Source organism: Coregonus lavaretus (genome assembly GCF_964263955.1).
Source record: "Coregonus lavaretus genome assembly, chromosome: 3".
Lineage (NCBI taxonomy): Eukaryota > Metazoa > Chordata > Actinopteri > Salmoniformes > Salmonidae > Coregonus > Coregonus lavaretus.
Window position 1 is genome coordinate 60,697,155 of NC_139990.1, and position 128,735 is coordinate 60,825,889.

A 128,735-nucleotide genomic window follows, 5' to 3' on the forward strand; every position below is an offset into this window, starting at 1 on the left:
GTTAAAGATCTATTTTCCACTCATATCCGATCAAATAAATCAAAAACCCTTGACCTGGACCTCGCCTATACTGAAGGTAAAGAAGATGGCAACTTTCTCTACTTCTGTTGTGTAGCAACCTGATTCATTTGTATGTTACAAATAACCTGTATTGTAAATAGCTTAAGAAACTGTTATTAGTCAAATAAAGCAGGAATCACAAATATGTTATTTATCCCTCAGATCAACTTCCAATAAAAGCAACACTACCTCTTGTAGCACGTACCACAGCAACCGTAACTTCCTCACCACCATCTGCAGCGACGACTACTACAGCTGCCTTAGTTAGTACGGCTAGCCGTTCAGGAAGGATCGGGGATACAACTACATCTACAGCAATGACTTCTTCTGGCAACATCACCAGTCTTGCAACAATTAGTATCACAAGTAGTCATATCCTTACAACCACCACCACTAGTCCTGACCATAACAATACAATTAGCAGCATAACCACTCCTATTCCTGGAGACCATAACAATACAATTAGCAACATAACCACCCCTATTCCTGGGGACCATAACATAACAATTAGCAACATAACCACTCCTATTCCTAGAGAACATAACAATACAATTAGCAACATAACCACTCCTATTCCTGGAGTCCATAACAATACAATTAGCAACATAACCACCCCTATTACCCCTAAAAATCCTCCCCAGGCCAGTAGCACGACTGTCTTTCATAAAACCTCTCTATCAACAACTACCTCGGGCCAATCTAACCCCCAAGTTGCCCCTACTGAGAGAGCAACAAGCACGCATCAGGCTGCCACGGGACAAACGACCAGTCATAAGACCACCGAGAATGCTGCAGCTGTAGTTGCTGGGGGCGGGGATGGGGTCCCAGGATGGGGGATCGCTCTATTGGTACTGGCTGCCCTGATCTTGTTAATCCTCCTTATTCTCCTAATACTGCTGGTGAGTACAAACACACACGGACACACGCATGCACACTGTTTCTCCCTAAATGCATTGTAGACCTCCATTTTCTCAGAAACAGTCACAACCCTGCTATAACAGTTACAGTATGTCATGCTAAGGAGGCCATTTTAAAAGTACTATGATTCTTGTATTTTCTTGACCTTCAGCTAGTGTGGTTGTGCTGTAGGCAGAGATATGGAAGCTTCAGCCCATATTACCAGATCAACCACGGGGCAGACATCCAAATGTACTACACACACAGCCGCTTCGACGTGCCCAACGGCAAGCCTAATGTAAGTCCTATGTCTTAGTAGAGAGGCCAGATAGACACACACACAGGCTCAGATTCTGTATCCAGCAGGTTGGCTATGGTTACTAAGACTGCCCGCTCTGCCTCAGTGTTAGATAGACATCTCTTTGTGCCCTTCCGGGTTTGACAAGGGAAACCTGAGGCGTGGGAAACACTAGCCTTCCCCTCTACCCTCTCAGCCTAACTACCCCTGTAGCTTTGAGAGAAGGGTCCCAAGCCATACCCCTCCCCCCAAGCCACCTATATTCATTGATGCACCAAGTTGCTTATCTCCGAAATCAAACCCCCACATAAGCAGATGTTCTTGGTAGACCAGACAACCAATTAAACGCAATCATCCGTGAGCTGTAAGTTTATAGCTTTAATCCTGCCTTGGGTACATATGAGGGATGACACCAGAGTTATCATCCAAGGACCTTCCTGTATGGGGCATGTTACTCATTAATGTCACTTTGAATGACGGGCCACACCTTTATTTGACTGAAAAAAGGCAGTGTTTATTGTGGACATAAAAAACATATATTCTCGATTGAGCTATGAAAGGGATGCTAAGTACAAATGCCATGGGATCTACCAACGACAGAGAGAGATCTCTCCCTTAACACCAAACAAAGAGACCATTGACTGTCCTAATGAGACTTGCATGTTCGTCACACTGCAGTGCACACCTCAAGCACACACACACCTGAGAGGTAGTGAAGTGAGGAGGGAATCTACTCAGGTTTTTTCTAGCGTTGATATGTAACGTCATAGATATTTGTTTAGTTTTGGAAATGTACAGTTTGAGTAAGCTTATATTGCTTATATTCAATCTACTGTTTATATTGTTGTGTATTTGTGTTTATGCACTTCATATAATTGTGTTACATTTACATATATCTCTTTTTAAATTCTGTGTTGCTGCTAGCAGTGCTTTGAACATGTTTGTTACGTTGTTTTGTAAAGGGAACAGTGGAAGACATTGGAGGACTATTTGTTCAGAGCCTCCAACTCTCCTTGATCAATTTATTGAGCAGGGTCGTTCCATACTAGTCTGCCAACATTTGCTCAGAGACTGACTATCACATAATGAAAAGAGTGCCCCTCTGTCACCTGTCTCTATGGCAACAGAGCAGCAAACAGACACATTGTAATCCGCAACCACTCTGTTCTCTTTACATAACCTTCTCCTCCCAAAGCCCTTTTAATTGATTAATCACCTGTTTGATTTATTGTTGCAATCAAGGAGAGTGGATGTATTTCAGGCTTAGTTAACTAAGGCTTTAGAACAGATGAACATCTGCAAGATATGCAAACATTGCATTTCTATACAACAGGTCAAAAACAGACTGCAAAATTAAGTGTTGCCTGATAAATTATATTGTGTGCTGTATAATCTTTACAGACAGTTTTACACCTTTGATGAGAAAATACTTTCTCTGATACAGGACGAAATGGATGAACCATTGAAAAACCGACCAGGGATGTATGTGGTGAACAAGTGAGCTAACAACTAAGAGGTTCTGACACACAGGTACAGTTGGTGACACACTCTTTTGTATATTTATGTACTTCAGTGGTACTGTCAAGTAGACAAAAGTGGAAGTGTAGTTTCATGTTTTTAATTCCAGGAGACAATCTCCCCTGAATGCTTTCTTTCATTCCATACATCAGGGGGAGATTTGAATAGGTAGACTACTGATTATTGTAGATATAGGTGTGTAGAGATGTGTCAACATACATATTGACCAAAAAGATTGAAGTAACTTTCTAAGAAAACACATCACTCATCTACCGGTAATGTTGAAGATACTGTATATCTTTCATTGTTGAAGTAATTAGCTATTTTTACGATTGGTTGTTTTTTTCCCTTCCCTACTTCTCTTTCCTCCAGAAGCTCCAGTCAATTGGGTAGGAAGACCATCTGAAATGGCTTTTAGAAGTAATACGCATGGGAGCAATGACAATTCTGTACAATGGTCCAATTATCTCTGAAGTATCTGAATGAAGATCATGGCGTTGGCTCACTGATTGTAATTTCAACCTGCATTTATTTTGTCCTAATGTTATTTTATTCCTAATGTTTTTTTTTACCAGTGGAGGCTGCTGAGGGGAGGACGGCTCATAATAATGGCTGGAATGGAGTCAATGGAATGGTATCAAACACATCAAACACGTGGTTTCCATGTGGTTGATACCATTCCATTGACTCCATTCCAGCAATTATTATGAGCCATTCTCCCCTCAGCAGCCACCACTGGTTTTTACAGTACACATCTTCATATTATATACTCTATAAAGTAGCTCTAACCCTTGGTGCAATATGGTGGAAACTCCAACTAGCCTGCTAGACAGCTTGATCTACAAGCAGCATCTAGGCATTGGGACTATTTGTTTTGGGTCAATGTTAGTCAGCCGCTGCAATGTGGTCTCAGGGCAATTCGTATTATTATGAATGTACATCTGTGACACCTTATTTAGTATGATATATTACATTATGTTAGGTTACATTAGGAATGGAATAGCGGTCGTACCATATCATATGAGTTATAGGTTGTATAGTATAATACACCTTAGCTGGTAGTAAACTGTTAACGAATTGAAAGACGTATAGTATTATACGACTTTCTTTGAGACCAGGTTGCATGTTGTGCTGTAACCGAGTTACGGGAGAATTTACATTGGTTTAGAGGAAGTAACGAAAAAGGTTAGGATCATTTACCTAAACGATTAGAACTAAAACGACAAAGGTTAGGTGAATTTACATAGCAAGTTAGGTGAATTTGATTAAATTTAGAATAAGGGTTAGGGGAAGGGTTCTCTAAAACTCTACAGCTGTTCCCGATGGAACTACAACACGCAATTTTTGGATTGCTAGACGGTTGCAGATTACGCCCACCCATCTTCCCCAACCTGGTCTCAGAGCATTTCGTATTATTCTGTACGTAAAATAGAGACACATCCATGAGTATGATATGTTACTCCTCCCCCACCAACCTCCCAACTTTCGTTTCTGTCTAAAGTAACTTAGCCATTGGTAAGTATCATATGTCTTGAGGTGCCAGAAGTACGTAAAGTATGTTTCGAATGGCTCTGAGGCCAGGCTGGCCATTTTGGCTTCATTGCGGTATTGGGTTTAGTTGTATTTTTCAGTCTTTGCTAAAGGCAAGCTTAACCTTTGTACAAAAGAAAGCTGATCTGAGATCAGTAAATGGGTTCAACATACAGTGGCTTGCGAAAGTATTCACCCCCCTTGGCATTTTTCCTATTTTGTTTCCTTACAACCTGGAATTAAAATTGATTTTTTGGGGGGTTGTATCATTTGATTTACACAACATGCCTACCACTTTGAAGATGCAAAATATTTATTTTTTGTGATTTTTTTATTTATTGTGAAACAAACAAGAAATAAGATTTAAAAAACAGACAACTTGAGCGTGCATAACTATTCTTCATGGTGCCGCTTGCTTGGTGGTGCCCCTTGCTTAGTGGTGTTGCAGACTCTGGGGCCTTTCAGAACAGGTGTATATATACTGAGATCATGTGACAGGTCATGTGACACTTAGATTGCACACAGGTGGACTTTATTTAACTAATTATGTGACTTTTGAAGGTAATTGGTTGCACCAGATCTTGTTTAGGGGCTTCATAGCAAAGAGGGTGAATACATATGCACACACCACTTTTCCATTATTTATTTTTTAGAATTTCTTTAAACAAGTTATTTTTTTCATTTCACTTCACCAATTTGGACTATTTTGTGTATGTCCATTACATGAAATCCAAATAAAAATCCATTTAAATTACAGGTTGTAATGCAACAAAATAGGAAAAACGCCAAGGGGGGTGAATACTTTTGCAAGGCACTGTATGTATCCTGCAATTAACATTTAAGAAGAATGAGTAGGGGTGCACCTAAGGATAATACCCAATCAGGTACAGTTAACAAGAAGTTAATTGTTTTCAAAGACAGTAAATCAAACCTTTTGACTTGGGCTGAGAGATCTGGATATAATTCCCTCATTCTACTGCTGGATAAAACATTTTAGAGATAGGATGCTAGCATGCCAAAAAGTAAACTATTCCACAAACCCAACCCAATGAGTAAAACACCAGTGTTATGTATATTTGACAATCTGATTAAATAAATCCACCATTATTAATTACATCTGTGAGATTCAACTATCTGTAAACATTTGAAGTGACCATGCATTGTATCAAAATAATTGTTTGAATAAATATTTGTAAATAATAAATAAAGTTTGTTAGATTTTTATGGGCAGAATTGGTTTGGTTTGTAAAAGAGTTGGATGATTCTGTTCATCAGGAGAACTGAAGCTAGGACAGAACAGACATGCCTCTGTTTGTATCTAAGCATGCCCTCATCCCCTGGCTTTTCGTTATTTTATTCTTTGTGTGAAAGGAGCAAGTAAATAGATATCTAGATAACGTGCTTTACAGTTAGGCTGGGCGTGACGGTCTGATAAAGAATAAGGTATTGTATTCAATTAAGAAATGAGTCAGACTCCATAAAATTAAGAATTACTCAAACTTTGTCCATGTTATATGCGAGTCAGTGTGTATTAAAAAGGCAACACCTTTTTCTGATATTTGGGCTAATGGGCTGGGTTTAACATAAAAAGTTGACATACAGTATATGTATGGATGTCCTGGTTACAGATACATAACATTCATGATAACCAGCTACCAAGTGACATTGAGAATTGAAGACTTACATTTTTCAAGGTGTGCAGTACAAACAGCATTCTTATCCAAAAATGAATGAGGTGTACAGTGCATTCGGAAAGAATTCAGACCCCTTGACTTTCTCCACATTGTTACGTTACAGCCTTATTCTAAAATGGATTAAATTGTATGTTTTCCTCATCAATCTACACACAATACCCCAAAATGACAAAGCAAAAACAGGTTTATAAATTTTTGTAAATGTATAAAAAAAAAAAATAAATGAAATATTACATTTACATAAGTATTCAGACCCTTTACTTTGTTGAAGCACCTTTGGCAGTGATTACAGCCTCGAGTCTTCTTGGGTATGATGCTACAACCTTGGCACACCTGCATTTGGGGAGTTTCACCCATTGTTCTCTGCAGATCGTCTCAATCTCTGTCAGGTTGGATGGGGAGCGTCGCTGCACAGCTATTTTCAGGTCTCTCTAGAGATCTTTGATCGGGTTCAAGTCCGTGCTCTGGCTTGGCCACTCAAGGACATTCAGAGACTTGTACCGAAGCCACTCCTACGTTGTCTTCTCTGTGGTTAAGGTCGTTGTCCTGTTGGAAGGGGAACCTTCGCCCCAGTCTGAGGTCCTGAGTGCTCTGGAGCAGGTTTTCATCAAGGAGCTCTGTAATTTCATATTTCCCTCGATCATGACTAGTCTCCCAGTCCCTGCCGCTGAAAAACATCCCCACAGCATGATTCTGCCACCACCATGCTTCACTGTAGGGATGGTGCCAGGTTTCCTCCAGACGTGACGTTTGGCATTTAGGCCAAAGAGTTCAATCTTGGTTTCATCAGACCAGAGAATCTTGTTTCTCATGGTCTGAGAGTCCTTTAGATGCCTTTTGGCAAACTCCAAGCGGGCTGTCATGTGCCTTTTACTGAGGTGTGGCTTCCGTCTGGCCACTCTACCATAAAGGCCTGATTGGTGGAGTGCTGCAGAGGTGGTTGTCCTTCTGGAAGGTTCTCCCATCCACACAGAGGAACTCTGGAGCTCTGTCAGAGTGACCATCGGGTTCTTGGTCACCTCCCTGACCAAGGCCCTTCTCCCCCGATTGCTTAGTTTGGCCGGGCGGCCAGCTCTAGGAAGAGTCTAGGTGGTTCCAAACTTCTTCCATTTAAGAATGATGGAGGCCACTGTGGGGACCTTCAATGCTGCAGAAATGTTTTGGTACCATTCCCCAGATCTGTGCCTCTACACAATCCTGTCTCGGAGCTCTACAGACAATTCCTTCCACCTCATGGCTTGGTTTTTGCTCTGACATGCACTGTCAACTGTGGGAACTTCTATAGACAGGTGTGTGCCTTTCCAAATCATGTTAAATCAAATGAATTTACCCCAGGTCGACTCCAATCAAGTTGTAGAAACATCTCAAGGATGATCAATGGAAACAAGATGCACCTGAGCTCAATTTCGAGTCTCACAGCAAAGGGTCTGAATACTTACGTAAATAATGTATTTCTGTTTTTTATTTTTAATAATTGTGCATACATTTCTATACTTTCCATATGCACTGTATGTCCCTTCCTCTCAATATCCCCTACCTATGTAGTCTGTATTAGGTATGTCTTTCTACAGATGCATTGTGTATTTTTCCAGGAAAACATCACAGTGGTTGCTGTTACTAATACTGTTAAGCAGGAAGATAATCAATCAGAGAGAAACTTTCAACCAAAACAAATAAGATCAGTTCTTATTGTTGACACATTGAGGTCATTGTTTGATTATGACCTCAGAGACTATATGATTTATCGGTTGGCTGGGCTTAAAAAGCAATCAACCAAAAAGACCAAAAGGGCGAAGACAGAATGCAATCTTAAGCTAACAGTGTAACCAAACATTATTCAAGCATGTACAGTGGGGAAAAAAAGTATTTAGTCAGCCACCAATTGTGCAAGTTCTCCCACTTAAAAAGATGAGAGAAGCCTGTAATTTTAATCATAGGTACACAACTATGACAGACAAAATGAGAAGAAGAAAAATCCAGAAAATCACATTGTAGGATTTTTAATGAATTTATTTGCAAATTATGGTGGAAAATAAGTATTTGGTCAATAACAAAAGTTTCTCAATACTTTGTTATATACCCTTTGTTGGCAATGACACAGGTCAAACGTTTTCTGTAAGTCTTCACAAGGTTTTCACACAATGTTGCTGGTATTTTGGCCCATTCCTCCATGCAGATCTCCTCTAGAGCAGTGATGTTTTGGGGCTGTCGCTGGGCAACACGGACTTTCAACTCCCTCCAAAGATTTTCTATGGGGTTGAGATCTGGAGACTGGCAAGGCCACTCCAGGACCTTGAAATGCTTCTTACGAAGCCACTCCTTCGTTGCCCGGGCGGTGTGTTTGGGATCATTGTCATGCTGAAAGACCCAGCCACGTTTCATTTTCAATGCCCTTGCTGATGGAAGGAGGTTTTCACTCAATGAATGGCCCCATTCATTCTTTCCTTTACACGGATCAGTCGTCCTGGTCCCTTTGCAGAAAAACAGCCCCAAAGCATGATGTTTCCACCCCCATGCTTCACAGTAGGGATGGTGTTCTTTGGATGCAACTCAGCATTCTTTGTCCTCCAAACACGACGAGTTGAGTTTTTACCAAAAAGTTCTATTTTGGTTTCATCTGACCATATGACATTCTCCCAATCCTCTTCTGGATCATCCAAATGCACTCTAGCAAACTTCAGACGGGCCTGGACAGGTACTGGCTTAAGCAGGGGAACAAGTCTGGCACTGCAGGATTTGAGTCCCTGGCGGCGTAGTGTGTTACTGATGGTAGGCTTTGTTACTTTGGTCCCAGCTCTCTGCAGGTCATTCACTAGGTCCCCCCATGTGGTTCTGGGATTTTTGCTCACCGTTCTTGTGATCATTTTGACCCCACGGGGTGAGATCTTGCGTGGAGCCCCAGATCGAGGGAGATTATCAGTGGTCTTGTATGTCTTCCATTTCCTAATAATTGCTCCCACAGTTGATTTCTTCAAACCAAGCTGCTTACCTATTGCAGATTCAGTCTTCCCAGCCTGGTGCAGGTCTACAATTTTGTTTCTGGTGTCCTTTGACAGCTCTTTGGTCTTGGCCATAGTGGAGTTTGGAGTGTGACTGTTTGAGGTTGTGGACAGGTGTCTTTTATACTGATAACAAGTTCAAACAGGTGCCATTAATACAGGTAATGAGTGGAGGACAGAGGAGCCTCTTAAAGAAGAAGTTACAGGTCTGTGAGAGCCAGAAATCTTGCTTGTTTGTAGGTGACCAAATACTTATTTTCCACCATAATTTGCAAATAAATTCATTAAAAATCCTACAATGTGATTATCTGGATTTCCTTTTCTCTATTTGTCTGTCATAGTTGACGTGTACCTATGATGAAAATTACAGGCCTCTCTCATCTTTTTAAGTGGGAGAACTTGCACAATTGGTGGCTGACTAAATACTTTTTTCCCCCACTGTATATGTACATACTGATAGAACCATACACCCTTGCATCCGTGCAAGGCTTCTTTAGCCAACAGAGTCAACCTATTCTAATAATACCATCAAGAGGATAAGTCAATGTCTTTGCATTTGGGCCAATATGACAAAAGTTGTCTGTCAATTGTCTATGGCAAAAGGTAAAATCCACATATGAAGGTATGCAGACACAAATACATTAGTGGTAATGAACAAGTCATTGAGTCACTCATGTAACTTATAAACAAATCCGACAAGTGACACATTATGACGATAAGACAAATCTAGAAAACATAACCTATACAGTAATATCATGACATCACCAATACAGACATAGTTCAGGATCTGATGAAGATTGTGCTCCAACTCTTGTTGTCATTCCTAGTGACATTAAAATGTAATGACTTATGATGAATTAGAGAAATCAAACCCTTCCAATCATTTTATGGCAGATTCTGACTGGTTGATGTTGTAGTCACTTAGTTAATTAGTTACTGTAGAAAACTGTTCTAAAACTGTTTTACATTTCATTATTACCCTCCCCCATTTAACATTCAAGATTTCTCATTGAAAATGGCAGATTAAAAAATGGCCATTATCTTATCCATGGGTGAGGTTGCCATAATGTACAGTATATTAATCTGGGTGTGGGTGAGAAAATAGGTTTCGTTATATGACACACACCCACACACACCTTCCACTTATGACATATAAAATAGTAGTCTTTAAATACTAATTACTGAATCACTGCAAACAAATATTGGATATCTTCAGTTGAAAGTACAACACAATATTTATGTGTTCAACTTTACAATGAAGACCTAACTAACTTGAGGCCTAACTTCTGTCTGAGTATAGTACAAAACAATTAAAATACATTTTGATTTTATTTAACCTTTATTTAACTTAGGAGAGTCAGTTAAGAACACATTCTTATTTACAAGTCAAGATAATTATGTAAACTTCAGAATTCTGATTGTTTTGCGCTCGTTTCAATATGTGAAATCACTGTGTAGGCTATGCATTGCCATCTTGTGGCTTGAAGGCGCAAATGGAATATAACGATCATAAAAGCATCTGCAGTGTAAATCCACTTTGTTTCATCATATTTCATCACTAACAACATTCTTGCAATAAAAACTGTTTTTACACACAACACAATTGATAGCTCATGCAAAGCCCTCAAACAGCCATATAAGACTTGTAGGTGTTGCTGTTCATATTAAAGGGATAGTTCACCCAAAGTTCATTATTGGTTAATCCGTACAATATTTTTTAAAAAGATGATAGTTCACTTTAGGTGACCTTCACCGGTTAAGGCAAACTCCAGGAAGCGATGTCATCCTCCAGGAAGTCACTTCATCACAGGGCTAGACGTCCGGGTTTAGTGAAGACAGTTAACACCGGGTCCCCTGTCCCTCCAAGTTCTTAAGCCAGAGCTCCAGGGCGTATTTGGTACCAGTGCTGACCCGCTCCACATCCTCTCCGCTAGCCGGGGCCCGGTTACACAAAACAGACAATGGCAGAACTGACTCACTGAGCCCACCTTCCGGAGAGACCTCCAATACACTGGAGAACCAACACCACAGAAACAAAATGCCAACATTGTTACGAGGAAACCGATTAAATAATTAATGTCAGAGGAAATACTTGTCAATGGTACAGTATATAATCTATTTTTAATGTCTGTTTAGGTTTTGAGTACATTACTTTGTGGATGTGATGTACCTTATGGTTGGAGCCAGGCCCTCCTGCGGTGTTCCAGAACCCTCCTCTCCGTCCACGGCAGACACGATGGCCTTGACCAGCGAGGCATCCACCCACAGACAACCACTGACCTCAGCGGGTTCGGGGTGCAGAGAGGCCTGGAACAAAGATAGTCTTTAGTGAGTCAGAGGCATTCTCTTTGATTTGTGTTCCTTTAATGATAACACCAGACAGGCAGGCAGACATACAGACAGACAGACAGGCAGACAGACAGACACCTGGAGCTGCTGGTGTGTGAGGGAGGTGTTTAGGAGCATGTAGGTGACCACATGGTGCCTCTGTGGCATCCCTCTGCTCAGCATGGGCGGGAAAACTGACTGTGAAGAGACAAAATGAACAAACATTTGAGCCAACATGAGCAAACAGGACTGTCAGACAAATCAGAATTTATATAATAATAATATGCCATTTAGCAGACGCTTTTATCCAAAGCGACTTACAGTCATGCGTGCATACATTTTTTTTGTGTATGGGTGGTCCCGTGGATCGAACCCACTACCTTGCCGTTACAATGGCCGTGCTCTACCAGCTGAGCTACAGAGGACCATCAAATGTGTATGGAATTGTGGCCAGTAGGTTTTTCTAATGCATTTACATATTATTATTTAACAAACTATTCTCTGGGGCTAGAAATGTGATGTGTAGTGACAGTGGTTTCCACACCTCCCAGAGCCCCAGCAGCTGAGCTGAGACGTCTCCAGGGTCCAGCTTCAGTCCTGTCTCCTCCCTCAGCTCCCTCAGCCCCGCATCCAGGAGCTGACAAACAAGAGAGATATGAGGCAAACACACAGAACAAGCTTGATTGAGCTAAAAGGGAATTGACCCCAGAGACCATGAGGGGATTGAAACCACAGACAAAGACACTTATGGGGAATAATCTAATTTATCTTCCACTGTTTAATAGCTATAGCATCTAGAAACGTTACCCTCTCATCCAGTTCCACATGGCCACCTGAAAAAAAAAAAAAAACACCTTCAATATCAGGAAACATCAGTAAGGTCAATTGGGTTACCCAATATGTCTTCCTATGAATGCCATTTCATTTTGAAAGGTTACTTCCGCAGAATGATGCCATACCTGGTGGAACCCACACATTGGGGAAAATGCGAAGACTGGATGACCGTCGAGTTAACAACACCTTCTGATTGGCTGACTGCAGAAGAATAGCAACCCCCACGTCCACTCCGCGGCTCTGAACGTCCAATGGGATTGCAGCTGCCTCTGCGACAGACAGATACTTGAAGGGGCAAAAGGATGCCCTCTGAGAAAAATATCAACCAAATAAACTCAAACATTTTCCATTACACTTTTTCAGTCAACCAACAATTATTTCTATGGGATACACAAAACAACAACTGTCTGAGGTATGGAAATGTGACCACAATTTATAAAACAATTAAACCTATCAGTTTATTAAATTGAATGTGTTTCATTGAGCCATTACCTTTAGGGGAATTCCTCTCCCCTTCTCGCAGTCACACAGTATAAAGCGATTGTTCTCCAAAGAACACTTCACCTCCACCTCATCATTAAGAGTCTCTGTAAAATGACCTGTTATGCTCTAACAGAAAATTAAGTGGTAAAAAAAAGAAGTTTTTTAACTGTTGCATAATTCACCTCATAACAACCTTTGAAGTGTCAGCAACTACAAGAATAAAGGCTAACCACTTAGCTAAATTCCTTAATTTCAATGTATTTTGGAGGGGTAAGTACTAGGCCTGCTATGGGTCCATTCAGTCATTGTTTTTTGGTTATCAATATACAAATCCAGATTATGGATGGCAATCTCTGGCCCATAGATTAAGGAAATATACACTATATATACAAAAGTATGTGGACACACCTTCAAATTAGTGGATTCTGGTATTTCAGCCGCACCCATTGCTGACAGGTGTATAAAATAGAGCACACAGCCATGCAATCTCTATAGACAAACATTGGCAGTAGAATGGCCTTACTGAAGAGCTCAGTGACTTTAAAATGTGACACCGTCATAGGATGTCACCTTTCCAACAAGTCAGTTTGTCACATTTCTGTCCTGCTAGAGCTGCCCTGGTCAACTATAAGCGCTGTATTGTGAAGTGGAAACGTCTAGGAGCAACAACGTCTCAGCCGCAAAGTGGTAGGCCACACAAGGTCACAGAACGGGACCGCCGAGTGCTGAAGTGCTTAAAAATCGCTTGTCCTCAGTTGCAACACTCACTATCGAGTTCCAAACGTCAGAAGAACTGTTAGTCGGGAGCTTCATGAAATGGGTTTCCATGGCCGAGCAGCCGCACATAAGCCTAAGATCACCATGCGCAATGCCAAGCGTCGGCTCGAGTGCTGTTAAGTTTGCCGCCATTTGACTCAGGAGCAGTGGAAATGCATTCTCTAGAGTGATGAATCACGCTTCACCATCTGGCAGTCCGAAGGACGAATCTGGGTTTGGCGGATGCCAGAACGCTACCTGCCCCAATGCATAGTGCCAACTGTAAAGTTTGGTGGAGGAGGAATAATGGTCTGGGGATGTTTTTCATGGTTCGGGCTAGGCCCCTTAGTCCCAGTAAAGGGAAATCTTAACACTACAGTATACAATGACATTCTAAACAATTCTGTGCTTCCAACTTTGTGGCAACAGTTTGTGGAAGGCCCTTTCCTGTTTCAGCATGACAATGCCCTGTGCACAAAGCGAGGTCCATACAGAAACGGTTTGTAGAGATCGGTGTGGAAGAACTTGACGGCCAGCACAGAGCCCTGACCTCAACCCCATCGAACACCTTTGGGATGAATTGGAACGCCGACTGCGAGCCAGGCCTAATCGCCCAATATCAATGCCCGACCTCAATAATGCTCTTGTGGCTGAATGGAAGAAAGTCCCCACAGCAATGTTCCAACAGCTAGTTGAAAGCCTTCCCAGAAGAGAGGAGGCTGTTATAGCAGCAAAGGGGGGTCCAACTCCATATTAATGCCCATGATTTTGGAATGAGATGTTCGACGAGCAGTTGTCCACATACTTATGGTCATGTAGTGTATATGTACAGTATTATTGTAATTTGGGTGAACTACCCCTTTAAAATGGTCCTACAGTAAAACCAAACACCGCCATAGCACCCACGCGCACCTCGTTTTCATAAATTCCACGTGACATTGGCATTTGGCTAGTGTTGAAGTGACAATTAACAAAAACATAGCACATGCACAACTGACCTGCACAAAACGTGCACATTGCGGTGCGACATTATTCTTCGACAGATGAACCAGTATTTTCGTGACTTTTTCCATGGTTGTCAATTATTCTCCTTATTGATAGATACAGTAGTTTAATGCACCTGAAAAATAGCTAGCAACGTTAGCTAGCCTGATTTACAAAATGTGTAAGAGAATCCAGCGAGCGATAACAAATCAGAATTCTGATAGCGATATAAGAATGGCAATGCACGTTAGCTAGCTGGCTAATATTACCACATTACACATTTGTTCAAATGAGTAGCGCAATTGACATCCCATTGCAGTTCACTTAAGTATTTTGATAACTAAGCTAGCTCTATAGCTTACTGTCATTATGATTAATTTCCAAGCTGCATTTGCTAACTAACTAGCTATCCATCTATCTATCCAGTGTGGGCTCCTGCCTTGTTCGCTAGGTCGATGGTTCATGCAACAAAATTGTTTCCTGCCCACCTATTTTCTTAGCTTGTATGGCTAGCTGTCAAATCCAAGGAATACAAACACAAATGTACATATAGCTAGCTACCTACATTCATTGGCTACATTGAAATCACATGTTGCTCTTCTTCTTCTTCGGTTTATATATGGCGGTTGGCAACCAACTTTAATGTGCTTTACCGCAACAAACTGGACTGGAGTGTGGACCAGAGAAAAGGAAGGTCTAAAAACGATATCCTACCCATTATTCTTCCTACCCATTATTCTCGTCTCCTGAAAATTCCATTGTTAATATAGACTCAAGATGTGTTGCATGTCAGCAATAAAGTTTTCAAGATATACAGTATAACTTCACAATACAGAAATACAGCTGGTATGATGGGGGTAGTGTGACTGCGAGAAGGGGAGAGGAATTCCCCTAAAGGTAATGGCTCAATGAAACAAATGGCAGCATCATCATATTATGCAAAATGCATCATACGGCCTGTATTTCTGTAAGAATGCTGTCAATGTAAACATTTTGGGACTATATCAACAATGGAATAATGAAACATATACCAAACGATAGTTTTTGGGTGGAGTTTTCCTTTAAGGAAACTAAATACATAATTAAATACTACATCCCCTGAAGCAATTAATTTAAGCTTGGCCCTTCAACACCATTGTAGCTCAGTTGGTAGAGCATTGCGCTTGTAACGCCAGAGTAGTTTGTTCAATTCCCTGGACCACTCATACGTAAAATGTATGCACGCACGACAAAGTCGCTTTGGATAAAAGCATCTGCTAAATAGCATATATTATATTTGTATCCTTAAATCTGATAACAATCCCTCCCATATTGCTGGCACTGAAATAACCAATTTTCCACTGTCTCCATCTCCTCCTGACAGTGATCACACCTCCCAGTCAGATGTTTTCCGACAAATGTTAATGTACTGTTGAGCTTTGTGTGTCCCAGTCTCAGCCTTGTGATTACACTTTCCTCCCTTCTCTCTCGACCTTAGGACCTCCCTGCCCCCACCTTTTCCTGGATCTTATACAGGAGTCTTCCCTTTCCCACAACTCCTGCCATTTGTTTTTGACCACTGTTCTTATTAACCCATTGGCTTGTGCTTTACTGATTGACAATTCCATTTCAATACTAGGATGTTTGAGACCCTGCTTGGCAAGAACATCCACTTCCTCATTCCCCTCTACTCTCACAGGAGTTGGTACCCAGAGGAACCTCACAACTACCCCCATCTGTCTCACCCTAAACAGGCACTGCAAAATCTCATACAATACATCTTGTCTGCTCCGTGACACAAATGAATTTAAGCTCATCAGTGCAGCACATGAGTCAGGGTAGTCATCTGCTCCATCTGGCCTCACCTCCTCCACCCACTCTGCAGCCATGAGCATGGCCAGCAACTCCATTGTGTATACAGATAAATTATCCATTGCTCTTTTTGTCACTGCCACCCTGAACTCAAGAACAATAAAAGCTGCACCTGTCCTCCCTGTTTTCGAGTCCTTAGATCCACCAGCCATTCTATCCACGGCTGCACTCAAAGTTTAAAACCCCCTAATGTCGATGTCCGTGCCCCCATGGAAATCAAATTAGCATAATAATAACAAATCCCCATAACAAAAGTTTAAACTATAGATATCTCTTTTTTTTTTGCATTGGGTGCTTCTCAATACACAACATCCGCATCTGCGGTGAAAGGTGACAGAGCTTGAGCAGTGTTTGTTAGACCATGATACATTCCGAAAATCGGTCTTCTCACAAAATCGTCTGTAGTCTCCGAACATTTATTATTATTATTAGTATTATTATTATTATTATTATTATTATTTACCCCTCTATGGAAAGATGAGACTCTCACTAACACGGTGGTGTTCTCCGTTTTGCTCTATGGCACCCATAAGCATCTTGGGACTCCTCTGAAGTCAGAAATGCCAACTTCTGCCTGTAGTGTCCAAACAGTTTGGGCTACACACCTCTATGGAAAGGTGAACACGAACACGTACTTCTCGTTATTTTGTTTTAGGACGCCCACAGGCCACACAAGACTCATCTGAAGGTCCCCAGGTACCAGTTGAAAAAATGAATGGAAGTATATATGGACAGTGGCAAAAATAAGGGGTTAAATACATGGAGAGAGAAAAAAAAACTTCCTTTTGATTTTTTAGGGGGGGGACTATCTGTTGTTCCATGTAGTGAATTTGTTATTCAAAGTGTTTGTAATGGGCTACTAGCTAGGTAAGACAACCGCATATCACAATAGTTGTACCACATATCACAATCATTGTAAGTAAAACGTTCCTCAACAAAGCAGCTTTCAGCAGAATCAGTGCTAGTAAGAAAACACAAGTGCAAGTGTTTTAGTGCAAGAAAGGCAAGCATAACAGTAAGGTGTTTTCCCCCTTTTTTTTCTTGCCACTAGGCCAGAGATTTGCCCTTTATCATCATGTCTGACTGTTTCATTACAGTGCCACCACTGTGGTGACATCACCATGAGGGCCAGGGGGGCACAGTGTGTGTTCCCAGTGCTGCTGGGAACACACAGAGGGGACTCAGTCTTTTCCTGAGGGACCTGAGCAGGGAGGAGAGGGACATATCTAGTCTGAGTGAATCTAGTCACCAAATCAGAAAGTGACATCAAGGCTGCCTTTAGACAGGCAGCCCAATTCTGATATTTTTTCCACTAATTGGTCTTTTGACCAATCACATCAGATCTTTTTCAGATCTGATTGGTCAAAAGACCAATTCATGAAAAAAAGATCAAAATTGGGCTGCCTGTGTAAACGCAGGCCAAAATTAGGTTGTGAGGAGATGGTTCTTACCTCTGGGCTGTCAGTACCAATGGTGCACAGAATAACCACCACACTGATCAGCATCTCCAGCACCAAGAAACCAATCAGAATGCCCAGCATACGGTTGATCAGGAGCTTCACAGGAAGCCATGCAGAGACACACAACATAGGATACATTTACACACCACACCAGTGTCATGGTCATGTTAACAGATGCAGCAACACAGAGCCAATCTACATCTGGTCTTTGCTTGAATTCAGGGGTATTGAAGAAAATACCTACCACAGTGTCTCCGTAGAAATTGGAGAAGTGGTGATCCTCTTTGCAGGGGTATTTGTCCTGTTTGTATGGTGTATGCTTGGACATACAGTGCATTCGGAAAGTTCCTGGGGCCCAGTGTTCCTCCGATGGCACCTGTTGTGACAACTGCAAGGTGGGCAAGCCTCTTCCTCTGTCTCCTTCACTGGACCCTTACTGACACACACACACTCACTCAGTCACTCATTCAACCCCATCACTGAACACTCTACTGAACACCTACATTTAAATCAGCTCAGTTCGTTAGTCTCATATTTATCATAACTATAATTATATATGTTATAACTCTGATTTTAATTTAGATTGAATGTAATATCTTATGTTGTTCTTGTCTATTACTGTTCTATATTTTGTCATGCATTTTTACGTTTTATGTGGACCCCAGGAAGAGTAGCTGCTGCATGTGCAATAGTTAATGGTGATCCTAATAAACTAAACTATTACATGATCTATCGCAAGAAGCTAAACAAAGGTCCAAAGCATAAACCCCTTTACTGATCTACAAAATGGTTCATGTCCCACAGCATTACATGTTTGAGCTACTGTAAGACTGTACTTTTTTAATGTACAGCTGCTGCACTCTCTGCCTGTTCCACATACTGTTAACCTGTTGATGTAAGCGATGACTGCGGTGTTCTCAATCTTACCATCCCCCGGCCACGGCCATAGCTCAGGCTGTAGTACCCACGGAGGTGAATGGCTTTCCCAGAGAAGACGCAGACAGTGAGAGCCACACAGAGCTCCATCACTGTCAGGACCAGCAATAGGCCCTTTACCCCATTCAATACTTTCTGATGCACACAGACGTAAAACAAGAGGAATATGTATCAACAGTTGGGCTAATGATTTGCATTGGAACTTTAGAAGGATTTACAAGTTTTATTCAGGTTTCTCATCCTGGTAAAACAATATCAACGGTATCTCGTAAATATATTAAAATGTAAATAAGCCTGCAAAGATGTATTTCTCTAGCTCCTTGCAACATTTAATAAACAAATGGTTTGGAAGCACAGGAGGCTGCTGAGGGGAGAACGGCTCATAATAATTGCCAGAACGGAGCAAATGGAATGGCATAAAACACATAGAAACCGTGTGTGATGTATTTGATACCATTCCACTTATTCTGCTCCAGCCATTACCGCGATCCCGTTCTCCCAAATTAAGGTGCCACCAACCTCGTGTTTGGAAGGTTACTAATTTCTCTGAAGTTAGTATAACAAATAAATACAGAAAAATTACATGAACCAGGTCACTTCCATAAATACTTACATCTATTGTCCTAACCATTCTTGTGCATTCTTGTATCCTGTTCTGGTCGGAATCTGAGGTATAGTTTCCATCAGTTGGGGTGCAGAAACCATCTTCTTGTTTTACAGTCAGCAGCATGCAAATATATACAACCCCAGCCAGGGCCACAAGAACACTGAAAACATTCACAGCCAGAGTCCCTTTAATCTGACAGGGTGGGAAATGGAGAGGAGGGGAAACTGAACAACCATTGCATGACAATGTTAGTTTGTTTTGTTTAAAATATATGGACATAGCAAATCTCTTAACTGTTCCAATTGGTTAGATTTTTGGTTTGTGAGTTTTGGTCTAGAAAATTATCTCCTGATTTACTTCCTAATAGCAATATCAATTTCTGATATAAATCGCAACTTATCAATCTAATGAAGCAAACTTGAAGTTCACACTGCTATTTACCACAGTCGCAGTGAATGACTTACCAGACTCAAACCTGTTCCTTTCCGGGCAGCCACAGTGAGAGATCCAGAGAGGACAAACTAGAGTGTGAGCAACAACACAGGAGAGAAAGACACTTTAGACTATTGACATATGAAGCTAAGGTGGTGCTGTCCAATAAACTGCCATATCCAATGTCACCTACTGTAGAGGCCTAAACTTTATAAATAAACAAGTTCTGCTGTCTCCTGTGGGTGTGGGATGCCCTTTGATCATGAGTGCTGATCTGAAGTCAGTTCTCCTGCTTGTTCACCTACTTTTCTAGGTTACAATAGGACTAGTGTAACATAGATGACGCCATATTCACTCTGAGGAAACATCTCTAAACGTGCAGGTGTCAGTGTAGCATTAAGTGTTTAGGATATTACTTGCCCCCTTGGGACCCAGAACTTACAGCAACTCCCATGAAGAGTGGGACCTGGTCATACAGGGTAGGGGACAGAAGAGCAGACAGGCTCACCACCATGCACACCAATCCAAGGATGATCTGCACAATCTGAGACACAACAGTAATTCAGGGAACATTGAGTAAAAATAGGGGAAATGGTAACATATCAAGGTTCACAGTTTAGCCTACATGTTTTCTTCTAAATCAAATTGCCCTCAAAGGACGTTAAATATAGATCTCTACAATATCACAGCCGATGATTGAATCAAATGGCAAATGGATGGAATGAGCACTAAAGTCAAAAGGACAGTAATATTCTGTTCTCACCCCGAGACAATGTGGCTGAACCTGCAGGAACACCCTTGTCATCTCTGACACTTTAGTGGTCGGCAGTGGCATAGCAGGGGGCGCACTCTGGATTTGGGGAGTGACATTCAGAAGTGGCACTGAAGCCTTGCCAGTCTCCCCCACGGGGAACACCTGTGTCACTATCACAACTCCATTTGCAGTGGTGATAGAGGAGGCCATGGTTTATGATCCTTATTTGGGTGGTTGACGACAACAAACACCTGAGAAGAAACAAACTACACACTGAAAGCTTGATACTTTAATACAGCTGCAGATATTTTGTCAGTGTTTATTATGGCATTACAGATAGCCTACGCCTTCTCTAGGTTGTCCTTGGTTTAGAAATAACATTTCAACATTTGGCTATTTTAAACTTTTGAAGAACAAAATTGAGTTTTGAAGAGTACTATGTAGGTGGATTTCAAATTATCTTTTCTTAGGTCTCGCAAAGGAGACTAGCATCACTGAAATGTTTTTTATTATTATTTTTTGAAATGTTAAATAAATCAATACAATATTGACAACAGTCAATGATTACAGTTTATTATAGCACTTTTTACGCCACATTTGAGTTGTACTTGTAAATCTGTGTTTTGTATTTCAATGGAAATTCAAACTATAACTCTATGGAAGCTTGCAAATGACTACATTTAATAGGCATACAGCTGTTAACATAAATCGTCTAATCAACATTAATTTAGCCAACATTTGTGACAATTTACCCCTTGTCCACTTTTTCCAGGTGCAGGAACAGCTAACGGAAAAACCAGGATATAATCTACACTGCTTTTTCAATGTTTACAGATCCCGGATGCATCTGCTTTTTAATTATATAATATGCCGCGTTCAAAACAACTAGGAACTCGGAAATATCTGACTTCAGTCCGCTCATGACAACTGGGAGTTCGGAAAAAACCGAGCTCTGACTGGGAAAATCGTTTTGAACTGTCATCCAACTCGGAATTCCAAGTCGGAAACTCGGGCATCTTTCTAGAGCTGCAACTTTCCGACCTGAGATCACTGACGTCATGATCTGTTATAGTGTTTTCCGAGATCCCAGTTGTCGTGAAAGCACCAATATCACAGTTTATAAACACAGAGACGCAACATCGCGAGACTTCTGGGAACGCTTGCGAATCATACCAGTCCGGGGTTTGATAAATCAATGAGAGAAGTGAAAAATAATTCCTTAGTTGTTAATTTTCTCGAAATCTAAAAGGCACAACATAGATTCGAGCCAATGTCTTAAGCATTTGAACATGTTATTACTCCAACCAAGTTCAAAACAACTGGGACCTCGGAACTCGGAAATCTCCGACTTCAGTTTGTTCAAAACATCTGGAAACTCGAAAAGAAAATGAGCTTCAACTGGGAATATCTATTTGAACCGTCATCCAACTCGGAATTCCACCTCGTTCAAAACAAGTGGGAGCTCGGAACTCGGAAATCTCCGACTTCGGTGCGTTCAAAACATCTGGGAACTCGAAAAGAAAACGAGCTTCGACTGGGAAAAATCTATTTGAACTCGGGCCTCTTGCTAGAGCTGCGATTTAACGACCTTAAGATCACTGGCGTTATGATTTTACCTCGTACTTTTCCGAGTTCCCAGTTGTTTTGAACGCGGAATTAGCCAACGTCGCAATGTCATAGCCTACAAGCGTGATCGGGGATTTCGCAGTTTCTGCAAATCTTCATACTGTAATGCCTTTGCCAATATCCCCATGCCCCGGGTCATTTACTAGAAAACACACCTACCTCTACACCTACTTCCTTAAAGTTCTGTCAATTTTTTATGGGAAAGTCAAAAGCATTTCCTTGGGACGTCCCAACTATGATGTCACCCCATTTAAAAAGGTTAAGGTATGGGTTAGTTAAGGGTTAGGGTAAGAGTGTGGTTTAAGGCAGGGAGGCTGCTGATGGGAGAATGGCTCATTATTATGGCTGGAACAAAGCAAATGGAATGGCATCAAACACCTGAAAGCATGTGTTTGATGTACAGTACCAGTCAAAAGTTTGGACACACCTACTAATTCCAGGGTTTTTCTTTATTTTTTACTATTGTCTACATTGTAGAATAATCGTGAAGACATCAAAACTATGAAATAACACATATGGAATCATGTAGTAACCAAAAAAGTGTATATTTTATATTTGAGATTCTTCAAAGTAGCCACCCTTTGCCTTGATGACAGCTTTGCACGGTAAGGGCAGGTGGGGCAGAGCCCCACATTTTTTTGTGCCTATTTTGCATGTTATTTTGGCATTAATACGTGTCACATATCAGTTTGCAAACAATGTGAAAAAAAAGAATCATTGAGTTAATAAAGCCTCCATACAAACATGGTCTCTTTTTTTGCTTTCTTGAGTAAGGCAGCTCCAAAATGTAGGTGTTTTAGCCTAGCTCAGTGCTTTCTGTGGTGGTGGGGCAGCCAGCGGAAAATACAGAGCGTAGGGGTTGGTAATGTTCTCTAGTTGCGCCGTGATTGGCTTAGTGTTCTGTCACTCATGGGGACACTACATCACTTCCAAATATAAGGGTAGAGCAAAAAAATTCAAGCCCCTTGGGTGCTGCCATTGAGTTACATTAGAAGTGCCCATCCAAGAAGGCTCAAGGTCATTGGCCACAGATAAAATGACATCAAATCACATTATATCTACAGTAGCTTTGATTGGACTGATCATGTCAACATCATACTTTCAAAATCTTAGCTAGCAGTCATCATCATGAAACAAGTCGACAATCTACTGGCAAATCCTTTTTAATCCTTGTCATATGAAGATAAATAATGAAGAGAAATTATAGATAAAACGTGTCGGTGCTCATCGGCCATTGGACATAAACATTACACAACAAGTTGGAAATCGCAAATTCATCAATGAGTGGTTTGGAAGGAATTAGTGGCTAACTGCAAGCATTGCAAAGCAATCACTAGCCTGCTATTCAGTCGAGTGGGTGTGTGGTACCAATTCTGGGTTGAAAGGTCTCTTTTCCAAGCTTAAAATGATAAACTTTCAACATTGGACATTCTGTCAATCCAGCATGACTTCTGCAGCGCTCAAAACAACTGATAACTCAGAACTGGGAAATCTGACTTCAGTGAGTTCAAGACAACTGGGAACTCGGGGAAAAACAAGCTCCGACTGGCAAAATATGTTTTGAATGGTCATCCAACTCCGAATTGTAAGTCAGGAACTTGGGCCTCTTTCTAGAGCTACAACCTGAAGATCACTGACGTCATCATGATTCGACCTTGTTTTTTTTCAGAGTTCCCAGTTGTCTTGAAAGCACCATAAATCCAGAGAATGCCAGGCTTTGATGACAAAGTTTGATGACAAAATTTGCCCACAAAGGACCGCCGTGCCACCTTCCTGTTCAAGTGAGCACAGCACAACAAGGTGAGTCCAAAAATGTATTATATGCTGCTGCATAAATTATGTAATATGCCAGGGAGATATGTATACTGTAGCTAAGAAAGTAATACTAAGTGTATGTTGTGTAGTAAGCTGTTAGTAGCCCATGTGCTTCACCCTAATAATTTGGTATATTTTCCCCTCTTAGTTTCACCTACTGTTCTGACTTGGTGGTACACATGTAGCCTATAACCTGTTTTAGAGAAACATAATCATCGAATATTGTAAGAGCTTTCATTGTCTGCTTATATACCCCCTTTATTTATCCTACGGTTCTGACTTGGTGTACAGGGAGAATACTGTAAGAACGGCCCATGTTCTGAATTTTGTCACTGTACATTTCAAAAGGGCTGAACAAATAGTTATATTGTCTACGTCCGTCCTAGCTCGCTCATTAATGTCTTAATCAAAATTACGGATTGCCTCTTATCCGCTTGTCGTCCCCTTATGCCATAGTTTGTACATCTCAATTGTCAGTAGAAACAACATTTGTTTAAGCAAGTCAGCCATATCAGCTATGTTTTTTTTAAAGGCAGTAAATGAGGCTGAATTAACTGTTTCGCTGCCAGACAAGGCTCCGCTGATAGCCAGGTGTAGCAGTGGTAAGGTGTTGGGACTCTACTGTTGGGACAGCTTTATGTAGGCCCTAACAGTTTGTGGGTACCGTTTGTCACCGTTATAGTGCATTTAATGTATTGTTTAGTGTTGTGTTGAGGCTTTGCTGGCATGCACCCCCCCCCCCCCCCCCCCCCCCCCCCAAAAAAAAATTGTTGTTTGCCCCACCAAGATTTACATGCTAAAATCGCCACTGTCTCTGGCACTACCCATTGGCTGTGTTCGAAAGGATCAAAACCGCAATGTATCATTGGTTAATTGTGTATGATTGACTGATCTACAAATAACAATGAGTTGTTATTTATGATGCAATGTGATTTGTAGATCATCTGCTGGTGTTAACGACTGGGTATTTATAGGGCAACTCCTTCACTTTTCAACCTCATTTTCATTATCTCCAGCACAATACCAGTGTCAACATTATGTCACCTGTAGTCATTTTGATGCTTTCGAACACGGTCACTGTTGTTAGCTACAGCGCAAGGTATTGTTCAATGTACTTTTTCAAATTACTGCCTTATAGGAGCTAGGATTGGAATTTTTAACTGTGCTAATGCAGATACAAAAAAAACAGTAATGGAGAGCACTGCATAATACGGCGATCTAAGCAAATGAGGCATTTATGTTAAGTACATGGGGGCCGCCATCTTTATGCATGTCCCCTATTATTTGGTGACAGCCAAGAAATATGAAAGATTCAGAAATGTAATTTCTCCTTTTTATTATAGTAAGCTTAGTAAAAAAACAATATAAATTCCTACAAAAATAAAGACCACTTGTTCTGTAGCCTATAGAAAAAAATGGCAGCTGAGGAAATGTAGAATTACAAAAAAAATGTCATCTGAAATTAATTAACATTTGCATTATCTGTCTGTGTTTAAGTTGAGGACAAATAGGCTCCACACGTACAGTATATACAAACATGCCCTTCACCCCCCCCCCCCCCCCCCCCAACACACTTTTTAAAAATGTACTTATTTATAGATCTTCAACAAGATCGAATCCAGCTGATGTGTTGTCATTAAATGCCTGTTGAAAACAACTGACACTCGATGAAGAAAGATATCTTCTCTGAGTCCATTCATTCTGCTTCCTTTATAGAGGGAGGTGAGACTTTGTTGCTGCCCAGAGGGGGATCACATTCCAGGGGGTCCTCCTCTTCCTTGTATCCCCCTTCTGCAGTGTCCCAGGGGCCCAATTTATATCTGCCCTGCTGGCGCCACCCATAGAGCCCTCCCAGCACTAGCACACAAACACACACAGCCAGGAGAAATGATACTGCCACCAGTTCACTATGGTAACTCTTGGCTGTTGAGGGTTCATTGAGGTTGACAATGTCTTCTGGTTTCTCACTGCTGGACTGGGGGTCTGGGGTCATATCCTCTGGCTTCTCAGTACTAGACTTGGTGTTTGGGGTCTTGTCCTCTAGGTTCTCAGTCCTGGACTGTATGTCTGGAGTCTTGTTGGTTGTGGTTACGTCTGTGGTGATGACTGGATCCTCCCAAAAGGTGATGAGGTCTAGCTTCTCCTCAGTGTCGCTTGGAGTCTCCATCATGGTGGTCATCTGGTCTTTAGTCTCTGTGGTCCTCTGGATGTTTGTGGTGATCCGGATTTTAACAGCTGGAGTATCAATGGCCCGAGGGGAGACACTCTGTCTCACAGTGTAGATAGCTGCTGTCTCCTCATAACCCCTCTCCACAGAGATGCAGTGGTAGATTCCGAAGGTGTCAGGTGTGGCCAGGAAGACCAGACTCTCATCTCTATAGTGAAAGAATAGGTGGGGCAGAGCGCTTGCTTTGGTGGACTTCCAACTCAGGGTTGCCAGATTGGAGGATGTGGAACACTTCAACCTCACTACTTCATTTAGCTGTGCGTATACCTCCACTGGGGATAGAACGTGAGCACAGACAAATTAGTGAGTTATACATAGAGAGCAATCAATGCTTAAATATGATGGTTTATTACTGGTTTTATTACTTTATAATCCCAATACACTTGTGTCTGATTGTAGTGATCACCTGGCAGAGGTTTGGCTGTGAGGGAACCTTGACACTCCTTCGTCACGTTGCCATGCTCCACATCCTGCCGGCTGACAACAACAACACACACAAATGCAAAGATGAAGTGAGAGAAAGAGAGATGGAAAGGTAGGTGACAGACAGAGGAATGTCCATTAACATTGGTGCCTTGACAGTGTTCTCGTCAATGCACAAACACATGCATGAGTGCTAGGCTGAGATGTCAACGATTTCACTCTTTTTTTTAAAGTATGGAAATGCCACAGGGAACCAGCAGTATATGGAGGCCAGTGATGAATCTAAAGATCTAAAGTTGCACTCACGCATTGGCTGGAATGGCAGACACACTGGCACAGTGTCCACTGGCAGGGTCCCAGCCACAGAGGGGGTCTCTTGCCAAAACACACTGGGCACAGCTCTTATAGGATGGGCACTGGGACACAGGCACCTGGGTCACCCCTTCAGAGGTCCCCACATAAAGCACACCCTGCAATAGGAGGAACAAGCATCAAAAGGGTTTTAGTGGATGAAAGGCCAAAGACAGTACACAGTATACAGAGAAATGCCCATTGAAAACATACATTGACAAAAGTTAAGATTAAACAAATGTGTACCTTGGAGGTGGATAGAAGTATGTTTTTCACCAGCTGTGGTTGTCTGAACACTTGGATCTCCTCTATGATGTGGGTATCCTTGTTCAACAGTACAGCTTTGTGGAGAATCCCAGACTCTGACCAAGAGAAGAGTGAAAGACAAAAGTTGCAACCAAAAGAAAATGTGCTGTGACAAAATAATCTGCCATAGAATTTGGGATGGGAGTCGTATCACCACATGAGCAATTGGACAGTAGTTGACAGACCAAGATTGAAGAGCAATGTCCAGATTGAAAATAACTATTGACACACCAGTAAGCAGGAAGAGTATGGTGTAGTCCTGTCCATTGGCCGCTTGTGTCCGTAGTGCAGATACCCGACTGTAGCGCTGGTCAGGGGAGATGAGGACTGGTATTCTGCCCATCGGACGCACATTTCCACTGGCTAGGAAACTTTCCTTGACTGCCATTAAAGTGCTGTCTGGGGCATTGTCCAACCCACACTGACAACAAAAGGCCCATAAACTCAGTTATTACAATTGCCACACAGGAAACACAGGGGGTAAAGAGGATTTGGTCATTAGGCTAATTGCACAAGTCCATAAATCTACAACTATATAAATCTATTATAGCCACTCTGCAAAAAAATTGGTAAGCCATGAGAATGGATCCTTAGAAAGGACATTGTTCTCAACCCTGCCCATATACCCTACACTGAGTATACAAAACATTAAGAATGTCTGCTCTTTCCATGACAGACTGACCAGGTGAATCCAGGTGAAAGCTATGATCCCTTATTGATGTCACTTGTTAAATCCACTTCAATTAGTGTAGATGAAGGGGAGGAAAAAGGTTAAAGAAGGACTTTTAAGCCTTGAGACAATTGTGATATGGATTGTGTACAAAGGATTTAAGTGCCTTTGAACGGGGTATGGTAGTAGGTGCCAGGCGCACCGGTTTGAGTGTGTCAAGAACTGCAACGCTGCTGGGTTTTTCACGCTCAACAGTTTCCCGTGTGTATCAAGAATGGTCCACCACTCAAAGGACATCCAGACAACTTGACACAACTGTGGAAAGCATTGGAGCCAAGATGGGCCAGAATCCCTGAGGAACGCTTCGACACCTTGCAGAGTCCTTGCCCCGCCCCAACGAATTGAGGCTGTTCTGAGGGCAAAAGCGGGGGGGGGGGGGGGGTGCAACTCAATATTAGGAAGGTGTTCTTAAGGTTTGGTATACTCTGTGTATACTTCTACAGTATAGGAATGGCCCATCCACACCTTGCCCAGGTTGCTACTCTTGTCAATGTGAGAACTCCATTGGCGGTTTTTGAATATCTTGTAATTCCCAGCAAACACATCCTTGATGTCCCCAAGCCGAAAGGCACACACAGCAGACTGCCCTGAAGCCACTGACCTGGGAGTGGAAGGGGAGAGAAGAGAGATAGACAGAGGTTAGGAGGCCAGCAGGAGAGAGAGATGTGAAAGAGGGGGAAGAAAAATATTTAAACAACTCTTTTGTGAGAAAGTTAACCCAAATATTGGCACAATTGTTTGGTCATCTCATTAGACCTCCAGACATCTCATCTCACATATGCAGAGAGACATTTGCATGCTCTCGCTCACCATTGGGATGTGAAGATACCATAGAAAATAATATCTTGTGTGGGGTAGCCCTCTGATGGAGCGAGGGTGAACACATCCTGCATGATATTGAAAGGCAGCTCTTTGGGAGGCTGACAGAGAAGTTCGGCCTTAGCGAAGGAAGTCCAGCGTTTCTGCAGGATTCGCTCTCCCCCAATGTCATCCTGACACACCCAAGGACAACATATTGGTTTAGTAATAATCATGACATACAGTGCCTTCGGAAAGTATTCAGACCCCTTGACTTTTTCCACATTTTGTTACGTTACAGCCTTATTCTAAAATGGATTAAATAAATACAAATCCTCAGCAAACTACACATAATACCTCATAATGACAAAGTGAAAACAGGTTTTTAGAAAGTTTTGCAAATGTATAAAAAGATAAAAACAGAACTTCCTTATTCATATAATTATGCAGACCCTTTGCTATGAGACTCGAAATTGAGCTCAGGTGCATCTTGTTTCCATTGATCATCCTTGAGATGTTTCTACAACTTGATTGGTGTCCACCTGTGGTAAATTCAATTGATTGGGCATGATTTGGAAAGGCACACACTTGTCTATATAAGGTCCCACAGTTGACAGTGCATGTCAGAGCAAAAACCAAGCCATGAGGTCGAAGGAATTGTCTGTAGAGCGCCGAGACAGGATTGTGTCGAGGCACAGATCCTGGGAATGGTTCCAAAACAGTTCTGCAGCATTGAAGGTCCCCAAGAACACAGTGGCCTCCATCATTCTTAAATGGAAGAAGTTTGGAATCACCAAGACTCTTCCTAAAGCTGGCCGCCCGGCCAAACTAAGCAATCGGGGGAGAAGGGCCTTGGTCAGGGAGGCGACCAAGAACCCGATGGTCACTCTGACAGAGCTCCAGAGTTCCTCTGTGGAGATGGGAGAACCTTCCAGAAGGACAACCATCTCTGCAGCACTCCACCAATCAGGCCTTTATGGTAGAGTGGCTTGACGGAAGCCACTCCTCAGTAAAAGGCACTTGACAGCCCGCTTGGAGTTTGCCAAAAGGCACCTAAAGACTCTCAGACCATGAGAAACAATATTCTCTGGTCTGATGAAACCAAGATTGAACTCTTTGGCCTGAATGCCAAGCGTCACGTCTGGAGGAAACCTGGCACCATCCCTACAGTGAAGCATGGTGGTGGCAGAATCATGCTGTGGCGATGTTTTTCAGCGGCAGGGACTGGGAGACTAGTCAGGATCAAGGCAAAGATTAATGGAGCAAAGTACAGAGAAATCCTTGATGAAAACTTGTTCCAGAGCTCTCAGGACCTCAGACTAGGGTGAAGGTTCACCTTCCAACAGGACAACAACCCTAAGCACACAGCCAAGCCAACGCAGGAGTGGCTTCGGGACAAGTCTCTGAATGTCCTTGAGTGGCCCAGCCAGAGCCCGGACTTAAACCTGATCGAACATCTCTGGAGAGACCTGAAAATAGCTGTGCAACAACGCTCCCCATCCAACATGACAGAGCTAGAGAGGATATGCAGAGAAGAATGGGAGAAACTCCCCAAATACAGGTGTGCCAAGCTTGTAGCGTCATACCCAAGAAGACTCAAGGCTGTAATCGCTGCCAAAGGTGCTTCAACAAAGTACTGAGTAAAGGGTCTGAATACTTATGTAAATGTACATTTCCATTTTTTTTTTTTATACATTCGCAAAAAATGTCCAAAACCAGTTTTTGCTTTGTCATTATGGGGTATTGTGTGTAGATTGATGAGGGGGGGAAAACTATGTAATCAATTTTTGAATAAGGCTGTAACCTAACAAAATGTGGAAAAAGTCAAGGGGTCTGAACATTTTCCGAAGGCACTATAGTTCACTTTCTGGGGCCCTCTGTTTTGAGTGTTCTGAATACACCCCTGGACTTTTACAGTGCCTTCAGAAAGTATTCACACCACTTGACTTTCTCCACATTTTGTTGCGTTACTGCCTGAATTTAAAATGAACTAAAATTTTGATTTTGTGTCACTAGCCTACACACAATACCCCATAATATCAAAGTGGAATTACAGTGAGCTCCAAACGTATTGGGACAATGACAAATGTTTTGTTGTTTTGGCTCTGTACTCCAGCACTTTGGATTTGAAATTATACAATGACTATGAGGTTAAAGTGCAGGCTGTTAGATTACATTTGAGGGTATTTTCATCCATATCGTGTGAGCCGTTTAGAAATTACAGCACTTTTTGTACCTAGTCCCAATTTTAAGGGACCAAAAGTATTAGGACAAATTCACTTATACAGTGAGGGAAAAACGTATTTGATCCCCTGCTGATTTTGTAAGTTTGCCCACTGACAAATAAATGATCAGTCTATAATTTTAATGGTAGGTTTATTTGAACATTGAGAGAAAGAATAAAAATATAAAAATCCAGAAAAACACGTCAAAAATGTTATAAATTGATTAGCATTTTAATGAGGGAAATAAATATTTGACCCCCTCTCAATCAGAAAGATTTCTGGCTCCCAGGTGTCTTTTATACAGGTAACGAGCTGAGATTAGGAGCACACTCTTAAAGGGAGTGCTCCTAATCTCAGTTTGTTACCTGTATAAAAGACACCTGTCCACAGAAGCAATCAATCAATCAGATTCCAAACTCTCCACCATGGCCAAGACCAAAGAGCTCTCCAAGGATGTCAGGGACAAGATTGTAGACCTACACAAGGCTGGAATGGGCTACAAGACCATCGCCAAGCAGCTTGGTGAGAAGGTGACAACAGTTGGTGCGATTATTCGCAAATGGAAGAAACACAAAATAACTGTCAATCTCCCTCGGCCTGGGGCTCCATGCAAGATCTCACTTCGTGGAGTTGCAATGATCATGAGAACGGTGAAGAATCAGCCCAGAACTACACGGGAGGATCTTGTCAATGATCTCAAGGCAGCTGGGACCATAGTCACCAAGAAAACAATTGGTAACACACTACGCCGTGAATGACTAAAATCCTGCAGCGCCCGCAAAGCACATATACAGGGCCGTCTGAAGTTTGCCATTGAACATCTGAATGATTCAGAGGAGAACTGGGTGAAAGTGTTGTGGTCAGATGAGACCAAAATCGAGCTCTTTGGGATCAACTCAACTCACCGTGTTTGGAGGAGGAGGAATGCTGCCTATGACCCCAAGAACACCATCCCCACCGTCAAACATGGAGGTGGAAACAATATGTTTTGGGGGTGTTTTTCTGCTAAGGGGACAGGACAACTTCACCGCATCAAAGGGACGATGGACGGCGTCATGTACCGTCAAATCTTGGGTGAGAACCTCCTTCCCTCAACCAGGGCATTGAAAATGGGTCGTGGATGGGTATTCCAGCATGACAATGACCCAAAACACACGGCCAAGGCAACAAAGGAGTGGCTCAAGAAGAAGCACATTAAGGTCCTGGAATAGCCAGTCTCCAGACCTTAATCCCATAGAAAATCTGTGGAGGGAGCTGAAGGTTCGAGTTGCCAAACGTCAGGCTCGAAACCTTAATGACTTGGAGAAGATCTGCAAAGAGGAGTGGGACAAAATCCCTCCTGAGATGTGTGCAAACCTGGTGGCCAACTACAAGAAACGTCTGACCTCTGTGATTGCCAACAAGGGTTTTGCCACCAAAAGTACTAAGTCATGTTTTGCAGAGGGGTCAAATACTTATTTCCCTCATTAAAATGCAAATCAATTTATAACATTTTTGACATGCGTTTTTCTGGATTTTGTTGTTGTTATTCTGTCTCTCACTGTTCAAATAAACCTACCATTAAAATTATAGACTGATCATGTCTTTGTCAGTGGGCAAACGTACAAAATCAGCAGGGGATCAAATACTTTTTTCCCCTCACTGTATGTGTATTAAAGTAGTCAAAAGTTTAGTATTTGGTCCCATATTCCTAGCACACAATGATTACATCAAGCTTGTGACTTTACAAACTTGTTGGATGCATTTGCTGTTTGTTTTGGTTGTGTTTCAGATTATTTTGTACCCAATAGAAATTAATGGTAAATAATGTATTGTGCCACTTTGGAGTCACTTTTATTGTATATAAGAATAGAATATATTTCGAAACACTTCTACATTAATTTGGATGCTACCATGATTACGGATAGCCCTGAATGAATTGTGAATAATGATTAGTGAGAAAGCTACAGATGCACAAATATCATACCCCCAAGACATGCTAACCTCTCACCATTACAATAACAGGGGAGGTTAGCATTTTCGGCGGGGTATGATATTTGTGCATCTGTAACGCTTACTCATCATTATTCATGGTTCTGTACCCCACACATACAATTATCTGTAAGGTCCCTCAGTCGAGCAGTGATATTCTACCACAAAGACCAGGGAGGTTTTCCAATGCCTCACAAAGAAGGGCACCTATTGGTAGATGGTTACAAATAAAACAAGTAGACATTGAATATTCCTTTGAGCATGGTTATTAATTACACTTTGGATGGTGTATCAATACACCCAGTCACTACAAAGACACAGGCGTCCTTCCTAACTCATTTGTCGGAGAGGAAGGAAACCGCTCAGGGATTTCACCATGAGGCCAATGGTGACTTTAAAACAGTTACAGAGTTTAATGGCTGTGATAGGAGAAAACTGAGGATGGATCAACAACATTGTAGTTACTCCACAATACTAACCTAAATGACAGATTGAAGGAAGCCTGTACAGAATAACAAATATTCTAAAGTAAAACTGCAAAAAATTTGGCTAAGAAATTAACTTTATGTCCTGAATACAAAGCCTTAGTTTGGGGCAAATCCAACACAACACATCACTGAGTACCACTCTTCATATTTTCAAGCATGGTGGTGGCTTCATCATGTTATGGGTATGCTTGTCATTGGCAAGGACTAGGGAGTTTTTTTTTTGGATAAAAAGAAACGGAATAGAGCTAAGCATAGGCAAAATCCTAGAGGAAAACCTGGTTCAGTCTGCTTTCCAACACTGGGAGACAAATTCACCTTTCAGCAGGACAATAACCTAAAACAGAAGGCCAAATATACACTGGAGTTGCTTACCAAGATGACATTGAATGTTCCTGAGTGGCCTAGTTACAGTTTTGACTTAAATCAGCTTGAAAATCTATGGCAAGACTTGAAAATGGCTGTCTAGCAATGATCAACAACCATCTTGACAGAGTTTGAAGATTTTAAATAATAATAATGTGCAAATATTGTACAATCTAGGTGTGTAAAGCTCTTAGAGACTCACCCAGAAAGACTCACAACTGTAATCATTGCCAAAGGTGATTCTAACATGTATTCACTCAGGTGTGAATACTTATGTAAATGAGGTATTTTCAATACATTTTCAAAAATGTCTAAAAACATGTTTTCCCTTTGTCATTATGGGGTATTGTGTGTAGATGGGTGAGAAAAAAATAATCATTTAATCCATTTTTAATTCAGGCTATAACACAAAAAATGTGGACTAAGTCAAGGTGTATGAATACTTTCTGAAGGCACTGTAAATACTCTCCTGTCAGTAATCACAGAGGAAGCAGTAACATTTCTGGCTTGTGAAAAAGAGAATGTGCATCTCAAGAGGGTTCTCATATCCTACTCAGTAAATCTGTGCATGAATGTTGATCAGCTATAGGAGAATGGGGAGGGACATTGGCCTACCATTCATCAGGCTTAGGGGGCAATTCCTACTCTATCAATTTAGGTAATTAATTTAATTTATATTCATTAAATTGGAGAAGTTAACACATTATATTCAATGAGGATTTGTTTCCCAATTCATTAACTGGATTTATGTTGATTTCTCCTATATTAAATGGAATCGAAGCCCCATCCTGTTACTTACCTTGCAGACCTGGGCTACCCGCGATACTTTGAACTCATCCAGGAAGCTGTACTCATTTCCCACTTCACTGAAGAAGAAGTACACCTTCCCCTCGCTGGTGTCAGATGCGGAACTGATGAAAGTGGGCTCTGAAATAAAGGGAATTACACAAACATCTCAGACAACATGCTATTCAAGCACAGACAGGAGATACAGTACATGAGTATGTGGACACCCCTTCAAATGAGCTATTGAGCTATTTCAGCACACAGCAATGCAATCTCTATAGACAAACATTGGCAGTAGAATGGCCCATACTGAAGAGCTCAGTGACTTTCAACATGGCACCGTCATAGGATGCCAACTTTCCAACAAGTCAGTTTGTCAAATTTCTGCCCTGCTAGAGCTGCCCCGGTCTGTGCTGTTATTGTGAAGTGGAAACGTTTAGGAGCAACAATGGCTGCGAAGTGGTAGGCCACACAAGCTCACAGGCGTATTGTGTAGATATCGTCTGTCCTCGGTTGCAACACTGAAAAAAAAAAAAACTAGTTCAAAACTGCCTCTGGAAGCAACATCAGCACAGCCTGTAGTCCTAAAAAGTGGAAATAAGTCACCTCTGGTACGTTCGGCCATTCCTATGGAGGAAATTAATGGGGAAAGAATGGGGTTTTGGGATAAACTTAGAAATTAAGGTCTGAGGTTAACACAGGCTTAGGAGATCTTATAAGTTTTGTTCTATGAGATAATATCAGTCAGTTAACATGACCTTTATGAATTATGAAGCCTTTATGTACTTGTTTTGAATACATAAATGATTCAAAATTCACAAAAAGTGACGTTAGCTGATGAAGATTATCTTATAGAACAAAACATATAAGATCTCCATGCCTGTGTTTACCCACATGAAAAAAGACTACAGTTTACTATAGAATACTACAGTACTTTCTATAGAAATCTATAGTAAACTATAATATACTGTAGAAACTATACTACACACTGTAGTATCCCACAATCATGTAGTGCTTACTATAGAATGTTGTAGTATACTGTAGAATACTATAGTAAATACTACAGTAGTATCCGCAAAAACACTACACTTTTTTAAACTATAGTAAATACTACAGTATTCAATTAGCATATCTCCATTCCCTTCCCCATTTCCCATTTTGTGCCACCCATAAGTAAGAACCAACATGCCAATATATTGTGTTCCCTACAGGTTATAGAAAAGAGCAGAAGCTCTGAACTATCCGTTCAGAGCCCAGTCCTACCTACTGACAGGTTATGGAAAATGTGCTCTTTTAGTATTTCTCCAGTAGGTTTCCTCAAGGAGAAAGCCTGCACTTCTATGTCAAAGATAAAACAAAAACACTATAGTAAATACTACAATAATGTCTGCAAAAATGCTACAGTAAATACTACAGTATACTACAGTCTGCAAAAACAGTATAGTAAATACAACAGTATACTACATTAAAAAAAACTACATTCATCACAATAGTATATACTACAGTTTTCTTTTACTACAGTATTTATACTATAGTTAACTGTAAATACTACAGTATACTATAGTAAATACTACAATATTCACTGCTGACTTTAGTCCACAAAAACACTACAGTGAATACTACATTTAAATCCAAAAAAACTATACAGTGAATACTACATTTAAGTCCGCAAAAACACTACAGTGAATACTCTAGTATGTACATATACCATAGTATACTATATAATTTTTTCATGTGGGATAACACAGACCTTATCTTCGGTGTTTATCCAAAAACCCTCCAAAACCTCCATAGGCTTTGGCCAACGAACAATGGTGGAGTAAGTGCCAACAAAAATATGTCAATACTATTGATCTCTATTTGTTGAAGACCACTCACCATCCAAGTTCACTGAGGTATCCTGGCTAACATCTGGGCGACCATCTTTACTGAGATGGCGGGAGACCATTGGTGTCTTACCCATGAAGTCATTTGTAGTGGCAGTGAAAAGCTCACCATCTACAGAGAAACATGTTAAAAATTGAGGTATCTGAGTGACAAGAACAAAATACAGAATTTTTGGGGAAGTGTTGGTGTCTTCTTGGCAATTATCATGTGGCTTCGTCACGAAGGCAGTCCACTAATTCAGCTACAATTGGCTCTCCACAATTGTCCATCTCACCAACAGAGATGGCTGTATTTCTTTGATATGGGTTGAATGGGCAGCGACCTCTTGCTTCATTGTATTTGCTGGGGACTTTGGCCATGGTGAGAGTGTCTTTGTCCTGAGAGAATGAGAGAGAAAGGGAGAGAGACAGACACATTGAGAGAGGGGGAGAGTGGAGGAATTATAGGACCATAAGTGGAAAAAAGAGAGAAGGGTCATTAAAAGCGTGCTATAGGTTTCATTATCATATGAATACTCAGAGTCTATCCAAATATGACGTGAAGGAGAAGAACAGAAGGCATTAGGAGAGTGTAGAGTCTTACAATATAGGTATCATGAGGGTTGTATGCAAATGTTCCACAGGCATACAAGTGGGTGGCATTGATGGGTTGCAGCACTCGCACAAAGTTGGGACAGTCCGTCTGAGGAAAGTAAGTACATAGGCAGATATCAAAGAGGTGAGAGTGGTTCCCATGGTTTCTTGTGAAGGCAAGTGCGTGCATTTAAGTGCATGAGGACCACAATGAATACCGTGTTTTTCTTGCCCTTACTGGTACACATGTTTAGGTCCAATGGAGATGGCTTCCATTCCATCTATAGGAGAAACAGACAGCGAGAATATCCATAAGACTGTTGGAACCTTTTATAAACTTCTCTGATGAAATATAGATAGCTCCCTCTTCCGCTCTAATGTGCCTACTTTAGTCTTCATGGTAATGACATCAGGCTGGCTGACATCCAATGAGAGCACAGCATCTCGTGCCCCTACGAACAGAGTGGAGCCGTCGTCGCTTAGCAACAGTGTGGTAGTGTTTCTAATGTCTGGGTTGCTGAAAAAGGGAAGGGGTCTCTCTGTGCTTTCTGAAAGGAAAGGCAAATAAAAATGTTATGATTAGGATGTATGTTTATTGTGTGGACCACCAGTAAACATTGGACCATGGGTATTGATACATTGTGTTTGATACCCTTCCATTTATTCAATAAGCCCCCCCCCCCCCCCCCCCCCCACACCACCACCAGCAGCCACCACAGCTAAGAAGTTATAATGGGGTTCCATACTATAGCAGCTAGTGCTCACTTTTAGACTGTGAGAGTTAGCTCATATTCTCATCTCTTTGTACCACAACCATTGTAAAACGGCATACGTACTGCATATATATATATATATACAAACAAAAGCTCATCAGACTCTATGTGGTCTCACTTTTGAACATGTAGCGCTGTGCACAGTTTATTTTTAGATTTTGAGTGGTTTGGCCTTTGAATCTATCGTCTTGAATCTATCATCGCGGGGGTCTTGCTTTCAACTTACTCTTGAAAGTTGTAATAGTAGAATGCACAAGGTGACATTCCTCATCATGTCAGTCATTGCATACCTTAGAGAGCTATTTATAGCTTGTCAGAAATGTCCAGATCAACTAGCCTATGTCTTTCACAAAAGCTCCCAACCTACAACCTATATACTTTTTATGGACACAGTATGCTTACATTATTAGTTATCAACTATGTCAGCTAAAGTTTTTTTAGCTAGGTTTTTTAGCCCATAGATTTTGTTGTAATGTTTGTGTCATTTAAATATACATTAGACATGGCAAAATCTATAGAATTGCAAGAAATGTAGCATTAAAACTGCAACATTTTCTCTGCACCCCATGACAAAATGTGTAGAATTGCAGGAAATTAGCTTTAAACATGCAAAATGTTCTCTCCACCAACAAAAGAGATGTGAACAGTTTGTGTCATTAACAGTGCTTGTGCTCATATAAATAGACGTGGCGCAGATGCGTGCAGGGGGGGCGCGGGATGTTCTCCAATGCTGGAAGGGGGGCCTGAGTGAGAGAGTTTTGGAACCCCTGGCTTAGGTTATGTGCCTTGGTGTCTATTGTGCCATCATGTTTCATGCCACTGTTGTTTCTTTAGGTTTAGCGGAAGAGGCACAAACTGAAACTCAAGTGAAGTGCATACAGCCACAAGCTGAATGATTTGCAGAGGAGCCAGATAGCAATTTACCCAAAAAGGTAGCTAATAAGCATGTTTTCTATGCCAAGTTGCAACATGTCTCAGCGGTTCAACATGAGAAAGTGTTTTGGTCATATTATATCCTGACAAATTATATATTTACATGAAATAAACGTGAAATAATATTATCTGACTTGCCTGAATGCTAGAGTTACATATTTGCTAGATTCACACACACACATGCAAATACATGAAAACCCAAATCCTAGTAAATGGACATGAAAAAACAATAATTCACCAAATGTTCTACTAACCGAGGGGGAAGGAGATCCGTGGAGGTTCCAACCCCAGGGAAGGGGTCAGGAGAAGCCCCAGTAGAGCAGAGAGACGGCAGGCCAAGCTCCCATGTGCCATGATGGGGGTGCTCCTCTCAACAGGACCGGCTGGAATACCTGGATGGAGATTGAGGCGGAGGTTGTGGAATGATCTGTTCTTGAAGAGGACTGTTCTTGAAGAACAGACTTGATCTGTTCTTGAAGAGGAAAGCGTGTGAGTCTGGCTGTGCCAAGAGCTTTGTTCCACACTTGTGACAAAGGTGTTGCAAAGCTGAGGCCTGCATCGTCTGACTTCCTCTCGTCATCACCATTACTTGGGTCGTTCCACAAAGAGTGCCGTTTGCAGCCCTTTGATATTTTAAAGTAGAAATTGTGCACCAATATTGCATTTTAAAAGCCTGTTATATTAAATAAAGTGCCATGCCCTGTTAAAATAGACCACATGGAGAATTCAATAAATCAGATTTTTTTTATGAATAAAGACTTGATAAAGTGCAACCTCTGACTTCTAGGAGGATTTTAACCCACTTAACCCCAACATTTATCCAAGTTTTCACCATCATTGTCAAGCCCTAGTTATTTTGTTGCTTTGACAAAGTCATTTCTGAATATTATTATTAAATATCAGGTGATTAGTGATTCATTTTCGCACAAACATGTACATGTCGGTTGTTTTGCTCTAGGACGCCCACAGGCCTCACAAGACTTGTCTGAAGGTCCCGGGTACCAGTTGAAAAAAATGAATGGAAGTACAGTATATGTAGACAGTTTTGTGCCAAAAATAAAGGGTTAAATGCATGTAAAAAATATAAAATATAAAATAAAATAATAATAATAATAATAATAATAATAATAATAATATGCCATTTAGCAGACGCTTTTATCCAAAGCGACTTACAGTCATGCGTGCATACATTTTTGTGTATGGGTGGTCCCGGGGATCGAACCCACTACCTTTGTGTTACAAGCGCCGTGCTCTACCAGCTGAGCTACAGAGGACCACTCTGTACTCTATACCTCTCAGATATAGGACAGACACTTCAGAACAAACTTTGTTTGGATTGTTTTGGGGGACTATCTGTTGTTCCATGTAGTGAATCTGTTTATTATTTTTAGGGATACTTCAAGTGGTCTTAAAATTCAAAATCAAATATATAAATTATCCTTGGTATGATATTCTTAAAACAATTCCATATGTTAGTTTAGTAGAACCCCCCCTTCCCCGGCTTAGACAGGGTTTAGTCTGCAGAGGGTTTTAATAGTAAAATCATAGTATAAAAAGCAGGTGAGTTGGTTCTACTATTTTTTGGCCATTTTGTGATGGGGGAAAAAATCTAGCGGCAGGTAGCCTAGCGTTTAAGAGCCTTGGGACAGTAACCAAAAGGCAGCTGGTTTGAATCTCTGAGACAAATAGGTGAAAAATCAGTAATTGTCCCCTTGAACAAGGCACTTAACCCTAATTGCTCCTGTAAGTCGCTCTGGTAAATGACGTAAATGAAAACTGAGTGGGTCGAGCGTAACATGTCAACCCTGTTACCAATAGACAGGCTAGAAATGTTTTACAAAATATTTTGTGAAGCTTGCATTCAATTGCCACTTTGTGTTACACACAAAAAGTTTCCATTCCCCCTGTCAAGGGGATTTATGGTGGATGTAAGATGAAATTGTCAACCCTGTTATGGTCAACCCTGTCACCTCTGTGGGAGGAAGTGCATTGGGCAGAGGTTGGCAGACCTACATTTTTCAAAATAAAAGATGAATGTCAAGCACAGAGGCAGTCATTTTGACTGCATATTAAATAAACATTTAAATATCTCTGCCATTGTTTTAAGTCATGCCCCCCTCCGTCCTTGACTATTCCTAAATAAGTCTATTTAACACACATATATAGTTAGAATTTCGATTTCATGAACAGAATGTGTTATAAGCAGTTGTAAGAGGACATTTTTTAAAAATCCCTGGAGCAGCAAAAAGTTACTTTTTCAAATCCTCCTACAGTCACATGCAGGTAAGATGTTTTGATTTCTATATAGTATCAGAAAAAAATATATTCTGAAGTTTCCAAAACACTTACCTTGGCCAAAAATAAATGTTGTCCCATGCGCTCCACACGCGACAGCAGATATGGTACAGTAACCAACTAATTAAAAGGATGAAGAATAGGTAAGCATTTCAATACATTTTACAAAATAAACCAACTCATCTTCCATTTATTGGAGATATGGGAAAATAGGCTATTTTTTTTTGTCTAAGACAACTTCACAATTCATAGCAAATGTTCAGAGGAAGTCTGACTTCTCAGAATCAAGTCCTCTATTTATGTTCTGTTTCCTTCGGTGTTAAATGTGAGAGCGACATGACATTTCTCACATCTGCATCCCCTGAAACCAGTCGCTCCGAATCCAGGCTGCATGCATATACAGTACGCACACTCACACCATGTATGAGAAGAATGTATGAGATCAAATTGGCATGCAAGCTATTATCATCAGCCAGTGAACCCCTTCCTCCTTCCCAAGCACTCAGTGTTGTTTCAACTTAGTTGCACACCCAGTGCTGTGATAGCACTGTGTGAAAGGGTAAGTCAGCCCAAAAGGTTAATACAAATGTGGAAAATTAAGCAGCCAACAAAACCAGTCACTTTTCCCGCAGTCTGTTTTATTTCCCTCAGCAGCAGTGTACGTCTCAATTGAGACAGTAGGAAAACTTCAGACAGACAGAGGTCAACATAGAACAGTCTCCTGAAAAGACACTCCCATCATTGCATTGAGCTAAATTCGTAACAATTCATTTTACATCTGAGTGTTCTCATACTGATAATCAGACGTATTAGAAATGTAAGACATATGAATAGAACCAAAGGGAGAGTGTGTTTGAGAGTGAGTGTGTTCAGAACATTGGGACAGATCATTGTCAGTAGAAGGTCAAAAAAGGACGTTTAAAAATTCTAAAGCAAATGGACCGATGGAAGGCATAATGTGCCATTTAGAGGTTTTCATAATCAAAGTTGACAACTTTAGTAATTAATCAAAATAATTAACAGTCAAATGATCTGAAATGCTTGTAATGTATATTGCATACCAGTACTAATTTATCCAAATGACCAAGAATTATTGGCAGATTTCAAAGGATGAAGAGCATCAGTTACCAATTTCAATTATCATACCTGCTAGCCAAGTTCTCTTTGAATAAATAGGCCACCATTGATACTCAAAATCATCTATTTGCTGTATGTTGCCGTGGAGTGCTGTCAAATTCAACCACTTGGGCTTCATAAGAGTTGAAAGAGAGTGCTATCAACTTAAAACTCATAAGGCTTGGAATTAATCACATTAAACAACCTTAAATAGAAGACAAACAAGGACGTTTTGACTTGGAAAACAATCCTTAACTAGAAATGAAATACACTTTCATGACATCCAGGCAAAATAAATACTGTTGCCTGTTGACATACAGCCCCTGTACTGGCGGCCCACCACTTCAGGAGGAGTCATACTGATATTGTGGTTTACCATCACAACACTTTATATTAAGTTGCCCTTATACCATGTAGTTACTCAAACTACTTTGGTAACTAGCTGTACTGCAGACAAGGAACACACAACAATGCTTGAATTGCACTAAAAGGATAAGTGACAAATTATGTTTTACATGGCATTGCTGTGACTTAATGTAAAGTGTGAGCCTATCGTTTTCTTCTTACATTCTGTCGGTGTGTTTCCCCAGTTTAAGAAGTGAATCCCATGGCTTGGTTTTAATTCACCTGAATATGTGAAGACTCATTTAAAAGAGCTCCTCATTCTAAGAGTGCAATGAACTCATTTGGGCCAACACTGGTACGTCACACAACTGATCACCAAAGGTACAAAAAAGGCAACCGACCTTCTGTCACAGCGTAGGTCAGTCTTCGAAGAAGTGACCTCGCGTTTCACAAGGTTCAATCTACTTCCCCCCTCACTTCTCCTGAGATCCATATCTTTGGCTTTTAAATAGTCCTTATTGTAGAATTAAAACTAGTAGGCAAGTTCCAATTCTATGCTATTTACAGTTCTGCAGTTACAGTTAGTTGTACTGCTCTGCAACTGAAAACAACTAAAGTTCTGTGTCACTATTCTCATTTAATCTCAAGGTTTAGTCAGAGAGGGTTGCATGCAAGGTCCTCCCCCTCAATGACACCATTGTGATGGAGATCAAAGGAATCATTGCGGTGAATGAAAGTGTTGATATGCTTCTTTATTCCAGAAAGAGAGCAAGAGGTGGTCAGGACTCGTTTCCTGAGACCTGCATTAGCCAAGCCACTTAAAATAAAATACTGCAAAATGGTGCAAAAGTGGTGGCCACAGTCAGATTGGGAGGATGACTTGGGCTTCAACCTATAAGTAGAAGAGTAATAAGCTGTTCTGAAGCATCACAGGGCACATTCAAATGTGCAAGTGCCATAAAACCAGTACTGGGCCTTTAATCTCTATTGAGCTTCCCCTCTGTGTAGACATCCGTTTTTGTAATTGTCAGTTAATGTCAAAAGCCACACAGTTTTCATGTAGTGTTACTTCTTTGATGGATACTTAACTACATCCATCCAGTTTCTTAATGGCCAACGGATCTACCCGACTGAACATTCCAGACCTTCTCCGCTTTGCTCGGAGCCCCAGTCTGTCTCAACACGGCAGGCAACCAACCAAGGCACCTGTCAGTCTCTCAGGAGGAAGACAATAGGAAATACTTTGGGGGGCAGGGAGAGTGAAATGCAGCATTCGTTTGGAGACATCTGGGTTCTGAGCCGTCCTATAAGGGTCTCCATAATAAAACACTTGGCTGAATCAGTGCAATTCGTGCTGTCAGGTCCGGTTTAAGAGAATCTCAGAATCCTATTGGTTTTGTGGATCTTTGTCGGTTAAACCGGAAGTGTCGAGTTGGGTTTTCTGGGTTGTGACGTCCGTACGGGAGGTAAGGGGGCACGTCTATGTGAGATAGAGAGGGATATAGAAAGATGGAAAAGAAGGTCACCTCCAGCTTTTTCTACAATACTACACAACGCCAATTGTATACGTCTATCTGCTCATTCATCTGACATCTATACATTCATCAATTTAGCCGAACAATACAGTCACTGAAGTACCTGGAAGGGACGGCTGCAACAGGAGGCCCAACAGGTGGAACTGAAGTTAAACTCGCTCCATGTTGCAGGGGGGAACAAGATGCAGCGTACCCAGGGTGGGTGGGATGTGACGGGGGTTCCGAAGGCAAGAGCTTCCTGGGGGCTGGTGTTTTTTTGGGTGGTCCAGGGGCCTGAAGAAAATACAACAGAAACATATAATAGAATCCAGGTGTGACACAGGATGAATTTAGTTGATTATAGCCGTCTCATCACATAGAGTTTTGGTAACAGAGACAAGACAATTGAAGTTTGAGGGCTCTAGACCAGGGATGGGCAACTCCAGTCCTCGGGGGCCTGATTGGTGTCACTTTTGCCCCAGCCCCAGCTAACACACGACTACAATAATCAAGTAATGATCTTCAGTTTAAAATGCAATTAGTTTAAATCAGATGTGTTTGCTAGAGATGGGGAAAAAATGTGACCACTCCAACCCCGAGGACTGGAGTTGCCCATCCCTGCTCTAGACCAAATGTAGATATAATTGATTCACTTTTGGTTTAGTTAACTGTTCCGCCAATAGTACTATAAATAATGTATGCGACTCTCTGACATTGACGTGTTGAATGTTGCCTGCTTGTACATGGACGATGCAAACTACACTCACCGGCCAATTTATTATGAACACCCATCTAGTACCGGGTCGGACCCCCCTATGCCGTCAGAACAGCCTGAATCCTTTGGGGCATTCCACAAGGTGTCAGAAACGTTCCACAGAGACGTTGGTCCATGCTGACGCGAAGGCATCATGCAGTTGCTGCAGATTGGACGACGGTACATTCATGTTGCGAACAGCCCGTTCATTCTCGACCCAAAGATGCTCTATTGGGTTGAGGTCTGGGGACTGCGCAGGCCACTCCAGGCAATGTTTTTCTACTCCTCAATTGTCCAGTGTTGGTGATCGCCTGCCCACTGGAGCCGCTTCTTCTTGTTTTTAGCTGATAGGAGTGGAACCTGGTGTGGTCGTCTGCTGCAATAGCCCATCTGTGACAAGGATCGACAAGTTGTGCATTTCGAGATGCCATTCTACACACCATTGTTGTACTGCTCTGTTTTTTGTCTGTTTGTGGCCCACCTGTTAGCTTGCACAATTCTTGCCACTCTCCTTTGACCTCTCTCATCAACAAGCTGTTTTCGCCCACAGGACTGCTGCTGACTAGATGTTTTATTTTGTCGCACCATGCTCGGTAAACCCTAGACACTGTTGTATGTGAAAAGCCCTTGAAGGCATCCATTTATGAGATACAGGATCCGTGCGCCTGGCACCGACGATCATACCGCGCTCAAAGTCGCTTAGGTCACTCGTTTTGTCCATTCTAACGTTCAATCGAACAGTAACTGGATGCTTGTCTGCCTGCTTTATATAGCAAGCCAAGGCCACATGACTCTCACTGTCTGTAGGAGCGATCCATTTTCGTGAACGGAGTGGTGTACCTAATAAACTGGCCGGTGAGTGTATTTACACGGCACCAATATATTAAGCATGGTTTATTATGCAAATGAAGTATCACACTTTAATACAATGCAGTTTCTACTTTAACAATAAAATGCTAATTTCACCAAAATATTTTTTTTTCCCAAATAGTTACCAACATTGCCATTAGCTATAGCTATAGATTAGCTGTGCATTCTTTTTTAACCAACTTTTTAGAGACACTTCCACTGGAGTGAATATTAAATACTTTTTATCAGAAGTCTGCATTTGCATAGAACTGTAAATTCAGCAATACAATACTGCACTAAAGCTTGATTAGTCTGATTAGATTCATTTCCTCAAATCATTCAATCCATCGAATCAACCAACCAACTATACAGACCCATCAATTAACCACACAATCCCACCAATCAACCATTCAATCCCGCCACAATCAATTAACCAACCAACCACACATATCACATTAATCAACCAATCAGACCCACATGCTACTCTGGTACCTGGCTGCCTGTTAGCACAGGGTCAGGGGGTAGAGGCTTGGTGGGAGGAGCCGGCCGACTCAACGATGGCTAGAATAACGGACGGAAAACAGAAGAACAGGAGGAATAGATGGAGAGAATGAAAAGAGTGAGGGGTGGAAAAGACCAATCAATGGAAAGGGACTATTCAGGTATTCCAACAGAGTACTGAATTAGACTCCACAGAGAATTGTCACAATACTCCAAAAATGTTACATTTTTACGATGAAAACAACAAAACGTCAGATGAATTCTCATGCAATGAGACATCAAAGACACAAATAATCATTTCTATTAGCAAACCACAGAGATGAGACAGCTACCTCTATTCATTCGCCATCATGCTCAGTTCCATGCAGGAAACAAATGCACTCTAAAGTAAAATAATAGTATCCATTACGCTACTATTGACAAGACAGATTCCAATCATGAAAGTAGATGAGAGGGAAAAATGATCGACACCAGTGCTCCTGAAAGCCATACAGATTAGATTAATTTACCCACACTGAACAAACCTTAAAAATCAGCAACTTGACCAATGACCATAAGATACTTTTTGAGGAACAGTGGTAGGGAATATATACGGAGTGTACAAAACATTAGGAATACTTGCTCTTTCCATGACAGACTGACCATGTGAATCAAGGTGAAAACTATGATCCCTTATTGATGTCACTTGTTAAATCCACTTCAATCAATGTAGATAAAGGGGAGGAGAAAGGTTAAAGAAGGATTTTTAAGCCTTGAGACAATTGAAACATGAATTGTGTGTGTGCCATTCAGAGGGTGAATGGGCAAGACAAAACATTTGAACAGGGTATAATAGTATGTGCCAGGAGCAGCGGTTCGAGTGTGTCAAGAACTGCAACGCTGCTGGGTTTTTTACGCTCAACAGTTTCCAGAGTGTATCAAGAATGGTCCAACACCCAAAGGACATCCAGGCAACTTGACACAACTATAGGAAGCATTGGGGTCAGCATCCCTGTGGAATGCTTTCGACACCTTGTAGAGTCCATAACCTGACGATTCAAGGCTGTTCTGAGGGCAAAAGGGGGTGCAACTCAATATTAGGAAGTTGTTCCTAATGTTTTGTACACTCAGTGTACATTGATTCTAGAGCTTCAGCTAATTAACTATGTAGTTCTAGATTTTAATGTTATGTAATAATGCCTACAGTGTTTTGTAGGCATCATCACAGAAGATTCAAGTAAAGTATTACAATTTATGAAAGTGATTAGAAATAAAGAGAGAAACAACTCTGGTGTGTGGAGCCATGATCTTTGTCAACTAGTTAAATCATTGTGTCCAAGCACATAGGCTACTCTTCCAGATCTAAGCTGGGGATAGAGAGTTTGCTCATGTGGAGGGTTCTTTCGCTAAGTGACAGATTTACACATCTAAACAGTTAATCTTGTCCAAATTAAACCCTTGTTAATTAAGCATTAGACACTGTGGCTACTGTTGGCGCTAAAAGGAGGAACATGCTCCCCCCATGCCAGAAAGTAATGCTAAGTAATCTAAGTAATGCTGTGGTTGGTTTTCAACATACATTTCAGTCACCCTGTACATGCAGGTTTCCATTCAGACTTACATGTCATATCCTCATAGAATCCTTTTTTAAAATGTTTTATTTTACTTTTTCTCCCCAATTTTGTGATATCCAATTGGTAGTTACAGTCTTGTCCCATCGCTGCAACTCCCGTACGGACTCGGGAGAGGCGAAGGTCGAGAACCATGCATCCTCCGAAACACTACCCTGCCAAGCCGCACTGCTTCTTCACACACTGCTCGCTTAACCCGGAAGCCAGCCACACCAATGTGTCGGAGGAAATAACGTACAACTGGCGACCGAAGTCACAAGGAGTCGCTAGAGCGCGATGGGACAAGGACATCCCAGCCGGCCAAACCCTCCCCTAACGACGCTGGGCCAATTGTGCGCCGCCTAATGGGTCTCCCGGTCGCAGCCGGCTGCGACACAGCCTGGGATCGAACCCGGGTCTGTAGTGACACCTCAAGCACTGCGATGCCCCTAACCTCATCATTAATGGCAGCCTCTGACTGTACCTGGTTGTTAGGGGGGCTGGGGTCGAGGGGCAGGGGCTTGGTGGGGGCTGCCCGTTTCTTGGCCAACTGAAGCAGCACAAAAAAATAAAAAAACATCTGTGATACATTTAGGACCATTTAACCAAGATCCTCAATGACGGTCTGATGTTCAATATTTAGGCTGGAATCACTCATAATAAAACTTAATACACATCTAATGATGGATATATGGAACAAACACGACTTCACTATTATACTGCAACTACACATACATAAAGACACAGAATGTTAGTTCTAGAAAACATAAGGATGCTTATAGATAAATAATAATTAGTAAGTTAGAGATTCTCATTGCATTGAACACACAGGCATTTTTCAAGCTACCCATCACCTCACAGGCCTAGGCCAGGTTACCTGGGCTTGTTTTAAGACAGGGTCAGGGGGGAGTGGCTTAGTAGGCGGAGCAGGTCTGTCCTGAACCTGATAGGAGAAAACAGGAGGCAAAGGGTTTTGACAGCCAATAGAAACATGCATTGGAGGGTAAGTTAGTTATTTGAATTAAGCAGAACATATGCAACTCTCAGATTGAGAAAATATGAATTGGTTACTTAAGAACATACACTGAACAAAAATATAAACGCAACACGTAAAGTGTTGGTCCCATGTTCCATGAGACGAAATAAAAGATCCCAGAAATGTTCCATACGCACAAAAAGCTTATTTCTCTAAAATGTTGTGCACACATTTGTTTACATCCCTATTTAATGAGCATTTCTCCGTTGCCAAGATAAACCATCCACCTGACAAGTGTGGCATATCAAGAAGCTGATTAAACAGCATTATCATTAAACAGGTGCACCTTGTGCTGGGGACCATAAAAGGCCCCTAAAATGTGCAGTTTTGTCACACAACACAATGCCACAGATCTCTCATGTTGAGGGAGCATACAATTGACATGCTGACTGCAGGAATGTCCACCAGAGCTGTTGCCAGAGAATTTAATGTTAATTTCTCACAACCGCAGACCACGTGTAACCACACCAGCCCAGGGCCTCCACATCCGGCTTCTTCACCTGCGGGATTGTCTGAGACCAGCCAACCCCGACAGCTGATGAAAATGTGGGTTTGCACAACTGAATAATTTCTGCACAAACTGTATCAGGGAAGCTCACTGCAGTTTGGCGTCGTAACAGACTTCAGTAGGCAAATGCTCACCTTTAATGGCCACCGGCACACTGGAGAAGTGTGCTCTTCACAGATTAATTCCGGTTTCAACTGTACCGGGCAGATGGCAGACAGCATGTATGGTGTCATATGGGCGAACGGTTTGCTGACGTCAACGTTGTGAACAGTTTCTCCACGGTGGTGGTGGGGTTATGGTATGGGCAGGCATAAGCTACGGATAACGAACACAATTGTATTTTATTGATGGCTATTTGAATGCACAGAGATACCGTGACGAGAACCCGAGGCCCATTGTCATGCCATTCATCCGCCGCCGTCACCTCATGTTTCAGCATGATAATGCAAAGCCCCATGTCGCAAGGATATGAAATACAAGAAAGAAATACAAAACAGAAATACCTTATTATCAGACCCTTTGTTATGAGACTCGAAATTGAGCTAAGGTGCATCCTGTTTCAATTGATCATCCTTGAGATGTTTCTACAACTTCATTGGAGTCCACCTGTAGTAAATCCAATTGATTGGACATGATTTGGAAAGGCACACACTTGCCTATATAAGGTCCCACAGTTGACAGTGCATGTCAGAGCAAAAACCAAGACATGAGGTCGAAGGACTTGTCCGTAGAGCTCCGAGACAGGATTGTGTCGAGGCACATATCTGAGGAAGGGTAGCAAAACATTTCTGCAGCATTGAAGGACCCCAAGAACACAGTGGCCATCTTTCTTAAATGGAAGAAGTTTGGAACCACCAAGACTCTTTCTAGAGCTGGCCGCCCAGCCAAACTGAGCAATCGGGGGAGAAGGGCTTTGGTCAGGGAGGTGACAAGATTCTCTAGTCTGATGAAACCAAGATTGAACTCTTTGGCCTGAATGCCAAGCGTCACGTCTGGAGGAAACCTGGCACAATCCCTACGGTGAAGCATGGTGGTGGCAGCATCATGCTGTGAGGATGTTTTTCAGCGGCAGGGACTGGGAGACTAGTCAGGATTGAGGCAAAGATGAACAGAGCAAAGTAAGAGAGATCATTGATGAAAACCTGCTCCAGAGCGCTCAGGACCTCTGACTGGGGCGAAGGTTAAACTTCCAACAGGACAACAACCCTAAGCAAACAGCCAAGACAACACTGGAGTGGCTTTGGGACATGTCTCAATTTCCTTGAGTGGCCCAGCCACTGGAGAGACCTGAAAATAGCTGCGCAGCAACGCTCCCCATCCAACCTGACAGAGCTTGTGAGGATCTGCAGAGAAGAATGGGAGAAACTCCCCAAATACAGGTGTGCCAAGCTTGTAGCGTCATACCCAAGAAGACTCGAGGCTGTAATCCCTGCCAAAGGTGCTTCAACACAGTACTGAGTAAAGGGTCTGAATACTTATGTAAATATGACATTTCAGTTTATATTATAAATTAGCAAAAATGCTAAAAACCTGTTTTTGCTTTGTCGTTATGGGGTATTGTGTGTAGATTGATGAGGGAAAAAAAACAATTTAAATCAATTTTAGAACAAGGCTGTAACTTAACAAAACGTGGAAAAAGTCAAGGGGTCGGAATACTTTCCGAAGGCACTGTAAATACTGTAGTATTACTATATTTATATACTATAGTATTCACTGTAGTGTTTTTGCGGACTTTACTGTTTCTGTGGACAGGACTGTAGTATTTACTATAGTATAAATGCAGTAGTATTACTATAGTTAAAACACAATACTATAGGCTTCGGTGGTATCCAGATTGTCATCCCGACCTTGTGCCATCCTGGGATATTCTGTAATACCGTCACTGAACACAAGGGGTGCTATTTTCAAACCACATTGAGCCTCTGTAATCCAAAGGTTAGCAATGCTGACTTTGCAAGAAGCTAACCACTTAACTAGATAACTATCCAGAAAATTCTACCTGCTGGCTTACAGCTGCACTAGGGTCAGACAGCATTCCTGTGTCTATTAAGACACCACGGAGTACGCACAAGATATGGCTCAGAAAACGTACCTCATTCCAGGGATGACAAATGCGTTGTACTCCGAATTATCCTATTATCCCAACTGTGGGACAATTTGGAGTACAACACATTTCTCATCCCTGGATTGAGGTACGTTTTAATCTACACAGGAATGCTGTCTGACCCCATTGCAACTGTAAGCAAGCGGGTCGGATCTGCTGGCTACTAGATAACTAGCAATTAAATTAGCAAACCAAATGCACAACTACAGAGTATTGAGCACATTTAGACAGTTCATTGTTATAAGATATCTAGCTGTCAAACATTTAGTTATGAATTCCATACTGTAACTAGATCACCTGGCGTGTGCTGCGCAACAGTGAGTGACTCACAAGGCTCCGGTGTCTCTTCATTGTGTGCTTGTAAACAAACACCATGTGATTGGGGACTACTGGTAAGCTTCATAACGAAAAAGAATGTGACAGGTGAAATGAAGAACGCGATCTTCTTTATCTCCTAACGTATTGCACAAGTTGACTGCAGGTACCTTAAAAAGTAACTACAAATATTCAAATGTATAAAACAATTCAAAGAAATGGTTTCAACGATATTGACAGTATTGAAAAACCATCCCATGGCTATTTCCAAATACCCCAGTATACAATATACTGCCCAAGCCTAAAACACTATAGTGTTTTTGTTTTATTATCTTTGACATAGAATTGGCGGCTTTCTCCTTGAGGAAACCTATTGGACAAATACTAAAACATTTCCATAACCTGTACGTAAGACTGGAGTCTGAACGGATAGTTTAGAGCTTCTGCTCTTATCTATAACCTGTAGGGAACAGAATGTACAGTTTATACTTGGCATGTAGGTTTTCACTCATGGGTGGCACAAATTGGGATATGGGGATGGGAATGTGAATGGGTGAGGTATATGCAAATTAAATACTGTAGTATTACTATAGTTAAACTGTGGTGTTTTTGCGGAAATTACGGTAGTATTTACTACAGAGTTCTTTGCGGATAATACTATAGTATTCTACAGTATACTACGAGATTCTATAGTAACTACTACACATGACCAAGGTATACAGTGGGGGGAAAAAAGTATTTAGTCAGCCACCAATTGTGCAAGTTCTCCCACTTAAAAAGATGAGAGGCCTGTAATTTTCATCATAGGTACACGTCAACTATGACAGACAAAATGAGAAAATAAAATCCAGAAAATGACATTGTAGGATTTTTTATGAATTTATTTGCAAATTATGGTGGAAAATAAGTATTTGGTCAATAACAAAAGTTTCTCAATACTTTGTTATATACCCTTTGTTGGCAATGACACAGGTCAAACGTTTTCTGTAAGTCTTCACAAGGTTTTCACACACTGTTGCTGGTATTTTGGCCCATTCCTCCATGCAGATCTCCTCTAGAGCAGTGATGTTTTGGGGCTGTCGCTGGGCAACACGGACTTTCAACTCCCTCCAAAGATTTTCTATGGGGTTGAGATCTGGAGACTGGCTAGGCCACTCCAGGACCTTGAAATGCTTCTTACGAAGCCACTCCTTCGTTGCCCGGGCGGTGTGTTTGGGATCATTGTCATGCTGAAAGACCCAGCCACGTTTCATCTTCAATGCCCTTGCTGATGGAAGGAGGTTTTCACTCAAAATCTCACGATACATGGCCCCATTCATTCTTTCCTTTACACGGATCAGTCGTCCTGGTCCCTTTGCAGAAAAACAGCCCCAAAGCATGATGTTTCCACCCCCATGCTTCACAGTAAGTATGGTGTTCTTTGGATGCAACTCAGCATTCTTTGTCCTCCAAACACAACGAGTTGAGTTTTTACCAAAAAGTTATATTTTGGTTTCATCTGACCATATGACATTCTTCCAATCCTCTTCTGGATCATCCAAATGCACTCTAGTAAACTTCAGACAGGCCTGGACATGTACTGGCTTAAGCAGGGGGACACGTCTGGCACTGCAGGATTTGAGTCCCTGGCGGCGTATTGTGTTACTGATGGTAGGCTTTGTTACTTTGGTCCCAGCTCTCTGCAGGTCATTCACTAGGTCCCCCCGTGTGGTTCTGGGATTTTTGCTCACCGTTCTTGTGATCATTTTGATCCCACGGGGTGAGATCTTGCATGGAGCCCCAGATCGAGGGAGATTATCAGTGGTCTTGTATGTCTTCCATTTCCTAATAATTGCTCCCACAGTTGATTTCTTCAAACCAAGCTGCTTACCTATTGCAGATTCAGTCTTCCCAGCCTGGTGCAGGTCTACAATTTTGTTTCTGGTGTCCTTTGACAGCTCTTTGGTCTTGGCCATAGTGGAGTTTGGAGTGTGACTGTTTGAGGTTGTGGACAGGTGTCTTTTATACTGATAACAAGTTCAAACAGGTGCCATTAATACAGGTAACGAGTGGAGGACAGAGGAGCCTCTTAAAGAAGAAGTTACAGGTCTGTGAGAGCCAGAAATATTGCTTGTTTGTAGGTGACCAAATACTTATTTTCCACCATAATTTGCAAATAAATTCATTAAAAATCCTACAATGTGATTTTCTGGAGAAAAAAAATCTCAATTTGTCTGTCATAGTTGACGTGTACCTATGATGAAAATTACAGGCCTCTCTCATCTTTTTAAGTGGGAGAACTTGCACAATTGGTGGCTGACTAAATACTTTTTTCCCCCACTGTACTACAGTGTGTAGTATAGTATTCTACAGTAGGTATTAATATTTTCCAGACAAGTTTCAATACCGGGAATAATTCATATTTATCCCCGGGAAAGTCCCGGGAAATAGCGCAAAAATTGGAAGTGTCCATATAAAAGAGATTCAAACCAAGATATGGTCACTATGCCAGGGTTCTCCCCAAATAAGAGAGTAAAGATTTCAGAGTAAATTACACTGATATTTAGTAATGATAGAGTAACTGTCTGATCACCAATGACATTGTTGTGAGTTGCGAAACAGGCCGTTCATAAATGAGCCTTATGTACCTCAATTAATTCAGCAAACTTCAGCAGTAGGCCATCTAGACACAGAGCGCGCTCAGGACGCACAGAGCACACCCCGAGTATAGCGTTGTTGAATCATACAAACTTTGTAACAAAAGTCAAACAAAAGTCAAATGATTAAAGTTGCTAAGCTTGCTAGATAACCTTCAACGAATGACAGAATATTTCCTATATTTGGCAAAAATCAAGTTGATGATTATACGGATAGCAGATCAGCTCATGAATAACAGGTAGATGAAGAGTGGAAATAGTTTAAATATCAAAGTATCTTAACGAGAAACAACTCTGTTTTCAAAGTATCCATACAGTGCCTTGCGAAGTATTCACCCCCCTTGGCATTTTTCCTATTTTGTTGCCTTACAACCTGGAATTAAAATGGATTTTTTGGGGGTTTGTATCATTTGATTTACACAACATGCCTACCACTTTGAAGATGTAAAATATTGTTTTATTGTGAAACAAACAAGAAATAAGATAACAAAAAAAAAAAAAAAAACTTGAGCGTGCATAACTATTCACCCCCCCCAAAGTCAATACTTTTTAGAACCACCTTTTGCAGCAATTACAGCTGCAAGTCTCTTGGGGTATGTCTCTATAAGCTTGGCACATCTAGCCACTGGGATTTTTGCCCATTCTTCAAGGCAAAACTGCTCCAGCTCCTTCAAGATGGATGGGTTCCGCTGGTGTACAGCAATCTAAGTCATACCACAGATTCTCAAATGGATTGAGGTCTGGGCTTTGACTAGGCCATTCCAAGACATTTAAATGTTTCCCCTTAAACCACTTGAGTGTTGCTTTAGCAGTATGCTTAGGATCATTGTCCTGCTGGAAGGTGAACCTCCGTCCCAGTCTCAAATCTCTGGAAGACTGAAACAGGTTTCCCTCAAGAATTTCCCTGTATTTAGCGCCATCCATCATTCCTTCAATTCTGACCAGTTAACCAGTCCCTGCCGATGAAAAACATCCCCACAGCATGATGCTGCCACCACCATGCTTCACTGTGGGGATGGTGTTCTCGGGGTGATGAGAGGTGTTGGGTTTGTGCCAGACATAGCATTTTCCTTGATGGCCAAAAATCTAAATTTGTCTAATTTGACCAGAGTACCTTCTTCCATATGTTTGGGGAGTCTCCCACATGCCTTTTGGCGAACACCAAACATGTTTGCTTATTTATTTCTTTAAGCAATGGCTTTTTTCTGGCCACTCTTCCGTAAAGCCCAGCTCTGTGTACGGCTTAAAGTGGTCCTATGGACAGATACTCCAATCTCCGCTGTGGAGCTTTGCAGCTCCTTCAGGGTAATCTTTGGTCTCTTTGTTGCCTCTCTGATTAATGCCCTCCTTGCCTGGTCCGTGACTTTTGGTGGGCGGCCCTCTCTTGGCAGGTTTGTTGTGGTGCCATATTCTTTCAATTTTTTAATAATGGATTTAACGGTGCTCCGTGGAATGTTCAACGTTTTGGATATTTATTTATAACCCAACCCTGATCTGTACTTCTCCACAACTTTGTCCCTGACCTGTTTGGAGAGCTCCTTGGTCTTCATGGTGCCGCTTGCTTGGTGGTGCCCCTTGCTTAGTGATATTGCAGACTCTGGGGCCTTTCAGAACAGGTGTATATATACACACTGAGATCATGTGACACTTAAATAAAGTCCACCTTCGTGCAATCTAACTAATTATGTGACTTCTGAAGGTAATTGGTTGCACCAGATCTTATTTAGGGGCTTCATTTCCGTTATTTATTTTTTAGAATCTTTTGAAACAAGTTATCTTTTTCATTTCACTTCACCAATTTGGACTATTTTGTGTATGTCCATTACATGAAATCCAAATAAAAATCAAATTTAAATTACAGGTTGTAATGCAACAAAATAGGAAAAACACCAAGGGGGATGAAAACTTTTGCAAGGCACTGTATCTACTCTCATATTGTTTGTTGAGCACACATTCTCTACCAAAGCTCTCATATCGGCAGCAAGTCTGAGACAGTGCAGAGAAGCAGGGGAAATGTTATAGCGGTATTTTGACATGCACAGGCGTGCTTTGATAATGGCAACCTACGGATTACAGAATAAAGTTATGAATTTTCATGCAAGACAGGAGTCAGGATTTAGGACAGGAGAATATATTTTCCCTCATGCCTACCCACAGACTTAATGTCTGTGACAGAGATGACTATGTAATAAATTGTGCATAGGCCTATCAAATTTGTGACTGTCTGAAGAGTCACAATGACAGCTCAAAGAGGCACACGTTCTTTTATAGGCTATACTGTAGGGGTTTCCTGTAGGGTTCATTAACTAAATTCGGGTTGCGTGTGCAGTCAAGCAGTGGCAAATATGCGTGTGCTTTGAATTTATGGCGACTTTGTGTGAAGTAAATATGCTAGACTAAAGGCTACCATGCGACAACCTGTTTGGATAATGTGCTATTAAATATGTTGCTAATCTGATGCTGCACATGTTGTGTATTTTGTGGAATTGCATTAGTGCCGACAATTTTTGTAAATTTCCGGGTCGTCATTTAATTTTTTCGGGAAATGTGTGTTCCTGGGACAGTCAAGGGATCCCGGTAACCCATGTTAATCCCTATTCTACAGTTTACTAAAGTTTACTACAGAATTCTACAGTAAGTACTATAGTATTCTATAGTAAACGGTAGTATTTTTTCATGTGGGTCAACGCAGAGCGATTGAGGTCTGCTAAATGGCTAATATTAGTCAGTGTTATCTATTCCATGTACCTATAACAAGGGGCACATAGGAACAGTGTAGGTGGAAAAACTATTTGAGTGACAGCCAGGGAAGGCCAGGGTGGGTCATCGTGGTACCTTGTTAGAAGGTGGAGACGGGGTCATTTGGATGTCACTCTGGCGGCTCCAGTGGTACCTCAGAGGTTGGACCTGTTCCCCGTTACGAGCATCCACTCGCTCTGTGGCCGGGGTCCTGGAAGACAGCACACATACATTAACATAAAGTTCATACCACAATTTCAATAATGGAGGTGCTGAAACATTACAAATAGTTAGCTGGGCACTGTCATAAGAGTTAAGAATATGACGTTTCTCTATAACATTGGTCCAGCCCTCAAAGAATGGGTGTATGATTTTGGTTCTGAAGAGCCAGAGGTCATTGTAGTGGTTCAATTTAAGTAAAAATGAGGTTGACAGAAGTAACGCTCAAAATAAGCTTATAGAACTGAAACTCTCCAGAATGGTAAGTATTTCTACACGGGAAACCGGCTCTAAAGGAGTCCTATATAAAACATTCAAGAAATGGGGAACTAAACTGGGGTGAGTTTCCCTTTAATTCGTCGTTATATCCTTCTTAAAGTGCATCGTTAGTATCTGAGCTGTTTCCTCAAAAAACATACAGTACCAGTCAAAAGTTTGGACACACCTACTCATTCAAGTGTGCAAAGCTGTCATCAAGGCAAAGGGTGGCTACTTTGAAGAATCTCAAATATAAAATATATTTTGATTTGTTTAAGACTTTTTTGGTTACTACAGTCGTGGTCAAAAGTTTTGAGAATGACACAAGTATTGGTCTTCACAAAGTTCACTGCTTCAGTGTTATGAGATATTTTTGTCAGATGTTACTATGGTATACTGAAGTATAATTACAAGCATTCCATAAGTGTCAAAGGCTTTTATTGACAATTACATTAAGTTTATGCAAAGAGTCAATATTTGCAGTGTTGACCCTTCTTTTTCAAGACCTCTGCAATCCGCCCTGGCATGCTGTCAATTAACTTCTGGGCCACATCCTGACTGATGGCAGCTCATTCTGGCATAATCAATGCTTGTCAGAATTTGTGGGGTTTTGTTTGTCCACCCGCCTCTTGAGGATCAACCACAAGTTCTCAGTGGGATTAAGGTCTGGGGAGTTTCCTGGGCATGGACCCAAAATGTAGATGTTTTGTTCCCCGAGCCACTTAGTTATCACTTTTGCCTTATGGCAAAGTGCTCCATCATGCTGGAAAAGGCATTGGTCGTCACCAAACTGTTCTTGGATGGTTGGGAGAAGTTGCTCTCGAAGGATGTGTTGGTACCATTCTTTATTCATGGCTGTGTTCTTAGGCAAAATTGTGAGTGAGCCCACTCCCTTGGCTGAGAAGCAACCCCACACATGAAAGGTCTCAGGATGCTTTACTGTTGGCATGACACAGGACTGATGGTAGCGCTCTTCACTGGACAAGGTGTTTTCCGGATGCCCCAAACAATCGGAAAGGGGATTCATCAGAGAAAATGACTTTACCCCAGTCTTCAGCAGTCCAATCCCTGTACCTTTTGTAGAATATCAGTCTGTCCCTGATGTTTTTCCTGGAGAGAAGTGGCTTCTTTGCTGCCCTTCTTGACACCAGGCCTTCCTCCAAAAGTCTTCACCTCACTGTGCGTGCAGATGCACTCACACCTGCCTGCTGCCATTCCTGAGCAAGCTCTGCACTGGTGGTGCCCCGATCCCGCAGCTGAGTCAACTTTAGGAGTCGGTCCTGGCACTTGCTGGACTTTCTTGGGCGCCCTGACGCCTTCTTCACAACAATTGAACCTCTCTCCTTGAAGTTCTTGATGATCCGATAAATGGTTGATTTAGGTGCAATCTTTCTAGCAGCAATATCCTTGCCTGTGAAGCCCTTTTTCGTGCAAAGCAATGATGACAGCACGTGTTTCCTTGCAGGTACCCATTGTTAACAGAGGAAGAACAATGATTTCAAGCACCACCCTCCTTTTAAAGCTTCCAGTCTGTTATTCTAACTCAATCAGCATGACAGAGTGATCTCCAGCCTTGTCCTCGTCAACACTCTCACCTGTGTTAACGAAAGAATCACTGACATGATGGGAGCTGGTCCTTTTGTGGCAGGGCTGAAATGCAGTGGAAATGTTTTTGGGGGATTAAGTTCATTTTCATGGCAAAGAGGGACTTTGCAATTAATTGCAATTCATCTGATCACTCTTCATGACATTCTGGACTATATGCAAATTGCCATCATCAAAAGTGAGGCAGCAGACTTTGTGAAAATTAGTATTTGTGTCATTCTCAAAACTTTTGACCACGACTGTACATGATTCCATATGTGTTATTTCATAGTTTTGATGTCTTCACTAATATTCTACAATGTAGAGAATAGTAAAAATTAAGAAAAACCCTTGAATGAGTAGGTGTGTCCAAACCTGATCAATCAAATATAGTCACTCTCTCTTTAGATTATAGTGAGTAATTTTTATATGGACCAAAGTTCACAGATATTTTTGCAAACTGCAAACTAGAGAGCCTCTTGGATGTTATATGGAACACTAAGTATTAACGTTGCACTTCAGTAACGATTTGTCGTAAAGACACAGCCCAGAACTGAGCAGCTGGAAACTAATTCCATGGCTTTATTGTACCCTTAACATTTAGTACCTTTTATCCTGTTCTGCGGCAAACACCAAGCCCCAATTCTCACTATGGGCCACACTGACCCCATTGAATCATGGGTAGGGAAAAACACAGTTAACTCTAACCTCCATTGAGTGATAAAGTGCAAGATAAACCTTGTGCATGTCCAATTCCAACTTGCACATACTGGCTATAGCCCCTTTCATTCCATTATAGCTATTTTTAAAAAACACTATGGCCAAAATTCTGTCCATACAGATACCGGTTTTCTGCACTACGCAAACATAATACATACTATATAAATATTGCAACTAATATGTGAACACATAGTTGGTGTCCCCTGGGTCAGGGCTCTCACCGGCTCTGTTGCCGTCCGGTGCCCTTGTGGAAGGGGCTGGCAGTGCCCAGGCAGGGCAGGTTGCGGTGACAGCGGGGGAAACGCAGGGCGAGGAAGAGGAGAACCACCGGCAGGACAAAGAGGAAGATGACCAGCAAGGCCACACGTGCCGGGTCAGAACCTGGAGATACAGAAAACATTGTGGTCATGGTTATCATGGCAGACATAGAATTACAGCTGGGTGCATGTTACTTATTTCATCCTAGTTTTATCGATACGGTGTCCCAATTTCTCAAGGATTTGATTAAGATGAGGAGTGTATATCTATGAGTGCAGTCAAATTGTGTGTTAACAGTGGAAGGGTGAGGGAGGGTGAGGTACCTCTAGGTGCTCTAGCAGGGCCGCTGTCCACACTACCTCCATGGCCTGTGTACCTACAGTCTGGAGGAGCCCAACCCACGTCACAGTGGCAGTTCTTATTGCTGTTGCACACCTGGCAATGTCAGAGAGAGGATATTGAGCCATATTATTCATTTAACATCAACAACAGTATGAGCCAGTCCATTGTGAGCAATACAATGTAACTCCTATAAGGGTAGACTGGCAGCTGGCTTGCTCACCCCGTGGCCGTTGCATTTGCTCTGACATTCGTCGACGCCGAACAAAGACACATCCTGACAACGCTGGTTCCAACATGCCTGAAACACGACCACAACATGGTCAGTAATACCAATCATCATTTTAGATATTTATGTAAGCTCAGATAACAGAGAAAATATCTCCTATATCCCTATTCCAAAGGGTAAAATTACCCTTTCCACAAAAACAAAAGTATTCTGCATTGTACTTCTATAGCTGAGGAGATGCCTACCTTGCCAAGACCACACGCGGTGCCCTGTGCCACCATGGCAGGGTCGGAGACGTCGTCGCCAAGGTGGAAGTAGGTTCCCCGGCAGACAAAGTCGCTGTAGTTAAATTTGACTTTGGTGGTCAGGATCTCAGCACTGGTGCCTAGCAACGGACGGTCGTTGCCTCCCTGGCACTGGAGCCTCCCACAATGCACATCTCTGAAAAGTCAGACACAGTCAGACATATGGAATTGTTCATTAGGCACGAAATGGAAGAAAAAGGACTGAAACAGGGCGGGACTACATGAACTTGTCCAATAAAATATGCTTATTTTGTTATCTGTTGCAAAACGTTTTGCTACGATGTGCCCTAATGAACGTGGTACCTACTTGCTAGGGCACGGGATGTAGGTTCCGTTGGCCATCTGGCCACAGTTGCCGTATTTGTTGCCCTGTTTGTTGACGGAGGAAAAGCAGACCGGCGGAGCCCTGGTGGAATCTGAAAAGAAAAGGGAGTTTAAACAACCATAAATGTCTCAAAGATTCTACAGTAAAAGTAACACCGCCTCCTGAGTTTATGAGCCATTCTCAATTCTCCAACTCTGCAACATATGGCATATGAAGATTTGATATGATATAATAACTCGCCAAAACAGTTTCTTCAATCAAACACTAGTGGTCCTCTGTAGCTCAGCTGGTAGAGCACGGCGCTTGTAACGCCAAGGTAGTGGGTTCGATCCCCGGGACCACCCATACAAAAAAAAAATGTATGCACGCATGACTGTAAGTCACTTTGGATAAAAGCGTCTGCTAAATGGCATATTATTTATTATTATTATATTATTTATATATAGGAATCCTTTGTCTAGGGAAGTATTCTCTGTTGCTTTTTCAAAAAGTTCCAGTTCCGCTGACCAGACAGTCCAGAACTCTGGGGTTCGGATCTCTTGAGGTTCTACAGTACTTGATCAATGAAACAAGTCAAAATAACTAGCCACTAGCTCCCAACAGTGGTATCAATCCCAATTGTTATTGGGTCCAGACAATATGACAAACAGTGTAACTCACTAGGTCCCCACAACATCTGGCACTGTGTGTTGAGGCTGGCGCAGACGCCGCTGTAGCAGTAGGAGGAGCCTTCCTCGCAGGGCTCGCCGTTCTGCAGGAACACGTTGGGGGGGCAGTAGGGAGAGGTACCAGTGCAGTGTTCTGGGAGGTCACACTCCCCCAGGGGCTGTCGACACACCCATCCACCTGTACGCAGCTGGTCAAAGAGAGAAAATAGACAGTAGATTAGTGAAGGGGTTTATGCTTTGGACCTTTGTTTAGCTTCTTGTGATAGATCATGTAATAGTTTAGTTTATTAGGATCACCATTAGCTATTGCACATGCAGCAGCTACTCTTCCTGGGGTCCACATAAAACGTAAAAATGCATGACAAAATATAGAACAGTAATAGACAAGAACAACATAAGATATTACATTAAATTAAAATTTAAATCAGAGTTATAACATATAATTAGCTATAATAAATATGAGACTAACGAACTGAGCTGATTTAAATGTAGGTGTTCAGTAGAGTGTTCAGTGATGGGGTTGATTGAGTGAGTGTGTGTGTGTGTCAGTAAGGGTCCAGTGAAGGAGACAGAGGAAGAGGCTTGCCCACCTTGCAGTTGTCACAACAGGTGCCATCGGAGGAACACTGGGCCCCAGGAACCAGTTTACAGGTGGTGGCGTTGCAGCAGGGATCGTTACACTCCTGGACATGCAGAGCGACAGAGACACTTGTATACATAATTCATTGTGATACAATTAATCCTAAACCCTAAAATTAGGAGTTCAACCTTTTCTTTCCCAGGGACCCCCTCCCAGGCAAACTGGCGACCCAGGGACCCCCATCATACGTTAGTATGATGAGGGTCCCCTGCCCTAAATCATAAAGCCTTAGTCTGTTCATTGAATTATCATCTATGGTGGCAGGTTGGCATTCATTGGGATGACTCTTGTCCTGGAGGCAGCTCTGCAGGGTGGTCAGTAGCTGGCAGAGTCACATACATAAAATCAGATTTTAAACCTAACCCAAACCTTGCTAACCTTATGCCTAACCATATATTAAGACCAAAAAGCACTTAATTTTTTTCATAAATGTTGTATGATATAGCCAATTTTGACTTAACGGCTGGCCCATCTAGAGGAACCCGCTCAGTGCTGCCTCCAGGACAAGATTCATACCAATAAACTTCAACCTGCATCTATGGTGAGCCATGCTGTGCTCCCTAAGAGGATCCAATTTACTGTCCTACGTACATCCAGCAGGCCGCAGTCACACTCCTCTCCCTTCTCCACGTAGAGGTTTCCACAGCGTGGCCCCCCCAGCAGTTTCTCAGGCTGGGGCACGTTGAAGAGGCACATCCCCCCACCATGTAGCAGGCTGAGGGACAGGTCTCTGGCACTGCAGCTGCTGAACAGCTGGCCTGGCATGAACCTGGGACAGAGGGGCAAAGAGAACAAGACATTTAGTGGACGCTCTTATTCAGAGCTTTTTACAAGTGCATTCAAATGAAGTGCCTAAAAACTAACATAATACAAGGCAGGTGAGGATCACAGCTGTACAGAACTGATCCTTTCTGTATTGTATCAATGACTTTGCATGGCCTGGCCCACCATAGCCCCCTAGCCCCTCACCCAGTAGATGGCTCCATGATGCAGCCTCCCATGCGTGGTTCGTTCTGACACTGGCAGCGGCGGTCGGCTGTGTCGTGACTCATGCCCAGATTGTGCCCGAGCTCATGGGCAATGGTGGACGCCACCCCCAGCACACTGACCAGGTGATCCTGCCCACAGAGAGGGAGAGAGGGAGAGGGAGAGAGACACACACACACACAGAGTCAATTACCACAGACTCATACTGTCATTGTGAGGCAGTTACCCCTGTACTCCACTGATAAACCTAACTGAAGCTAACTAACTCACCACATTGACCCCTCCTGACCGGTCCTTGGAGCACATGGAAGACTGAGATGCCATTCCCACTGTCGTTCCGTCAAATGAGTCCCCCCTGGAAGAGATCACAAACACATTCAGTTATAGTTAGTCTATTTTCACAAAGAGGCCATCCACTATGGAAGCAGATTCATGCCAAAACAAACTATTGGTATATACATGTATTTGGGATGAATCTGCTTCCATAACGTACAGGTGTGAGAAAGGCACCGATTAACTTCAACCAAGTCCATTTGACTACTCACATGACCAGCTGAGCATTGTCATGGCGCAGGCGGGGCAGCAGCTCTCTGGTGCGCCACTCCAGGAAGCGGTTGAGGGTGTCTGTGGGACTCTTGTCAACCTGGATCTTATCCTGGTCACTCCAGATCTCCAGCCCAGTCAGAGCCACGCGCACACTCAGCGGCCGGTAGAACTAGAGAGGGGTAGATGAGGACCACCATGACAAACCAATGAAAATCTAATACAAATATACAGCCAGTTTATTAGGTAAACCCATCTAGTACCGGGTCGGATCCCCCTTTGCCTCCAGAACAGCATGAATTATTTGGGGCATGGAAACGTTGCTCAATTGGTATCAATGGACCTAATGTGTGCTAGGAAAACGTTCCCCACACCATTACACCACCAGCCTGTCCCGTTGACACTAGGCAGGATGGGGCCATGGACTCATGCTGCCTACGCCAAATCCTGACTCTGCCATCAGTATGACGCAACAGGAACCGGGATTCCTTGGACCAGGCAATGTTTTTACACTCCTCAATTGTCCAGTGTTGGTGAATGCGTGCCCACTGGAGCCACTTCTTCTTGTTTTTAGCTGATAGGAGTAGAACCCGGTGTGGTCGAACAGTAACTGAATGCCTCAATGCCAGTCTGTCTGCTTTATATAGCAAGCCACAGCCACGTGACTCACTGTCTGTAGGAGCGAACCATTTTTGTGAACGGGGTGCTGTACCTCAAACTGGGTGTATATGGTAAATACTTAAAGACACCCTCCAGCGATTTGTTTGACTTTTACTGTTGAAAAGCGATATCCCAAGTATAAATACAGTAAAGTACACACACTAAAGGGTGAAAACATTTTTAGCTAAATGATGTTTTTTAGACACCTGCAAACTTCAAGGAGTAGGGCATTCAAGGAGTTGGTCTGTTGGGAATCCGTGATATCGTCGGCCTCCCGCTTGCTTGAGGAACAATAGAGGAGCAATAGACAAAAGGAGGGGAAAGCCCCCCCCACTTGTGTCATGTCATGACTTACCTGGACCACTTATTGAGATGTGGCTTTTGTTAAGTAAATCAGGTGTTAAATGAGGTGAAAAGGAGACTGGAGTGCCACTTTAATGTTAGGTTACATACCCAATCTACTTGGTTGGCCACATCCAGCATTCGATAGATGATAGTCTTGTTGATTTTCTGGTAGTTAAGGTACTGTAAAAATAACAGTTATTGGTTAAGACAACAGAGACCGAACATGATGGGATTGGTCTAAATGTACTGGTGTCTCTTCAAAGTGCAGCTATGTCAGTGCCTTGCTTACACTATGGGTCATTGTCGTACATTAGCCTTATTGTACATTACCTCTTTGTGATCAGCTACAAGCACAAGCTCTATGTACTTGGTCTCTGAGAGAATGTCCCTCTTACTCTGCAAAAAAAAGCAAAGTGAAAACAAAATACATTAGGGCCAATGTACAGTATGTTGTCGACAGTTCAGGGAAGTCAGTATGGTATTTCCAGCAGTGGCAAAAACCATCAGTAGTTCCAATCCCAGGATAAACAAACATTTGATTGTGCTTCAAGCCCCTCTCACCCTGTGTGGGACTTGTGGTGGGACGTGGATGGGGGGTACAGGCGTATGGGACACCCCACAGCCCCCAACACTAGCCCTCTCCAGAGGTCTGGTGGAGTAGAGCAGGTGCATCCCCTCCTCCTCCTCCCCTCCACTCTCCTCTGCCCCCTCCTCGTCCTTGTGGTCTTCGTCGGGCTGCAACTCAAAGCTCAGGGTGGAGTTGATGGCCACCACGCCCCTGAGGGAGAGGGGAATAAACAGGGACTCACTCAACAGGGAGTCAACAGGGACACAAAATGGCATCCAAGTTCCAAGTAAATACAGTTACTTCAGGTGAGGACATTGTGCAAGGCTCTGCTAGCAATCAGATTACCTTCGCTACATAAACATGACCCTAAACCGAGTATATGGCCACACGGTCTGCCCACGCGAGTAAAGAGCTCTTGAATCCAACTCTAAATAAAGGTCAAGAGGATTTTCACCAAGTTTATTTGGATATCCCTAAAGTATCCAAGCCAGCCGAAGGACCCCAGATTAAAACACTGGTCCTTTCTCAAATCGGGGGATTAGTATGCTTTAGGAGGTCAAAGATCTTTCTGATTAATCTGGATTGGATTAAAGCCACCTCACGGTCGATCACTCCGCCCTACTCACATAACCATGACGCTCACGTAACCATGACGTTGCCCGTACTGCAGGAAAAGGTGAAGTGCCCTTTGTAAAGACTTCCCATTTATAATAATAGGTTTCCCATATAGTGCACCACAAAGGGTTTACCTGAGGGGGGCGATTAAGTGGGATAAGGCTGACCCCTGTTTAGATCAGTTTACTGTTTTAAATGCATTAACCGTTACATAACAGAGAATGAAATGCATATGCGTAAGGTCATAGTCAAGTTGATATTATTACCTGAGTCCAGAGCAGGTACTGAGAGCCACCCTGGACTGTGGGAAGCCCCTCACTGAGCCGTGGTAGTAGCAGTGAGTCTAGGAGACAACATAATACATCATATAATGACATTATTATCCAAGCTCATATGAACTAACTTGCCGATTTCATAACTATCCCTAGAATAATCCTACCTATAACAACCAGAACATTTGACAACACATTTGTGGTATAGTAACTAAAATGCAGTGATGTTAAATGTAGATCCAATACTTACCACTGTGCTCTCCTCTAAAGAAACCCCGGTGCCATTAGGGAGGTAGTAGAAGACATTGGGGGGCTTGGGCAGGAGATCACTGCAGGGAGAGGACAGGATTACTGTAGATTCATTCAGACTATGTTTTATTGCTGATGATAAACCCCTTTCTGAAACTATGAAGTCTTAACTAAACGATGGCAAAGGTTGGGGCATTCCTGCATCACAACTCCCCATTCAGATAGCTAAAGCCTAAGATTAAAATATATGATATTTCAAAATGTATTCTATTTTGTTAGGTGAGCTTACTGGTTTTTCTCCAGGTCCAAAATATAGATGCTACCTCCAAATTGAAGACCACACTGTAGCTTGTCTGGGTGACCGTTCTGGGAATGGGAAAGAAACATACACATGATAATGAATGTGTACTGTGATTTTTATCCTCATAAGTCAGTGGATAATTTAACTGTATTACTAAAACCTGGTTGGACACTGTTGTGCTAAAAGGGAGCAATGACCCTGTGTGGCCAAATTAACCATAATTATGTTCATGCTTTTTCTTGACTCATTGTCCAACTAACAATTTTCCAGCAATTACTTTGTTAGCTGTTGTTGTTATTGTAATTGCTCAATGTTGCAACATGGTGTATTCATGATTAGCGCGTGATGAGTGCCTTAATGAGCGAATGCAGCCAAGAGCAGCTTGAAGTGGCAAACGGGGCAAAGGGACAATCTTCTTAGTGAAACAGCAGTAATATACAGGACCACCATGTGGTCTTTCTTATTAACCTGGGGAAGGTTAAAGGATTGAGGCTTAGGAAGTCCTGCATAGTTCATAAAGAACATGTTATGTACACAATGACCTCTCTCCTTTAGAGGCTGATGGACAACATTTCAGATGTAGTAGACGGCCATGGAGCTCTCATCCTTTCTCCTCACTAAAGTTCCATTATTACGCAACGCTCAAATTGGTTAACACTATATACTATTAATCCCTTCAGCCAATCAATACTCATCCCATCAAACCACTCAGCAGACATGAAATAAGATTAGAGTTATAAAGCCTCCCCTTAGCAATACCTGTCAACGTATACACCTGCATGCTCTCTAAAATAAACCCAAAGTCTCTAAATGCGGGCAGCACCCAGTCCTTGATTGGCACTGACACCTAAGCACAATACTAGAGCCCAAATGAGCTGAATCAGTGTACAGACTGTCAGCCAGGATTACCCCTCATAGGCACCAAGGACCAGGCTATAAATGGACTTCCTTTGCCTGCTGCACATTTCTCTCACCAAATGCCAAGGCGGCGGTGGGTAAATTGCGTCCTCTCCCTCTTTTCATGTCAGTTTCCCCTACGCTTCCATCTCATTACACAGTCATTCCCCCCAGCGGGAAGGGAACTAACCTGGCTCCCCTCAACACCCTCTCTCTTCCTGCCATTCTGTCGCTTTCTAGCCCGTTTAGCGGCTCCACCTTTGAAGACAGCGAGTAAGTGAAACCCTTCCTGTTGGAGCTTCCCTCCTTCCCCACCGCAGAGTGCTACTTCCTCGCTTTCTCCTCTCCAGCTAACTGACAGGAATTGGCAGAGGATCAGGCTTGGAAATGGGACTAAGACTAGGAGCACAGGCAGTAAGGTAATAGGGTGGTGACAGTATGCCAGAGAGGTCTGTTCAGTTCCAAGTAGCAGTTAGTGACTATGAGGAACCCGAGAGACTACCTCTTCTGTTGACCGGTAAAATCATGCTGGATAATGTCACTGCCGGGTACCCAAGTCCAACAACAACTGACACCCAATTCACTCTGAAGTTTTCTACTGTCCACAGTCCCAGAAATACTTTAACAACATCATGGTTCATTTGACACACACAACTGTGTCCCTGTACCATAGGCTCTAAGAGGCTATTAGTAATAACATAACTATTCACACTGGAATCCAGCATTCTCCATTCATTGGATATGTAAACAATTTAACTGGTTCCATATCCAAGAATATCATAATCCAAGAAGAATCCCAGAAGTAGAAGCTGATAATTGAGGGGGATTTCCAATACATTTGAATGAAAACTCGGTCTATTTCTAGTTTCTATAGTCTTTATTATAATCAGAGGGCTTTGGTGAGGTAATTCACCAAAGTATGTAAGGAGAGTGTGACTGAGTTACATTGGGTGGGTCTGTGTTTTTGTACTGAGAGTCCAATGGGTGACCAACAAAGACTCCAGGCACATTGGATGGAGATCTGGCGCCACACGACAAGGCAAAAAAACAAGCAATCTACAGTCATGTCAGTTATGTGACCAAAGAGAAGAAAAAAGGGAGAGAAAGAGATGCACACATTCTCTCAAACATCTGCAGCTTTTGGCCAGCTGCCTTGGATTGTGGTTTTGGGGTGAGAGGTCAGAGTAGAAACAGAGCTCCTTCCAGAGCTACATCTGTTCAGGGCTCTAGTACAGGATCACACCCAAATATCTGGAGCTCAGCCAAGAAACACCCACCCTCTCCAAGCTTTGTTTGTCATTCTTCTTTGAGCTTCATTACAATTTCTCTTCCATTTCTCTCCTCATCTCTACCTTATCTCTTCTCTCCCCCCTCTTCCTCTTTCTGAACCCTTAACTCACACTCGCAACTGGTCTCTCGTTTCACGCTCACTGGCTTCTTACACCTCTCTCTGTCACTCTTTATCCTATCGACAACCATGTCCACTCCATCTCTGCTGCCATTACCTCTCCTTCCCCCACTCTCTACCTTCCTCCTCTTATTTGCCCCCTCTCCTTCAGTGAGGTAATGTCCCAGGCCGTGATCTCCTGCCAGTAACAAGATGAGCTCAACGCCTTATGAATGCTGGGTGGGGTCCAGAGCTGCTTGTGACCCACAGCAGAAGAAAGAAACCAGGGAGGAGGAGAGGGGAAAAGGGGCGGAGGGGGTGTAATGGAGGAAGGGAGAGAGGGAGGGACAGGGCGAGTCGTGATTCCTCTCCAGCTCTTTCAGCTCAACGGAAGAGTACGAGGGAGGGAAATACAATCAGTCAGCTCCTGGGATGTCGGTCTGTCTTCCTCAGTCCCTGTAGTGCTTCTCTGTTATTTAGTCTGACCCAGAGCAGCCCTGGATCAAGTCTGGACATGTCAGTGGAGTGTGCCTGTCCACTATCTGGGGGAAAGCTCTGGGTTAGTTCATGACTTAGTGTATCCCTTTGCATTACAATAACAGCCAAGTTAATTAATGTACAATGGGCAACACGAGGTAGAGGAGCGTCGCATTCAACTCCAGTCCCAAAGGGAATGTGGTGTTTACTGGCTCTTCTCCTCTTCCCTAGCACTTGACTGATTAATATCACTGGAACTCATGTCTGCCTCTGACTGTTTCTTTACTGCTGCGCATGGATATCCAGAACTTACCTCACCAATAGGAAAAGTGATTCATTCCCATTTAACTAGTAGCCTGCCTACTGGCATTACCTTCACTTGGGCTCAGAGAAGTACTCAGTGATTTCAATTACTTTTGGGGTATAATTAATGATCTGGTTATATAAACAGGACCCCTGGTTGGGGATTAACTTAATTTGGTTGGGGACCATTCTTAATCCGGCTCAATCCACCACACACCCTAGTGAAACACTTTCCCTACAGACACCTTCTTAAGTTGATAAGAGGCGCCCCCCTCATGTAAAGAATCAGTCTTACCATGCTTTGGGTGTAAGACAATAATGCCCCCCCATCACACACGGCCATCTTAATGGTAGGGTAAGGGGTTGGGATGGCAGAAATGCTTACTGTCAACACAGAGCGATCAGGCCCTGAATTAGCTGAGATCCCCTCCGTAAACTGTATTAAGGTGAAGCTCCCTGCTGCACGCCTTACACATCAGAGCTCCCTGTGTGTGTCCCAGTCACAAATCCATTCAAAGCCAAGTTGGTTTGGGACTGAATTTAGACTCCTCATCAGAGACACAGTGTGGAGGCTAATAATAGCAGGCACCAGAGAGGTGAGCACTGAGCAGCAGAACACAACTCAGAAATAAAGGGTTACCTGTAAACTGATAAAGTATTTCCCACGTCTTTATTTTCTTCTTAATGTGGCAACTGTCTAAAAGTGTGTTTGACAAAGTAGATCTATTCATGGTTCAATGTTGACAGAAGCTATTCAGGCCAACTCAAGTGCCTCTCCCAAGAGGACACAAGTCGCCTGGTCCACCATAAGAAATGAAACTGTGGTCACTGGCATGTTTTCTTCTTTAATATCTAACACACATATAATCAATCTGAGATCCTAATTGGGCTGGGAGTTACATGCATTTCATCAAAAGAAAATCGTAGTTATTTTGAACTAACTAGTGATATGCAAAGAATATACCCTCAGATCTTTTTGCCTCGAGAGAACATTTATGATTGTCTTATCTATAGCTAATCATGCTTTGCTAGACAAATAAAGATCTACACTTAACATGATGAAGTTGCATTCTCTGGACTGGGAAATGGAACGTTACAAGAATTACATTGTTCAGGGGATGGGAGGATGTTGATGAGGGTGGACGGACTAAGTTTGTATCACAGATGCAGCCATACACAGTCACACCCCTCCCATATGGCACCATCCCCACATTTCTGACAAACAAGCTCCCGATTGCCATGGTTACACATTGCGTGTATTTTGAGTGAGTACGTGAATCACTGGTGTTATGTTCGTCAGTATGAGCAGTAGGCTGTGGGTGCAGTAACCTCAGGACAAGTGAAAAATGTCTACTCATTCATCAATGACTGGACTGATTCAGAGGATAGACCACACAATAATGTAGGAATTAGGAGTGACTCTCTGCTGAGTCTTAGCCAATGAGGCCCACTCAACTGTGTTATTTGTATGACAGTGCAGTGCCCTGGTTGGTTTTGCAACCAGCAAACAAACATCTTGGTGCCTGATGGAGACTGTTTTGCCAATGGGATTCAACCTTTTGAAAGTTAACATTCTGATCCAGTAGCTGGCTTAAAAAGTGAACGTGCCAAAATGTAGCCCCTGTCATGCTCTTATTCTCTACTTTCCTCTCGCTCTGTCCGTATGTCTGTGTGGAAGGGGGGGGGGGGGGGGGGGGGGGGGGGGGGGGGGGGGGGGGTCTGCTGACTGGCTTCCTTTTTTGTGGTAATATAACAGAGGAAGGAAGTAGGCGCCTTGACATATTTTACAGGGAGCTTCCTGAATAAAAACTATGATCTGAAGAAGGTGGGGGGGGGGGGGGCACTTTAAGGGGACGGACACTTCCTGTGCAGCTGACAGGAGGTCTGAAATCATATCCTGAAGAATTCCCCCATAACACTGACTCCACCCAGAGAGGAGAACATCGTAACATGGACGACCTTCGAATGGAAAAAATGTGAGCCGCACATCGGAATTGGAATAACCAGGTGTGGGTTTGATGTTAGTTTGAGACATAAAACTACAGTTTAAAATTTGAGTTCCTATGGGACCTGTAAAAATAGAATGGCTATTAACCTCTGACACTATCTAAAAAAATAAAGCCCACTTTATAAAAGCGCTCTGGGATCACTGAATGAAGAATGCTAACATGTAAGCATGGAAATAGAAAGCACATAATGGAAGTAGGATCAGTGCAATATAATGTTTGTGTATGGCTCTGTGTAAAACGATAGTCTCTCACACACATTCTCTTGATGTATGTAGTCTCACCTGCAAGGCCTCACTCAGACTTCTCTTGTGTCCGTTTACTACCACAAAGGGCCTGGTCCTCTCCAGTGGCTTGCCGTGGTGGTGCTCTGAACCTAGGGACAGAGAGAGATGGGATTCATAGGAAAATCTTGTCTTATGTCGCTTGAGTCGCTATATTCAGATTCATAAATATCAGTTTGATACTCTAACATCAGGGGATGGAGAAACTATTTTGTTAGTGCTAGTAGTGACCCTAAAAGTTACATTCTAGTAGTCCGTGAACCCCCTTCCCCATTGGGCAATGCTAATGTTAAGATAAAGTCAGCCATATCCCAGACGGATATCCCTTAGTAGTAAGGAAAAACTAACTTGGTATACAGGCTTAGGTTAGGAAATGCAGGAAACCTACAGTTTTCATTAAATGGTTTCAATATGCCAGGAAAAAAGATCAGCATCACAATCTAAACTAAGCATGGACAATTCAAGCTAATTGCACAAACCAATCAGTGATGACGGATGTGCTTATAACAGCTCATGCTCTTTCTCAGCCGGCATATCTTCTGACTCCTTTCTTCACACACACACATAAAACAGACACAGCTGCATTAACATCAGTACAAGAGGCTCTGTGTCCCCTGTCCATTCCTAGTACAGCTGTTGTCCAGAGCCTGTAGTAGGTTAATTGTAGATGACTGGCTGGCTGGCAGGTGTCTCCAGGACTAAAAAGCAGCAGACCACCTCCCAGTGCCCATTTTACAATAGCCTACCTACTGAACAAAAATATAAAATGCAACATGTAAAGTGTTGGTCCCATGTTTCATGAGCGGGAAATAAAAGATTCCCGAAATGTTCCATACGCACAAAAAGCTTATTTCTCTCAAATTGTGTGCACAAATGTGTTTACATCCCTGTTAGTGAGCGTTTCTCCTTTGCCAAGATATCAAGAAGCTGATTAAACAGCATGATCATTACACAGGTACACCTTGTGCTGGGGACAATAAAAGGCCACTCTAAAATGTGCAGTTGTGTCACACAACACAATGCCACAGATGTCACAAGTTGAAGGCAATTGGCATGCTGACCTCAGGAATGCCACCAGAGAATTGAATGCTCATTTCTCTACCATAAGCCACCAACATCGTTCTAGAGAATTTGCCCCAACCGGGACTCGAACGTGTCCAGCGACTGTCAAGCCAACAACTTAACAGTTAAGCGAAAAGGTCCGAACCTCTTCACGAGGTAGATAGTTGTTGGGCTTGACAGTCACTGGGCCAGGGTTCGAGTCCTGGTCGGGCCTACACCCGAATTCATTAGAAACGTCTTGTACGTTTTTAGAAAGTAAAGGTATCAGATAAACAATTGTAATTGGCATGCATGCTAGGCTCCAGTATTGAGAGAGGAGGTTTAACCCTACTGTAGGATAGGCCTACAATTTAGGGTCATTTTGGGTGAATTTGAGAGTGCCCAGGCAAGGACTGAAATTACATTTTATGACAGTTCCATTGAAGTTGCCTAGGCTAAACTAGGGCTACTACAAATACCTACTTGTAAGTGAGGAGTGAGACGATTCTGTTGTTGCGTTCAAAGGAGACAGCTTATCTTGTGTCTTCTCCATCTCGGTCTTATTTGAGTTCAAATGACTTTCCGCCAGCAGATATTCCTGCGAGTCGGCATCGTCCAGTAATCCTAAACCGCTACTAGGTAACGTATTTGATTGAGTACCGCGAAATGTTACAGTCTCGAGTAGCACCAACATTACCAAAACTCGAGATGGAAACATTGTCGCGCAGTGACATTGGCTCGTGTCCATCAATTAATCCACGTAAAAGGTGTAAAACAAAGCATTCAGAAACGGAGAAAGGCAACAGGTTCTGTCGGAGGCAACTATATGGCTACTTCAATTTGCCTACAGATGCAAATTTCAAGCGAAAGTCCATGATAGGCATCCACTAAGGCACGCGTAGGAGCAGAAGTGTTGCATGGGCCAGTCAATCGAACTTGTAACTTTATTTCAATAGGCTTCATTCACCTGCGCCATTAGCCCACACCATAAAGTCCTGTAACAAGCCTCTAAACAAGACCGGCCCGCTGTCCGTAGCTTCTGGCTGCAGTTATCTCAGGGTCATATTTCCAGTACCTTTACACACAGTGCTACTACAACATATGTCCCTTCCGTAGCAGAGATAGGTCCACTGTGATGTCGTTAAACTACCCAAGTGCGATCTAGAAAATCTTAATTCCTGAAAGGCAGACAGCTTCGAACATGCAAGTCATTTGGGCACAAGACTGAGTGCGTGTTTACAGCGATGGTGTAATCGCATTTCAACCCCGGTACAAAGCGGGATTTTCTCTTGGGCTTTAACTCTTTACTGCCTGAATCGTTCTGTGGTCACATTCTAGAGAGCCGCGTATCCTAACAAACCTTACACAACATTTCTATATAGTAAGTTGTACAAATAATACAAAATCCATTTATAAATCATGCATTTTAAGCTAATTAAGTGTGACTAAACTATTATGCAATTGTATACTTTACACATAGGCTATTTAATCTGATAATATCATGTCATCCTATTGTCTGAACATCCCAAAGGATTTGCTGGATCTCCAGTTGTGTAAATTGTCAGCATTGCTAAATAACAACTGCAATCTGCTAAAACCTCTGGAGAACAGATGTTATTGTTATATATGTCTAGTCGATTTAACAATGAATTAGTCACAGGAAGAAAAAAAAAACTTCAGACAGGGATTCAAGGAAAGAAACCATTTCCTTCAGAACAATACTTGAAAGAAATGAGCCATGATAAAATTGAACAGTGGGTGCTGATCAGCTGTTCATTCGGCAAGTTTGCTTTATTGCTATTGAAAAAAATTGAGGACCAAAACCTGTAATGGGCTAATATGCTAAATGCCTTTAATGTATCTGCATGTGATTTAGGTGGTCGCTCTAATGGACATAGTACATGTCTGTGTCTGAACAGCTCTCCTCTGGTTCCCAGTTACTAGTGGGGACACAGGTGTAACAGGTCCTGCCCAGGTCCCTCCAGCACTGGGGACAGTAAGCCGCCTGGGACTGTGCACTCCACGGCCCGGTCACCCCTCTGCCTCTCCCCACACACACACAGCACCACCGCAGCCTGCAGCCCAGCCTCTCCAGTCTGGACAACACACCAGACAACACCTGAGCGGGAGAGAGTGGAGGTGAAGGGTAGAAAAGTGGGAGGAATAGAGAGGTAGTACAGTAGGTAGAAGGGGCAGTGTTAAATAACAGTACAATTCAGTGAAAGGAACATATTTGCCCTAATTAGATTATTGGGGGCCACAGGCCATGGATTGAAAAGCATTAGTGAAGACAGAACAGAAGAAAATACGAAAGCGTGCAAGACCGGATGGAGAGGGAAGGGCCCAGAAAGGAGAGTGGGAGGCGGCTGCGTCCCAAAGAGTTTGTCTGTGTTTGTTTAGATTTGTCTTGGAGATCATTCCCGGAAAAGAGTGAGCCCATTTGACTTCAAAATTAAAGGCACTGTCATGAGTTCTCAGAGTTCATCCAAGAGCCATCCCATCAACTAAATTAGGAAATAGAAGGGTTCAAAGGCCTTTAGGAAAATAAAGATATTTAAACTCTTTAATGAGAGAGTAGTTAAATACACAGAGTACGCACCGTTTTCTCTCCTATTCCTAGCTGCATGAGTCGTGTGCGTTGCCTTTTGGTGTATGAGATGCGCCTCTGAATTTGCAGGTTATAAAGGAACAGAGTACGCCTCTTCTCCCGCTAACAGACAGGCAGCCACAGCAAAGGGTGGACACACGGAGAGAAATGGGGCAGTCAGATAAATGACAATGGGCAAAGGGTTAATATAGTGTGTAGAACAGTATGGCCACAGACCAGCAAGACATAGAAAAGTCGAGACAAGACATGAAAAGATAAAAAACAGACTATTTTCTCTGTTGAGTGAGATATTTGAATCACCCTGACCATGGGTACTAGACGTCACCACTGCTGTATGAATACTCAATACTGTCCATCATGAGGATGATTCTGGAGCGCTGAACTCCCGAGGCCAGTTGGATTAGAGTCTGTGCGCTGCACACTTTCACCATGTTGCACTTCTCTCCCACATGCTGAATGTGCAGCAGCTTAATTTTGCGTGATTTGTGAAACTAATCCCCTTCAGAGAGCATAAGGGGAGGACTAATAACAGTAATGACACTTCAGCTGATTTAGTGCTAAGTGAAACACACAGATGGCAATCCTTCACTATCTACTACACCAGTCTCTCCCCTCGCTGTAGTTTCTCTATAGGTCTTTCACACTGGCATTTTCAACCCTTAGTCAACCCAGGCAGCAGGGCTATTCAATTACGATCCTGGAATAGCGAAACACCTCTGGTTTTTGTTCCTACTTCATCTATCATTGCACTCACCTCATCTGGTGTCCCAGGTCTAAACCAGTCCCTGATTAGAGAAGAATGAAAACCAGAAGTGTATCGGACCTCATGGGCCAGATTTCACACATGCATTTTTCAACCCGGGCCAGAATTTGAAATGCTCAAAATACCTTTGAAACGCTATCCCTGTGGTGGAAATGCCAGCATGAAAAATGTCTGTATCCCACTTTCCCCTCTGTTAATCTCTTGCCTTTAATTCTTAGTTTCTCTGCATATACCCAGGTATACTGGATGGATATAGATCTAATTCAGTCAGTAGAGGATGCCTGGTTGTTCTTTAAAAGTAATTTCCTCTCAATCTTAAATAAACATGCCCCATTCAAAAAAGACAGAACTAAGAACAGATATAGCCCCTGGTTCTCCTCAGACTTGACTGCCCTTGACCAGCACAAAAACATCCTGTGGCGTACTGCATTAGCATCAAATAGCCCCCGCGATATGCAACTTTTCAGGGAAGTTAGGAACCAATATACACAAGCAGTCAGGAAAGCAAAGGCTAACTTTTTCAAACAGAAATTTGCATCCTGTAGCACTAACTCCAAAAAGTTTTGGGACACTAAAGTCCATGGAGAATAAGAGCACTTCCTCCCAGCTGCCCACTGCACTGAGGCTAGGAAACACTATCACCACCGATAAATCTACAATAATCGAGAATTTCAACAAGCATTTTGCTACGGCTGGCCATGCTTTCCACCTGGCTACCACTACCCCGGCCACCAACTCTGCACCCTCCGCTGCAACTTGCCCATGCGCCCCCCCCCACCCCCCCGCTTCTCCTTCACACAAATTCAGACAGCTGATGTTCTAAAAGAGCTGCAAAATCTGGACCCCTACAAATCAGCTGGGCTAGACAATCTGGACCCTTTCTTTCTAAAACTAGCCGCCGAAATTGTCGCAACCCCTATTACTAGCCTGTTCAACCTCTCTTTCGTAAATCCCCAGAGATTGGAAAGCTGCCGCGGTCATCCCCCTCTTCAAAGGGGGTGACACTCTAGATCCAAACTGTTACAGACCTATATCCATCCTGCCCTGCCTTTCGAAAGTATTTGAAAGCCAAGTTAACAAACAGATCACCGACCATTTCGAATCCCACCGTACCTTCTCCGCTATGCAATCCGGTTTCCGAGCTGGTCATGGGTGCACTTCAGCCACGCTCAAGGTCCTAAACGATATTATAACCGCGATCGATAAGACAGTACTGTGCAGCAGTCTTCATCGACCTGACCAAGGCTTTCGACTCTGTCAACCACCGCATTCTTATTGGCAGACTAAATAGCCTTGGTTTCTCTAATGACTGCCTCGCCTGGTTCACCAACTACTTCTCAGATAGAGTTCAATGTGTCAAATCGGAGGGCCTGTTGTCTGGACCTATGGCAGTCTCTATGGGGTTGCCACAGGGTTCAATTCTTGGGCCGACTCTTTTCTCCGTGTATATCAATGATGTCACTCTTGCTGCTGGTGACTCTCAGATCCACCTCTACGCATACACCATTTTGTATACATCTGGCCCTTCATTGGACACTGTGTTAACAAACCTCCAAACGAGCTTCAATGCCATACAACACTCCTTCAGTAGCCTCCAATTGCTCTTAAACACTAGTAAAACTAAATGCATGCTCTTCAATCGAACACTGCTGGCACCCGCCCACCCGACTAGAATCACTACTCTCGACGGGTCTGACCTAGAGTATGTGGACAACTACAAATACCTAGGTGTCTGGTTAGACTGTAAACTCTCCTTCCAGACTCACATTAAGAATCTCCAATCCAAAGTTAAATCTAGAATCGGTTTCCTATTTCGCAACAAAGCCTCCTTCACTCATGCTGCCAAACATTCCCTCGTAAAACTGACTATCCTACCGATCCTTGACTTCGGCGATGTCATTTACAAAATAGCCTCCAACACTCTACTCAGCAAATTGGATGTAGTCTATCACAGTGCCATCCGTTTTGTCTCCAAAGTCCCATACACTACCCACCACTGTGACCTGTACGCTCTTGTTGGCTGGTCCTCACTACATGTTCGTCGTCAAACCCACTGGCTCCAGGCCATCTATAAATCACTGCTAGGCAAATCCCCGCCTTATCTTAGCTCAATGGTCACCATAGCAGCACCCACCCGTAGTCTGCGCTCCAGCAGGTATATCTCACTGGTCATCCCCAAAGCCAACACCTCCTTTGGCCGCCATTCCTTCCAGTTCTCTGCTGCCAATGACTGGAACGAATTGCAAAAATCTCTGAAGCTGGAGACTCTTATCTCCCTCACTAACTTTAAGCATCAGTTGTCAGAGCACCTGTACACAGCCCATCTGAAATTAGCCCACCCAACTACCTCATCCCTATATTGTTATTTATTTTGCTCTTTTGCACCCCAGTATCTCTATTTGCACATAATCTCTTGCACATCTAGCATTCCAGTGTTAATACTAATTGTAATTATTTTGCACTATGGCCTATTCATTGCCTTACCTCCATAACTTGCTACATTTGCACACACTGTATATATATTTTCTGTTGTATTTTTTTTTACTTTATGTTTTTTTACCCCATATGTAACTCTGTGTTATTGTTGTTTTTACCGCACTACTTTGCTTTATCTTGGCCAGGTCGCAGTTGTAAATGAGAACTTGTTCTCAACTGGCTTACCTGGTTAAATAAAGGTGAAATAAATAAATAAATAAAATAAACATTATACCATCATTTCTCGCCCCTTTGCCCCTATCTGTGCAGTACTGTAGGTAGGGCTTCAGTATGACCAGAATACGTAGTGTCTAATGCTATTACAGTAAGCTGCTCTCAGCTAAACACTGCTTTACTCGACACACGAGCCAGTGCATTTCTTACAGGATTGTACACATTGTGCTAAAGCCTATTGAATACATTGAAATATACCTCAACCAGCAATGGTGCACAAGTTTGCATGAACAATTACATATATTACGTCTGGATTAGGCAAGGTTTCTTCCTTTAGTCACGTTCCTATATGCATATGTACATGTTTATGGAGAACGTGCATCTTATTAGCCTAGAGATTCCTGGACTTGATTTTGGTGTTCATTTCATTAAACCCCCCACTGCTTCATTTGGAACAATTAAGGGAAATTAGAAGAAAAACAAGAATGCACACAACTGACCTTAATGAGGTAGCTCCGCTTAGCTGTTGAATTTCACACAAATAGAGCATGATGTAAATGAAGGCAAAGCTTTCTCCTGAACAATGATTTGTTTTATTCCCATTTATACTCAGTCGACCCAGTAGCTGCTCCAATTTCCTAGGAGATATCCGTTTCCCACCTATAAGAACTCTGGGGAAATCCACTCTTTGTGATATCCAGATCGACTGTAAATACTAACAGTATAAGGAGTGCTTCTACTTTGTAGGGACATTGTATTCTTTGTTTATTTGGATGTAGGTCGACCAACAGGACCCTACAGTTTGTACAAACCTTCCTGTGCCAAATTCACCAGGGATGAAAAAAGGAGAGGAATAATAAATGTTAGTCTGCCTATTTAAAAACGTTACATAGGCTGGACCCAATGCCAACATGAATATGTGCATGCTGTGTAGAGGCTCCCAGAGTTTTAATGTAGCTACTACTGATGTTCTGCTCACGGTGGGTGTCTTCACCAGGCTTGATACATTGTATACATTATATTATGACCTTTATTACTATATTGAACAAAAATATAAAAAACGCAACATGTCAAGTGTTGGTCCCATGTTTCATGAGCTGAAATAAAAGATCCCCGAAATGTTCCATACACACAAATAGCTGATTTCTCTCAAATTGAGCACAAATATGTTTACATTTACATTTTAGACATTTAGCAGACGCTCTTATCCAGAGCGACTTACAGTTAGTGAATACATATTTTTTTATACTGGCCCCCCGTGGGAATCAAACCCACAACCCTGGCGTTGCAAACGCCATGCTCTATCAACTGAGCTACATCCCTGCCGGCCATTCCCTCCCCTACCCTGGACGACGCTGGGCCAATTGTGCGCCGCCCATGAGTCTCCCGGTCGCGGCCGGCTGCGACAGAGCCTGGATTCGAACCAGGATCTCTAGTGGCACAGTTAGCACTGCGATGCAGTGCATTAGACCACTGTGCCACTCAGGAGACTAATTCCTGTTAGTGAGCATTTCTCATTTGCCAAGATAATCCATCCACCTGAAAGGTGTGGCATATATAACTGTAAGTCGCTCTGGATAAGAGCGTCTGCTAAATGACTAAAATGTAAATATCAAGAAGCTGATTAAACAGCATGATCATTAAGGTGCACCTTGTGTTGGGGACAATAAAAGGCCACTAAAATGTGAAGTTGTGCCACAACACAATGCCACAGATGTCTCAAGATGAAGGAGCGTACAATTGAAATGCTGACTGCAGGAATGTCCACCAGAGCTGTTGCATGTTCATTTCTCCAATGTCGTTTTAGAGAATTTGGCAGTACGTCCAACCAGCCTCACAACTGCAGACCACATGTCACCACGCCAGCCCATGACTTCCACATCCAGCTTCTTCACCTGCAGGATCGTCTGAGGGGGTGCTGACGAGTATTTCTGTCTGTAATAAAAGCCATTTTGTGGAGAAAAACTCATTCTGATTGGCTCGGCCTGGCTATGCCCTCCCAGGCCCACCCATGTCTGTACCCTTGCCCAGTCATGTGAAATCCATAGATTAGGGCCTACTTTATTTATATTGACTGATTTCCTTATATGAACTGTAACTCAGTAAAATCTTTGAAATTGTTCCATGTCGCGTTTATATTATATATATATATATATATACATACATACATACATACACACACACCTTTCTTTTTACCTATTGACAGTTGAAACTTCAGAGAAACCATCCAATTTATCAGCAACTTGAGACAAACATACACTGTAGTGTAGGCTCTTATCAAGATAACGTTCAATTATCAGATTTAAGAGCTGAGATTACCTTTAGAAGATTTAAGAGCTAAGATTACCTTTAGAAGATTTAAGAGCTGAGATTACCTTCAGAGGATTTCAGCTCTACATGTATGACTGGGACAAGGTGTTAATGTGAGAACTATAATTAACACAAATACTACGGATTACATACATGTAGGCATGCCGAATGTGCCGTGAATACGTTATACATTGTGTCATACATCCGATTTACAGTATGCAGAGGTTTCATTCAACCAAGAGGATGGTAGGTGTGGTTGAGAGGGTGTATGTGTGGCCTCACCTTGGGGAAGTAGAAGGCAGCGATGACCCTGCGCAGGCGGTTGCTATACACCTGCAGGCAGCACATCAGAGCCATCATCATAAGGGGCACAAAACTCCACAGGTAGTCCTCTGTGGTGAGGGCCCTCGGCTGGGGCAGACAGTCAGAGAGAATAAAAAGAGAGGGGGATTGTTGTTGATCTTGTAACTGTTGCCATGATTTGACTAATCTGTGGTCCCACTTAATCCTGAACATTATTAGCACATCCTATGAGAATGCCCATTTTATAGTGCATGGATAACTCCTAGTTGTCATCCTGCACATGGAGCAGACATGTGACGCTACAGTATGTGTGTTCAATGCCTCTTTACAACACTGTCTAAACTATCTAGCCAAGACAAGGCTGTACACTACTAGACCTGAGCAGATTAGTGTTGTAGCCAGACAGATACAGGTAACATTAGCTAGCCACAACACACACGTCTGGCACATCAGTCTTTGGCACATTGAGCAGTGAGACATAACAGCAGAGAGGCCACATACGCTGGTTACTAGACTGCATATCCAGGTTGGAGGAGGTGTTGAAGGCACCAATGGTCTTCCTCAGCAGCTTGGCATTCATGGACTGTCCTCCCACCTTGATGTCTATGTGGTGGCTACCTGTGGAACATAGTGGCATGAGTTAACACAACCACACCGTGACAATGATATGGTACAGGAGAAAGAGTGTGTGACTCACTGGTGAGGGAGAACTCTGTGAAAGTGTGTCTGCGGATGATGTCAAAGATGCGGTAGAGCACCATATCGACAGCCAGTAGCACACAGACAAACACAGCCAGAGAGACTACCTGCAGCAGACCCGCCATCTGTGGCCCAATGACACAGATCTGGGATTAGACTTGGAAAGATTGTTCTTCAGTCTACACAACCCTAAGGACAGATAGTAATGAACAAGTCATTGGAGCAAAGTATTGGATTGAAATCCACTCAGGAGAGAGGAGCAACACACCACTAGTTTAAGCTCACTGGGATGCATGTACAGGCTCCGAGGGTTGATGAAAAGGCCCCGCTCAGCTTTCTTCAAAGGTAACAGATAACATTTGTCCTGAAATGTCAAACGTACATATCAGCTTCCAAACATTATACACTTACCTACGTATTTATTTGGACAGTGAAGCTAAGACGTTTAATTTGGCTCTATACTCCAGCATTTTGGATTTGAGATCAAATGTTTTATATATGAGGCGACAGTACAGAATGTCACCTTTTATTTGAGGGTGTTTTCATACATATCTATTTTAGAAATGAAAGCACGTTATGTATCTAGTCCCCCATTTGAAGGTATAAGTGATTGGACAAATTCACATAGTGTATTACATTTAGTCAAAAGTTTAGTATTTAGTCCCATATTCCATGTGATAACTACATCAAGCTTGTGACTGCAAACTTGTTGGATGCATTTGAAGTTTGTTTTGGTTGTGTTTCAGATTATGTTGTGCCCAATAGAAATGAATGGTAAATAATGTATTGTGTCACTTTTATTGTAAATAAGAATAGAATATGTTTCTGAACACTTCTTCATTATGCTACCATGATTACGGATAATCCTGAATGAATCGTGAATAATGAGTGAGAAAGTTAAAGATATAAATATCATACCCCACCAAAAAATGCTAGCCTCCCCATTATTAGCAATGGTAAGAGGTTTGCATGTTTTGGGGGCATGATCTTTGTGCGTCTTATTCACTAGTCATTATTCACAATTTATTCATGATTACCCGTAATCATGGTAGCATCCACATTAATATAGAATTGTTTAGAAACATATTATATACTTATTTACAATAACAGTGACTCCAAAATTACACAATACATTATTTACCATTGCTTCTATTGGGCACAACATAATCTGAAACAAACTGCAAATACATCCAACAAGTTTGATGTAGTCATTGTGTGCTAGGAATATGGGACCTATGACACCTTCAAATGGGGGGGGACTAGATGTATATAGTGCATTAATTTCTAAACAGTAAAGCAGATATGTATGAAAATACCCTCAAATAAAAAGGTCACATTCTGTACTGTCGCCTCATAAAACATTTGATCTCAAATCCAAAATGCTGGAGTATAGAGCCAAATTAAACATTTCAGCTTCACTGTCCAAATAAATACGTAGGGGAGTGTACATACGGTATACAGTATAAGCACATGTATACATACTTATCTCCTTCTCCTGGCATCAATCTGTCTGAAGTAGGTGGTGATGTAGATGTTGTCAAATCGAAAGTCTTGGGTATACTGCTTCGCATATCCAAACGCTCTTCACAGGAAGACAGAGAGCGAAGAGAGGCACACAAGTGCTGATTACATTAGATACTGTATAAACACTTTATAGAAATAAACTACATCATGGTACTGCAGTGAGTCTAATGCAGGGGTGCATGACTTTAGTCCTCAAGGGCTGCAGTAGGCTGGCTTTCAACCTTGACTGATTCAGACCTGGGAAACTAGAAGTATGGACTCTGGCCAATCATCGACATACTTTTAAATCAGGTGGCAAAACCCCCCAAAAATGACACTGCCACTTTGAAGAACTAAAATAGAACATCTGACACTCCCCTACATTAGATAGCATAAATACACGTCATTCCATCATATCTAGTTGCTGTGTGGTTGAGTAGGCTCACGAGGTGAAGAAGGTACAGGAGGAGCTGGATGAGGCCCAGAAACTGGTCCAGGATGACCTTGGTCTCCTCGAAGGCTTTACTCAGACCCTCTGTGAAATCCTCCTGTAGGGCTGAGACACCAAACACAGACTGCTGCTGCTCCTCCTCCTCCTCCTCCTACACACACACACACAGGAGACGGAAAGGTGGAGCTCAGGAACTGTACATAACATCTAATTAAAGTATTGTGCAAGGTGTATCTTCAAAAGAGTAAGGCATTATACAATTATTTTGAGTTGAGAAAACCTCCAAATGACCTAATTATGTGTAAACTGCAGTCTTGTATTTCTTTCATTATTTAACTGTCTTGGTTTTAGTGAGATCAGACAGAGGAGTTGGGCTGTACCTGGAGCTCTACGTTAGTGCTGAATTCTCTGGACAGTGTGTCAATGGAGAAGTTGAGCTTGTCGAAAGTTTGCCCAAAGTTCCCTTCCACTGGGATCTCCTCCCTGCACCAGGGCTTCATGACTGACAGGAAAAGCAACCAAGCAAACATCACTGTAATCAGAAAAGTATATCATCCCACATAACTAAAACACCTAGGCTACCAATGAAGCTGAACCCCTACCTCTCATGACGTCACAGAGGAAGTGGAATCTCATGGACACACACAGGATGTGGTTGATGACTGGGGCCTTGATGGCATTCATGCAGTCCTGCCACTTGACCTCAAACCACTCCCGACAGCGCTCTATCCCCTGCTCCACCACATCTGTTCCACAATGCAGAAAAACAGACGGTCAGTAATGTCAGTACATTCACAACTAATTATCGACCAATAACAACCGACTTCAATCTGCTGAATAGGTTTTTATTTACGCAAACCAATACTCAGTCACATCGCATCATCGTCTTTGCTGCATACAAATCCTGGGTGCTGTTGCCGGCAGCAACAGGGCCCTGTTTCATGGAGTCATAGCCAAACTGCCCCATGATCTCATCCCTGATGCTATGAAACTTCCTGCTCACACTCTTAGCCTCCTGACCCAATAATAACATGAAGGAAACGTTGGGGCATATCCTTGAAATATCAGTCGATAATGTGAAACAAACCTATTGAACTAATACAATAGTGAACTGTATTGCATTAGTGGAACTCAGACTGCTCTCAGCGCAGGTCTTCCGGTTTTGACTAGCAGAAGTGACTTTTCGTAGCAGGTTTCGAGAACTTACGCAGCAGGTTAGGATAATTAACGTGGTAGGTTAGGATAATTAGGTTAGGAAAAGGGTTAGCCAGAATTCACATCTCGAACAAATCTCGCTAAAATCAGGCCTGCCCTGAGAACAGTCTTGGTTTCCACTAATGCTATTCTGCCAATAGTGATCCACTGACCATGATAATGTGCCACTTACCACAATACCCTGCACCACCTGCATGAAGGGCTCCATCACCACCCTCCACATGACCTTGCTGTGTTTGATATGGAGCTCAATGTTGCAGCCCATAGAGAAGGCCACATCCTGGACATTACGGTGGATGTTGGCGATTGGGCCTGACAGGATGAGAGAACACACAAACGGTGATCAGAGGATTACAAGTTTGCACCACAGCGAAGCCATACTGCTAGCAACCCATTCGGCAAGTAGCAAGGCAATACATTTTTTCAAGAACTATTTCCAGTTTACCCCTGTAGAGGACAAATAGCATGAGGTACGCCCTGCCACGGGAGCCGAGCATGCTGGGAAAGATCAGGAGGACCGAGCAGCGAAAGTAGGAGGAAAACGCCCCACCCAGAATAGATACAGCTGAAAACACATACATAGAGCATGACTAATGTGTTTCCAATTTTTTTAACTTTACCAATTGACTCCAAACAGTGTTCAATTGCAGTACCACAATCTACTCACCAACAAAAGCATATCCTGCTAAGAACCTGTTTACAGTGGTCATTGAGACATTGTGGAAGAGCCCCACAAATAAACCTGGAGGGGAGAATTAACAAGACACGTTTTAATACAATGAATTGGCCAAATTATAAACTGAAACATTGTGAAATCTGTCAACCCTCCCTGCACTGCTGACAGCACCAAATAATGCTCCCAGGAAGAAACGAGCAACTGGGAACTCCTGTGACTGACTAAAGAGGAACCGGTGGGCAAAATCTGGCAGAACCCACCTACTGAACCTCTCCAAGGCTGTGACAAAACATACACTACACAAATGGTAAGTACATTGAAGTTGTCTATGTGTATCAAATTGATCCTCAGTGGCACAAACACCAACTCATTTTCTGGAATCTACTAACTGGAATGTGGTGCTTTTTTTATTCTTAGCTCACACAATTTAACCATCGTCACTGCCATTAAATAATTAGCTGGTTTTGTAATTTTGTATCCACTCGTTTTTTACAATCTGGAAGAGGGAAAAACTCCATCTTGGTGACCTCATAATGAAACTTAATTCTGTGGAGGCCTGCTACAATAACAATGACAATTCCCTTGTGACAGACTTAGAAATAAGAAAACAAATCGTATGTCTATGGTGATAGCATAGCATACATGGTCTTCAAAGGTTCGTGCAAAGTGGCCAAGCAGCCATGGAGTTTTTGAGGGGGGTCCTCAAGCGGTAAGGAAATATATTGTACAAATTGACATTATTGAAATGCATAGGCCTTCTATATCATGTGGTCATTGGTGAGTTTAGCCTAAATATCTAACCTTTTTGACAGGGTTCCCAGATTCCCAAGGCGTCGTCCACGAAGCAAGACCAAACCTTTCCGTGATCCTCGTCTGCGTGGGCTTGTGCGGAGTTTGGGCGGGTTTTTGTTTGGCCTATTCCTTGCCTCTGTGTACGGAATGACTGCACTGTTCGTACAGAACCAAGGACTGTGGTACTGCGTGTATACCACGATCGCCATAGCTTTCCTCACAGCATTTGGCATGGGCCTCTCCATCCGCGTGCGAGCGAATGTAATGATCATGATGCCAATGCTGTGTTCAAGTGAGTAGTCTACACCAGATTAAGATTATTGTTTTAACTATACCCCCCAAAAAATGCATATGTGCGTTGAAATGCACCCATTTACCCATTCAAATCAACACTTTGGCAACATTTAGACAGGTAGCCCAATTCGGATCTTTTTTTTCCACTAATTGGTGTTTTGACTAATCAGATCTGCTGTGAAAAAATCTGATGTGATTTCTCAAAATACCAATTAGAGGGGAAAAATATCAGAATTGAGCTGCCTGTCTAAACATAACCGGGATTGCTGCAAACTGGATATATTGTTTCCCATGATGGTGTAGGAATTTGTATGAGAAGGGAAAGACCACCTTTTTGTACGAAACAGGTGGAGGTGTGTACTCGTCATAGCCTACCTGCAACCAATTAGAGCACACAAACAATTAATTCAAATGGACCAATAAGTTCACAGTTCTAAAATCACATGGTTACCGTGGTGTTATGCTACTGATGATTTGTCTTCCACAGATTGTTTGTTTACATTTCTTCCATTGTGGCTAGATGGAGTAGGCCTACACCTCCATCTAGTGGTTGCGTCGGGGACAACAATTGTTGACAACTAGCATTGTAGCTAACCCTCATCCTTTTCCTAACCTTAACCTCATCCTAACTTGTTACGTTAATTCACCTAACCTGCTGCATTAGTTCTCCTAACCTACCACTCTAATTCACCTAACCTGCCACGTTAGTTATCCTAACCTGCTATGTAAACAAACCATCTTTGGCTACAAATTATGAGTATTACCACACCGGGAATGAACCTTTGTTTGGTTGTAGTCCGCCAGAAAACCCCACAGAAGAAGAACATAGAGGCACAGGCACCTCCAACCTGTTTACATCTTCCCCGGTTTGAAAAGAAACATTTACTAAAAATAAAACACTACGTAGGCTATCTTTCTTAGAGGAGTCGTGAGCAGCTGGTGACGCCTCCACGTTTCCTAGTAGCTCACCCACTGGCTCAATCTCTTTAGGACAGTCCATTTTGAGATGCCAGAAGGGCTGGTCCATTTTCTGTCTAGTGGGTCTGTCTAACTTGTTTTTTTTTTGTGTGCAAAATGATCATGATCTGGCTTATAATGAGAGCCTCAAGGGAAAAAAATTGTCCGGTGTCGGGGCCTCGAGGAAAAAAATGGTACCGGTCCGCCTCTGAGTTGTCAAAAGCAGTGCAGAGGTGGAAGATGTCTAGGTAACTGCTGTTTGACTTGACAGGAAAATAAACTATAGTTTTTAATCCCGGTGCTGAGCTTGTGTGTAGCAGCTAATTGCTGTAGGCTATGGGTGACTAAAGCTACAGCAGCCAAGGTGATAATGGCTGGAGTCATTTTTGCTTGTTTTTGCTTAGCCAAAAGAACCCGACTAGACCTTCATTCAGGGGTTAAAGTTCTCCATCACTGCGACGGCTTTCCATCATATGGATTCTGAGAGGTCGTTTTTGAGATCAGTGTAGGTCCTCAATAACTTGAATATGGATTCATAGGGATCACTTCAATTTAATTAATTTGAATAAATTAGGGCATATACAAATTAACAGTTTAAACAGTTATTCAATGCTATTTGTGATACAGTTTGCTGATTTCCCATGGCCAGCCATCATGATTGGTTCTTGGTCCCCCCCTAGGCCACCCCAGAAAAAAATCAGAGAAACGCCCTTGGGTGGAAGGAATGGCCTACAATGCATTAGCCAGTAGGCCAACTTGTTCTGGGTATCACTAATGCAACTTTTTATGAATTTCCTCACAGTGAAGGGCAAGAACTTCCTCTTGTTCCTCATCATCTCCATGTTGGTCCAGGGCCCCATCACCAACACCCTGGAGAACTTTGACCGTGCAGCGGACAGCGTGGTGTGTGGGGCCGAACTGGCCATGAACCAGACCCAGCAGCTGATGGAGCTTGCGGCTACACCTCTTCTCTGTGAGTCCAGCTGTTCCATAAAATCACACAACACAGCTGTAGTTACACTCATTATACATGAAGTCTCAAATAGTTCACGCTAGCTTTTTTTTCTCAATGGTCACTGATCTGGAAGGACATGGCAGGTGGAGACAATATGGCAGATGACTCATTTTACAATACAATTTCTACACAATCTATCTAAGTGTTCTGCAATGTCACACACCCTTACAAGCTCCTAATGTCCACTTGTTGCAGCTGTGCTGGGCAAGATAAAAGAGATCACCAAAAATGTCCACTCTGTGGCTGGGAGGGTACAGAACTTAATCAAGGCCCTGACCGAGTCTGTCCGCCATGTAGGTACGTCTGTGGGCCATGCTTATTCTAACGCTGTCATTATTTGAAGACACTGTTAGTACAGTTACTGTATCTAACAATTTAACTCTCCAAATGAACCCTTCCATTGATTTCTATTCCCTCTGCCCCCTGTTACAGCTCGTTCCCTGAGAAACGTGTTACACTTCCTGGTCGGCATTGGCGAGGTGTGTAATGACAAACTGGGCACTCCTTATAAGAAGTGTAACAAGCTGTTTGATGATGCCCGTGATGACTGCATGGAGCTCCTGTCCGTGTTCAACTTCCTTTGTCACATTGTGGATGGGTTCCGCCCCCTCTGTGGTCTCGCTCGAGGTTGGTTGACATGTTGTTCCATCATACAGTAGAATCATTATCCTCACTCACCCTTACTTACCTCAGCTGTCAGTAGTAGAGGAAGGGTAGCTGTTTGTCATAGTGTCAGAGGGATACATTATTGTCCACAAAGAAGCAGGTTCAAATCGCAAGAGTAGAAACCTGAGAGGCTTTAGCACATATACAGCTGTATCAATAGAACAAAGGAAATGTGAAAAGGACATCAATCACTGTGGAAGGTGTCTGTTATTTAAAAAATAATAACATATATGGTAGTGTTGTAGTTAGGTTGTCATATCTGTATTGTCATTGTCGCAGTCTTAGCTTAAGTTTTCTCTTAAAGAGCCATTTTAATGCACAACTTTGTTAGGGCACCTAACCATTACATATTTTATCTGAGATGTTTGTTCTCTGTTTTTAAGTCATTCCCAGCTAGCACATTTGGTTCCTTAGAAGTTTTGGGAACGTACATTTTTGGTTTCCCATTGGTTGTGGGAACAAAGCCATAAGGTTCCTTACTGTTAACGCTGAACGTTTTCTAAACCTTCTGAGAACAGAAGTGAACATTTAGCCTGTTCTGGGAAGGTACATTTTCAGGTTGCAGGGAGGTTCTGAGAAAGTTTTCCTATGGTTCTCAGAACATTGGGTTCCCGAGTGGCGCAGTGGTCTAAGGCACTGCATCTCAGTGCTAGAGGCGTCACTAAAGACCCTTGTTCAATTCCAGGCTGTTTCACAATCCTGCTGTGATTGGGAGTCCCATAGGGTGGGGTAGGCCGTCATTGTAATTAAGAATTTGTTCTTAACTGACTTGCCTAGTTAAATAAAGAAATACATGTGCTAGCTGGGTTGTCAGTGTTTTAAAATCTTTGAAACTCAGTTAAAATGTTTCCTTTTTTCGCACCCAAGCCTGTTTTATTTTTATTTTCATAGTAATGGTGAAAAATTGCTGACTACAAATATGTTAGCTCATGGAAAAATAGATCACCCATTGTTGTGAGGTTGACATCAGTGTGGAGGTACAGCACAGCCCTCCTCTCTGGTAGCTCTGTAGTGCTCTGTGTTATTCTTTAGCTGAGGAGGCCAGGGTAACTTAGGGGCCAAGGCCTGGTTAAAACCCTGCAGCCCCACACCGCTCTCAGGTTTCCTCTCACATTCCCCAGGAGGAGCGCAGCCGTGAGTCCCTCTGCCTCCCCCCTCCATCCATCTGCCTCCCCTGTTTTCTTTTCAAATTAATTATTGTTTCATATGCGCCGCTGCTCTCGGGCCAGCCAGGACCCAGCCGGGCACTGGTGACTTTTTAATCCAAACATGACCCAAGGGCCAGAGACAGGAGGAGGAGAAAGAAAGAGAAAGAAAAGATCAAACACACTTCCTGGCCCTTGGGAGATCTAGAATGCTGCTCTCAGCATAAAGTGAATGGAGACATTTCACTTTCTTGAACTATGGGTCATAAATCCTTTACAATGCTGTTTTATAAACCTGACATGACACTTGCGTTTACTTTTAATGACCGTTCACAATGGTTTTTATGAGTCAATAAATGGAGCCTGTGATGCAGAGATGCATTTGTTACGTAAATTAGCTATAGGTCATGTCATCTGTAGGTATGAGGACAGTAATTCCCAATACATTCCTCTCATTTCAGTTGGTCAGCTGTTTTGCATCATCCCTTCTTACATTGTTGGCCACATGAAGACAAAGATTGCTGCCCGTAAGTAAAGTGCAGAGGTACAAAATAATAGTTTGTACTACTTCTCTTTTCAAAGGTAGAACATTCTTCAATACCATAATTGTACTGTAACTCCTTTTTGATGGCCACACTAAACAGTCACAAATGCACAGTGGCACATTCTTGAAGTGCATGTCTCCTTGCTCTCCTCTAGCAACCATAGCAGCTTTCGAGAAGATGAAGAAGGAGTTTGAGTTCAACATATCGGCCTCTATGCACTTTGACATGAATGTGAACAGCAGTCAGTCGCTGCAGCAGGTGTCACAGGATATGATGGAGGAAGTGTCGGTGGAGCTGGGACGTTTCCAGGAAGTGATGGGGCTGCTAGCCTACATAGGCCTCTTCCTTCTGCTGCTTATGTACCTACAGTGAGTCTATATTCATTCACATGGGTCACGCAAACAAGGTTTGACAAGGAGCGGTATACTCTATACCAGGGTTTCCCAAACTCAGTGCTAGGGAAAAAAACAAAACGTGCACCGATTTTGGGAAACTCTGCTCTATACTGTGTGTGTGTTTTTAAAGGGCTGTCCTGTACAAACACAAGTACCTGCACCAGGATGACTTTGACAACACTTACATCACAGAGCAGTTTGAGGAGCTGGACCAGAGATTGGCTCGAGAGGGAAAACCCCCTGTCCTACCACTCAGCCAGAGAGAGGCCCGCACCTACATCAGACCATGTGAGTGGAGCAGGAAGAGAGGGAATGCACAGGAAAGAGGAGAAGAAAAGATAAATGGATTGTAGGGGGGAAGCAGTGTGGGTGTTGAGAGAAAAGGTAGGGAGTGAAAGGATATAGAAAAATTAGAAAATGAGAGAGAACAAGAATAAAAATAAAACGTCTAGAAAGGTGAAAAGAGAAAGTCAGTGTTATGTCATGTCATGGCAGTGAAAACACCCACCTAACCTCCCCTCCCCCACACCCGTCTCTGTCCTCTAGTCTCAGTGTACCTGACGGCCAGGGAGCGGCGGACGGCTGCCCTCAGCGCAGTGTCCATCCTCAGACACATAGCCATGGGATGCCTGGTGGTGGCGCTGGACCTGGTGGTCTTCTGGATGTTTGACCTGGTGCACCACCAAGCCCAGGGGGACATTGTGGCTAGAGGTGACATTGAGTCAGGCTACAGGAAAATAGATTATGTTCGGTTCAAGGTTATTTACTGTAATAAATACATTGGAAATATTACTAGCCACCCTACCCATCAGTGTACTCACAGGTGCATGGTTAAAAACAGGAATAGACGAGAGGTATAATGTCTGCATTCATAATTGCTTCCAAAAAGTATATTTACCTGAATGAAACCAGAAACACTGCAAACAAACCGAGTCTCAAAACATGTTTGTACAGCAATTTTGTTTGTACACATTTTGTTTGGGCTGCTATTTTGGACTTAGTTATTTTAGACATAATTAACAGTTTATGTTATGAGAGTAAGTGGTTGTTCGGTGTGATGAGTAACCTTGCCTGAAACCTGAAGAGTTGTCCTGAACATCAGTTTACTCCATTCTATTCAGTACAAAGGAATTAAACTGGACATCAGTTTCCAATTAAATACTACAGTACAGATTATTCTAATTAAATTGTATATCAAACTATATTTGGAACAAACAACATCATCCAAGACATTGTGTTCTCTCTTTGTGCTCTCTCTAGCACCCATCGTAGTGGCTGTGGAAGTAAACGGCACAGGCTATGCCTCTGACATCTTCAAGGACATAGTGGCTTCCTTTGACATTCTGCAGAAGGGCAACATCACTGTTCTCAGCAAGAAGTGTCTGATGGAGCCTTCAGAGCCAGACCACTCAGGATACATGCTCATAGGTAACACCTAGACTAGTAGTATTTAGTATTTATTAGGATCCACAGTTGCTGCCAAGGCAGCAGCTACTTTTCCTGGGGTCCAAACAGGAATAAAACAATGACATCAAAACAAAACAAAACAACAGCCTACATTATAAATACAATAATACTTCATACAAGACATTATTACATTATTACTCTTATTACAAATGTACAATATAACATTCACAATACTACATTAAATAAGGGATAATCAACGAGGGATATATGTGTTCTATGGAAAATCATGAACGACGTGGAAGGTGTGTTCCACCAAGCGCTAGTGGAGTGGAACTGACCTTCCATGGAGTTGCATTATTTTCCAGAGAACGCATAGAGCCCCGAGTTGATTATCCCTTTCATACCATGGCTATAATTTAACACATTTGGCACTGGAAATGTGTTCATTTGTTTGTAGAAATGTGTTCAACATCCATTAAAGTAGCTAGCAAGTTTACTAGATAGCTACAGTAGTGTCCATGGTAACCAAACAAACAGACTTGCTAGTTTAACTAACCAAACCATCAGTCCTAGCTTGCTATTATGAAAATCAAATTCAACAATACCAATACTGTGTTCAATTCGACTTTTGCTTTAAAAAACAAACAAAACGTAAAAATGAACTATAGTCATTGAATTCTACCTTGCGAATATACCGTGCCCTTAAAGGCAATCAGAAAGGAATGGCATGGTATAATATAATATTACATTACAATGTTTGTGTGTTAGAGAGTGTGTGTGTGTGTCTTTTCACAGTCCGTGTTGTGCTGTGAGGTGTTGTTTTATCTGGGGTTTTTTTATCAGATTTTACTGCTCGCTTGAGTTACTTGATGTAGAAGAGAGTTCCATGTAATCATGGCTCTATTTAGTACTGTGCGTTTCCCAGAGTCTGTTCTGGACTTGGGGACTCTGAAGAGACCCCTTGTGGCATGTCTTGTGGGGTATGTATGGGTGTCTGATCTGTGTGTTAGCTGTTTGAACAGATGGCTCGGTGCTTTCAACACGTCAATACCTCTCACAAAGACCGGTAGTGATGCAGTCAATCTCTCCTCTACTTTGAGCCAGGAGAGATTGACATGAATGTTATTGATATTAACCCTCTGTGTACATTTAAGGGCCAGCCGTGCTGCTCTGTTCTGGGACTGTAATTTGCTTATGTCGCCTCCCGAGTGGCGCAGTGGTCTAAGGCACTGCATCGCAGTGCTAGCTGTGCGACTAGAGATCCTTGTTCGAATCCCGGCCGCAACCGGGAGACCAATGGGGCGGCGCACAATTGGCCCAGCGTCGTCCAGGGTAGGGGAGGGAATGGCCGGCAGGGATGTAGCTCAGTTGGTAGAGCATGGCGTTTGCAACGCCAGGGTTGTGGGTTCGATTCCCACGGGGGGCCAGTATAAAAAATAAAATAAAAAAAGAATAATGTGCTGCAGCGACTAACTGTAAGTCGCTCTGGATAAGAGCGTCTGCTAAATGACGTAAATGTAGTGGCACTTGACCATATAACTGGGCAGTAGTCCAGGTGTGATAAAACTAGGGCCTGTAGGACTTGTTTTGTTGATAATGATGTCAGAAATCAGAGCAGCGCTTTGTTATGGACAGACCTCTCCCCATCTAAGCTACCGTTGCATCAATATGTTTTGACCATTTCAGTTTACAATCTAGGGTTACACCAAGCAATTTAGTCTCCTCAACTTGCTCAATTGTTCATTACAAGATTTAGATTAGGTTTAGGGTTTAGCACAGGGGTTGCCAAACTTCTTTGGCCCACGACCCCATTTTGATATCTGAAAATTCTCGCGACCCCACCCATGTGAAAATAATTATGTCATTAACAGCCAATGTTAACTTTTTATTTGGGGCTAGGGCAGTCAAATGAAAAACATTCTAACAGTATTTCTGATTGTCTTCTCAACTCACCATCACATACTTTTAATGTGGGGCAGTCAATTGCAAATTAATCTGACATAATGTCTCTTATCTCACCACTAATGAGATGGGTGTGCTTGATGCATGTCGCATCGGAGCTTCTCAAAGTCAGGGGGCGTGGTCGACCTGGATCGATATTTGGTTTTAATGCAGACGAGAGCACTGAATCCAGCTTCACACAGATATGAACTGGCGAAGGGTAGCCTACCATGAGTTTTATGGTGCTTTCAAGACAACTGGGAACTCTGAAAAATATGAGTTCAAATCATGACGTCAGTGATCTTTAGGTCGGAAAGTCAGCGCTCTAGAAAGAGGCCAGAGTTCCAAAGTTGGAATTCCGAGTTGGATGACCGTTCAAAACTATTTTTCCCAGTCGGAGCTCGTTTCTTTCCGAGTTCCCAGTTGTCTTGAGTACACTGAAGTTGGAAGTCGGATATTTCCGAGTTCCCAGTTCCGAGTTCCCAGTTGTTTTGAACGCGGCATTAATGCTCAGAGGGAGACAGCAGGGTATTCCCTTTGAGTCAGGAACCAAAACACATCCGTAGTTACCTGTGAATGCATTGTCTGCAGTATTCGGTCACATGACCGCTCGATCAGCTGTTCGATTTCACTTACCAGCATTTCAACTGAGCCAGGATCACAGTCAAACAGATTGGGAAGTAGGTCTGTCCCAAAGTGCTCTTCCAAGCGTTGGAGGTGAGCAGTCTTCAGTCATGTGGGACACTTACTAATGATGCGGTGTGAAATAGAACATTGTCATGCTCTGATCCCATATCACATGGTTTTTCGAACAGGCATGCGCGCAGTGGATGTGGTTTGATGTAGTTTACAATCAAAGTTACCTGCTGCAGTGTACAGTATCTCCAAGTTCTGTGCTCAGCTCTTTTGGCTCCAGTTGCTCTCTGTGTATCATACAATGCGTCCATATGGCAGAGGGAGACACATTCATAACTAGAGTGCAGAGGCCTGCCCGCTGTCCCGTGATAGATGGAGCCCCATCTGTGCAAAAGCCCACCATTTGATCCCATATGGAATGTGTTTTTCGTCAATATAGCCACGCAGCACATTGAACATCCCAAATGCTGTTTAATCTGTCCTTGTGAATCCTTGTGAATAGCATCCCCCGACATGTAGAGCAAACAAACGTCAATGCATGGGCATCTCGGCCCTCACAGCTAACATCCATTTGGCGAGCATAAGCTGGGGAGTTTTTGAGTTGTTCAGTCAGTTTCCTCTTGATTGATAGCAATAGCATACATTATTTGTTTAACAGTGTTATCTGACAAAGGTATTGATGTGAGTTTCTTTGCCTCTGCCTCCCCAAACATTGTTTTCACCATATCAATTGTGGCCGGTAATACCAAAGTCTCTGCAATAGTGTGTGGTTTCATAGCGTAGCGGGCCTAGCCATTCACCATGTGAATGATTCAAGTGCAACGGTCAAGTGCAGCCTTTTCCCATGATCTAAGGGCGCTCTCTGGTTGAATTTTATCTTTTTAGATTTGAATAATTTTCATTTAGAGTTTTAAGGTTAACCACATTACAATGATTTTGAGATACAAAGACAATATTAAAATATATATACAGTGGGGAGAACAAATATTTGATACACTTTTGCAGGTTTTCCTACTTACAAAGCATGTAGAGGTCTGTAAGTTTTATCATAGGTACACTTCAACTGTGAGAGAAAATCCAGAAAATCACATTGTATGATTTTTAAGTAATGAATTTGCATTTTATTGCATGACATAAGTATTTGATACATCAGAAAAGCAGAACTTAATATTTGGTACAGAAACCTTTGTTTTCAATTACAGAGATCATACGTTTCCTGTAGGTCTTGACCAGGTTTGCACACACTGCAGCAGGGATTTTGGCCCACTCCTCCATACAGACCTTCTCCAGATCCTTCAGGTTTCGGGGCTGTCGCTGGGCAATACGGACTTTCAGCTCCCTCCAAAGATGTTCTATTGGGTTCAGTTCTGGAGACTGGCTAGGCCACTCCAGGACGTTGAGATGCTTCTTACAGAGCCACTCCTTAGTTGCCCTGGCTGTGTGTTTCGGGTCGTTGTCATGCTGGAAGACCCAGCCACGACCCATCTTCAATGTTCTTACTGAGGGAAGGAGGTTGTTGGCCAAGATCTCGCGATACATGGCCCCATCCATCCTCCCCTCAATACGGTGCAGTCGTCCTGTCCCCTTTGCAGAAAAGCATCCCCAAAGAATGATGTTTCCACCTCCATGCTTCACGGTTGGGATGGTGTTCTTGGGGTTGTACTCATCCTTCTTCTTCCTCCAAACACGGCGAGTGGAGTTTAGACCAAAAAGCTCTATTTTTGTCTCATCAGACCACATGACCTTCTCCCATTCCTCCTCTGGATCATCCAGATTCGTCATTGGCAAACTTCAGACATGCGCTGGCTTGAGCAGGGGGACCTTGCGTGCGCTGCAGGATTTTAATCCATGACGGCGTAGTGTGTTACTAATGGTTTTCTTTGAGACTGTGGTCCCAGCTCTCTTCAGGTCATTGACCAGGTCCTGCCGTGTAGTTCTGGACTGATCCCTCACCTTCCTCATGATCATTGATGCCCCACGAGGTGAGATCTTGCATGGAGCCCCAGACCGAGGGTGATTGACCATCATCTTGAACTTCTTCCATTTTCTAATAATTGCGCCAACAGTTGTTGCCTTCTCACCAAGCTGCTTGCCTATTGTCCTGTAGCCCATCCCAGCCTTGTGCAGGTCTACAATTTTATCCCTGATGTCCTTACACAGCTCTCTGGTCTTGGCCATTGTGGAGAGGTTGGAGTCTGTTTGATTGAGTGTGTGGACAGGTGTCTTTTATACAGGTAACGAGTTCAAACAGGTGCAGTTAATACAGGTAATGAGTGGAGAACAGGAGGGCTTCTTAAAGAAAAACTAACAGGTCTGTGAGAGCCGGAATTCTTACTGGTTGGTAGGTGATCAAATACTTATGTCATGCAATAAAATGTAAATTAATTACTTAAAAATCATACAATGTGTTTTTCTGGATTTTTGGATTTTTAGATTCTGTCTCCCACAGTTGAAGTGTACCTATGTTAAAAATTACAGACCTCTACATGCTTTGTAAGTAGGAAAACCTGCAAAATCGGCAGTGTATCAAATACTTGTTCTCCCCACTGTATATTTTTTTGTATATATTTTGTTTTTGGGGGGGATTTTGGAAATTCTCCCGTGATCCCATTTTTATATCAGGTGACCCCACATGGGGTTGTGACCCCTAGTTCGGGAACCGCTGGTTTAGCTAATAATTTGTCGCAAATACAATGCTTTTAGATTTTGATATATTTAGGAATAGTTTTTACTAGCCACCCATTCTAAAACTGACTTCAGCTCTTTGTTAAGTGTTGCAGTGATTTCACTTGCTGTGGTAGCTGACATTTATAATGTTGAGTCATCAGCGTACATGGACGCACTGGCTTTACTAAGGCTATTGGTAGGTCATTAGTAAAAATAGAAAATAAAGTCAAGAGCCAATACAGCTACCTTGAGGTATGCCTAACTCTACTTGGTTTATGTTAGAGAGGCATCCATTTTAAGAACACCCTCTGCGTTCTGTTAAATAGGTAACTCTTGATCCACGATATAGCAGAGGATGTTAACCCATAAAACATATGTTTTGACATTACCTTGAAGAAGGCAGTAATGCCGAAAAGTTGGTGGTTTACCCAATAAATTACCGGGAGCTTGTATATAGAGTGTGCAACTCTCTTTATTTATTTTTATAGCATACAGTTTACTCGCCGTTAGTCAGCACCTCTACCAACTTTTTGGGGGGTGTGCGCCAGCTCATGCTATTTATTAGATTATTGATAGACAACAATATACAGTACCAGTCAAAAGTTTGGACACACCTACTCATTCAAGGGTTTTTCTTAAATTTTTACTATTTTCTACATTGTAGAATAATAGTGAAGACATCAAAACTATGAAATAACACATATGGAATCATGGAGTAACCAAAAAAGTGTTAAACAAATCAAAATATATTTTAAATTCTTCAAAGTAGCCACCCTTTGCCTTGATGACAGCTTTGCACACTTTTGGCATTCTCTCAACCAGCTTCACCTGGAATGCTTTTCCAACAGTCTTGAAGGAGTTCCCACATATGCTGAGCACTTGTTGGCTGCTTTTCCTTCACTCTGCGGTCGAACTCATCCCAAACCATCTCAATTGAGTTGAGGTCGGGTGATTGTGGAGGCCAGGTCATCTGATACAGTACTCCCTCACTCTCTTCCTTGGTCAAATAGCCCTTACACATCCTGGAGGTGTGTTGGGTCATTGTTCTGTTTAAAAACAAATGATAGTCCCACTAAGTGCAAACCAGATGGGATGGCGTATTGCTGCAGAATGCTGTGGTAGCTATGCTGGTTAAGTGTGCCTTGAATTCTAAATAAATCACAGACAGTGTCACCAGCAAAGCACCCCCACACCATCACACCTTCTCCTCCATGCTTCACGGTGGGAACCACATATGTGGAGATCATCCGTTCACCTATTCTGCGTCTCACAAAGACACAGCGGTTGGAACCAAAAATCTCACATTTGGAGTCATCAGACCAAAGGACAGATTTCCACCGGTCTAATGTCCATTGCTCGTGTTTCTTGGCCCAAGCAAGTCTCTTCTTCTTATTGGTGTCCTTTAGTAGTGGTTTCTCTGCAGCAATTCGACCATGAAGGCCTGATTCACGCAGTTTCCTCTGAACAGTTGATGTTGAGATGTGTCTGTTACTTGAACTCTGTGAAGCATTTATTTGGGCTGCAATTTCTGAGGCTGGTAACTCTAATGAACTTATCCTCTGCAGCAGAGGTAACTCTGGTCTTCCTTTCCTGTGCCGGTCCTCATGAGAGCCAGTTTCATCATAGCGCTTGATGGTATTTGCGACTGCAGTTGAAGAAACTTTCAAAGTTCTTGACATTTTCCGCATTGACTGACCTTCATGTCTTAAAATAATGATGGACTGTCGTTTCTCTTTGCTTATTTGAGCTGTTCTTGCCATAATATGGACTTGTTTTTTTAACCAAATATGGCTATCTTCTGTATACCCCCCTTCCTTGTCACAACACAACTGATTGGCTCAAACACATTAAGAAGGAAAGAAATTCCACAAATTAACTTTTAACAAGGCACACCTGTTAATTGAAATGCATTCCAGGTGACTACCACATGAAGCTGGTTGAGAGAATGCCAAGAGTGTGCAAAGCTACAATCAAGGCAAAGGGTGGCTACTTTGAAGAATCTCAAATATAACATATATTTTGATTTGTTTAACACTTTTGTGGTTACTACATGATTCCATATGTGTTATTTAATAGTTTTTAATGTCTTCATTATTATTCTACAAAGTAAGAAATAGTTAAAAAATTGCGAAGAACCCTTGAATGAGTAGGTGTTTCCAAACTTTTGACTGGTACTGTATATATTTTTTGTGGACTTTTAACATTAAAATATCTGGTAGAACTTGCCCCTAACATTAATATACAGGTAACTGTCAAATTAATGGAAACACTTGAGTAAATGAGGGATACAAAGTGTATTGAAAGCAGGTGCTTCCACACGGGTGTGGTTTCTGAGTTAATTAAGCAGTTAACGTCCCATCATGCTAAAAATGCTGGGCAGGCCATTCTTTTTGCTACCATGGCTATGCCCCAAAAGGATGACAATGCTCCCATCCACAGGGCAAGAGTGGTCACTGAATGGTTTGATGATCATGAAGACGATATTAACCATATGCCATGGCGGTATCAGTCACCAGATCTCAACCACATGAACACATATGGGAGATGCTGGAGGGTTGGGTGAGACCGCATTTTCTATCATCAACAAAACACTAAATGATGGAATTTATTGTGGAAGAATGGTGTCTCATCCCTCCGATAGAGCTCCAGACACTACAATTTATGCCAAGGTGCATTGAAGCTGTTCTGGCTCGTGGTGGCCCAACTCCCTATTAAGACGCTTTATGTTTGTGTTTCCTTTATTTTGGCAGTTACCTGTATCTCACCTTGGCCTAGGGATATGGAGTAAATTCTACAGGGTCTCTGTAATCAACAATTGCTGTGAGAGGAAATATATATATATTTTTCTGTTTAACACTGACACCCAGTGGCCAAAATAACCTGTTTGCTTTGCTTCCTCTCTCTTATCACAGGATTCCTCTATGGACTCTCCTTGTTCATTGTGTTCGCTGGAAGCTATGTCAAGCGGTTAAGGAGGCTTGTGTGTGCCAGGTACCACCCCAAACGAGAATGGGTATGTTATGACCCAGTCACACCTTTCTCCTAATCTGTCCAGTCCCAAACCCCATCCTCTAGCCCAGGGTTGCCCAACCCTGTTCCTGGAGAGCTACCCTCCTGTAGGTTTTTGCTCCAACCCCAGGTGTTACTAACCTGATTGATCTTATCAACCTCCTAATTATTAGAATCAGGTGTGCTAAATTAGGGTTGGAGCAAAAACCTAAAGGACGGTAGCTCTCCAGGAACAGAGTTGGCAGTCCTGCGTCTAGCCCCTACCACTTCTGTGTTTGCTGATCTGAAGGAACCAGGTAGGTGTAGTAATAGATGTCTACCTTTACAGTGGGCTTAGCTGTCGCTTACACCTATCCATTTCCTTTAGATCTGCAAACACTGACGAGTTAGGGGCTGTCAGTTACATAAAAACTACACTGAAATTAGAAGATCCACAGATTTGGTCACAATAGCCACTTCAGGATGTGTTTTGGGACAGGCACAATATAACTTGTTCTGGGAGTCTAGGAGAAAGAGGAATGTGAGCAATGCATAGAATTTAAACAATGTCAAGACTTCAGGGGAACAGGCAGGTCAGCACTGCAATACAGATGTGCTTGTCTTGATTTCAGGACAAAAGAACAGACAGAAATTGAATGCTTAAAAAGTGAATACAGTTTTATCACGTTCTCTTCTTGTCGTGCCAAAGGTAGATAAACTATTAAACCAGATAAAAAGCTACAGTTGAAGTTGGAAGTTTACATACACCTTAGCCAAATACATTTAAACTCAGTTTCACAATTCCTGACATTAAATTCCCTGTTTTAGGTCAGTTAGGATCACCACTTTATTTTAAGAATGTGAAATGTCAGAATAATAGTAGAGAGAATGATTTATTTAAGCTTTTATTTCTTCATCACATTCCCAGTGGGTCAGAAGTTTACATACACTCAATTAGTATTTGGTAGCATTGCCTTTAAATTGTTTAACTTGGGTCAAACGTTTCGGGTAGCCTTCCACAAGCTTCCCACAATAAGTTGGGTGAATTTTGGCCCATTCCTCCTGACAGAGCTGGTGTAACTGAGTCAGGTTTGTAGGCCTCCTTGCTCGCACATGCTTTTTCAGTTCTGCCCACAAATGTTCTATAGGATTGAGGTCAGGGCTTTGTGATGGCCACTCCAATATCTTGACTTTGTTGTCCTTAAGCCATTTTGCCACAACTTTGGAAGTATGCTTGGGGTCATTGTCCATTTGGAAGACCCATTTGCGACCAAGCTTTAACTTCCTGACTGATGTCTTGAGATGTTGCTTCAATATATCCACATACTTTTCCTTCCTCATGATGCCATCTATTTTGTGAAGTGCACCAGTCCCTCCTGCAGCAAAGCACCCCCACAGCATGATGTTGCCACCCCCGTGCTTCACGGTTGGGATGGTGTTCTTTGGCTTTCAAGCCATCGCCTTTTTCCTCCAAACATAACGATGGTCATTATGGCCAAACAGTTCTATTTTTGTTTCATCAGACCAGAGGACATTTCTCCAAAAAGTACTATCTTTGTCCCCATGTGCAGTTGCAAACCGTAGTCTGGCGTTTTTATGGCGGTTTTGGAGCAGTGGCTTCTTCCTTGCTGAGCGGCCTTTCAGGTTATGTCAATATAGGAATTGTTTTACTGTGGATATAGATACATTTGTACCTGTTTCGTCCAGCATCTTCACAAGGTCCTTTGCTGTTGTTCTGGGATTGATTTGCATTTTTCACACCAAAGTATGTTAATCTCTAGGAGACAGAACGCGTCTCCTTCCTGAGCGGAATGACGGCTGTGTGGTCCCATGGTGTTTATACTTGCGTACTATTGTTTGTACAGATGAACGTGGTACCTTCAGGCGTTTGGAAATTGCTCCCAAGGATGAACCAGACTTCTGGAGGTCTACAATTTTTTTCTGAGGTCATGGCTGATTTCTTTTGATTTTCCCATGATGTCAAGCAAAGAGACACTGAGTTTGAAGGTAGGCCTTGAAATACATCCACAGGTACACCTCCAATTGACTCAAATGATGTCAATTTGCCTATCAGAAGCTTCTAAAGCCATGACATCATTTTCTGGAATTTTCCAAGCTGTTTAAAGGCACAGTCAACTTAGTGTATGTAAACTTCTGACCCACTGGAATTGTGATACAGTGAATCATAAGTGTAATAATCTGTCTGTAAACAAGTGTTGGAAAAATTACTTGTGTCATGCACAAAGTAGATGTCCTAACCGACTTGCCAAAACTATAGTTTGTTAACAAGAAATTTGTGGAGTGGTTGAAAAACGAGTTATAATTACTCCATCCTAAGTGTATGTAACTTCCGACTTCAACTGTATATACATTTTGTTGTAGATTCTGGTCATATATAGTGGCGGTGTTGGTCATTGTTTGTATACTGGTAGTGGCACAGTTAGCATCACACTCAGCCATGATCTATTACAAACTGGTGTGACAGGGAAGGTGTTGCATCATTCTAATGGCAGTGTTCATACACATTGCCAGCAGCTTCAGGTTTAGTGTCACTACATTTTATAATAGACTTTTGGATCAGATGGAATTCAAACCATGTACAGAATGTTGAGCATCAGCTGTGTAGCTTAACTTAGTCTACATGCACACATAACTCGATGTACAGGTAACTGCCAAAATAAAGGAAACACCAACATAAAGTGTCTTAATAGAGTGTGGGGCCACCACGAGCCACCAGAACAGCTTCAATGCACCTTGGCATAGATTATACAAGTGTCTGGAACTCTATTGGAGGGATGCGACACCATTCTTCCACGAGAAATTCCATCATTTGGGGTTTTGTTAATGGTGGTGGAAAGCGCTGCCTCAAGCCTCGTTCACGTTACCCATAAGCACTCCGTTATGTTGCGCAGGATGTCATGCATTTCAATGGGGACGTCCACAACGGAGTGCAAACGCAATGCCCCCTTGCAGTTGAAGGCTCCGTTGCGAGATGGAAGCTGCATACTTTGACATTTTTCAAACTTTGCGTCGTCTTCAGTCCACCCAGAGTCCGTAGAAGAACAGGAAGTTGCCAAACCACAGAAGAAGATGAAAATATGTGGTTTCCGGTAATGGCTTTATGGGATCTAGCAACTTGTAAACAATTACCCATTCCTATAAGTGAATACTATTTTAATAGTCATGTTAAATAATACACATTGGCTGTTAAGCCAATTATATTATATGACTGTTGCCTCACGTTTTAAGTTTATTGTGATGTTAATAACGTTTGTTTTTGATGATAATTATTAGGTGGAGGTCGCTAGCTACAATGGTATCTTCAACCTAGCCTAGTGTTTAGCTAGCTGCTCTGCAGTGCAAGCTAGCTTTACTTGCTATAAAGTTATAGAAACAAGTTGAGGAAAAAGTAACTAAACAAAATATGTTTATTATCACCTGTAACAATATATTTATTGTTATACATGACCCTAAGAATGATGGGATGTTAATTGCTTCATTAACTCAGGAACCACAACTGTGTGGAAGCACCTGCTTTCAATATACTTTGTATCCGTCCTTTACTCGAGTGTTTCCTTTATTTTGGCAATTATCTGTATATGTATATTGTCTGCCAATGGGTATTTATTGTCTTGCCCTGGTGACAATCTAATTTCCTCTGAGATTGACAAAGCATGATCAGGAAATTCTATAGATTATCTACTGGGCCAGGCTGCAGATGCATTCTATTTGTCCAGCACCTTTTCCAGATCCAGACACTTCAACACTTTTAACATAACATAGAGCAGGTAAAGGTGTTTCTCTTTCTTCTGTGGGGCAGGAGCGGGTGCAGCTCCTCCACAGGAGGATCCAGAGCCAGCGTACGTCTTTAGGTAAAGCCCTGCTGAGGTCTGTAGCCAGGAGCAGGGCAGACGGAGAGGGGACCAACTTCCTCCAGACACTAACAACCTGGTAAAATGAATGTCAATTTCCTAAATCTCCCATTCTTGAAGCCATTTCCCATCTTTTCACCATATTAGTATTTTAACTAGTGCAGTTATTTTGACCATGCAAATCCAGAATAGTTGAGGACTGTAACACATTACACATATTTATAGTGGATGTGTGTACAGATAACTTTGACACATCACTAATGTTATTACAGCTAATGATGTGTTCTTTAATCTAGCCTCCCAGGTGGGTCCTACCTGGCTGAGTTTCTGGGGGTGTCCTCTGTCTCTTGCATGGCCTGTGGAAGGAGAGGAGAGGGACAGGACGACCCCAGCATGGTCACATGCATCACCCCTCAGTGTAAAGGTACAGCAGCCTAACTCAGGCCTTTAAGGTCTTTGCTTTATGTTGCTTTTGTTTATAGGACCCCCTTGAAAAGTAGATACATCTGTTTCCTTTAAAGACTCTACAAGCTCATAAATGTTACCTGCCTTTCATGTACCGGTTGTCACAGATTCTGCCGAGGCTGCTCCTCCTCCTTGCTCGGGCAGGCTTCGGCGTTCGTCGTCCCTGGAGTACTAGCTACTGCCGATCGATGTTTCGGTGTTTGTCTTGTTTTGTCTTGAGTAGTTACACCTGTTGTCTATTATGTTTGATTGTATATCCTATAATTACCCTTGTCTCACGTTTGGTATTGGTGTGATATTGTTTTGTGTCTAGGCGGTATCGGCATTGCTGTATTTCATATTACGTGTATGGTGTTTTTCCCTCCTGGTTCGGAGGTTTTGTTTTGTTCTTTACTATTAGTAAAGTAAGTCTGCTTGTATCTCTGTGTCCTGCGCTTGACTTCACTCGCCGCATACACATCGAACCTGACAGAATAACACACCACACCATGGAGTCAGCAGGATCAGCGGTGCCAACGGGATCATTGGAGGAGCGCGTAAGCAACCAAGACGCCATGATCCAGAAACTGGGCACCGCCATGCAAGATGTTATGAACACCTTGAGCCGATGGGAGAGAGGAGGTTTGCCTACACCTCCTCCAACAATACCACCACCCTCAGCCATACCCATCGTTCCATCTCCGGAGTCCAGTGGGATTCGGCTCTCGCTCCCGAGGGCTTATGATGGCACCGCGGCCGGGTGTCAGGATTTCCTGCTCCAAGTAGAACTCTACCTGGCAACCATTCACCCGGCGCCCTCGGGATACGAGAGCATTTCCGCCCTCATCTCCTGTCTGTCCGGCAAGGCACTGGAGTGGGCCAACGCCGAGTGGAGGGGAATAGACGCCGCTACAGTCAGTTATGCGGAGTTCTCCCGCCGCTTCAGGGCAGTTTTCGATCATCCCCCAGATGGGAAAGCGGCGGGGGAGCGTCTGTTCCACCTCAGACAGGGGAAGAGGAGCGCGCAGGAATTCGCACTGGATTTCCGGACTCTGGCGGCCAATGCGGGATGGAATGAGAGGGCCCTCATCGACCACTATAGGTGCAGCCTACGGGAGGACGTTCGCCGAGAGTTGGCCTGCAGGGACACCAACCTGAGTTTCGATCAGCTGGTGGACATGTCGATTCGTCTGGATACCCTGTTGGCTACCCGCGGACGTCCGGAGCTGGGGCCGTCCATTCCATTCCCCAGCACCTCCGAGCCGACCCCTATGGAGCTTGGGGGTGCTGGTGCTAGAGAGAGGAGGAGAGAGACCAGGAGAGAGGCCTTCCCCTGCACCAACTGTGGCCGCAGAGGACACACTGCGGTTCGGTGCTGGGGAGGGTCTCCTAGGGATCGAGGCAGCAGGCCACGCACTGATGAGTCATTCCAGGTGAGTAAGCGCCCAACTCACCCAGAGCTCTCTGTTGTCCACATGTGTATCCAAGTTGTGTTTCCCGAGGTTTCTTCTCACTCCCAGCATAAGGCGGTAGTCGATTCAGGCGCAGCTGGGATTTTTATTGATCGCAGTTTCTGTTATAAGTTAGGGATTCCCCTCATACCAGTTGATGTGCCCTTCCCTATCCATGCCCTAGACAGCCGCCCTTTGGGGTCGGGATTGATTAGGGAGGTCACAGCGCCACTTAAGATGAAGACGCAGGGGGGTCATGAGGAGATTATACAGTTGTATTTGATTGACTCTCCTGCGTTTCCCTTGGTTTTGGGGCTTCCCTGGTTAATATCTCATGACCCCAACATTTCATGGCAACAGAGGGCTCTCAGGGAATGGTCTGATCAGTGTGTCGGGCGGTGTATAGGTGTTTCCGTTGGGGCAACAACGGTGGAAAGTCCGAACCAAATGCCCGCACTGCACATTCCTCCTGAGTATACAGATTTGGCACTCGTCTTCAGTAAGAAGAGGGCGACTCAATTACCACCTCATAGACAGGGGGATTGTGCGATAGACCTCCAGGAAGGCGCTGCACTTCCGCGTAGTCATGTGTATCCTCTGTCTCAAGAGGAGACGGCGGCTATGAAGACATACATCGCCGAATCTCTTGGACAGGGATACATACAGCCATCCACTTCTCCTGCGTCCTCGAGTTTCTTTTTTTGTGAAGAAGAAGGATGGGGGTTTGCGCCCGTGTATTGATTACCGTGGTCTCAATCAGATTACCATTAAATACAGTTATCCTCTCCCTCTGATTGCGAGTATGACGGAGTCATTACACGGGGCACGATTCTTCACATAATTGGATCTCAGGAGCGCTTACAACCTGGTGCGCATTAGGGAGGGAGATGAATGGAAAACAGCATTTAGTACCACCTCGGGTCACTATGAGTATCTTGTCATGCACTACGGGTTAATGAATGCTCCTTCAGTCTTCCAATCATTTGTGGACGAGATTTTCCGGGATTTGCATGGACAGGGTGTAGTGGTGTATATTGATGACATTCTAACATACTCCGCTACACGAGCCGAGCATGTGGCCCTGGTGCGTCGGGTGTTGGGTAGGCTGTTGGAGCATGACTTGTATGTGAAGGCGGAGAAATGCCTGTTTTTCCAGGAGTCCATCTCCTTCCTGGGACATCGGTTGTCCACGTCAGGGGTGGAGATGGAGATTGAGATTGACCGCGTTTCAGCCGTGCGTAATTGGCAGACTCCCACCACGGTTAAGGAGGTTTTTGGGTTTTGCCAATTACTACCGGAGGTTTATCCGGGGTTTTGGACAGGTAGCAGCTCCCATCACCTCCCTGCTAAAGGGGGGCCCGGTGCGTTTGCAGTGGTCGGCTGAGGCGGACAGGGCGTTTAGACATCTGAAGGACCTGTTCACCTCGGTTCCGGTGCTGGCACATCCGGACCCCTCTTTAGCGTTCCAAGTGGAGGTGGATGCGTCCGAGGCGGGGATTGGTGCTGTACTGTCTCAATGCTCGGGCACGCCTCCTAAACTCCGTCCCTGTGCCTTTTATTCTAAGAAGCTCAGTCCGGCGGAATGAAATTATGACGTGGGGGACAGGGAGCTGCTAGCGGTGGTTCAAGCCCTAAAGGTGTGGAGGCATTGGCTTGAGGGGGCTAAACACCCTTTCCTCATTCTGACTGACCATTGTAACCTGGAGTACATCCGGGCAGCGAGGAGACTGAACCCTCGTCAGGCTAGGTGGGCCATGTTTCTTGCCCGGTTTGTATTTAAGCTCACGTATATACCAGGGTCACAGAACGTGAAGGCAGACGCCCTGTCCCGGCGATATGACACAGAGGAGAGGTCCATTGAGCCCACTCCCATACTGCCGGAGTCTTGTCTGGTGGCACCGGTGGTGTGGGAGGTCGATGCGGAGATCGAGCGGGCGTTACGTACAGACCCTACTCCTCCTGAGTGTCCAGAGGGGTGGAAGTACGTGCCGCTCGAGATCCGTGATCGACTGATATATTGGGCTCACACGTCACCCTCCTCTGGTCATCCGGGTATAGGTCGAACGGTGCACTGCCTTAGCGGGACGTTTTTTTCCTGAGGAGATTGAACGAGGTATGTTATAGGTTACAACTGCCCATAAATTACCGCATTAACCCCTCGTTCCATGTGTCTCTCCTCAGGCCGGTGGTAGCTGGTCCACTCCAGGAGAATGAGATACGAGAGGCTCCTCCGCCCCCACTGGACATCGAGGGGGCTCCGGCGTACTCAGTCCGTTCCATCGTGGATTCGAGACGTCGGATGGGGGGTCTGCAGTATCTCGTGGAGTGGGAGGGGTACGGTCCGGAGGAACGGTGCTGGGTCCCTAGGAGGGACATCCTAGATCCCTCCCTCTTGACGGAGTTCCACCGGAGTCATCCGACTCGCCCTGCTCCGCGTCCTCTTGGCCGTCCCCGAGGCTGGGGTCGGCGCACGGCTGGGGCCGCGCGTCAAGGGGGGGGGTACTGTCACGGATTCTGCCGAGGCTGCTCCTCCTCCTTGCTCGGGCAGGCTTCGGCGTTCGTCGTCCCCGGAGTACTAGCTACTGCCGTTCGGTGTTTGTCTTGTTTAGTCTTGAGTAGTTACACCTGATGTCTATTATGTTTGATTGTATATCCTATAATTACCCTTGTCTCATGTTTGGTATTTGTGTGTTATTGTTTTGTGTCTAGGCGGTATCGGCATTGCTGTATTTCATATTACGTGTATGGTGTTTTTCATATTACGTGTATGGTTTTGTTTTGTTCTTTACTATTAGTAAAGTAAGTCTGCTAGTATCTCTGTGTCCTGCGCTTGACTTCACTCACCTCATACACTTCGAACCTGACACCGGTTTTCTTTGAGTGTCATAAAATCGTATCTTTTTCCTTGTGAAATGAAATGGAGTTTGACCTTATTGTGTGTACAGTGAGGGAGTTGACTCTGTTAAACTGTTGACTCAGCCTAGAAGGATAAGAATTCAGCTAACACCTTTGGTGAAGGACCACGAGGGGTGTGTTTCTCAAAGCCAGATTTGCAACTCTTTGAAACCACTTAGGGATTACATGTTGTTTCAGAATGTTAACCCATGTTTGTGAGCCATATCTTTGATACTATCTTGTGAAATACCCCCTGGTCTTGATGAGTTTTATGTTCCCCTTGGCAATCTGACTTTTCTGTTCCATTCAACTGCTCCACTGTGGTTTGTTGCACTCTAACCCATTTGCTGTTTTAACGTCCACAGGTGTATACTGTAAGCAGTGCTTCCAGAGTATGGGCCAGGTGTGTGCAGTTTGCATGGGACCCCTGACTTTTCAGGAGGACTGTGAGGAAGAGCTGTGAGTCTTCCACAAGGGCGCATTACTCATGACCTGTTTAACCTGTTAGATTCTAGCTGACCACTTAACTGTGGTCAGCTATGTATATACTTTATTCTATACTATCTATTGTATATACTGTATTCTATACTATATATTGCATCTTAGCCTATGCAAAGACATTGCTCATCCATACATTTATATATTCTTATTCCATTCCTTTACTTAGATTTGTGTGTATTAGGTTTTTGTTGTGGAACTGTTAGATATTACTTGCTAGATATTGCTGCACTGTCGGAACAAGAAGCACAAGCATTTCGCTACACTCGCAATAACATCTGCTAACCATGTGTATGTGACCAATACATTTGATTAGATTTTAACTATCATGTTACACTTTGTTTGTAACATCAATACCATCATCCCGGAAACCCTAGACCCATTCCAATTCGCATACCGCCCCAACAGATCCACAGATGATGCAATCGCACTCCACACTGCCCTTTCCCACCTGGACAAAAGGAACACCTACAGTGAGGGGAAAAAAGTATTTGATCCCCTGCTGATTTTGTACGTTTGCCCACTGACAAAGACATGATCAGTCTATAATTTTAATGGTAGGTTTATTTGAACAGTGAGAGACAGAATAACAACAACAAAAATCCAGAAAAACACATGTCAAAAATGTTATCAATTGATTTGCATTTTAATGAGGGAAATAAGTATTTGACCCCTCTGCAAAACATGACTTAGTACTTGGTGGCAAAACCTTTGTTGGCAATTGGCCACCAGGTTTGCACACATCTCAGGAGGGATTTTGTTCCACTCCTCTTTGCAGATCTTCTCCAAGTCATTAAGGTTTCGAGGCTGACGTTTGGCAACTCAAACCTTCAGCTCCCTCCACAGATTTTCTATGGGATTAAGGTCTGGAGACTGGCTAGGCCACTCCAGGACCTTAATGTGCTTCTTCTTGAGCCACTCCTTTGTTGCCTTGGCCGTGTGTTTTGGGTCATTGTCATGCTGGAATACCCATCCACGACCCATTTTCAATGCCCTGGCTGAGGGAAGGAGGTTCTCACCCAAGATTTGACGGTACATGGCCCCACCCATCGTCCCTTTGATGTGGTGAAGTTGTCCTGTCTCCTTAGCAGAAAAACACCCCCAAAGCATAATGTTTCCACCTCCATGTTTGACGGTGGGGATGGTGTTCTTGGGGTCATAGGCAGCATTCCTCTTCCTCCAAACACGGCGAGTTGAATTGATGCCAAAGAGCTCGATTTTGGTCTCATCTGACCACAACACTTTCACCCAGTTCTCCTCTGAATCATTCAGATGTTCATTGGCAAACTTCAGACGGCCCTTTATATGTGCTTTCTTGAGCAGGGGGACCTTGCAGGCGCTGCAGGATTTCAGTCCTTCACGGCGTAGTGTGTTACCAATTGTTTTCTTGGTGACTATGGTCCCAGCTGCCTTGAGATCATTGACAAGATCCTCCCGTGTAGTTCTGGGCTGATTCCTCACCGTTCTCATGATCATTGCAACTCCACGAGGTGAGATCTTGCATGGAGCCCCAGGCCGAGGGAGATTGACAGTTATTTTGTGTTTCTTCCATTTATGAATAATCGCACCAACTGTTGTCACCTTCTCACCAAGCTGCTTGGCGATGGTCTTGTAGCCCATTCCAGCCTTGTGTAGGTCTACAATCTTGTCCCTGACATCCTTGGAGAGCTCTTTGGTCTTGGCCATGGTGGAGAGTTTGGAATCTGATTGATTAATTGCTTCTGTGGACAGGTCTCTTTTATACAGGTAACAAGCTGAGATTAGGAGCACTCCCTTTAAGAGTCTCCCGAGTGGTGCAGTGGTCTAAGGCACTGCATCGCAGTGCTAGCTGTGCCACTAGAGATCCTGGTTCAAATCCAGGCTCTGTCGTGGCCGGCCGCGACCGGGAGACCCATGGGCCGGCGCACAAGTTGTCCAGGGTAGGGGAGGGAATGGCCGGCAGGGATGTAGCTCAGTTGGTAGAGCATGGCGTTTGCAACACCAGGGTTGTGGGTTTGATTCCCACGGGGGGCCAGTATAAAAAAAAATATATATATATATATATTGTAAGTCGCTCTGGATAAGAGCGTCTGCTAAATGACTAAAATGTTAATGTATAAAAGACACATGGGAGCCAGAAATCTTTCTGATTAAGAGGGGGTAAAATACTTATTTCCCTCATTAAAATTGAAATCAATTTATAACATTTTTCACATGCGTTTTCCTGGATTTTTGTTGTTGTTATTCTGTCTCTCACTGTTCAAATAAACCTACCATTAAAATTATAGACTGATCATTTCTTTGTCAGTGGGCAAACGTACAAAATCAGCAGGGGATCAAATACGTTTTTCCCTCACTGTATGTGAGAATACTGTTCATTGACTACAGCTCAGCGTTCAACACCATAGTGCCCACAAAGCTCATCACTAAGCTAAGGACCCTGGGACTAAACACCTCCCTCTGCAACTGGATCCTGGACTTCCTGACGGGCCAACCCCAGGTGGTAAGGGTAGGCAACAACACATCTGCCACGCTGATCCTCAACACGGGGGCCCCTCAGGGGTGCGTGCTTGGTCCCCTCCTGTACTCCCTGTTCACCCACGACTGAGTGGCCAAGCACGACTCCAACACCATCATTAAGTTTGCTGACGACACAACAGTGGTAGGCCTGATCACCGACAACGATGAGACAATCTATAGGGAGGAGGTCAGAGACAACAACCTCTCCCTCAATGTGAGCAAGACAAAGGAACTGATTGTGGACTACAGGAAAAGGAGGGCCGAATACGCCCCCATTCACATCGACAGGGCTGTAGTGGAGCGGGTCGAGAGTTTCAAGTTTCTTGGTGTCCACATCACCAACAAACTATCATGGTCCAAATACACCAAGACAGTCGTGAAGAGGGCATGACTACACCTGAAACTGAAAAGACTGAAAAGATTTGGCATGGGTCCCCAGATCCTCAAAATGTTCTAAAGCTGCACCATGGAGAGCATCCTGACTGGTTGCATCACCGCCTGGTATGGCAACTGCTCGGCATCCGACCGTAAGGCGCTACAGAGGGTAGTGCGTACGGTCCAGTACATCACTAGGGCCAAGCTTCCTGCCATCCAGGACCTACAGTGGGGAAAAAAAGTATTTAGTCAGCCACCAATTGTGCAAGTTCTCCCACTTAAAAAGATGAGAGAGGCCTGTAATTTTCATCATAGGTACACGTCAACTATGACAGACAAATTGAGGGAAAAAAATACAGAAAATCACATTGTAGGATTTTTTAGGAATTTATTTGCAAATTATGGTGGAAAATAAGTATTTGGTCACCTACAAACAAGCAAGATTTCTGGCTCTCACAGACCTGTAACTTCTTCTTTAAGAGGCTCCTCTGTCCTCCACTCGTTACCTGTATTAATGGCACCTGTTTGAACTTGTTATCAGTATAAAAGACACCTGTCCACAACCTCAAACAGTCACACTCCAAACTCCACTATGGCCAAGACCAAAGAGCTGTCAAAGGACACCAGAAACAAAATTGTAGACCTGCACCAGGCTGGGAAGACTGAATCTGCAATAGGTAAGCAGCTTGGTTTGAAGAAATCAACTGTGGGAGCAATTATTAGGAAATGGAAGACATACAAGACCACTAATAATCTCCCTCGATCTGGGGCTCCACGCAAGATCTCACCCCGTGGGGTCAAAATGATCACAAGAACGGTGAGTAAAAATCCCAGAACCACACGGGGGGAACTAGTGAATGACCTGCAGAGAGCTGGGACCAAAGTAACAAAGCCTACCATCAGTAACACACTACGCCGCCAGGGACTCAAATCCTGCAGTGCCAGACGTGTCCCCCTGCTTAAGCCAGTACATGTCCAGGCCCGTCTGAAGTTTGCTAGAGTGCATTTGGATGATCCAGAAGAGGATTGGGAGAATGTCATATGGTCAGATGAAACCAAAATAGAACATTTTGGTAAAAACTCAACTCGTCGTGTTTGGAGGACAAAGAATGCTGAGTTGCATCCAAAGAACACCATACCTACTGTGAAGCATGGGGGTGGAAACATCATGCTTTGGGGCTGTTTTTCTGCAAAGGGACCAGGACGACTGATCCGTGTAAAGGAAAGAATGAATGAGGCCATGTATTGTGAGATTTTGAGTGAAAACCTCCTTCCATCAGCAAGGGCATTGAAGATTAAACGTGGCTGGGTCTTTCAGCATGACAATGATCCCAAACACACCGCCCGGGCAACGAAGGAGTGGCTTCGTAAGAAGCATTTTAAGGTCCTGGAGTGGCCTAGCCAGTCTCCAGATCTCAACCCCATAGAAAATCTTTGGAAGTCCGTGTTGCCCAGCGACAGCCCCAAAACATCACTGCTCTAGAGGAGATCTGCATGGAGGAATGGGCCAAAATACCAGCAACAGTGTGTGAAAACCTTGTGAAGACTTACAGAAAACGTTTGACCTGTATCATTGCCAACAAAGGGTATATAACAAAGTATTGAGAAACTTTTGTTATTGACCAAATACTTATTTTCCACCATAATTTGCAAATAAATTCATTAAAAATCCTACAATGTGATTTTCTGGATTTTCTTTTCTCAATTTGTCTGTCATAGTTGACGTGTACCTATGATGAAAATTACAGGCCTCTCTCATCTTTTTAAGTGGGAGAACTTGCACAATTGGTGGCTGACTAAATACTTTTTTTCCCCACTGTATATACTAGGCAGTGTCAGAGGAAGGCCCAGAAAATGGTCAAAGACTCCAGTCACCCAAGTCATAGACTGTTCTCTCTGCTACCGCATGGCAAGCGGTACCGGAGCGCCAAGTCTAGGTCCAAAAGTTTCGTTAACAGCTTCTACCCCCAAGCCTCGGTGCCGGTACCCCCTGTATATAGCCTCGTTATTGTTATTTTATTGTGTTACTTATTTTTTATTTTTTTACTTTAGTTTATTTAGTAAATATTTTCTTAACTCTATTTATTGAACTGCATTGTTGGTTAAAGACTTGTAAGTAAGCATTTCACGGTAAGGTGTACACCTGTAGTATTCGGCGCATGTGACAAATAAAAATTGATTTGATTTGGTTACACTTAAGATACAGTAAGTTACTCACTTGTCCCAATGGCATTTTGTCACTAGAAACCACTTGTCTCATAGTAACTAAACATATAACTAATGTGGAATATAAATTAATTAATGAACTAGGATGTGTCCCTTAGTCATACAGAATTGCAGTTGTGTGTTGTAACAGTGGTATAACCTGTATGTTCCAGAGACTCCAGTGATGATGAGCAGCTGGGCCTGTGGACCGCCGCCCTAACTTCCCCACACATCACCCACAGGGGCACCAGGAGACTTATGAAGAGGAGGATCTCCATGGCAACCCGGCGGTGGCCCTCCGAGAGTAGGGTGCAGCGTGGGGCCTGCAGCAGTATAGGTCTGGTGGAAGGGGACAGTGGGAACAGTGACGGCAGTAGTGGTCATATCAGTCCCCCCAGTGACTCTGAACACAGGTAATGGAGATGTGAATCTTCATATTTATGATTATGATCACTACTATCATTACCATCAGAATTATCATGATCTGACATTTAATTGAGCATTCAGTATCTCTGCCTGTCATCCCCAGTGAGCCAGATATGACTTACCAAGACTACTCAGAACAGCACCACTCTGAGCCTAGTGACCATGACTATGACCACAACCCCAACCTAACATTGTCCCTCTCGGTCGTCTGTGTGAGCGGGGGCCTGGAGACCCAAGGGTTCGAGAGTGACACTTCAGACAGTGACGCCTCGTTTCACTCTGTCACCTCTGGCCGGATTAACCATTCTCAGGATGGATCCCTGAGAACGGTCACAGTCCACAGCCTTGACCACAACTCACAACCGCAACTTTCTCAGGGATCTTCTTAACCAACCAGCTCCACTGACATTCAGAGGGAACTCATTGTGCTCAGCTCAGAACACTGCAGTCTGTGATAAAGAGGCTGCAGATGCTAATAGGGATAAGCAAATGACTTTCTAAGTGATATCAATTTCATTTAGTATTCAAATACATGTTCTCCATGTTATCAAAGCATAAGCCCATTTATTTTCCATATGTAAGTGAGATAAAAATAGGGGAACTTCATAGTGAACTAGTAGATGCATTTGAAGTGTTCTCCAAATCTAGAATGTGAATGAGCTTGTCTGGTTTTGGTTAAATTCCCCCTATTTACAGTGGGGAAAAAAAGTATTTAGTCAGCCACCAATTGTGCAAGTTCTCCCACTTAAAAAGATGAGAGAGGCCTGTAATTTTCATCATAGGTACACGTCAACTATGACAGACAAAATGAGGAAAAAAAATTCAGAAAATCACATTGTAGGATTTTTAATGAATTTATTTGCAAATTATGGTGGAAAATAAGTATTTGGTCAATAACAAAAGTTTCTCAATACTTTGTTATTTACCCTTTGTTGGCAATGACACAGGTCAAACGTTTTCTGTAAGTCTTCACAAGGTTTTCACACACTGTTGCTAGTATTTTGGCCCATTCCTCCATGCAGATCTCCTCTAGAGCAGTGATGTTTTGGGGCTGTCGCTGGGCAACACAGACTTTCAACTCCCTCCAAAGATTTTCTATGGGGTTGAGATCTGGAGACTGGCTAGGCCACTCCAGGACCTTGAAATGCTTCTTACGAAGCCACTCCTTCGTTGCCCGGGCGGTGTGTTTGGGATCATTGTCATGCTGAAAGACCCAGCCACGTTTAATCTTCAATGCCCTTGCTGATGGAAGGAGGTTGTCACTCAAAATCTCACGATACATGGCCCCATTCATTCTTTCCTTTACACGGATCAGTCGTCCTGGTCCCTTTGCAGAAAAACAGCCACAAAGCATGATGTTTCCACCCCCATGCTTCACAGTAGGTATGGTGTTATTTGGATGCAACTCAGCATTCTTTGTCCTCCAAACACGATGAGTTGAGTTTTTACCAAAAAGTTCTATTTTGGTTTCATCTGACCATATGACATTCTCCCAATCCTCTTCTGAATCATCCAAATGCACTCTAGCAAACTTCAGACGGGCCTGGACATGTACTGGCTTAAGCAGGGGGACACTTCTGGCACTGCAGGATTTGAGTCCCTGGCGGCGTAGTGTGTTACTGATGGTAGGCTTTGTTACTTTGGTCCCAGCTCTCTGCAGGTCATTCACTAGGTCCCCCCGTGTGGTTCTGGGATTTTTGCTCACCGTTCTTGTGATCATTTTGACCCCACGGGGTTAGATCTTGCGTGGAGCCCCAGATCGAGGGAGATTATCAGTGGTCTTGTATGTCTTCCATTTCCTAATAATTGCTCCCACAGTTGATTTCTTCAAACCAAGCTGCTTACCTATTGCAGATTCAGTCTTCCCAGCCTGGTGCAGGTCTACAATTTTGTTTCTGGTGTCCTTTGACAGCTCTTTGGTCTTGGCCATAGTGGAGTTTGGAGTGTGACTGTTTGAGGTTGTAGACAGGTGTCTTTTATACTGATAACAAGTTCAAACAGGTGCCATTAATACAGGTAACGAGTGGAGGACAGAGGAGCCTCTTAAAGAAGAAGGTACAGGTCTGTGAGAGCCAGAAATCTTGCTTGTTTGTAGGTGACCAAATACTTATTTTCCACCATAATTTGCAAATAAATTCATAAAAAATCCTACAATGTGATTTTCTGGGAAAAAAAATCTCAATTTGTCTGTCATAGTTGACGTGGACCTATGATGAAAATTACAGGCCTCTTTCATCTTTTTAAGTGGGAGAACTTGCACAATTGGTGGCTGACTAAATACTTTTTTCCCCACTGTATGCTTTAGTGCCATTGGAATGCACTGCACGAATCACCTGCATGAGTTTATAGAGTTATATGAAGGATAAATAGTACAAGCTGTTACAGGAGGGGGTTGCAGTTCCGGAGCGACCCACTAGGTGTCATCCTCCAACGACCTTAGGCACCTCCTCACTCACAGTCTGGACTAATCAGTATCCTATTGGTGTCACCTGTGTCTACCTGTTCACCTGTGTATTTATGCCCTCACTTCCCTGTGTTCCCTTGCTCAGTTTTCTCTGTTAGTTTCTCTATGTCCAGCAGTGTCTGATCGGAGACCTATGTACAGGTACTTGAGAAGTGTTCTCCCTGTTTCGTTATTTGTTTCAGTCGTAGGTAGTATTTCATATTTTGGCTCCACCTTTCTTTTATCGTGATAAGTCCGTTATTTTGTATTTTGGCTTCGGTAAAAATCCTTGTTTCACCATCTCGGCCTACTGCCTACTGTATATCCTGCACCGCACCTGGGTCACACCTCACACCAACCCTTACAGAAAACTGAGCCAATATGGACCCAGCGAAGGCAGCACAGTATTGGAGCGCATTGGCAATACAGGGAGCTATGCTGAACCAACACGACCGCAGCCTGCAGCAGATCATCGAGAATCTCTGCCAGCTGACGATCGCCATGCAGAGCCGGATGGACACCCGACCAGCCCCGGCAGCCGGCGGAACAGAAGCCGCAGCAGCCCTGGCTACCGCAGAGTGGGAGAGCCCAAACCACCGTCCCAGACCACCTACCAGTCCTCACCTCTTCCCCAGGTCCCGCACTCCGAACCACCTACCGCCCAAGCGGCAGTTGCCACCGGGAGGACGGCGGCTACAGACTCCGTCACCGGTCCAGACCTGGCAGGCGTTCCCCGGGAGTATTGGGATCTGGGGGAGGTGTTTAGTAAGAGGCGTGCCAAGGGCCTACCTCCTCACAGGCCATACGACTGCACTATCAATCTCCTGCCGGGCGCCATGCCCACACGAGGGAGATTGTTTTCCTTGTCCCGGCCGGACACGCTGGCCATGAGGGAGTATATCGACGAGGCACTTGTCGAGGGTCACATCCGTCCCTCTACCTCACCCGCGGGCACGGGCTTCTTCTTCGTGGGGAAAAAGGACGGTGGGCAGCGGCCGTGCATTGATTACCGGGCGCTCAACGACATCACGGTTAAGAACCGCTATCCACTCCCCCTGATGACGATGGCATTCGAGTTGTTGCAGGGAGCCCGGGTCTTCACCAAGCTGGACTTACGCAATGCCTACAACCTGGTGAGGATTCGGGAGGGGGACGAGTGGAAGACGGCTTTTAAACACACCCAGTGGGCATTACGAGTACAAAGTCATGCCGTTCGGTCTAGCCAACATGCCTGCGGTGTTCCAGGCGTTGGTCAATGACATGCTCTGGGACCTCCTCGACTACAGTGTCTTCGTGTATTTGGATGACATCTTAATATTCTCAAAGGACATGAGTGAACACCAGCAGCACGTTCGGCAGGTCCTCCAACGCCTTCTCCATCACCAGCTCTATGTCAAGGCGGAGAACTGTGTGTTCCACACAGAGATAGTCTCCTTCCTGGGGTTCATTGTCACCCAGGGGGACCAACGGAAGGACCCAGCCAAGGTCAGCGCGGTACTGGATTGGCCCCAGCCCTCATCCCTCAAGCAACTACAGCAGTTTTTAGGGTTCCCACATTTTTATAGGCGATATATTCGCAATTGTAGCTCCCTTGCCGTTCCCCTGACAGCCCTCACCAAGACGAGCGTGCGCTCCTTTGCCTGGACCCTGGATGCGGGGAACACATTTGTTGCGCTTAAGCGACGCTTTACATCAGCCCCGGTCCTAGGGCATCCTGATCCGTCCCTGCCGTTCATTGTGGAGGTGGATGCTTCAGACGTTGCGGTGGGAGCAATCCTGTCCCAGCGGTTCCTCACGGACGGTAAGACACCCCTGCACGTTTTTCTCCCGTCGGCTGTGCCCGGCGGAGCAGAATTACGACGTGGGGAACCGTGAGTTGCTAGCGGTCAAGCTTGCCCTGGGGGAGTGGAGGCATTGACTAGAGGGGGCCGCCCATCCATTCGTCGTATGGACGGACCATAAGAACTTAGCCTACATTCAGGGGGCCAAGAGGCTCAACTTGCGCCAGGCCAGGTGGGCGTTGTTCTTCACCAGGTTCCGGTTCACCATCTCTTACCGTCCGGGGTCGAAGAACACCAAGCCTGACGCGCCCTCCCGGCAGTTCGACCCAGTGGACCTGGTGGAGAGGAACGACCCCATTGTCCCCAACGCCCTGATCGCTGCACCAGTTTTGTGGGGAATTGACAGACTGGTCAGAGCAGCGCTACGGCGGGAGCCCGATCCAGGCGGAGGTCCATCGGGGAGGATGTACATACCCAAGGCTGCGCGCTCGAGACTGCTTCAGTGGGCGCACACGTCCGACCTCACCAGCCATCCGGGGGGCGCCAGGATGTTAGAGTTCCCACGTAGGAGGTTCTGGTGGCCATCTGCTGAGGGGGATACGCGCGCCTTCGAGGCTGCTTGCCCGGTGTGCACGCGCACTAAGAGCTCACGTCAGCCCGCGGCAGGGCTGCTCTGACCCCTGCCTATCCCCAAGCGTCCCTGGTCCCACATCTCTCTGGATTTCATTTCTGCCCTACCCCCCTCTGATGGATACACAGTCATCCTGGTCGTTGTGGACCGGTTCTCGAAGGCTGCCCACTTCATTCCCCTTCCCAAACTCCCGTCGGCCCGGGAAATGGCTAAGTTGGTGGTGCAGCATGTTTTCCGGGTCCACGGCCTTCCCCAAGATGTGGTGTCGGATCGGGGCCCTCAGTTCGCCTCCAGGTTCAAGAAGGCGTTCGCCACCTGCCTCGGCGCCTCCGTCAGCTTGTCTTCCGGCTTCCATCCCCAGTCGAACGGGCAGACGGAGCGCGTCAACCAGGATCTGGAAGGGGTGCTGAGGTGCTACGCCTCCAGCAACCCAGCTACGTGGAGTCAGCGACTGGCGTGGGCAGAGTACGCCCACAACACCCTTCTCTGCTCGTCCACCGGCCTGTCCCCCTTCCAGTGCCAATACGGGTACCAACCCCCCCTATTCCCTGAGCAAGAGGAGGCGGCAGTCCCGTCAGTCCAGGCCCACATCAGTCGCTGTCGCCACACCTGGAGGCAGCTATGGGCGGCACTTTAGCGGGCCTCGGTCAGGTCTCAACATCAGGCCAACCGCAGGTGTCGCCCGGCCACGTATTTTTGCCCGGGACAGAGGGTGTGGCTCTCCACGCGGGATCTTCCCCTCCTCGTGTAGTCCAGGAAGCTGTCCCCCCGGTTCGTCGGTCCATTTAGAGTGGTGTTACAGGAGCAGTACTACGACTGTCTAAGAAGGAAGCTAGCGGTGGTTGAAATCAATTAAAATAGTTAAAAATTGTTTGTAACTAATATGGAGAAGATTCGGAGCAGTGGTGCGGGCGCTATTCTCCTCGCAGAGATTGCGAAAAATGCGAATTTTAGGGCAATTCCCAGGATTGGGATCACAAACGCAGTTAGGTTTGCGTGGAAGGAGAAGGACATGGAGCCTTTTGGAAGTGAAACATTTGGGAGGACTTTGTTGATGGGAGTGTTAAAGATGGCGGTAAAGGACTGATGTGCCTCCAGGCGAACCCCTTGGAAGGGGCTTATGATGTGGTTTTTCACACGGAGGGGAAGCATGACGAGGTCATGAAAAAGGCGAGGAAGGTGGAGAAGGCCAGGCCGATGTGCCACTACGAGGTGACAAGCTTGGCCAAGAACAACTTCAGAGTAATAACAGTAAACATGTATAACCCGCATGTTAAGGATGAGGAGGTGAGGGTTTTTATGGGGAGGTATATGGACAATGTCTCCTCGGCAAGGCTCCTCAAAGACTTTCTAGGGTTCTGGAACGGGAGGAGAAGCTTCCAGGCTCTGTTGAGGGAAGACCCAAAGGGCCTGGGAGGTTACCTTCATCCTCCAGCTCTGTTCTCCCTGGGGGCTGACAGGGGGACATTGTTTTATGCCCATCAGCCCCCTTTCTGCAGACGATGCATGGCCTATGGCCATAATTTCGCCTCATGTGGGGCGAAGAAATGCAGGGTGTGTGGGTCTGAGGCACACGAGGCGAGGGACTGTGACGAGTCGAAGAAGTGCCACGGGTGTGGATCGTCAGCACACCTGTGGAGGGAGTGTACGGCTTGTCACAAGTCGTATGCAGCTGCAGCTGGTGGGGGAGTAGGTGGGGGAGCAGGAGAGGAGGAAGAGGAGGAGGAGTTTCAGACCCAAGCGCAGGGCCAGAGGCAATACCAGCGATGACGGAGGAGGAGCCGAGAACAGCAGCGGGAGGAGAGGGGGACGGGCAGAGGACTGCCGTAGCAGTTCCGGAAGGAGAGGTGGTGCCGGAAACGGAGACGGAGGGGAGTGTGGGAGAGGAGGTGCCGGAGACGGAGGCGGCAGAGGGAGAGGAGGTCGGGGAGGTGCCAGCCACAACCCTGGGAGGAGAGGAGAAGGGGGGAGAGGGGGGGCCGGAGTGGGGGGAAAGCGAGATGTCGAGTGCCCAGGGGGATGAGGTGAGGGAGATGATGGAGGAGCTGGTGATCAAGGGGGGCTGGGTCTCCCCACTGCCGGTGTCTCCAAAGAAGAGAGGGAAGAGGAGGGGGAGATCCTCGGATGGGTGGTGGGGGAGAAGGGCGCTGTGGGGGAAGAATCTCCTGTGTCCTCGCTGCTCCCCCCCAACGCACAGGGGGGGGAGGGCTCAGGATCCCCTTCACTGTTTTGAGATTGGGGTTTTGGAGGTGGATGGTGGTGAGCCCAGGATGCAGGGAACCCAGGAGCCAAGCACCATTCCTACATCCTGGGTTGGAGAGATGGAGGGGAGTGGGGGTGCATCTGGGGTGGAGTCGGAGTCCCTACAGGAGGAGATGGAGCTTTTTTCCGATCACGGCGGGGTGCTGCTGCAGGTGGGGGCACCAGTCTGCCTCTTCGGTAGGGGGTACTGGAAGTTAGAACGGGAGGTACTGGATGAGCAGGCTTTCGTTATGTTGATTTCTTTAGGGGGCTTGAGGGCCTCCGGTCCATGTGTGAGGGGTGTTAGAGTGGTGGGAAATAGCAAAGGTGAGGATTAGGGTTTTTATAATAGGATATTGTAAGAGGAAAAAGAGGGAGGAAAGGAGGGAGGTGGATCATATCCAAAGGCTGCTCGAACTCGAGCTCGAGGCAGGCAACCTCGGCGGATCGGTAGACTGGGAGAGATCCTCTGCCCTAAAGGCGCAACTTAGGGAGGTGCCGGAGCGGAAGGCTTGCGCTTTCCTGGAGCGTGCGCATAGTGGGTTTTTAGAACACGACGAGACTTGTTCCGCCGTGTTCTTTAAATCAGTTATTGGAAGACAGAGTAGGAAGGTAATGTACGGGGTTAGGGAAGAAAACGGTAAAGTAGTGAGAGAAACTGAGGAAATGGTCAAGGTGACCACAGAACATTTCCGAGGTTTTTTTCAAGAAAGATGTAGAGCAGGGAAACGTGTTTTTAGAACACCTGTCCCGGCGAGTGCTAGAGGACATTAGAGAAGCGATGAAGGCTCAGATCTCCCTCAAAGAGTTTGAGAGCGCCCTCAGGAGGATGGGAAAAGGGAAGGTGCCCGGGATGGATGGGCTGCCGGCAGAGTTTTTCCTGAAGTTTTGGGGGAAACTTGGTCCGGTAGTCCTTGATGTCTTGAAGGCCATCTTCGAGACGGGGGTCCCGGGGGGATCGATGGCCGTAGGTGTGCTGTCACTTCTTTACAAGAAGCGGGACGCAACAGACCTTGGCAACTGGCGGCCGGTGACCATGCTGTGCGTAGATTATAAGCTGCTTGCGAAGGTTCTAGCGGACCGGTTGCGCACAGCCCTTCCCAGACATATGGGATTAGGTGGAACCTGAGTTTGATTAGGGACTCCATCGCTTGGGTAGAGGATAGAGGGCTGCCGTTAATGGTAGCAGCACCTGATCAGGCTAAAGCCTTTGATCGAGTGAATAGATATTTTCTTTTCAGGGTGTTAGGTAGGTTAGGTTTAGGGGAGAAGTTTATAGGGTGGATCCGTGCTTTATATGTCGGAGCAGGGTGCCGGGTTAATGAAAACGGTCACATGGGTGACGTTTTTTGACCTCACGTCGGGCCCGTAGTGGGTATCCCGGCTGGGGTCTGGGAAGGAGTGCAGGTGCGTGGTCTGGACAACGGGCTCAAGGACCTGAATTGGTTGAGCCTCCATAAGTGCTTGCCTCTGCGTTCCATCATGTACAGGCGTGGTATGACACGATCTCACACCTGCCCAAGACCAACTTGTGGCGGGGAGGAGACATTGCGCCATGTTTTTTGGGGCTGTGCTTTCGCCGGGGTGGTATGGGCTAGGGCACAGGTGTTGATAGGCAGGGTGAGGGGGAATTTTGTTGTGACGTGGGCTAGGATAGAGAGAGGTGTAGGGAAAGCGAGGGGGACGGTTAGGGACAGGTTTCTGCTCTGGCTTCTCATAAACCTCTTTAAACGGGGGTTGTGGGAAGCTAGGCAGAAAATGGAAAGGACAGGGAGAGATGGGGGTGTGGAGGGGATAGTGAGGAGGGTGGAGCAGAATTTGAGGGGGAGAATGAAGAGAGAGGAGAGGAAATGAGGGCAGCATGCTGCTCGGGAGAGGTGGAAGGGGGGTTTAGGGTTAGGGTTAGTGTAGAGGGGTAGGGATTTAGGATTTGTGTGTGTGTTTTTAGATGGGTATATATAAAGGGGGAGGGAAGGTGCTCCCCTGGGGTGTAATTTCTGTTATTGTTCGGTTTTGTGGGTGTTTAATATATATTGTGTTGAGTAGTTTCGTATTGTTATTTTTAGTGATGTTGGGGTTGGGTATTAATGTTGTGTGTAATGTATGTGATGATGTATGGTGTGGATTTTTGAATAAAAACTTTTAATCACTACTCAGTGTCTGATCGGAGACCTACAGTGAGGGAAAAAAGTATTTGATCCCCTGCTGATTTTGTATGTTTGCCCACTGACAAAGACATGATCAGTCTATAATTTTAATGGTAGGTTTATTTGAACAGTGAGAGACAGAATAACAACAACAAAAAACAGAAAAATGCATGTCATAAATTGATTTGCATTTTAATGAGGGAAATAATCACAGAGGTCAGACGTTTCTTGTAGTTGGCCACCAGGTTTGCACACATCTCAGGAGGGATTTTGTCCCACTCCTCTTTGCAGATCTTCTCCAAGTCATTAAGGTTTCGAGCCTGACGTTTGGCAACTCGAACCTTCAGCTCCCTCCACAGATTTTCTATGCGATTAAGGTCTGGAGACTGGCTAGGCCACTCCAGGACCTTAATGTGCTTCTTCTTGAGCCACTCCTTTGTTGCCTTGGCCGTGTATTTTGGGTCATTGTCATGCTGGAATACCCATCCACGACCCATTTTCAATGCCCTGGCTGAGGGAAGGAGGTTCTCACCCCAGATTTGACGGTACATGGCCCCGTCCATCGTCCCTTTGATGCGGTGAAGTTGTCCTGTCCCCTTAGCAGAAAAACACCCCCAAAGCATAATGTTTCCACCTCCATGTTTGACGGTGGGGATGGTGTTCTTGGGGTCATAGGCAGCATTCCTCCTCCTCCAAACACGGCGATTTGAGTTGATGGCAAAGAGCTCCATTTTGGTCTCATCTGACCACAACACTTTCACCCAGCTCTCCTCTGAATCATTCAGATGTTCATTGGCAAACTTCAGACGGGCCTATATATGTGCTTTCTTGAGCAGGGGGACCTTGCGGGCGCTGCAGGATTTCAGTCCTTCACGGCGTAGTGTGTTACCAATTGTTTTCTTGGTGACTATGGTCCCAGCTGCCTTGATATAATTGACAAGATCCTCCTGTGTAGTTCTGGGCTGATTCCTCACCGATCTCATGATCATTGCAACTCCACGAGGTGAGATCTTGCATGGAGCCCCAGACCGAGGGAGATAGACAGTTATTTTGTGTTTCTTCCATTTGCGAATAATCGCACCAAGTGTTGTCACCTTCTCACCAAGCTGCTTGGCGATGGTCTTGTAGCCCATTCCAGCCTTGTGTAGGTCTACAATCTTGTCCCTGACATCTTCTGAGAGCTCTTTAGTCTTGGCTATGGTGGAGAGTTTGGAATCTGATTGATTGATTGCTTCTGTGGACAGGTGTCTTTTATACAGGTAACAAGCTGAGATTAGGAGCACTCCCTTTAAGAGTGTGCTCCTAATCTCAGCTCGTTAGCTGTATAAAAGACACCTGGGAGCCAGAAATCTTTCTGATTGAGAGGGGGTCAAATACTTATTTCCCTCATTAAAATGCAAATCAATTTATAACATTTTTGACATGCGTTTTTCTGGATTTTTTTGTTGTTATTCTATCTCTCACTGTTCAAATAAACCTACCATTAAAATGATAGACTGATCATGTCTTTGTCAGTGGGCAAACGTACAAAATCAGCAGGGGATAAAATACTTTTTTCCCTCACATTATGTACAGGTACATGGTGTTCTCCCTGTTTCGTTATTTGTTTCAGTCATAGGTAGTATTTCGTATTTTGGCTGTCAGACGGTTTTTGGAGACTTATTTGCTCCGCCTTTCTTTTATCGTGATAATTCCATTATTTTGTGTTTTGGCTTCAAGACCACCAGTAAAGATCCTTGTTTCACCATCTCTGTCTACTGTATATCCTGCACCGCAACTGGGTCACACCTCACACCAACCCTTACAACAAGCTGATGTCATGGATTGTGGATTGACCATTTTAGGACCATTTTAAGAGAATAAATACATTATTTAAGATTGACATTTTATAATGTTAGTCAAAGACTGTTTTGTGATATTCATATTTGTATGTCTCTGTGGAAAGTTGGGAACAGATAAGGACACTATTCCTCTGCTGCAACTTGCCCATGCCCCCCCGCTTCTCCTTCACACAAATTCAGACAGCTGATGTTTTGAAAGCGCTGCAAAATCTGGACCCCTACAAATCAGCTGGGCTAGACAATCTGGACCCTTTCTTTCTAAAACTAGCCGCCAAAATTGTCGCAACCCCTATTACTAGTCTGTTCAACCTCTCTTTCATAACGTCTGAGATCCCCAGAGATTGGAAAGCTGCCGCGGTCATCCCCCTCTTCAAAGGGGGTGACACTCTAGATCCAAACTGCTACAGACCTATATCCATCCTGCCCTGCCTTTCGAAAGTATTCGAAAGCCAAGTTAACAAACAGATCACCGACCATTTCGAATACCACCGTACCTTCTCCGCTATGCAATCCGGTTTCCGAGCTGGTCACGGGTGCACTTCAGCCACGCTCAAGGTCCTAAACGATATTATAACCACGATTGATAATAGACAGTACTGTGCAGCCGTCTTCATCGACCTGGCCAAGGCTTTCGACTCTGTCAACCACCGCATTCTTATTGGCAGACTAAATAGCCTTGGTTTCTCAAATGACTGCCTCGCCTGGTTCACCAACTACTTCTCAGATAGAGTTCAGTGTCAAATCGGAGGGCCTGTTGTCTGGACCTATGGCAGTCTCTATGGGGGTGCCACAGGGTTCAATTCTTGGGCCGACACTTTTCTCCGTGTATATCAATGATGTCGCTCTTGCTGCTGGTGACTCTCAGATCCACCTCTACGCAGACGA

At 43.7% G+C, this 128,735-nt stretch overlaps 4 protein-coding genes and 1 pseudogene across 5 annotated transcripts; 1 reads left to right on the forward strand and 4 right to left on the reverse strand.

Annotated features, from left to right (window-relative positions):
* Window positions 1-10,322: 10,322 nt before the first annotated feature.
* Window positions 10,323-21,697, reverse strand: LOC311125958 (uncharacterized protein). The gene is made up of 15 exons (XM_084158457.1): window positions 21,174-21,697; window positions 20,431-20,672; window positions 20,110-20,211; window positions 19,700-19,756; window positions 19,242-19,427; window positions 18,620-18,763; window positions 17,937-18,068; window positions 17,684-17,788; window positions 12,651-12,767; window positions 12,284-12,467; window positions 12,132-12,157; window positions 11,869-11,961; window positions 11,424-11,522; window positions 11,167-11,303; window positions 10,323-11,007 (listed from the first exon to the last, which is right to left on the reverse strand). The coding sequence occupies exons 2-15, from the start codon at window positions 20,629-20,631 to the stop codon at window positions 10,836-10,838; spliced, it is 1,755 nt and encodes a 584-aa protein (XP_084014583.1). The 5' UTR covers window positions 20,632-20,672; window positions 21,174-21,697; the 3' UTR covers window positions 10,323-10,835.
* A 3,772-nt stretch (window positions 21,698-25,469) lies between these two features.
* LOC311125624 (semaphorin-4A-like) lies at window positions 25,470-39,085 on the reverse strand. The gene is made up of 14 exons (XM_084158422.1): window positions 38,950-39,085; window positions 37,377-37,537; window positions 37,208-37,270; window positions 37,000-37,098; window positions 36,692-36,794; window positions 36,409-36,528; window positions 34,544-34,671; window positions 28,710-28,891; window positions 28,365-28,500; window positions 27,401-27,590; window positions 27,110-27,225; window positions 26,819-26,982; window positions 26,496-26,566; window positions 25,470-26,361 (listed from the first exon to the last, which is right to left on the reverse strand). The coding sequence occupies exons 1-14, from the start codon at window positions 39,047-39,049 to the stop codon at window positions 25,559-25,561; spliced, it is 2,436 nt and encodes an 811-aa protein (XP_084014548.1). The 5' UTR covers window positions 39,050-39,085; the 3' UTR covers window positions 25,470-25,558.
* A 4,779-nt stretch (window positions 39,086-43,864) lies between these two features.
* LOC311114351 (disintegrin and metalloproteinase domain-containing protein 15-like) lies at window positions 43,865-74,224 on the reverse strand (the record flags this gene model as incomplete). The annotated part of the gene is made up of 23 exons (XM_084157180.1): window positions 43,865-43,931; window positions 44,090-44,259; window positions 48,536-48,601; window positions 57,093-57,207; window positions 59,999-60,158; window positions 60,359-60,470; window positions 60,598-60,675; window positions 60,849-61,044; window positions 61,216-61,324; window positions 61,894-62,089; window positions 62,492-62,584; window positions 63,133-63,310; window positions 63,511-63,659; window positions 63,799-63,883; window positions 64,074-64,243; window positions 65,185-65,256; window positions 65,407-65,472; window positions 65,638-65,854; window positions 66,526-66,602; window positions 66,782-66,860; window positions 67,070-67,146; window positions 72,436-72,527; window positions 73,960-74,224. The coding sequence occupies 23 exons, from the start codon at window positions 74,222-74,224 to the stop codon at window positions 43,865-43,867; spliced, it is 2,889 nt and encodes a 962-aa protein (XP_084013306.1).
* A 1,192-nt stretch (window positions 74,225-75,416) lies between these two features.
* LOC311108307 (E3 ubiquitin-protein ligase DCST1-like) lies at window positions 75,417-87,088 on the reverse strand (annotated as a pseudogene). Its single transcript has 14 exons — window positions 87,076-87,088; window positions 86,423-86,542; window positions 86,150-86,289; window positions 85,628-85,777; window positions 85,365-85,508; window positions 85,143-85,264; window positions 84,774-84,910; window positions 84,291-84,390; window positions 83,077-83,172; window positions 82,807-82,933; window positions 82,611-82,727; window positions 82,089-82,231; window positions 76,076-76,186; window positions 75,417-75,572 (listed from the first exon to the last, which is right to left on the reverse strand). The product of its transcript is annotated as an E3 ubiquitin-protein ligase DCST1-like (transcript).
* A 504-nt stretch (window positions 87,089-87,592) lies between these two features.
* LOC311108315 (DC-STAMP domain-containing protein 2-like) lies at window positions 87,593-117,155 on the forward strand (the record flags this gene model as incomplete). The annotated part of the gene is made up of 15 exons (XM_084150944.1): window positions 87,593-87,737; window positions 89,499-89,669; window positions 89,907-90,008; window positions 90,144-90,338; window positions 91,984-92,049; window positions 92,222-92,435; window positions 92,593-92,750; window positions 93,009-93,173; window positions 93,723-93,890; window positions 102,026-102,126; window positions 105,922-106,052; window positions 106,270-106,397; window positions 111,129-111,222; window positions 116,514-116,753; window positions 116,870-117,155. 15 exons carry the CDS (start codon window positions 87,593-87,595, stop codon window positions 117,153-117,155), a joined length of 2,364 nt encoding a protein of 787 aa, XP_084007070.1.
* Window positions 117,156-128,735: the final 11,580 nt, after the last annotated feature.

What these genes read in the sequence shown, in the direction of transcription:
- LOC311125958 (XM_084158457.1), bottom strand. Translation starts at nt 20,631, where the DNA reads ATGGCCTCCTCTATCACCACTGCAAATGGAGTTGTGATAGTGACACAG. An exon ending in GAATGGTTAGGACAATAGAT is followed by an intron (nt 18,764 to 19,241) that starts GTAAGTATTTAT and finishes TGTGTGCATCAG; the next exon opens with AAAGTATTGAATGGGGTAAA. An exon ending in CAATGTGTGGGTTCCACCAG is followed by an intron (nt 12,158 to 12,283) that starts GTATGGCATCAT and finishes TTTTTTTTTCAG; the next exon opens with GTGGCCATGTGGAACTGGAT.
- LOC311125624 (XM_084158422.1), bottom strand. Translation starts at nt 39,049, where the DNA reads ATGGCACATGGGAGCTTGGCCTGCCGTCTCTCTGCTCTACTGGGGCTT. An exon ending in ACGGATCTCCTTCCCCCTCG is followed by an intron (nt 37,538 to 38,949) that starts GTTAGTAGAACA and finishes CTTTCCTTTCAG; the next exon opens with AAAGCACAGAGAGACCCCTT. An exon ending in CATACTCTTCCTGCTTACTG is followed by an intron (nt 27,226 to 27,400) that starts GTGTGTCAATAG and finishes TCTCTTGGTCAG; the next exon opens with AGTCTGGGATTCTCCACAAA.